The 142,554-nt window shown below is 48.3% G+C and overlaps 2 protein-coding genes and 1 pseudogene across 6 annotated transcripts; 1 reads left to right on the top strand and 2 right to left on the bottom strand.

The window, feature by feature from the left end:
- Positions 1-28,179: 28,179 nt before the first annotated feature.
- On the top strand, positions 28,180-53,440 carry FAM110A (family with sequence similarity 110 member A). 4 transcript variants are annotated; one of them, XM_010361293.2, is made up of 2 exons: positions 28,180-28,434; positions 40,257-41,821. In XM_010361293.2, the coding sequence occupies exon 2, from the start codon at positions 40,353-40,355 to the stop codon at positions 41,238-41,240; it is 888 nt and encodes a 295-aa protein (XP_010359595.1). In that variant the 5' UTR covers positions 28,180-28,434; positions 40,257-40,352; the 3' UTR covers positions 41,241-41,821. The 4 variants fall into 4 exon arrangements, 3 of the variants coding, with proteins under 3 accessions (XP_010359595.1, XP_010359597.1, XP_010359596.1); XM_010361295.2 differs by having other exon boundaries at positions 28,198-28,434; positions 40,260-41,821; XR_004052675.1 differs by lacking the exon at positions 40,257-41,821 and adding an exon at positions 51,949-53,440 and having other exon boundaries at positions 28,204-28,434.
- LOC104660814 lies at positions 35,007-36,636 on the bottom strand (annotated as a pseudogene).
- Positions 53,441-64,250: 10,810 nt separating the features above from the next.
- Positions 64,251-110,367, bottom strand: ANGPT4 (angiopoietin 4). 2 transcript variants are annotated; one of them, XM_010361296.1, is made up of 9 exons: positions 109,945-110,367; positions 84,798-84,953; positions 82,912-83,033; positions 79,658-79,905; positions 75,762-75,877; positions 74,316-74,417; positions 72,730-72,896; positions 68,786-68,916; positions 67,172-67,629 (listed from the first exon to the last, which is right to left on the bottom strand). In XM_010361296.1, the coding sequence occupies exons 1-9, from the start codon at positions 110,251-110,253 to the stop codon at positions 67,469-67,471; spliced, it is 1,512 nt and encodes a 503-aa protein (XP_010359598.1). In that variant the 5' UTR covers positions 110,254-110,367; the 3' UTR covers positions 67,172-67,468. The 2 variants fall into 2 exon arrangements, with proteins under 2 accessions (XP_010359599.1, XP_010359598.1); XM_010361297.2 differs by lacking the exon at positions 68,786-68,916 and having other exon boundaries at positions 64,251-67,629.
- Between the last annotated feature and the right edge of the window lie 32,187 nt (positions 110,368-142,554).

Here is a 142,554-nt window from a genome sequence, read left to right as displayed (position 1 = left end):
TGTCTCCCTAAAATGTACAAAACCAAACTGTGCCCTGACCACCTTGGGCACATGTCATCAGAACCTCCTGTGTCAAGAGTGTGTTTATAACTCTGGCAAAATAAACTGTCTAAATTAATTGAGACTTGTCTCAGATACTCCTGGTTTACAAATTGGCCATCCAAGGAAGGGACTCGGAGTGGATATGACCCTGGTCTTTGACAAATATATTGGTGCTTGGTGCTGGGTTGAGCCCTCTTTATGGCTCAAACCAATAGGACAACTGGCTGAGGCCTGGGAGCCCCCCTCCAGATAATTCTTCATCTCCCCAAATTTGGTCAAGATATAAAGTTTATTTTGCTGTACAACTCTTTTTTAACTCTTTTCTCGTGGGTTTTATTTGCTTCCAACGAGGAAGGCAAGGTTTCCTGCCTCCATGATGATGGAAGACAGGTTGAATTGGAAATTTTATCTTGATGAAGTTAATATTAACAGCCAGCTGGTCTTAATTACTGAGCATTAGACTGCTCAGTAATCATATTGTTGGGTTTTGTTCTTTTTTTGTTCTGTCTTTCTTCCATCAGATTTTACCAAGTTTACCTGGTTTCATCGAATCTGAATGAGAATTTCAAATTTTGGGGAACAAGGCCTCTCTGAATTGGCTAAAATTCCTCACAGCTGCAAAAGGAAAAAAAACAAAAAACAAAAAACCACCACCACCATGAACTTGGTTTCTGTGTTTGCTTTCTGACGTAGGAAAAAAAAATTGGCTGGGTGTGGTAACTCCCGCCTGTAATCCCAGCACTTAGGGAGGCTGAAGTGGGTGGACCACCGGAGGTCAGGAGTTAGAGACCAGCCTGGCCAACCTGATGAAACTCCATCTCTACTCAAAATACAGAAAAATTAGCCTGGCATGGTGGTACACGCTTGCAATCCCAGCTATTTAGGAGGCTAAGGCAGGAGAATCACTTGAACCAGGGAGGTGGAGATTGCAGTGAGCCAAGATCGTGCAATTGCACTCCAGCCCTGGCAACAAGAGTGAAACTCCGTCTCAAAAAAAAAAAAAAAAAATTGTTGTTTTGTTTGCTTTTCTTTCACCCTGATTCCTCCTCCTCACTTTGTCATCTTCAGTACCAAGCTACAAAGTTAGGGGTGGGTGAGGACAGTAAACAGAATGTGGTCTTAGCTGGTTTTTTCCTTCCTGGGAAGCTGTTGTTTAGGATCCTAATTCTAGTTCAGAGGTACATTCTAAATAGGCTTCTCCATTGCCTTTCCCCCCAAAATTAATCTCACACATTGGCTTGTGTGTGCATTCATGTGAGGAACTGAACTATCATTTTCATAGATAAATAAGAGACTGAGTTTCCTCAGCTCCAAAGAAAAAGGGCATTTTGCTAATCCCGGCAGAAAGGTACCCGAGTGACTGTGGGGCCTTGCGGGAGTGTCTGGGGGTTGAGCTCCCAGCGACATGAAGTGGTTCTGTAGGGAACTCACAGCAAAATTAGTTTTAAAAAGGCTTGCCCAGGAAACACATATAGGAGCTGGTCACTCTGAATTTTGAGCCCTCTTGGAGGTACTAGGCCTCTGGAGAAAACACTGAGACACCTAAGAGGGTGGTAGCAATGATTCAGTGGTGACACACTGGGGAGTCTTACCGCAACCATTACACTTCAACCTACTCCACAAAAACCCTAGGTCACAGCTCAGTTACTCCTTTAAAAAAGTGGGAAACAAATAATCTAAGAATAAGGAAAAACAAGGTGTTGATGAAAAGAGTTAAACTGGGTAAAATAGTTAAAGATATTTATTCCGAGCCAAATATGAGTGACCATGGCCCGTGACACAGTCCTTAGGAGGTCCTGAGGATGTGTGCCCAACGTGGTCAGGGTGCAGCTTGGTTTTATATATTTTAGGAAGGCATGAGACATCAATCAAATACATTTAAGAAATACATTGGTTTGATTCAGAAAGGCAGGACAATTCAAAGCAAGGGTCAGGGTGGGGGTGGCTTCCAGGCTATAGGTAAATGGGTAAATTTAAACTTTTTGTTTTGTTTTGTTTTGTTTTGTTTTGGTTTGTTTTGAGACAGAGTCTCACTCTTTCACCTAAGCTGGAGTGAAGTGGCACAATCTCAGCTCACTGCAACCTCTGCCCCCCCGAGTTCAAGTAATTCTCCTGCCTCAGCCTCCTGAGTAGCTGGGATTATAGGTACCCACCACCACGCCCGGCTAATTTTTGTATATTTAGTGGAGGCAGGGTTTCACCATTTTGGCCAGAGAGATCTTGAACTCCTGACCTCAGGTGATCCACCCGCCTCAGCCTCCCAAAGTGCTAGGATTATGGGTATGAGACACCTTGTCTGCCCTAAATTTAAACATTTTCTGATTGACAATTGGTTGAGTTTGTCTAAAGACCTAGGATCAATAGAAAGTAAATGTTTAGGTTAAGATAAAAGATTGTGGAGTCCAAGGTTCTTTTGAAGTCTTATCGTGGCTGCCTTTAAAGGCAATAGGTGACAAATGTTTCCTATTCAGACCTTTAAAAAGGTGTTAGACTATTAGTTAATCTCTTCAGGATTGGGAGGGCCTAAAATAAAAAGATCTAGCTATGTTAATAGAAATTCTTTACAGTTGCAAATTTCTCTGCACAAAGGACAGCTTGGCAGGGCCATTTCAAAATATGGCAAAGAAACATGTTTTGGGGTAAAATAATTAACTTTCTTCTTGGTCATGTAATGTTACGCCAGAGTCAAATTGGAAAGTAGTCATGATATTTAATGTTAAATAAAATCCATCTGCTGAGAATTTATGATTTGTAGGGCATGACTCACCAGACCTCTTAGATAGGAATTTAGGCAAGATAAAAAAAATCAGAGCTTAGTCTTCTCATAGGAGAATGACTCCCTTTTAGGGAGTCATTGGTTTTAAGGCACCCCATTGGTTTTAAGGCATCTCTACTTTGCAAGTGTTTGTGTAAAATGTACATATTATGGTCTCTTTGTGTACAATTATATCAAGGACAATATAGAGCTTGAAGGTTGACCTCCAACTGTAAAGTTCCTAAGTTCTCTATCTCTCTGCTTGCTTTTCTGCCTGTTTTAAGTCTGCTATTACTTTTCTTTTTTTTTTTTGAGGCAGAGTCGTGCTCTGTGTCCAGGTTGGAGTGCAATGGTGCAATCTCAGCTCACTACAATCTCTGCCTCCCAGGTTCAAGCAGTCCTCCCACCTCAGCCTCCTGAGTAGGTGAGACTACAGGCATGTGCCACCCCTCTTGGCTAATTTTTGTGGGGTTTTTTTTTTTGAGACAGAGTCTCGCTCTGTTGCCCAGGCTGGAGTGCGATGGCATGATCCCAGCAAACCAATAAGTTTGTATTAATATCTCATGGCTACAGTTCTGAGGTAAAAATTATAGGATCTTTGGTTGTATGAGTATGTATGTGTGTGTTTATGCATACATAAACTTATTTCATTGTGTTTTCTAGCCACAAGGTACTGAATTGGCTTAAAGTTAAAGAATACACATAAATTAAATAATAAGCCAAAATGCTTTTCAAGTTCACATGACTTAAGTAAAATCTTTAATAAGCTAGCTTTAAAATTATTGATAAAGTAATATTAGAAATGTCTTAAAAATTGTTAGCATGAATTTTTTGTTTGCATTTATTGATCAAGGGATCTCATATACTGCCAAATACTATAAGGTGTCAAAATTTGGCATAAGGTTATAAAACTATAAACCCAGCTCAAAACAGAATGATCTTTGCTTGTGTAATTTTTGATAAATAAGACATTGATATTGGCTTAATGAAAACAGCTAAATCATGAATTATTTAGTAAAATAACCATATATTTAATCTTAAGCTTCTTACTTAGCAAACACCTGAAATTCACAGGCTATCAAATGGTTGACAGGGAAATAACTTTAAATGATGACTGTTACAGTTTTCATAAATAATCTGGGTAAACTATAAAATAAAATATTTAGGTAATTGTAATGGAATAAATACTTGTAGACAAACTTGTCATAATTTAGGATCAAAAGTTATGTAAAATTAAATAATAGATATTTCATTAACTGGCTATTTTTTATTAAAAATATATTGTAGGAAATCTTTTTTTTCCTAAAAAAATGTGTTCTTGTTAAAAGGAGGATAATTTTTGTCTAATTCAAAGCTTATTTAAAGGTTATATATAAAATAAGGTAAAAGAAACAAGAAAATAAGTGTAAAGAAAATTATAGGAACAAAGTATTTTTGGTAAGAAAGCTTAAAGAAAAATAATTTTACATGAGAAAAATCTTGTATGGCAAATTTTTGTCCTAGAATAAAATTACTGGTTGTTTAAGAAAGAGGAATGTTCATACAAACCAGAAAGTCCAAGCATGTAGTGAATAGTCTGTTTAAGTTATAATAAGAGCATTTATGAAAAAACCCCCACAATCTTTTATATAATCAAGTTGTCTTTAATTAAAGGGAAATTATTTATAATGACCTTTTGAGAGATTGGGTTTTGATGTTAAAAAACACTTATACACTAAAAAATTTGGTAGAACAGCATTTTCTTAAGATATTGTTTTACTTTTAATAAATTACAAGACTATATATATATATATTTTTCTGCAAAGTTCAACATTTTTTTGCATCTCACTGTTTTCAGCTTTCTCTCCCCTTTTAAAGCATCTGAAATAATAACTCTATCTTTCCACTCATTTTTAGCTCCTGTAAGTTTTTTTATTTTCTCCTTTGGGTTCTAACTGTTGTGGCCTGATGCTAATAAATATTTTATCTTTGTGGTCTAAAGGAAACATTCCTTCCAACATAATATTCCCTGTAGGGAACAGCAGTTGAAATGCACAAGGTCTTTTGTTTTCCCTTTGGGAAACTGGCCTAATAAACAGATTTTATGCTTTATTGAAATAATTCATATGTCATTATTACTAAGTTTTGGCTTGTTTAGAAAAAAACCTGAGATTAAATTTTTTTAAAATTAAGATTATTACATCCATGTAACCCTTTGTATGTGTTTTTAAAGTCCTTGTGCCATTAAGTTACAGAGCTTTGAGTCCTTGGTCTAAAAAGAACACCAAGTCCTGCTAAATATTAAACACTGACAGCAGTTAAAACCTCATTTTCTGACCTGGTAGAAGATGCAAATCAAAATAAACTGTGTTCATGAGACAGAGGGCCAGAAATTAAAGCTATTCAACTCCTCAAGGTCCGGAGACTATCTCAGAAGAAGTGGGTGCATGAGATTGTAAGGGCCAATTTTGAAAGATCAAAAGATTGTAATGGCCAAGCTTGAGAGATAAAATAATTGAGAGTTTCTCTATAAATTAATCATTAATCTCAAAGGCACACTGATGCAAGACTAGCATATAGGCTGCTGTGTCACATTAACAAGGTTTTCTTGGAGAATTAACCCACTCCTTAATATAAGGTTATAAAGCTTATAAAAAGGCTTATGGAATTTTTATCCTGTGTTCAAAATGATTAAAATTTTATAGATTGTTTATAAATTTTGGAAAACAAATGTAATTGGCCTCATGTTGTTTTTATTAGGGCTTATTGTTTAGAAAATTAAGTCTTCTCTCTCAAAGAATCAAGGTTTTTGCTTTTTTTTTTTTTTTTTTAAATGTTTGAGTTATCAAGTTGGGTAAACGAATGACTTATTTTACAATGACCTGATCTGTGATCCTATTTTGTGATATCAAGCATTTTATTTATTTATTTTTGAAATGGAGTCTTATTCTGTTGCCCAGGCTGGAGTGCAGTGGTGTGAACTTGGCTTACTGCAACCTCCGCCTCCCAGGTTCAAGTGATTCTCCTGCCTCAGCCACCTGAGTAGCTGAGATTACAGGTATCTGCCATCATGCCCAGCTAATTTTTGTATTTTTAGTAGAGACGGGCTTTCATCATGTTGACCAGGCTGGTCTTGAACTCCTGGCCTCAAGTGTTCTGCCCGCCTCAGCCTCCCAAAGTGCTAGGATTACAGGTGTGAGCCACCATGCCTGGTCTTATATTGTTTTAATTTTAAATTTAAGAATACATTCTTAACATCAACCTTCAAAGACTCCCTGTTGCTTACCAATTTAAGAAAACTACTTAAACCTCACATATAATTCCTTTCTCAACTGGGACCAATAAACCATGACAGCTTTATTGAAGGGGGCCAGCCCCTCCACACCTGTGGGTATTTCTCATCAGGTGGGATGAGAGACTGAGAAAAGAAATAAGACACAGAGACAAGGTATAGAGAAAGAACAGTGGGCCCAGGGGACCGGCGCTCAGCATATGGAGGACCCGCACAGGCACCAGCCTCTGAGTTGCCTCAGTATTTATTGATCATTATTTTTACTTCTTAGCAAGGGGAGTGTAGCAGGGCAACAGGTGGGGAGAAGGTCAGCAGGGAAACACGTGAGCAAAGGAATCTGCATCATGAATAAGTTCAAGGAAAGGTGCTATGCCCGGATGTGCATGTAGGCTAGATCTATGTTTCTCTTTACCCAAATATCTCAGTGTAGCAAAGAGCAACAGAGCAGTATTGCTGCCAGCATATCTCACCTCCAGCCACAGAGCGGTTTTCTCCTGTCTCAGAATATAATGAATGGGAATGGTCAGCTTTACACTGAGACATTCTATTCCCAGGGACAAGCAAGAGACAGAAGCCTTCCTCTTATCTCAACTGCAAAGAGGCCTCCCTCTTTCACTACTCCTCCTCAGCACAGACCCTTTATGGGTGTCAGGCTGGGGGATGGTAAGGTCTTTCCTTTCCCATGAGGCCATATCTCAGGCTGTCTCAGTGGGGAGAAACCTTGGACAATACCCAGGCTTTTTTGGGCAGAGGTCCCTGTGGCTTTCCACTGAGCATTGTGTCCCTGGTTAATCGAGAATGGAGAATGGCGATGACTTTTACCAGGCATACTGCCTGCAAACGTATTGTTAACAAGGCACATCCTACACAGCCCTAAATCCATTAAACTTTGATTCAATACAGCACATGTTTCTGTGAGCACAGGGTTGGGGCTAAAGTTACAGGTTAACAGCATCTCAAAGCAGAAACAGTTTTTCTTAGTACAGATCAAAATGGAGTTTCTTATGTAGTCCTCTTCTACATAGACAGAGTAACAATCTGATCTATCTTTCTTTTCCCCACACTTTATCATGTGTTCCTTCTTTCTTTCTTTCTTTTCTTTTCTTTTTTGAGATGGAGTCTCGCTCTGTTGCTCAGGCTCAAGTGCAGTGGCGTAATCTCAGCTCACTGCAACCTCTGCCTCCCAGGTTCAAGTGATTCTCATGCCTCAGCCTCCTGAGCAGCTGGGATTACAGGCGTGCACCACGACGCCCAGCTAATTTTTGTATTTTCAGTAGAGACGGGTTTCACCATCTTGGCCAGGCTGGTCTCGAACTCCCGACCTCAAGTGATCCACCCACCTCAGCCTCCCAAATTACTGGGATTATATGCGTGAGCCACCATGCCTGGCCCATGTGTTTTTTCTTGTACTTTAGGCTTTGCTACTTACAACCAGAACTGTTTACTATTCTGTCAGAGGACTTCCAACCAGGGCAACTCCATCTTGAATAGGGGCTGGGTAAAATAAGTCTGAGACCCACTGGACTGCTTTCCCAGGAGGTCAGATATTCTTAGTGATAGGAGTTTGGCAGGACTGGTATCACAAGTACAGGTCACAAAGACCCTGCTGATAAAACAGGATGCAGTAAAGAAGCCGGCCAAAATCCACCAAAACCATGATGGGGATGAAAGTGACCTCGAGTCGTTCTCTCTGCTCATTATATAGGAATTATAATACATTAGCATGCTAAAAGACACTCCCACCAGCACCATAAGAGTTCACAAATCCCATGGCAACATCAGGAAGTTACCCTATATGGTCTAAAAAGGGGAGGAACCCTCAGTTCTGGGAATTGCCCATCCCTTTCCTGGTAAAACAATGAATAATCCACCCCTTGTTTAGCACATGATCAAGAAGTAACTGTAAGTATATTCAGTTTGAGCAGCCCATGCCGCTGCCCTGCCTATGGAGTAGCCATCCTTTTATTCCTTTACTTTCTTAAATAAACTTGCATTCACTTTACTCTATGAATTCACCCCAAATTCCTTCTTGCATGAGGTCCAGAAACCCCGTCTTGGGGTCTGGTTTGGTACCCCTTTCTGGTAATAATTCTGTAAGTATTTGTAGTACGTCTGAGCCACCAAAATTTCCATGCTGATCCTTCCATCAGAATATCCTTTCTGCCTGTCTCTTTCTGGCAGGATCTGATCCATATTTCAAAGCCAGTCTCAAATGCCACCTTTTCCAAAGAAACCTGTCCTGATATCTTTATCTGATATAAACAGTATATATTGGGAGCCTAATAAATGCTTGTTGCATACATAAATGAATGAACCCCAAACCAATGTATTTCTCCCTTCCTTGTAATCTCCAGAAGTTTTTATAATCTTTGTTGTTGTTTATTTATTTGCTTTATATTTTTATTTTGAGATGGAATTCGCTCTTGTCGCCCAGGCTGGAGTGCAATGGCGCGATCTCAGCTCACTGCAACCTCTGCCTCCAGGGTTCAAGTGATTCTTCTGTCTCAGCCTCCTGAGTAGGTGGGATTACAAGTATGCACTACCATGCCCAGCTAATTTTTGTAGTTTTAGTAGAAATGGGGTTTCACCATGTTGGTAAGGCTGGTCTCGAACTCCTGACCTCAGGTGATCCACTTGCCTCGGCCTCCCAAAGTGCTGGGATTACAGGTGTGAGCCACGATGCCTGGTCTCTGGCTATTTATTTAATATACATTATTTTTTGAGTGATTTTAAGTTTATTATTTATTTATTTATTTATTTATTTATTTATTTATTTTTGAGACAGGGTCTCATTGTCACCCAGGCTGGAGTGCAGTGGCACGATGTTAGCTCACTGCAACCTCTGCTTCCCAGACCCAAGTGATCCTCCCACCTCAGCCTCCTGAGTAGTTGGGACCACAGACATGCACCACCACGCCTGGCTACTATGTTTGTATTTTTAGTGCAGACAGAGTTTTGCCATGTTGCTCAGGCTGATCTTGAACTCCTGAGCTCAAGCAATCTGCCAGCCTTGGCCTCCCAAAGTGCTGGGATTACACGCGTGAGCCACTGTGCCTGGCCTTAGGTTTACAGAACAGCATTCCACCCATGTTACTTACACAGGGGAGCACACCACAGACATCACCTTGCAGCTTCCTTTTTCCTCTTATATGTCTTACAGATCTTTCTGTGTTCTGTACATTGAGACATTCATTCATTGGCTTCACTCATTCATTTGAATTCATTCCTTTGTTCAACAGATATTTATTGTCAGCTCTATGTCAGGCACTATGAGAAGTGCTTGGGATATAAAACTGAACAAAATAGACAAAGTCCTTTCCAATTGGAGAGATGATATTCTAGTGTAAGGAGATAGACAATAGACAATAAATACAACAAATAAATACATTATTTAGAATGTTATAGGATACTTTCTGTAGGAAAAAAGTGAGAGGGACCTAGAATGCAGGGAGGACCGAATGGGGACAGATGCAGGGTAGGGGCAGCCAGTAGAGCCCCTCTGAGGAGGAGTGGATCACAGGAGGGGGACTGGCATGACCTAGAGGTCGGAAGCTGTCTCTGGTGCTGGCTCTGAGAGCGGGATAGCTGGAGTAGAGTGACGGAAAGGCGAGGTCAGTGGTGAACCTGCAGGGCAGGTGGGCTCCTTCTGCTAGCGCATGGTGTTCCACTATCCAGATGCACCAGGACAAATGTCGCCCACTGCCATTACTAGATGCTTACCATGTGCCATCAAGAACAATACTGCAGGCCGGGTGGGGTGGCTCATGCCCGTAATCCCAGCATTTTGGGAGGCCAAGGTGGGTGGATCACCAGGAGTTCGAGACCAGCCTGGCCAACATGGTGAAACCTGGTCTCTACTAAAAACACAAAATTAGCCTAGAGTTCAGGTGTACTCCTGTAAACCCAGCTGCTTGGGAGGCTGAGGCAGGATAATCTATTGAACCCAGGAGGCAGTGGTTGCAGTGAGCCTAGATTTCGCCACTGCACTCCAACTGGGCAAGAGCAAAAATCTGTCTCAAGAAAACAAACAAAAACAATACTGCAATAAACATTCTGCCAATCTGTCATTTTGCCCATGGGCAGAATATCTGCAGAATTAATTCCCGGCAGTGAACTTGAGAGAGATCACCCGATTGCCTTCCACAGGAGCTGCACCTGGGCCACGGGTTTTAGCACAAAGTGCTGTTCCCTCAAACTTGTAGACTCTTCTGGCAGGTCACGGTGGAGCTCACTTTCTAGCGGGAGTGTCAAGGACAGAGATATTCCATTCTGTGTCTTTTCTCCCAGGGCTCGCACAGAGGGTTCACGCAGTAGTCAGTAGGTGGGCAGTGCCTGGTGAAGGCATTGATGGGTAGAGGGATTGAAGGATGATTGGATTAGGGGCTGACGGTGCCATTGCAGTTACTCAAAGGAGCCACCAGGAGGCGCAGAGAGCCCACATTCTGGAGAAAACTTTTTAAAAAAGCGTCTGGTGACTTAGGACCTTTTCACCAAGGGCTTCTGTGGGCCCTTAATGCTAGGGTGAGAAAAAGGTGGGAGATGGAAGAAAGGGGAGTGGGTAAAAGGACATGTGGGAGAAGAAGGCAGAGAGAGGGGCTTCTGAGGGGGCCTCCACGCCAGGTAAGGAACATTTAGCTCCCCATAAGAGCCTGCAGCATTGATGCAGACCCCAGCAAAGACAAAACCTCCTTATGCCCACGGTTGAGCCCAAGAGACCAGAACAGAGGGGAAAAAGAAATTTCAGGATAGGCCTGGTGCAGTGGTTCCCGCCTGTAATCCCAGTACTCGGGGAGGCTGAGTAATCCCAAGTACTTTGGGAGGCCGACAGGGGAAACGTTATCTAAAAAAAAATTTAAAAAGAAATTTCCAGGATAAATATGTACAGTATAATCTCATTTGTGTGAAAAAAAAATCTCCACCAATAAAATCTTTTTTTTTTTTTTTTTTTTTTTTTTTTTTTTTTTTTGTGATGGAATCTCAGTCTGTTGCCCAGGCTGGAGTGCAGTGGCACGTTCTCGGCTCACCACAACCTCCGGCTCCTGGGTTCAAGCGATTCTCCTGCCTCAGCCTCCTGAGAATTTGGGATTACAGGCATGCGACACCACACCCGGCTAATTTTTGTATTTTTAGTAGAGACGGGGTTTTACCATGTTGGTCAGGCTAGTCTCAAACTCCTGACCTCGTGATCTGCCCGCCTCGGCCTCCCAATAAATTCTACATATTAGTTTGGGGTGTGTGTATTTACCACATAAACATCTATAGGGAGAATCTGGAAAGGTAAATGTCAAATTGACAACAGTGGTTACTTTTGTTATTGTGTGTGTAGAGGGGGCAGGGGACAAAAAGGAAAATGAGGAGTGATCAAAGGGGACTTTAATTTTCTTTTAATTTTTCCGAGACAGAGTCTCAGCTCACTGCAACCTCTGTCTCCCGGGTTCAAGCAATTCTTCTGCCTCAGCCTCCCGGGTAGCTGGGATTACAGGTGCCCACCACCACGCTCAGCTAATTTTTGTATTTTATTTTAGTAGCGACGAGGAGTTTACCATGTTGGCCAGGCTGGTCTCGAACTCCTGACCTGAGGTGATCCACCTGCTACGGCCTCCCAAAGTGCTGGGATTACAGGCGTGAATCACTGCACCCAGCCCCCAAAGGGGACTTTAGACTAAACTGAAACATTTTAATTTTCCAGGAGTCTGTAACCCTGCTATTGTATAGTCACAAATTAAAAATTACTTGGAAAAAAAAAAAAAAAAGGCTGGGAGTGGTGGCTCACACCTGTAATCCCAGCACTTTGGGAGGCCGAGGCCACGGATCACGAGGTCAGGGGTTTGATACCAGCCTGGCCAACATGGTGAAACCCTCCCTCTACTAAAATTACAAAAATTAGCTGAGTGTGGTGGCACGCGCCTATAATTCCAACTACTCAGGAGGCTGAGGCAGGAGAATCGCTTGAACCCAGGAGGCGGAGGTTGCAGTGAGCCTAGACAGTGCCATTGCACTCCAGTCTGGGCGACAGAGTAAGACTCCAGCTCAAAGAAAAAAAAAAAAAGGAACAACAACAAAATCAAATGCTATCTTGTGTTGCATCAATAGAAGTCTTACATGCAGCTCAAGGGAGGCAACAGCCCCCTCTGCTCTGCTCAGACCACACCTGGGACCTCCTTTCGCCTTCTTGGCCCTGTCCTGTGAGAATAATGACAGCCTAAGGCATGCTGGGGGTTGGAGGTGGGGAGGCTGGGGCCATCTGCACGTGATACAGTTCTGGGAATAGGCCCTTTACCCAAGCGGGAGGAACTGGGCAGGTGAGCAGCCTCTAGGTGTGTGGATGGTAAATGGACGCCAGACTTTAGGACAGGAATCCAGGGGTGCAGGGGATGGAAAGTCCAGCCCAGGATGGGGCAGAGTTTTCCCACCCAGCTAGGAAGGGCAGGTAGGGGCTACTCTGGGGTGTCAGGAGTGCCGAAGCCTGAGATAGATGCAAGCCAGGCAGCATGCCAGCATCCTTCCAGAGGGTGTCGTGCAGCTGTGGAAAACAATAGCTGGGAGGCCGGGAGGGGCAGTGGTGGAGGAGACCAGAGCTCAATAGGTAGGTCACAATAGCCTCATCTGTAGAATGAGTGAAGGGTGGGGCGTAGTTTCTGACTTTTTTTTTTTTTTTTTTTTTTTTTGAGACAGAGTTTCGCTCTTGTTGCCCAGGTTGAAGTGCAATGGCAGGATCTTGGCTCACCGCAACCTCCGCCTCCTGGGTTCAAGTGATTCTCCTGCCTCAGCCTCCCAAGTAGCTGAGATTACAGGCAAGCGCCACCACACCCAGCTAATTTTGTATTTTTAGTAAAGACGGGGTTTCTCCATGTTGGTCAGTCTGGTCTCGAACTCCTGATCCGCCCGCCTCAGCCTCCCAAAGTGTTGGGATTACAGGCGTCAGCCACCGCGCCCGGCCAGTTTCCGATTTTATACAGCTGGCGGGATCATGGTTTTGGTCCTTCAAGGCCCGTAACCTGAGGGATTGCAGTTTTAAAAATTCGCCAGCAGAGGTCGCCTTCTGACGGATTTGACCAAAAAAATCCATTCCGGTGGGAAAGGGGAACCTGAGGCTGGGATTCTCTCATTCTCTCTCTCTCTCCCCCTCTCTTTCCCCTTCTCTCTCTCCCTTCTCCCCCTCTCCCCCCCTCCCCTCCTCTCCCTCCTTCTCTCTCTCTCTCTCTTTCTTTGATACAGAGTTTCACTCTGTCACCCGGGCTGGAGTGCAGTGGTGTGATCTCCACTCACTGCAACCTCTGCCTCCTGGGTTCAAGTGATTCTCGTGCCTCAGCCTCCCGAGTAACTGGGATTACAGGCACCTGCCAACATGCCTGGCTAATTTTTGTTTTTTTTAGCAGAGACGGGGTTTTGCCATGTTGGCTGGGCTGGTCTCTAACTCCTGACCTCAAGTGATCTGCCTGCCTCGGCCTCCCAAACTAAGACACATTTGTTGACTGAGTGAATAAAAGGGGAGACATTGAAGAGGTGAACCTGACTGGATTTAGGGGTGAAGGTGGAGTTGAGAGTGACTTTGAGGCTTCTGCTTGAGCAATGGGTGAAGGGTGCCTCTCCTGAGCTGGGGAGGCTGGGGCAGCACTGACGGCAGGGACACAGCTACAGAGTGGAGAACCCTCTCCTGCTGGGGCTGCAGGTTACAGCCTGCACTGCGATTCCCTCATTTCAGGGACCTCAGACTTCTGGGGCCCTATCCCCTACCTCTGTGTATGACACTGGCTGGCTGAGGGCTGAAGGCTGGCTGTTGGCTCTTTCTGTGCTCTTGGCCTTCTCCTTCCTCTTCCCTCTGCAGGACTGTGTGTCCTGGGTCCTTAGGAAGAGTCCAGGCCCCAGGACAGGGAACTTGGGTCAGGCCTGGGCCTCAGTTTCCCTGCCTGTCCCATGAGGTGGACAGTGAGAGGACAGATGCCTGGGCCCAGATCCAAGGGGGTGGAACCAGCTGATGAGAGGTGGCTGGGCCCTCTGCCCCCTCCCCAGCCTAGACACTGGCAGAGTGGCTAGGCCTCCCAGGGCTTGGGGACAGCTAAGCTGTTGGACTCCTCCCTGTCCCCAAACCCAAGAGCAGATGTACTGGAGAAGAGCTGTTCAGAGCACCAGGTGCCAGGGCTGGGGTGGAGAATCAGGGGGGCCCAGGGGAAGGGGCTGCAGATGGGGGAAGAGCTCCCAGATACAGCGCCGGCTTTCCCAGCCCAGAAGGTACTTTCTGCCTTTCCCAGTCTTCTTCCAGTCTCATTTCATGTTCACACTTTTGGCCATACCCAGAGTCAGCCATGAGGATTGTTCTCAGAATGTTTTATTTCCCTTCCTTCCTCCCTTCCTTCCTCCCTCCCTCCCTCCCTTCCTTCCTTCCCTCCTTTCTCTCTCTCTTTCTCTCTCTTTCTTTTCTTTCTCTCTGCCTTCCTTCTTTCATTCTTTTCTTTTTCTTTCTTTCTTTCCCTCCCTTCCTTCCTCCCTCCCTCCCTCCCTCCCTCTCTCTCTCTCTCTCTCTCTCTTTCTTTCTTTCTTTCTTTCTTTCTTTTTGAAACAGAGTCTCACTATGTCACCCAGGCTGTAGTGCAGTGGCACGATCACTGCTCACTGCAGCCTTGACCTCCTGGCCTCAAGTGATCCTCCCGCCTTAGCCTCCTGAGTAGCTGGGACCACAGGTATGCACCACCATGCCCAGCTGAGTTTTGAATTTTTTGTAGAGATGGGGGTCTCACTATGTTGCTCTGGTTAGTCTCAAACTGCTGGGCTCAAGTGATCCTCCTGCCTTAGCCTTCCAGAGTGTTGGGATTACAAGCGTGAGGCAGCACGCCTGGCCAATGTTTTCTTTAAATCAACTCACTTAGATTGAATTAGAGTAATTTTAGACACACAGAAGAGTAGAGAATAACATTTTGAATTATACCCAACACTCAGATATGACATTAGCATTTTGCCATATTTGCTTCATCTATTTCTTTCTGAAATAATTTAATGTAAATTACAGATATCATGAATTTTCATATCCAAATACTTTAGTCTGCATCAGTCAAAGATATCTAATATTTAATCCACAATGGATTTCCCCAATGGCAATTCCCCTAAATTGTGTTTTACAGTTGACAACGGATTTATTGTGAAAGGAAACTTGATATACTAAATGACAAGCAAGTTATCTTCGTTATAAATAGAAAGTATCCCTGGAAATGGACACGGTGCCAGGCCCAGAGCTGTGGGCGGAGACCTGTTCTCTATTTGACACAAATAGGAGATCAGTGGCTACTAAATCTGAAGACAGGGCAGTAGCAAAGAACATTTTCTCACTGATGTGATGAGACTTGAAAGGGACTTAGAAAGGGGGTCACTTTCTCCAGATTGGGGAAGAGTTATTTAAGCCAGGGTTCATCTGCAGGGTGGGGCGCCAGAGGTGGCCCCTTCCCTAGGTGAGGGAGGTGGCTGAGGCTCCAGAAGTTTCCAGAGAAAGATCTGGTGTTCTTACAAGGCCAGAGGCAGGGGAAGAGCACTAGACAGTGGGGCTGGAGGGTGTGGGCCTGTCCCCGCTCTGATTTTGGGCACTGTATTTTTGCCTGTAAAAAGGGGATATGTGAGGCCAGGACAGGGTCTCCTACACTGTCCCCACTCCCACACCAAACAGGGCCCTGAGGACTCTCGTGACCTCCATGATCCAGCTTCCCTCCTCCCCCAGCCCCAAGCCTCTTTCTGTTCCCCTCCCTCCCTCCTGCTTGATCTTTGAGCCTCAGCCAGGATGTTGCCTCCTCCTGGAAGCCTGCCTTGGCCCCTGGAATAGATTAAGGATCTCTCTCCTGGGCCCCACAGCTGCCTAGGATCACTCAGCACTGTAGTGCCTTGTTGGCCTTTGCCTCCCTCCAGGTGTGGACGTACAAAGCAGAGAGCCAGTCTGTCTTGCTCACCACTGTGCTCCCAGCCCCTACTGCAGCACCTGGCACATAGTAGGAGTGCAGCATACTTGTTGAATGAACAAGGGATTGTTACTACTACACTTCCCACTCATAAATGTCTGCCTCTTCGGGGGCTTAGAATGCACATTTGGTCCTTCATTAACTCACTTACTCATTTACATTTTTTTTTTTTTTTTTTGAGATGGAGTTTCACTCTTGTCGCCCAGGCTGGAGTGCAATGGTGCGATATTGGCTCACTGCAACCTCTGCCTCTCAGGTTCAAGCGATTCTCCTGCCTCAGCCTCCCAAGTAGCTGGGACTACAGGCGCCAGCCATCATGTCCAGCTAATTTTTGTATTTTTAATAGAGATGGGGTTTCACCATGTTGGCCAGGCTGGTCTCAAACTCCTGACCTCAGGTGATCCACCTGCCTCGGCCTCCCGAAGTGCTGGGATTACAGGCGTGAGCCACCGTGCCTGGCTCATTTACTCACAGATATTTACTGAGCATCTACTATGTCCCAAGCAGTATTCTAGGCACTGGAAATGGGGCAAGGCTGCTGCCTCTGTGGAGCTTACACTGGGGTGTGGGAGTCAAAGAAAAACAAGCAAACATACATATGAAATAATTTCAGATGTCACTCGTGGTGGGAGGGACCAACAGGAGCTGTGGAAGAGAACATTAGGAGGGCCTTGCTGGGGGGTGACTTTATTTCAGCTGAGCGTTGGATGAGAAGGCACCTGCAGGGGAAGGAGAACCAGGGGAAAGGCATTCCTGAGTGAGGAACAGTCTGTGCTAAGGCCCCGAAGTGAGCACCAGCTGGGTGCTGAGAGACAGAACCAGGCACAGGGTCTGCTAGAGGAAGTCTGAGGTCCCAGAGGAGGCAAGATAGGGGAAGGACGGGAGGGCAGGCCTAAGCCACAGAAGGCCAGTTGAAGGTTCCGAGTGGGAAGAGGATGGGATAGGAGTTATATTCTGAAAGGTCCGCCTGTGCTGGGTGCAGGATGGGTGGGGACAGGTAGGAGCAGCCCAGGCTCTGATGCAGCCTCCAGGCACAGATGGACCAGGGGAGCCCATTTCCTGTCTGGCCCTTGTGGAGGGTCTGAGGGTGTGGAGCAGATAGGCCCCGGCTTTGGAAATCCTGGGTGTCTGGACCCGCCTGCCTATGGGCCCTAGCAGAGAGGAAGGGAGGCGGGGCTCCCAGTGCCTGTCCACTCATTTGCATCTGATTTGCATGTGAAGCAGAGAGGTCAAGTTGAAAGCTGGGAAGGCCTGCGCCAGCCCTGGGTAGAGGGCCTTGGGTGTTAGTTCCCACAAAGACTCTGTCCCCAGGCCATGACCTTCCTGTTCAGGAGGGGCTCTGCCTTCCCTTGCCTCCAACGCCCCTCCGGCCTGGCCCTGCCATCTGGGGCTGGGGAGGGGCCACGGGGACAAGGTCGTTTCTTTTTAGGAGAAGTCTACAAGCTGTGAGGACAAAGGCCAAACCCCCACCCTCGGGAACCCCCTTCCCCAGCAAAATCCCATCTGTCAGGCTCAGCCTCTGACCTTCGACCTCTCTGTCATCGCAGGCTGCAGCGTTGGGGAGGGGAGGGGAGGGGAGGGGACGGGAGGGGAGGGTCCCCTACCCCCAACCCTTGGGGAGACCCCAGCCTCTCCCCGCAGCCTTCTCCATCTGTCCTCTTCTGCTTCTGCCACCTGCTTCGTGTGATCCAGGCCAGGTCACCTCCGCTTTCTGGGCCTTGGTTCCCCAAATACCAGTGACTTGTGTCCGTCCCACTTTTGTAATTGTAGCCATCTCCACTTACTATTTCTTAAATGAACTTACTCTCCTTTACTTAAATAGATTTAATTTAAAAAGAAATTTTATTCCAGTTCTGTAAACGGAAAACCAGTTTCATCTGCCACAAGTAGAAACATAATAGGAAAAAATAATGAAATGGAAATAAAACAATGTTATTCTAGTCTAGCCTCTAGTGAAAAAAGTCAGACACAAAAGGTTACATTTATATGATTGTCTAGAAAAGGCAAAACTAGAGAGAAAGAAAACAGACCAGTGGTTGCCAGGGCTGGGGAGAGGGAGCTGACAATATCAAGGGGTGCAGAAACTTTTTAGGGTGATCCAAACTGTTTTTTGATGATGGTGGTGGTTACAGATTGTATACATTTGCCAAAAATCACCAAAGCTTACATTTAAAGTGGGTGAGTTTTATTTTATGTATAAACCACCTCAAAAAGACAAATTTTAGAGAAGAAAACAAAGAAAAATGCCGGTTTATCCCCAAGTCTGAGACTTCTTCTCTGTTAAAAAAATTAGCAAATAGAAGGCCAGGCATGGTGGCTCTTACCTGTAATCCTAGCACTTTGGGAGGCTGAGGCAGGAGGATCACCTGAGGTCAGGAGTTCAAGACCAGCCAAGGCCAACATGCTGAAACCCTGTCTCTACAAAAAATACAAAAATTAGCTGGGCATGGTGGCTTGTGCCTGTAATTCCACCTACTCAGGAGGCTGAGGCAGGAGAATTGCTTGAACCTGGGAGGCGGTTGCAGTGAGCCGAGATTGCACACTGCACTCCAGCCTGAGTGACAGAGCAAGAGACTCCATCTCAAAAACAAACAAACAAGGAAGAGCAAGAGGGATTTCTCTCTTTCTCTCTCTCTCTTTCTCTCTCTCTCTCACCAGCTCTCTCACCCTCCCTAGTTCTATGCACCAAGGAAAAGGCATGTGAGTACATAGGAGAAGGTGGCCAGCCCACAGGCCAAGAAGAGCCCTCACCAGGGACTGAATCAGCTGGCACCTCCATCTGGTACCTCTAGGCTCCAGAGCTGTGAGAACTAGATGTGTGCTATTTGAGCCACATAGTCTCTGGTATTTTGTTTTGGCAGCCGGAGCAGACTCGTGCCCTCTGATATCATCATTAGTATAATGCCTGTTTATAGAACCATGCTCTGGGCAGGCTCTGTGCTAAAAGTTTTGCCAGCATCATCTCAGAGACTTGATGTGACATCTTATGTCGTAAGGGAAATTATTGTTCCCATTAAAGATGGGCCCACAGTGTGGCTGAGCCAGTGGGGCATGTCCTCAGACCTGGAGTGTTCCCATAGGAAGCTGGGCCAGATTATTTCTGAAGGTGTGACCTGGAGAGAGTGATGCTGGTTTGAGAGGCATGGGCTGTGGGGAACTGGATACTGAGGGCAGTCCCTGTGTCCCAGGGGAAGCACTCTGTGCTTTCAAGGGGGGCACTGGCAGAGAAGGAAGTATCCCTCATCACATCCCAGAGACCCACCCTCTGGAGATAGTGTTTTCATAATTTCTCTTTTTTTTTTTCTTTTAAGACAGAGTCTCACTGTCACCCAGGCTGGAGTGCAGTGGTACAATCTCGGCTCACTGCAACCTCTGCCTCCTGGGTTCAAGTGATTCTCCTACTTCAGCCTCCTGAGTAGTTGGGATTATAGGCACCCGCCACCACACCCAGCTCTTTTTTTTTTTTTTTTTTTTTTTTTTTTTTTTTTTTTGTATTTTTAGTAGAGATAAGATTTCACCATGTTGGCCAGGGTGGTGTCAAACTCTTGACCTCAAATGATCTGCCCGCCTTGGCCTCCCAAAGTGCTGGGATTACAGGCAAGAGCCACCATGCCTGGCCATGTTTTCACTATTTCTATGGACCGTTTCATAAGTGTTGTGTGGACATAGGGCTCCAGGATTAAATGTGTTTGGGAAATGTGGTGTAAGCAAAGAGAAAGAAATTTCCACTCCACTACTTCTCAGAGACTTTAATGTGGAGATAGGCATGTTGAATCTCTCACTGCAGGACAATTGGGCAAGAGAAGTGTGGATGCTGCCTTCTGGGCACTCACAGTTGGTGGAGGAGACAGCCAGCATGCAAGCACGGGCCACACCACATGTCTGCAGGTTGGAACACTATGCAGAGAGACCACAGGAGCCATGGGGGAGGTGGGGAGGGATCTCCCAGAGGAGATGACATTTGGACAAAGATGCAAAGGAAGTGTGGAAGGAGGTAAGTGAGAGCTGTATGACTGTCTGGGGGAAGAGAAACCCAAGCAGAGGGAACAGCAAGCACAAAGGCCCTGAGGCCCGAGGTTGCTTGGTGCATTTGACAAGCAGACCAGGGCCATTGCCTGGAGGGAGGTGGGCTGAGTGTGAGGGTGATAACAGATGAAGTTGACCAGGGTCAGCTCCCAAAGGCCACAGAATTCAGAGCATACTGGAGAGCCCTTGGCGGGTTTGGACAGTGATACCTGGGGACATACAACCTCATGAGCTCATACTGATCAAACAAATCCCCCAAAACAGCAGCGGAAACAGCAGCCACAGGGTGCAGAGGGTCAGTCAGGGCGCCTCTCACAAGCCTGGGAAGTAGGCATGTGATATGGTTTGGCTGTGTCTCCCCACCCAGATCTCATCTTGATTTGTAACTGCTTCAATTCCCACGTGTCGTGGGAGGAACCCGGTGGGAGGTGACTGAATTATGGGGGCGGGTCTTTCCTGCGCTGTTCTTGTGATGGTGAAAATGAGTCTCACGAGATCTGATGGTTATAAAAATTGGAGTTTCCCTCCACAAGATTGCTTTTTTGCCTGCTGCCATTCAAGTAAGATGTGACTTACTCCTCTTTGCCTTGGGCATGATCGTGAGGCCTCTACAGTCTTGTGGAAGTCCATTAAACTTCTTTCATTTGTAAATTGCTGAATCTCGGGTATGTTTTTATCAGCAGCGTAAAAATGAACGAATACAGCTTCGTTAACTCCCATTTTACAGGTGAGGAAGCTAAAGCTTAGAAAGATAAAAGAACTTGCTTGTGACCCCCAATGTTCATTCTGGCTGCTACATTGCTCCTACCTGCTCTGTTTCCTTGTTTATGAAGCTTGCAAGCTCCATGGTCCTCAACCCTGGCTACTACACACTGGAATAACCTGGGGTGGCAGAGTGCGTCTCCCCAGGATGGCCACACCAATACATCTCACATCCCACATGCTTGGCCAGTAGCATGTGACAGACGTGACAGTGGGTTACTTCTGAAGCCAGGCCATAATAGGCATCACAACCTCCACCGTGATCTCTGGGGTTGCTAGTTCTGAGGGAAGCCAGCTGCCATGTCCTGAGGTTACTCAAGAAGCCCTGTGGAGTAGGCCATTTGGGGAGGGACTGAGGCCCCCAGGCGACAGTCCCAACTTGCCAGTCATGTTAGTGAACTACCCTTGTCCAGCCTTCAGATGACACTTCATGAGAGGCCCTGAGAGAGTCTTAGTGTCCCGTTCACTGTTCCTGTTGCCCTGTGGCCAGCTAATTAGCTTGTGGTCCTTTCCCTTCCCTTCCCTCCCCCCTCCCCTCCCCCCCTCCCCTCCCCTCCCTTCCCTTTCCTTTCTTCCTTTCTTTCTTTCCTTCCTTCCTCCCTCCCTCCCTCCCTCCCTACCTTCCCTTCCTTCCCTTCCTTCTTTCTTTTCTCTTTTCTTTTCTTTTTGCCATTAATAGCAATGCAGGCTGGCTGCAGTGGCTCAAGCCTGTAATTCCAGCACTTTGGGAGGCCGAGGAGGGTGGATCCCCTGAGGTCAGGAGTTCGAGACCAGCCTGGCCAACATGGTGAAACCCTGTCTCTAGTAAAAATACAAAAATTAGCCAGGCGTGGTGGTGTGTGCCTGTAATCCCAGCTACTTGGGAGGCTGAGGCAGGAGAATCACTTGATCCCGGGAGGTTGAGGCTTCAGTGAGCCATGTTTGTTCCACTGCACTCCAGCCTGGGCAACAGAGTGAGACTATCTCAAAAAAAAAAAAAAAGTAGCAATGCCATAGTAAATATTCCTCTAATTAAGCCTTTCTGAATCAGCTTAATTATTTGCTTAGGGTCAATTTCTAAATGCACAGTTGCTGGATCAGAGTACAAGTCCATTGACACAGCATTTAATTTTTTCAAAGAATTGTGACTAGGCGAGGCACAGTGGTTCACGCCTGTAATCCCAGCACATTGGGAGGCCAAGGCAGGCGGATCACCTGAGGTTGGGAGTTGGAGACCAGCCTGACCAACATGGAGAAACCCCGTCTCTACTAAAAATACAAAATTAGCCAGGCATGGTGGTGCTTGCCTGTAATCACAGCTACACAGGAGGCTGAGGCAGGAGAATCACTTGAACCCGGGAGGCAGAGGTTGCGGTGAGCCAAGAGGGCGCCATTGCACTCCAGCCTGGGCAACAAGAGTGAAACTCCATCTCAAAAAGAAAAAAAAAAAGAATTGTGTCTATAACTGGCTGGCTGTGGTGGCTCATGCCTGTAATCCCAGCACTTTGGGAGGTGAGATCATCAGATTGCTTGAGTCAAGGAGTTTCAGACCAGCCTGGGAAACATGGCAAAACCCTGCCTCTACAGAAAAATTAGCTGGGCATGGGGACAGACACCTATAGTCCCAGCTACCTGGGAGGCTGAGGTGGGAGGATCACCTGAGCCTGGGAAGTCGAGGCTGTAGTGAGCTGTGTTTGCACCACTGCACTCCAGCCTGGGCAACAGAGTGAGACCTTGTTTCAAAAAAAATTTTAAAATAAAATAAATAAATGTAACTATATTCTCCTTCAGTAGCAACATCTCAATTTACCTTCTCATGTACAGTGTTTGGAAGGACATATTTTGGGATGAGTTTTTTTACTTCACTACCTTATTTTGTTATCTCATGGAATGTCTTTAAAATGTTACTTAAAAAAAAAAAAACAGATAATACCTTTACAAGGTGCAAAATCCAAAAGGTATACAAATATATATATATATTTTTTTTGGAGACCGAGTTTTGCTCTTGTTGCCCAGGCTGGAGTAAAATGGTGCAATCTTGGCTTGCTGAAACCCCGCCTCCCGGGTTTAGGTGATTCTCCTGCCTCAGCCTCCCGAGGAGCTGGGATTACAGGCACCCACCACCACACCCTGCTAATTTTTGTATCATTAGTAGAGATGGGGTTTCACCATGTTGGCCAGGCTGGTTTTGACCTCCTGACTTCAGGTGATCCACCCGCCTTGGCCTCCCAAAGTGCTGGGATTACAGGCATGAGCCACTGTGCCCGGCCAAAAAAATTTTATAAAAGTCTTTTCCCCACCCCTTTCCCCTCAGTCATCACAAGTAGCCACCACTGGGACCAGTTTCTGGCAGGTGAATCCAGAAAAGTTCAGGTGCAAGTAAACACATAGAGAACACCCTTTAAATTAAATGAAACTAAAGAAAACAGAGCCACAGGTGCACAGGAGACCGAGAGCTGACATCTAAGGCTGATTTCATCTTGGTTTCGAGCTGAGTGGCAAAAACATTGCTAAGGTCAATGTTCTGAGGGAGGCAAAACCCACACATGGAACCAGCCATAGGCCAGTCAACACAGCGAGATGTTATCATTGCTCACATCCTGGGTCAGGATAAGGCCATATGGACGGCCCAGTTCTCTCTGATCTGGGTGCAGTTAATGACAGTTTATCCACCTTTATCTTCTTTCTCAACACTTCCCATGGTGGGGGAGGGGAAGGACTGGGAGGCCTTGAATATTCTGAGTTGGCACCAGGTGCTTAATATATTCTTGAAAATAGAGGACCAATATGCTGTTGGCACATAAAGATGCCCACCATTCTAGAATCTGAGTGTGCTCAGATGATCTCTCTTTACGTGGCCTAATTTGGGATCCTGACAAAGTTCCTTCTGCCCTCTGCCTCACTTTCTCAACCTAGGAAGGGGCCTCCCAGTTTTTGTTTGGTCTTATTTTAAGCTCTGGGGTATGCATGGCAGAGGCAAACGTGAAGATGCAAGGATTAGTGAGCAGGACCTTTATCCAGGCATCTCAAATATCTCCCAACCCCTGATTAAAGTTACATATCTCAGAGAAGAATTTGGTCAACACCATTGTTGTCATTCCCGGTTAATAACAGGGAAGTTGAGGTCTGGGAAGCACCCTAGTGATGTGTTCACATGGCCATGTGCTTCTGTAAAATTTACCAACGTAAGGCATCTTAACCTCACTCTGTTAAAACCACTATCTCCTTTCATTCCAACTTCCCTTTGCATCAGATGATGTTGGGGTTGGTGTGAACAGTTTGGGCATATTGCTAAAAGGAACTTAACATTACTTTGGGTTTAGTGGGATATATTTATATTGTTTCCAGTCACTTTTGTGAAAAATTATTACTAACTGACCTGGTATAGAAATGGCTTCCAGGAATATCCATACCGAGCCTACTGAGCTGACTCAACTTGTTGTGACATAAAGATTCAGGATCAGAGGTTATATCTCGAGATATATGAATGGTCCTACAGCACTCAATTCCACAAGAATGTGAAGGAGAGGTTTGAATGTATACATGGAGCCAGCAGCTAGTTTATGGAAAGTATTACAGATGTGTTTGTGAGACAGGTAGTTAATAAAAAGAATGTTATTTTTCTGGGTTTTGTAATGTTTGTGCAATTTGTCTTTTTTTATTTTATTTTATTTTATTTTGAGACAGGGTCTTGCTCTGTCACCTAGGCTGGAATGCAGTGGTGAAATCATGTCTCATTGCAGCCTCAACCTGGTCTCAAGCAATCCTCCCTCTCAGCCTTCTGAGTAGCTGGGAGTATAGGCACGTGCCACCATGCCTGACTAATTTCTTTTTTTCTTTTCTTTTTTTTTTTTTTTGAGACAGAGTCTCGCTGTTGCCCAGCCTGGAGTGCAGTGGTGCAATCTTCACTCACTGCAACCTCTGCCTCCCAGATTCAAGTGATTCTCCTGCCTGAGCCTCCCAAGTAGCTGGGATTACAGGCGCCCACTACCACGTCCAGCTAATTTTTTTGTATTTTTAGTAGAGATGAGGTTCTGCCATGTTGTCTAGATTGGTCTCAAACTCCTGAGCTCAGGTGATCTACCTAGCTCGGCCTCCCAAAGTGCTAGGATTACAGGTATGAGCCACTGTGCCTGGCCAGCTAATTTCTTTTTTAAATTTTTTGTAGAGTTGGGGGTCTCGTTTTGTTGCCCAGGCTGGTCTGAAGCCCCTGGAATCAGGCAATCCTTCCACTTCGACCTCCCAAAGTGGTGGGATTATAGGCAAGAACCACCTTATTGTGGTTTCTTGTCTCTCTCTTTTTTTTTTTTTTTTTTTGAGACGGAGTCTCGCTCTGTCACCCAAGCTGGAGTGCACTGGCCAGATCTCATCTCACTGCAAGCTCCGCCTCCCGGGTTCACGCCATTCTCCTGCCTCAGCCTCCCGAGCTTGGGACTACAGGCACCCGCCACCTCGCCTGGCTAGTTTTTTGTATTTTTTAGTAGAGACGGGGTTTCACCGTGTTAGCCAGGATGGTCTCGATCTCCTGACCTTGTGATCCGCCCGTCTCGGCCTCCCAAAGTGCTGGGATTACAGGCTTGAGCCACCGTGCCCGGCCTCTTGTCTCTTTCTAACCAAATCTTCACTTTATTACTTAATTTCATATCTGTAATTTTTTCTTAAAGAGGTCTCCCTAGGGCCACAGTGACTCATGCCTGTAATCCCAGCACTTTGGGAGGCCGAGGTGAGAGGATCACCTGAGGTCAGGAGTTCGAGACCAGCCTGGTCAATATACTGAAACCCTGTCTCTACTAAAAATACAAAAAATTAGCGGGTATGGTGGCAGGCACCTGTAATCCCAGCTACTCAGGAGACTAAGACAGGAGAATCACTTGAACTCAGGAGGCAGAAGTTGCAGAGAACTGAGATCGCGCCATTGCATTCCAGCCTGGGCGATAAGAGTGAAACTCTGTCTCAAAAAAAAAAAAAAAAAAAAAAAAAAAAAAAAAAAAAAAAAGAGAAGTCTCCCTAGGCTGTATAAGCACTAGGAATTACAAAGCCCGAAGCCACCTGTTCAATTTTTTGTTGCATCTTACAGGATCACAGGATCCCCCTTGCCTTTCCTCACTGTTACTCCCAAGCAGTTCTCGCATGTTTACAAGGGAATGTAACAGAGTGGATCAGAGAATTCACTCTGGATCCAGACAGACCTTAGTTTTCTCATCTATATAATTGGAATAACAGCAGGATCTCTTGCCTTAGATAGTCATGAAGTCAAATGAGATGATATGTATAAAGCCCTAACACAATGTAGCAGAGGCCACAGGGCCAGGTTTGATATTTAGCTGGTCCTGACAGATACAGCAGACTCCCTGTTTATGACAGTGATTGGCTCTGATTTGGTTGCTGTCCATGCCAGAGTGTACAATCATTATTAGCTATTGATATATTATTAGCTTCCTCCCCTGCCCACTCAGAGGTTTACGCAGTAAGTTCTCAATTATTGGCAATCCAGACAAAGGATGAAAGACACCAGCTGGAATAAAACAGAGAAGCTGGTTCCAAATTGAGCAATTCAGATGGACTGCTATAAAATTTTCTCACTTTAAAGGCCCTTAGAGTTAATTCGTTTATACTTTTTTGGCATGTTCAAGTATTGGAAATTTGGAAAATTCACAAAAACACAAAGAATAAATTAACTGCTGTGATTACAGATGATTATACACATACACATATGTATTTAATACATATTTATGCTGTACATAGTGTTTTGAAGCATCCTGTACTTTAAAAAAATTTGGGAGGGGTGTAATGGCTCATGCCTGTAATCCTAGTAACTCAGGAGGCCAAAGCAGGAGGATCACTTGAGGCCAGGAGTTCTAGACTGGCCTGGGGCAACATAGTGAGACCCGTAGCTTGACATGGTGATGCGGGCCTGTAGTCCTAGTTACTCTGGAGGCTGAGGTGGGAGGATTGCTTCAACCTAGGATACAGTGAGCTGTGGTTGCACCACTGCACTCCACCTTGGGCAACAGATCTAGACCCTATCTCTAAAAAACATAAATAAATCAATATTTGATACTTAGCATTTTCCCCTATCTTTAAATATCTTTTAGCTACTTCACTTTTATTTTTATTTTTTTGAGATGATCTGTTGCCCAGGTTGGGGTGCAGTGGCATGATCTCAGCTCACTGCATCCCCCACATCCCAGGTTCAATCTATTCTCCTGCCTCAGCCTCCCGAGTAGCTGGGATTACAGGCTTGTGGCACCACGCTTGGGTAATTTTTGTATTTTTAGTAGAGACAAGGTTTCACCATGTTGGCCAGGCTGGTCTTGAACTCCTGACTTCAGGTGATTTGATCGCCTCAGTCTCCCAAAGTGCTGAGATTACAGGTGTGAGCCACTGCTCCTGATGGCTGCTTCATTTTTAATGGCTGCATAATATTCCTCATCAGAAAGTGGGAATAATTAGGCTAGGCAGCGTGGCTCATGCCTGTAATTCTAGAACTTTGGGAGGCTGAGTTGGTAAGATTACTTGAGTCCAGGAGTTTAAGACCAGTCTGGGCAACATGGCAAAACCCCGTCTCTACAAAAAATACAGAAAATACCAGGTGTGGTGGCGCACACCTGTAGTCCCAGCTACTTGGGAGGCTGAGGTGGGAAGATTGCTTGACCCCAGGAGACTGAGGCTGCTGTGAGCTGAGATCCCACCACTGCACTCCAGCCGGGGCGACAGAGTGAGACTCCATCTCAAAAAAAAAAAAAAAAGAGAGAAAAAAAGAAAGTGTTCATAATTAAAAGTACTTTTAGAGGGTTATGTCATAAGCCTTGACAAGAATTGTTCTGTAAAGCTACCTGGCATGTAAAACGCTCAATTAAGTTAGCTCTTCCACAGGATGGAATTATATAACCAACCTCTTTCAAGAGGCATTTAAGTTGTTTCCATTATTTTGCCGTGATGAATAAGGCTGAGCAATATTAATCTTTGCTCATATCTTTGGTCATTTCCTTTGTAAATTTCGGGACTGCTGGGTGTGCACATTTTAAAATTAACTCACTCATCATCATGCAGTTAGGAGAACAGAGAAAGGAAGGGGCTGTGCGGGGTCACATAGGGAGTTAGCGTCAAAGTCAGGACTGGGAATCAGCCAGGGTCCTCTAACTGGAGCTCTTCCAGCTGGTGTCCTAGAGGAAGTCCCAGCTGCAAGCCGGAGGGAGGAGGAAGGGAAAGAACCAGGCGCCGGGTCTGAAGCGGCGGCAGGAAGAAGGTGGGGCCGGTTGGGAGGAGGGGGCGGAGCTGCGGAGCCGCGCCGCTCCTTCGGGCTGCAGTAGCTAAGCGGTAGCCTGGCAACCCCGGCGGCGCGCCGTTCGAACGGAAGCGAGGAACCAATCAGGAAGTCCGGGGCGAACCATTCTGGAGTGAAGGGGGGCGGGGTGCTCACTTCCCCTTTCTCGGCGCTCGAGGGACTTTCCCTGCGGTGGGGGCCTTCGACAGTCAGGGCTACCCGCTCAGCTCGACTGCGGAGGGCGGTTCCGAAGGGGACCCCAAAGGTGCCCACGCGGAGCTGGGACCTCCTGGGCGTCGTTGGGAGCGGCCACTACCAGCCCGGGTCCGAGCTGTCAGCCTCGCCGAAGACTGCGCGGAAGGAGCCGGGACACGCCTAGCACGGGCTACAGGTGAGGGCGCGGGTGGTTCCGGATGCGGCCCCGGGTCTGGGGGGCTCCATTCCCCGAGCGCCTGCTGTCTGCTTTCTCCCCGCGTCGTACCTGCGTGTCATTTCACAGATGAGGACTCTGAGGTTCAGAGAGGCAAGTGTCCTGGCTCGGCGAGCTCTGGCAGAGAATCCAGTTCAAGGCTTTCCGCCCTACCTCGCAGCCCCTAGTCTAGTCATATCTAGACTTGCCTTGAGAGGTCTAGACGGGCAACTGGTAGTCATTTTCCCAGCATTTTATCGGCAGGGACACGGCCTATGGACCCCTGGCTGGATCACCTATCCCTGCGCCCCACACTGTCCTCGGGATACCCCTTTTGGGCGTCTTTCTTCTCCGCAGTCCGGGGTTGGACTCGGCTCATTTGGCGCCCTTCTGCCTCCGGGGCTCTGAACTCCAGAGCTCCCCCTCTCAGAGGACCACTCTTTGGGCATCGGACGGGACTGACATTTCTGGGCTGGATACAGGGGCAGCAGATTCTCCAGCCCCCAGAGTCGCTGCTGGCCTCTTGGGAATCTTCCCTGGTTTGGGGAAGGGAATAGAGCCGGTCCCTGACCCAAAGCCACTAGTCACCAGAGACTTTGGAATTGGGAGTGGGGCCGGGATCCCCTCAGGAGGAGCATCTGACCTAGGCCAGACCCTGCTCTGTCTCCTGGGGACACCCCCTGCCCCCTAGGTTGCTATTGTCAGTCTCCTTTTGTAGGTGGGGAAACTGAGGTTCTAAGAAGTTAAGCCTCTTGACGAAGTCCCAGTCAGACAGTGCAGTGGTTATTAGCTCCTGGTCCCTCTGGCTTCAATCTTAGAATCCTTGACACTCAGAGTCATGCATTTTGAGAGTCTTGAATCTCTTCATAAGGGAGTTACATATCTCCTCTCCTCTGGAGCCTCCCCCTGGCTTTGGGGACAAGATCTCCGAACACTCAGAAAGAAAACAAGCCTTTCCTTTATTCTTTCAACAAATATTATTTATTGACTTCATAAGCCCTGCTCTTGTTCTTGCATGTTTTGTTTTTCTCAGTAGCATTTACTCCACCTTATGTCCTATATATTTTACTTATTAGCAAATTTATCATCTTCTCCCACTGTGATGCAAGGCAGGGGCTGAGGCAATTGAGGTCCTCACCACCAGTGCAAAATTTAGGGATGCCCCGAACCTCAGTAATCAAGATAACTGAAACTAATGTTCATGGACCATTTGTGTGTTCTGCAGGCAGGAGGTTAACTCACACAGCCTTCATGAAGCACAGTCCTCCCATCTCTCTCTCTCTCTCTCTCTATATATATATATGTGTGTGTGTGTGTATATATATATGCATATTTATAAATCGTGAAACCACTGCCCTGTCCCTGACTTGCTCTGTGACATTGAGTAAGTTTCTTCAGTCTCTGGGCTGAGCTAAGAAGTCATGATGGGGCACTCAGGCCTGGGCAGAGGGCAGTCTAGGATAGAAAGCGGACTTGGCTGTGGATTACAAATGCATCCCCCAGACTCAGCTGTCCCACTTCTAAGCAAAATGATGTAGATGCAGTGATGCTGCAATGTGGTTTGTAGGCAGAAATGAGACACACGCTAAGTGGGCACCAGTAGGGGATGATGGGAAATTCTACTGTGCAGCTGGGAAAAAGGACATGCTCTTTATGTACTGATGTGGCACAAAGAACAAAACATACTATTGAGCAAAAAGAACAAGATGAAAATGGTACACATAGCATCATGATGCCATATGTGTAAAAATGGAGACAGAATATATATTCATACTTGCCTGCATCTGCCTAAAGTCTCTCAGGAAGGATAAGCAACTGTCTGGTCACAGTGGTGCCTGCAGGGAGGAGAAATGGGGACAGGGTGGGAGGAGGTTTTTTTTTTTTTTTTTAAAGTTCATTATCTTTACCGTTTTTGAATTTTGGGTTGTGTGCATGTATCATCTATTTTAAAAATTTTAAAATTAAGGCCAGGTGTGGTGGCTCACACCTGTAATCTCAGCACTTTGGGAGGCCGAGGCGGGTGGATCACTTGAGGTCAGGAGTTTCAGACCAGCCTGGCCAACGTGGTGAAACCTCATCTTTACTAAAAAATACAAAAATTAGCCGGATGTGGTGACACGAGCCTATAATCCCAGCTACTTGGGAGGCTGAGGCAGGAGAATCACTTAAACCCGGGAGGTGGAGGTTGCGGTGAGCCAAGATCACACCATTGCACTCCAGCCTGGGTGACAACAGGGAAACTCTGTCTAAAAAAAATAAAATAAAATAATATATAATATATATATATATGTATGTGTGTGTGTGTGTATATATAGATATGCATATTTATAAATCATGAGACCACTGCCCTGTCCCTGACTTGCTCTGTGACACTAAGTTTCTTCAGTCTCTGGGCTGAGCTAAGAAGTCATGATGGTGCACTCAGGCCTGGGCAGAGGGCAGTCTAGGATAGGAAGTGGGCTTGGCTATGGATCTGCCTCCCCCTCACCTTTCTAATCCTGCGTGCCAGGTCCTTCCCCAAGACCTTGCATGTATTATCTCTCTCATTCTGTCCCCACTGCAAAATCCTTTGTCCCCATTTTGCAACCTCAAGTGCAGACCTAGGCCTAGAAGATCAACGTGGTAGAGGTGAGCATATCAGTGGGCCTAGATGTCCACATCCACACCCATTCCACAGCCTACTCCCTTCTCCCTTCCTAAAGTTAGTTCAAGGCCACCCTGAGCAAGGCTGACTCCTGGGCAGGCCAGGGCACCAGCGTCTGGGAGGCCTCCAGAAATAGCTCAGGGCCTGGTGTGGCTCTGGAGGCAGCCCAGCTGGGTGTCCCTGACCTGGACAGCTGGGCTGAAATTGAGCTGGGGCTGTCCTGCTGGCTGGCCCCTTGCCACTGCCTGGAGCCTTCCTGATCTCCTCTGGGGCAAGCAAGGGCCTCCCCAAATCTAGGCCAGGCTTCCGCTGAAGGGAAAGAAAGAAGCAGGTGGAAGGAAGGGGGCGGGTTGGGTGTAGAATGTCATGAAAATTATAACCTTTGGAAACCACACCTCCCACCCCCTCACCAAAGAATAAAAATCACTGACACCTCTTGAGCAGTTACTGTGTCCCAAGTACTTTACAAGTATGAACTCATTTAATTCCCTCAACTCTGTGATGTAAGGTAATTACTGCTGTTCTTACTTCCATCTTGCAGAGGGGAGACTGAGCACAAGAGAGGTTTAATAATTTGCATAAGATAACCTAGAGGTGGAATTTGAACCCAGAGAGTCTGGCTCTAAATTTTACATTTTTTAGGGGGGTGGGGTGGGGCGGTGAGTGAATTAAAATGTATATAAAATAAAATTTACTATTGTTACCACTTTTAAGTATACAGTTCGGTGGCATTAAGTACATTCACACTGTTGTACAACCATCACCACCATCCATCTTCAGAATGTTTTCATCTTCCCAAACTGAAACTCCATACCCACTAAACAGTTCCCCATTGCCTCTCCCCCTAGTGCCTGGCAATCACCGTTCTACTTTCTGTTTGAGTGAATTTGACCACTTTGGGTACCTCTAGGTATTATAAATGGAATCATACAGTATTTGTCTCGTTGTGTCTGGCTTATTTCACTTAGCATAATGCCTTTAAGTTTCACCCATGTTGTTGTATGTGTTAGAATTTCCTTTTTAAGGCTGAATAATATTCTATTCTAATATTCTATGTATATGCTACCTTCTGTTTATCCATTCATCCCTTGATGGACACTTGGATTGCTTTTGGCTGTTGTGACCAATGCTGCTTTGAGCATGGATGTACAAATATCTGTTTGAGTTCCTGTTTTTAATTGTTTTGGGTATACACCCAGAAATGGAATTGCTGAGTGATCCTATGGTAATTCTGTTTAATTTTTTGAGGAACTACTTTACTGCATTTCACAGTGACTGCACCATTTTATGTGTCCATCAGCAGTGCACAAAGTACTAATTTCTTAACATCTTCACCAACACGTGTTATTTTCTGTTTGTATTTTTTTTTTGGTAATGTCCATCTTCAGGGGTGTGATGTGGTATCTCATTGTGGCTTAATTTACATTTCCCTAATGACTAATGGTGTTGAGCATCTTTTCCTGTGCCTAATGGCCATTTGTATATCTTTGGAGAAATGTCTATTCAAGTGACAAGTGACTCTGCATTCTTTTTTTTTTTTGAGACAGAGTTTCTCTCTGTCACCCAGGCTGGAGTGCAGTGGTGCCATCTCGACTCACTGCAACCTCTGTGTCCCTGGTTCAAGTGATTCTCCTGCTTCAGCCTCCTGAGTAGCTGGGATTACAGGCACCCGCCACCACGCTGGGCTAATTTTTGTATTTTTAGTAGAGATGGGGTTTCACCATCTTGGCCAGTCTGGTCTTGAACTCCTAACCTCGTGATCCACCCGCCTTGGCCTCCCAAAGTTCTGGGATTGCAGGTGTGAGCCACCGCACCCAGCCATGACTCTGCATTCTTAACTATTACCTGTGCTTCTCTTAGATTTGTAACCTCTGAGAATAGTGGATCAGCATTCTGGGCTGATGAAGGCCTCCCTTCATTCTGGGCTGATGAAGGAGCCAGGCACTGAATGATCTAGTTGGTTGAATAGTTGTCATAGCCTATGCTTTGGTGGCATTTCTCATACATGGGCCTCATGCAGAGAGGGAGGCACGGTTGTGAGTCCTGTTTTGCAGTTAGGGAAACTGAGATATGGAGACGTTGAGTATTTTATCCGAGGTCTCATAGCTAATCATTGGTGGAGCCGGGATTTCAGTGGGTTCTGGAGTCCATGCTATACCTTACAGATATGGCCAGGGGGATGGAGTGGCCAAGACCACTGCAGGCAGCAGAACCAGTGTGTGCAGAGGTTTGTATATGGTGGCTTTGGAGAAAGAACAGGACTTGGGTAGAAGTGGTCAGAGCCCAGCTTGAATGGTGGTGACTTGAAGTTGGAGGAAGAGTAGGACAGGTCTGGAAAGGCCAGGAGCAGGGTCAGGGTTTGGAGAGGAGGCTTGGTGCTTAGGGACCCTGGCCTTTTTTTTTCTTCTCACAAAGTTATTTATTAATTACAAAGGGAAAATAGTAACTGTACAGTGGAGAAATTTGGCAGATACTGCCTTAACCAAGGAATTGGCTGATGACTAAGATTAAGACAAACTGTTGTTATGAGTGGGTGTGGTAATATACCTATAGTCCTAGCCACTCAGGAGGCTGAGGTGGGAGGATTGCTTGAGCCCACCTATTTGAGGCTGCAGTGAGCTATTGAGTGTACTCCAACCTGGGCAACACAGTGAGAACTCATCTCTAAAAAAAGAAAAAAGAAGCCTCCTGACACCATGTACTGAGAAGGACACAACATCACTTTTGTGTTATTCTTGAGAGATATGTATAACTTTCTCTCCTTTCTTTCTTCCTCTCTTTTTCTTTCTTCTTTCTTTCTTATTGATATAAGAAAAAGCTTTATACATTTAATGTATACCTCTTGATGAGTGGCCTTGGCCTTTGAGGTGGCCTGGGTCTAGTCCAGTTAGTTGTTCAATGGTATTTCCTCTTTGTTTGGTCCCTGGAGGAAGAAAATTGGAAGGGTGTGATGGAGCTCATGGTCCAGTGGGAGAGATAAGGAAACAAATTATATTTCCTATCCTAGATAAAAGAGTATCTAAAATGACAGGATGTAATGAGTGCTCGGAAGGGAATAAAATGGGTGAAAAAGCTGACACCCCCTCTTGGGGGGTCTCTTGGAGGAGATGGCATTTGAAGTGAGATCTGAAGGGGGTGAAGGAAGAGAGTCCAGGAAGAGAACAGCTGGTGCAAAAGCCCTGAGGCAGGAAAGACCTTGTGTTCAGGAACAGCAGGGAGGGCTTTGTGGCCAGAGCAGGAAAGAGGTTGCAGGTAACATGGGAGATTTGGACAAGGACTGAGTCCTGGAAGGCCTGAGGGCCAAGTAGGGAGCTTGGATTTTTTTTTTTTTTTTTGAGACGGAGTCTTGCTCTGTCGCCCAGGCTGGAGTGCAGTGGCACAATCTCGGCTCACTGCAGGGAGTTTGGATTTTATTGTTAAGGGAGCCACAGGAGGGTTTAAATACAGCAGTAATGAGACCTTGTTTCTGCTGGGAAAACATTGCCATTATTGCCCCCATTTTACAGCAGAGGAAACTGAGACTTAGAACCATAACCAGGGAGTGCTTCCTAAGGTGGCTTATCCCTCTGGGGTCCAGCCGACGAGGCAGTAGATTATTCAGGAGTTCCTTGCGGGGCACATCTGGTAAGTGGCCAAAGCCCAACACGGAAAACACTGTCTCTTCCACCTCGCCTCCTCACATGTGAGCCTGGGTTCCAATTCTGGCTCTACCATTAATCAGCTGTGGAATTTTGGGCAAGTGGCCTTACCTCTTGGAGCCTCAGTTTTCTCATCTGAAAATTGGCATAATGATAGTAGACCTCATAGAGTAGGTGTGAGGATTAAATGAGTTAACATTTTGTAAAGAGCTTAGAATGGTATCTGGTACAAAGAAAGTGCGCAGATGAGATTTGTTCTTTTTTGGCTGTAAATTTATTCAATGCAAAATAATCCTCTCCAATTTTACTGAGGTGGCTGACCACGTCCACGACCAGATCCGCCTCTAAATTGGAATTCGGTTGCTGACCCAGGCCCAGCCTCGGCTGTCTTGTCAGCACCAGGGGGCACAGAACACTGTCTGTAGGTGCCTCTGTCGGCTTCCTCTCTTGTGAGTCTTGCAGGTCGCTTGCCCTCCAGACCTTTAGGCTGAGGCCTGCCAGTCTCTGGATGGCTGTGGCGTAGGGTGGCAGGAACAATCTCTGGGGGCAGATGAAGGTAATCATGGAGATACGGGATACCCTCATTGGTAAGGTACCAGTAGAAATGTGTCCAGGCAAACTCTTCCTTCACATAGCCTCGGGACTTGAGAGACTGCATGGCCTTCATGACATGACGGTTGGGCACATTCTGGTCTGCCAGTTCCAGGTACGTAGGCATGTGGACATCCTTCTTGGCCACCATGACTCCCTCCTTAAAAAGGAGTTCATAAATGGCAATCGGTTCTTCTTAGGCATCAGCATCTTGGCAGCTGTAGGATCTGGGGCTGGGGCTGGAAAGGAAGGACTGTTCTTTTCTATTATGAAAATAATTAATGTTGCTTTGCTGTTACTACTGTTAGTGCCTGAAGGAGCCTTCCCTCCCCATCCTCCATTTCTGCCTCAGTGGAGGGCTAGGCAGGGCTCAGCAGGCCATTTGGAGGATGATGGATTGTTGCCCCATTCCCTGTAAAGTCAGGGACTGGAGGAGGCTGCAGTGCTGAGGGGGAGGGAAAGCTGATGTGAATCACTGCCAGCCTCCTCATGCCCTACACCCTAGTCCTGGCCCAGCTCCCACAGGCACAGACATGGAACAGGAGCCTCTTCAGCCTGAGCGGGGCAGAGGGCTGAGGCTGAGGCCTGGGAGACAGCTCCTTCTCTGCACCTCAGGATTCCTGTGAAAAAATGGCCTATCAAATGTGCCTACCTGAAGTGAGTTATAGGACTTGGGCTGGAAGAGGTGACAGTCACCACCCTCTGGGAATTCCTTCCTGCAGGGGTGCAGTCTCATGGGATAAAATGAGGGGGCTCTGGGGGGTTAAATGAGTTTGGTGTCTGGCACCCAAAAATTCTAGTTATTGTTGTTACTATGACAGTTGTTGTTACCGATGTTAACAGTTTTTCACAAGGCTGCTAAGGCATCCTTAGGCTCAGCCTGTTCCAGATGGATGGGCTCTACATGTGAGGTAATGGAGCACTAGTAGGGTCCCGCAGCTTGGTCAGGAACACACGGCTAGAAAGTGGTGGCGTTAAGGCTTGGTCTGGAGGGAAAGTGCGCAGGCTGGACTCCCCAGAGTGATTTTGGGCTAGTGACTCAGCCTCTCCCAGCCTCAGTTTACCATTAGTCAAATGGGGTAACAATAGAACTCACCAGATAGCGATTGTTGGGAAGATTAAAATGGGTTACCTGATACCAAGAAAAACACTTTCCCGTGCCTGGCACAGTGAACATTACCTGGCGGTCCTTCTGAGTGTCAGGGAAGGGGGCTCAGTTTGTCCCTCTCTAAGATGGGTGCGCTTGCCTGCCGGAGCCACCGGGACTCCGCGCGCCAGGTGTGCGGTGGGCGGGTCTCGGCTCCCGGAAGAACTTCCCTGGGTGGTCCTGGAGCCAGTTGGACCCGGTTACTGAGCCAGGCCAGCTGCCAGCGGCCGGGGCTCGGGTTCCGGCCCCTGCCTGGCTTTCCTTACCCTTTTCGGGTAATACCTGGACCGGCGGGTTCACTTGCCCGCAGCCGCCGGAAGTTGCGCAAACTCAGGTTGCCGGAGCCCCAGGTGGGCCGGGCCCGGAGGAGCGTAGGCCAGTGGCGCGGGCGCAGCCAGGTACGTGCGGACCTGCGTGGGGGGTGCCTAGCCTGGGGTAGGGGGCGGCCCGAGTACCCCTCCACCCGGGACGGCGGAAACGGGGCAGGGATCTACCTTTCGGCTTCAAGAGGACCGCGGGGATCGTGCCGCTCGCTCCCTCATTTGAGATCCAGGCCAACTCGGACTCAGAGGGGCGGCGAGTGGCGAGGGTCACACAGCGCCCTGCTAACCGTCCCCCCATCCCCCGCCACCGGGATTCCTCAAGCTTGCCCGGAATTGAGGGAGAGCAAAAGCCAGACTGGGGATCTGAGTTCCCCCCAGTCTTGCCCCGCGGCCTCTGGAGGCTGACGCCGGGGAGCTGGTGGGGAGGGGGCGAGGTGGGGATGCCTGCCACGGGGATGCAAACCAGAAGGGCCGGCGGTTGGGGGCATTCATGGGAGGCATTTGAATCCCTGGGTGGGGCATTGGGCGGTGAGAGGAGGCCTCAGAGGGGACCTTGAGTCCTGCTTTGGGACTTGGGACCCTGGCTTCACCTGGCAGGAGCCGCTGCACCTCCGTTTGCCCACCCGTGACATGGGGCTGTTGAGGTGAGCACACTGATCAGCCTGTCTTGGGCCTGCTTTGTCAGCGGTGTGGGCTGGGACAGACCCTCGTGGGGCTTGCTTAGAGACCCCTCCGTGGGGGTGGTCTGTGGACTTCGGTAGTCAAAATCTTCTTAAAGACCAGTAGCCTGGTTCGTGGCTCCGCCTTTTTGCCAGATGCTGAGGAAAGCCCTTGACCTGTTTGATCTCTCCATCCTTATCATGACCTGGAGGCTCAGGAAGGTCTATTTTTAACCTCATTTCACGGAGAAGGTAACCGAGTCTGTAGAGGCGAAGCTGCTTGCGCAAGGCGCACAGCGGGCGGGTGGGCGAACCGAAGGCCGGCGGGCCCGCGGCGCCAAATCCGGGGTTGGCTCTCGCATCTGTCCCAGCCCCGCCAGAGGGGAAACCAGGGCCAGCAGATGGGGCCTCAGGGACTGGGGGCCCGATCGGGGTCGTGCACGGGGCTTCTGGCCCGGCCCCGCCCGTCTGACCTCCTTCTCCCTCTTTATCCGGATGGTGCCCGCGAGGGAACTGCCACTGTGGACGGGTTGGACTGGTTTGGGAGGTGGCGGCCTGGGGGTGGGGCAGAGTTTGGCTGCCTCTACTATGCTCCTTTCCTGTCAGGTCCTTCCCACCTGAGGTCTCCTGGGGGTCGGCCCTGGTGGAGCAAGGCTTCCTTTCCCATCCACTCCATCTCTCCTCCTTGGGAGCAGCACCCAAGGTTCTATTCCCAACTTATTGCTGCTGCAGAGGTCTCCAGCTGGTGGTTGGGGGCCAGATGGAGGAGGAGACAGATATGTTTGCAGACATATTTTGTTTGCTGCACATGCAATGTTTTAATCATTATTACTGAATATGCTAACAGTTTTAAGAATCTAGAGTTTTTATGTAAGTCTGGATTTCCAGCTTCCCGGAACAATACACCTACCACCTTGGACCCATATACCTGCAGCAGGCAGGGTACCTAGATGTCTCTAGTTCATCTCTGATCACCCAGTTCACATCTGGCTCCCATAAATATTTCAGTTCAATAAATATTTATTGAATATTTTGCCTTAGTATGTGTCTAGGGCAATATCTTGAAACTGGGGTATAGTGAACAAAATAGCCCCCCCCCCACCTGCCCCCCCCCACACACATCCCTGCCCTCATGGAGCTGATATTTTAGGGGGATGGGGACAACAAAGAATAAAACACCCATACACAAATAGAGTACTTGTGCAGGGAATAAGCAGAAAAGGAATAGTGCAGGGAGGGGGTCAGGAGCGCAGGGGAGAAACAGGATGTGGTATTGAAATCAGTGCCTTATTTATCTACTCTGGGACCTGGGAAAGTCAATTCTCTCAATCTCAGTTTCTCCATCTGCACAATGACCCACAGGCTTGTGGGAGGTTATAGGGAGGATGGCACCCAGCAGGGATCCCTGCCTCCCCACCCTGATCCAGACTCTCTCCCTCCTGGATTTTTGGATGTCTAGGTGGGGCTGTCCAATGTAGCTTCCTACCATGGATGGAAATGCGCTACTCTGTGCTGCCAAGTACAGTGACAACTGGCCACATGTGGCTACTGAGAACTTGAAATGCCACTAGTGTGGCCCAGGAATGGAATTTTATGTTTTTATTTCATTTAAATTTAAAGTTAAGGTTGAATAGCCATATGTGGCTGGTGGCTATTGAGCTGGACAGCACAGGTCTAGATGGTTTGAACTGCATGTCCTCTTGGGGAACACCTAGATTAAGTACCTGCCCCCTCTGTTTTACAGATGAGAATGTCTGGGACTTGGTATATGGGTTTTCTTCTGCCCCATCACCAAGGGGCCTTGTGGGGTGACTCTGTGGGCTTTTCCTTGGAAACAGGGTCAGGGTTGGCTTGATGCCTGGGACATCAGGCTCTGACACTTGGGTGACCACGTGGACAATTGTGCATCCAGGTGTATGCCCTCCTCCCAGGTGAGTGCCCATTCCATGGCTGCAGGCAGATCAAGGGTCTGCCAGATGCCTCCATGCAGGGCTGTGTGATTTGGGACATTTCCAGCTTCTCTCAGCACAGCATAGCTCAGGGCTGACGTTTCCATGTGACAGGCATTTGTGGATCACCGTGGGCCATCCAGTTCCGTGTTGGAAGCTGATGGATGTATGGACTCCACTGGGGCGGGGGTGGAGATTTTCTTTGCTCCTTCCCTATAAGCTCTGCCCTTTGCCTGGGGCCTGGCATGTCTAGGCGGGTGGATGGCATAGGGCAGCTTCCTGCCTGGATGGGTGAGGGGTAGAGGTGGTACCAGGCTCCCTTTGGGAAGTCCAGATGGGGTGTGGGGCTGGAGCCCTTTTTCTTGGTCATTTAACCCTACACCCCTGTGGCAGCACCTTCCTTCTTGGTGGTAAAGGGGCAGCAGAGCTGGGTTAACGTAAGCAAGTTGGTTGCCTCTCTGGGCTTCAGTTTCTCCATCCAAAAATGGGGCTGTTGAGAGGACCTGAGGTTGAGTTGACTGGTGCGTAGCACAGAGCCTGGAGCCTCCCTTGCTCCCTTTAGCGCGTGCCTTGCCCTGTCTTTTCTGTCCAGGTTGCCCAGGTCTTTCTTCTCTAGCACCTTTTTTCTTCTCTTGGCCTCAGCTGGGCCTGGTTCCCCCGGGGCAGGAGGGAGGGGGGTGTGGGTGGGGCCTGAGGCCCCGCAGCTGTTGCCTTCTGCCTGCTGATTGGCTCCTTATGGAGGGGCGTGGTCTCTACCTTATAATAGGGAAGGCGTCTTACCCTCTCTCAGCGGTGGCTGAACCTCTTTGTCTGAGCGGACTCGGCTTTTTTTCCTCTCTCCCCTTCACTGCAGCAGTTGCCGGTGTTCAGCTGCCTATTTCTGCCTGGATCTCTGGCTCCTCATTTCTCCGGTCTCCTCAGACCAAAGCCCTCGGGATATGCAGCAGCCATGCCTGTGGACACGCTGAGCCCTGGAGCCCCGGCCGCCCCCGCCCTACCTTGCCGCCTTCGGACCAAGGTCCCTGGCTACCTGCTACGGAGGCCGGCAGATGGTGGAGTTCGGAAACCGAGTGCTGTGGAACGCCTGGAGGCCGACAAGGCCAAGTACGTCAAGAGCCTGCATGTGGCCAACACCCGCCAGGAACCTGTGCAGCCCCTGCTGTCCAAACAGCCACTTTTTAGCCCTGAGACTCGCCGCACAGTGCTCACGCCCAGCCGCCGAGCCCTGCCTGGCCCCTGCCGACGGCCCCAGCTGGACCTGGACATCCTCAGCAGCCTCATCAACTTGTGTGATAGTCCCGTGTCCCCTGCCGAGGCCAGCCGTACTCCTGGACGGGCAGAGGGAGCCGGCCAGCCTCCCCCAGCCACCCCTCCACGACCGCCGCCCAGTACCTCTGCAGTCCGCCGAGTGGACGTCCGCCCCCTGCCTGCGTCGCCAGCCCGGCTCTGCCCATCACCGGGTCCTGCCGCCGCCTCCAGCCCAGCCCGGCCGCCGGGTTTGCAACGCTCTAAGTCAGACTTGAGCGAGCGCTTTTCTAGGGCAGCTGCTGACCTTGAGCGCTTTTTTAACTTCTGCGGCCTGGACCCAGAGGAGGCAAGAGGGTTGGGTGTGGCCCACCTGGCACGGGCCAGCTCGGATATCGTGTCCCTGGCAGGGCCCAGTGCTGGGCCGGGCAGCTCTGAAGGGGGCTGCTCCCGCCGCAGCTCGGTTACTGTTGAGGAGCGGGCCCGGGAGCGCGTTCCCTATGGCGTGTCGGTGGTGGAGCGCAATGCCCGCGTGATCAAGTGGCTGTATGGGTTAAGGCAGGCACGGGAGAGCCCAGCAGCTGAAGGCTAGATGCCACTGGGGAATTTGCCACAGGACAGATCTTACAGAGGCAAGTGGTCCCTGGACCTCTCTTGCATCCATTCTCTGGATGGCCATGTCAGAGGCACCACCCTGGTGTGAACTTGCTGTGGAGGCAAAGGCTTAGATGCTGGACCAGCATTCTTGGGCAAGGACTGACTCTGGGAGGGTTTTGCTCTTGACTTTGGACACTTGAGAACCCCCTCCCCCCACCCCAATACAAGGTTTCTGACATGAGTGTACTCCTGCTTAGTTCCTCTTGTGGGCCTGCATTTGGGGTGCTTTGCCCTCCCCACTGAGAGTGAGGGGCCAAGGGATCTCCTCAATCTTGTCTCCCCAGCGGCTCTGTTTCCTCCTTCCTTCCTTGGCCTCTGTCGTTTGCTGACTTCCTCTTCCTTACCCAGCGGAACTCACCCTGGGGTCGGGGCAGTGGGGAGGGGCCTATCCTCTGCTCTTCCTAGTTCTTGGCAGCTGGCCTAGGTGGGCAGACTATAGGAGGGACTGGTTAGGAGTCTGCATTGCTTTGACTTCCCTCCCCTTGGTTAATAAACACAAATGCTTGTTTCTCGAGGGCTGGGCCTTCAGACTCTTCTGTGTTCACAAGAGAAGGGGTAAGAGAAGTCTTGGGGTGGGGCCATCAAAACAGTAATTGTTTACCCCGAGATCTAGTGGTGGGGCATGATGATAGCAGCTGGCCTGGCTGGAGACATGTCCCCGCGGTGGGTTCTCATAACTCTCCTGGAAGGCTGGCAGGCCTGCTTCATCAAGGAGGAAACTGAGGTCCAGCCACGAGTGGGCTGGAATAGAGCTGGGAGTAGGAATGGGGTCTTTCGCCTGCACCAGGAAGGGAGCCTGCAGGGGAAAGGCCGATGGGGTGCATAGACTCTCCCCCGCCATGAGTGTTCCATCCTCATCCAAGCTCTGCCCAGTTCCCAAGGGGGCAGAAAGCTTGGAGAGGGTAAACCCTGAACTTGAGGTCGCACAGACCACAGAGTGAGGATGGGAAATGGGAGTTTTTGGAGGACGAGAGACTTGGGGTGGACGGCACAAAATGAGTGGCCTTGCCTGGTGATCTTGGATAAGCCAGTCTCCCTCTGGGCCTCAGTGGGAGAGTTAGGCAGCACAGTCCTCCTTGGGTTGGGGCACTGGTGCATTCTGGGCCTTTCATGCTATATTCCAATACCTGGGGAGAGGGGAAGGAAGGGGCTGGCACTGGGCTTTGAGGCCTCAGCTTCTTCCAGTCTCCCTCCAGGTCAGTTACCTACTAGGAGACCCCACCTTGGCTAGTGGAGCAGCTAGGGCTAGGGCTGGGCTTACAAAGGGCGAAAGTGGTGGTGGCCTCTCTGGTGCCCCACAGTGGGAGTGGAGAGGGGGTGGGTGGCGCTTCCTTTTACAGGCTGCCTTGGCTACAGCACTCAGAAACAGGAAGCTCTAGTGGGGGCCCTGGTGACAGGTTTGATGTAGGTTTTATTTTAAGCATAAAGAGGAGATTTCCGTTGGACTGTTGACAAACATCCAGGTCAGCCTAGCTGTCCATCTCTCTGTCTGTCTGCCTGTCTACAACTAGCCCCCAGGGGCCTGGGATGGGCCTGGGCAGTTTGGTGAAAGAAGGGAAAATTGGGTTCTAGAAGAGGATGGTGTTCCAGCTCATGAGACTGGAGCTTGTGATACAGGTGGGGAGACAAGCATAAGGAGGGTGGTGACCTACCCACAACCCCCCGTGGTGCCCAGCAGTTTTGACAGTGCAGGAGCTGGGCCTCCAGGGTCCCCATGCTGAAGGAGTGATAGTGTCAGGAGAGAGAATCCAGGCAGGATCTGCAGACGTGGTGCCCTTTGAGGTGTCAAAGACTAGATTTCCTGGACACCTCTGCTAGAATTCAGGGCTAGTCATTGCCCCTTGCTGTGACCTGGCAGCCTCTGAGTAACGCAAGAAGGTGGATGGGCTGGCTGCATTTTACATGTGAAGAAATTGAGGTTCAGGTCACAGGACTGGTGGGTGACACCTTGTTTCTGAAGGAGGGTTCAGTGCTTGAATCCTCAAGGTAGCCATCTGAGGACCAGAATTATTGTCAGAGCAGGATGCTGAGCTCAGGAAAGGATAGCGACTTGTAGACTGTCACATAGCAGGTCTGCAGGACAGCCTGGGGTCACACTCCTGCCTGCCAGACACATCGCAGTCTGTATTCCTGGTTCTCCCAACACATACCCCACCGCTCTTTCTCGTCTTGGCAGCCTTTTCTTCTGGTTACTTTATTACCTGAGCATCTACTGGGTGCCCAGCAGTGGATAAGACAGACATGGCCCCTGTCCTAGTCTGGAGAAGAGAATGGGCAACTAAACATTCAGCACATAAATAATCATAGAACGTAAAGCAGGTATACTCAGGGACTTCTGCCCTAAAACCAGAGCTGTTCGCAGGAGCTAGACCAGGGGATAGCTGCAAAGAGAATGCCTTTCCATAAATCCACTGGGAGGGTCTGTTGGGGAGAGAGCAAGGAGGGATTCTTGGAAGTGGGGAAGGTGCCAGATTGAGTCTTGACTTCTCTAATGGTTATGGCTTGGTCTTGGGAGGGCTCCCCCTGTTCCAGGATTCTGAGCCTCCCGCCTTCCCTGCAGACCTCTGTGGAGGGAGCAGGGCGGGAGGGCTTTTGCACTCCTCCCTCCTACAACCCTGCAGCCTCGGGGATCTGTGGAAACAGCCCCTCTATTGTTCTGCCTCCAGTTGGAGTGTGAGCCCTCGGAGGGCCTGCAGCTGCTGCCCTGTCTCCTGGGGCTGCCCAGCCTCCGAAGCAGCTCCCCCAGGCCAGCCTGGCCCCAGCTGCCTAGCCCCTAATTAGGCAGAGATGAGATCTGCTCCCTGATCCATTTCCCACCAGCTAATTATATACACGTCGATTTGGGAACCAGGCAACCTGGCTGCTCACTTCTATCATGAAGGTAGATGGGCCCTGGGAAAGGCAGCCCCCCACGGACCTCAGTTTACCCTTTTGGCAGAGGATGGAGTGTAGCTGCAGAGGCCTGTTCCTGTCCTTGGTTAAACAGTTCTGTTCCTGCTACCAAAACATTCAAGGAGACCCCCCCATCTTACCTGATAATCCTGTGTACAGGGGACCAGGAAAGGGCTGAGGAATTTGGCTATAGAAATTCCTTGACTCTAGGACCCCAGGGTAGGGTGGGGATATAGGTGACAGCGCGCTGCAGCTGGCCGCCAATTAGATGTGCATATAGGAGGGCTTAGAGTTGTGCTGGTCCCCTATCCAGGCTGGTCGATCCGGGTGGGCTGAACACCTGGCCGGGTGCGGTGGCTCACACCTGTAATCCCAGCACTTTGGGAGGCCAAGGCAGGCGGATCACTTGAGGTCAGGAGTTTGAGACCAGCCTGGAGAAGGTGGTGAAATTCCATCTCCACTAAAAATATAAAAATTAGCCAGGCATGGTAGCGGACACCTATAATCCCAGCTACCTGGGAGGCTGAGGCATGAGATTCGCTTGAACCCTGGAGGTGGAGGTTGCAGGGAACCAAGATCGCACCACTGCACTCCAGCCTGGGTGACAAAGCAAGACTCCCTCTCAAAAAAAAAAAAAAAACAAACAAAAAAAGGAGTGAACACCCCATCAGGTTTTTAGAAAGGTAATATTGGTTGATGGGTGCAGCAAGCCACCAAGGCACATATATACCTATGCAACAAACCTGCGCATTCTGTACATGTATCTCAGAACTTAAAGTATAATACAAATTAAAAAAAGGTAATATTATTTTTCAGATAATTCATTCATACATTTCTTCCAACATTTTATTAAGAAAAATTTCAAACATAGAGTTGAAAGAATTATACAGTGAACATTCATATACCTGCCTACTAAAGCACACTTGTTAATATTCCACTATATTTGCTCTGTCAGGAATCTACCCATCTCTCCATCCATTAATACAACTTACTTTTTAATAAAGCTTTTCAAAGTTGCAAATATCAGTACACTTCCCTTAAAGTACTTTAGTATGCATGCCATTAGCTAGAATTCAATATTTGTTTTGTTCCTCTGGAGGTAAGGTTTATGTGGAATGAAATGCATATATCTTAAAGGTACCATTTGCTGAATTTAGACAAATGCATACTGTACCCCAGACCCCTATCAGAGTATCAAGCATCATTGTCACCTCAGAAAGTTTTCTTGCATCGCTCTCCTGCTGATTCCTGCCTGCCCACCATGGACATATTTTTATATCCATATATATACAAATATATATATATTTATTTATTTATTTATTTATTTATTTATTTATTTATTTATTTTTTTGAGACAGAGTCTCACTCTGTTGCCCCTGCTGGAGTGCAGTGGTGTGATCTTGGCTCACTGCAACCTCTGCTTCCCAGTTTCACGCGATTCTCCTGCCTCAGCCACCTAAGTAGCTGGGACTACAGGTTCATGCCACCATGCCTGGCTAATTTTTATATTTTTTGTAGAGATGGGGTTTTGCCATGTTGGCCAGGCTGGTCTTGAATTCCTGACCTCAAGTGATCTGCCCACCTTGGCTTCCCACAGTGCTGGGATTACAGGCGGGAGCCACTGTGTCTGACCAATTTTAGGCATATATTGACTGACTTTCTGGTCTGATGTTTTCATAGTGTAGCCTCCACTGCTTGGCTGCCTGGCTTTGGATCCCAGCCCTTCCTCTTTCTGGCTGTATGACTTTGGGCAGTAACTTAACCTCCTCGGGCCTCAGTTTTCTCATTTGTAAAATGAGGGTGATAAGAATAGTGCTTAGGTTTTTATTTTTTTATTTTTTTTTGAGATGGAGCCTCGCTCTGTTGCCCAGGCTGGAGTGCAGTGGCCGGATCTCAGCTCACTGCAAGCTCCGCCTCCCGGGTTCACGCCATTCTCCTGCCTCAGCCTCCTGAGTAGCTGGGACTACAGGCGCTGCCACCACGCCTGGCCAATTTTTTGTATTTTTTAGTAGAGACGGGGTTTCACCGTGTTAGCCAGGATGGTCTCGATCTCATGACCTCGTGATCCGCCCGTCTCGGCCTCCCAAAGTGCTGGGATTACAGGCTTGAGCCACCGCGCCCGGCCATGCTTAGGTTATTGAATTGTTGTAAGGATTCAACATGTAAAAGGCTTAGAATAATGAACATCACTCAATGAGTAGTCAAGCTTTTTCTTCTCATAATGATTATTATCAAGAAAGATTTAGCTTTTGGTTCCCCCCTTTCAATCGGCATTTATCACATTTTTTTGTGAAGTGGATTTTAGTGTTATTTATATTAGAAATATATAAATACTGTTTCCTGTGAAGCCTAGTCATATATTTTGGTTACATTTCCTTTCCTATACAACTCTTTGTTCTTCCTGGAGTTACTACTGGCTTTGCTTTTTTTCATTTGCTCAGTTTCCTCTTTTTTTTTTTTTTTTTTTTTTGAGATAGAGTCTCGCTCTGTGGCCCAGGCTGGAGTGCAGTGGCCGGATCTCAGCTCACTGCAAGCTCCGCCTCCCGGGTTTATGCCATTCTCCTGCCTCAGCCTCCCGAGTAGCTGGGACTACAGGCGCCCGCCACCTCACCCGGCTAGTTTTTTGTATTTTTTAGTAGAGACGGGGTTTCACCATGTTAGCCAGGATGGTCTCGATCTCCTGACCTCAGTTTCCTCTTAACCCATCCTTAATTCTCTTAATTCTTTGACACCCTCAATCTCCCCATAGTTAACATTACACATCCTGACACCCTTCAAGTGCTTTTAAAGAAGCATCCCTGTCCATTTTAAAAAATTGGAGACAATTTTAAAAATAGAATCTCAAATACAGTCTGTAAGATAAGGATTTGTGAGCATCCACTATGTGCCAGGAGCTGTGCTGGGCAGAGTAGGAAGGTAGCCAGATAGGTGATATCCCTGCCCGTGTGGGTTTCCAAGAGGGATGAAAACTGAAGCTCCACACCCCCAGCCTCTGCATTAACCTGGGAACACCTCAGCACCTCTGGGAATCTCAGCACCTCAGGGAGCCCAGATTTACTTATTTGTAAAATGAGGATCATTTTGTCATTCTGCAATCACTCCTTAACCATGTTGTCTGGGGCTCTGTTATGGGTGCTGGGTACATAGCAATGATCTCCCCATCCCTTGAGGGGCTCACTAGAGCTGTGGGATAGAGTGGAGGCTGTGGATGGCAGAGGAGCAAGGGGAGCTAGGGAGTGGGTTTCACAGAGGAAGTACCATCGGAGGAAGAGGGTCTTGGTGGGTAAGGGTAGTAAACAGCTGTTATGTTCCAAGGGCTGTGTGAAGAACTTCCATGTATTATCCCATCAAATCCTCCCAAAGACCCATTGAAGGGGGTCCTATTTTTATCACAATTTCATAGATGGGGAAACTAAGGCCAAGAGAGTCCAAGGCCAGGGTCACACAACTAATAAGCTGCAGAGGCAGTATTCGAACCCATGCAGTTGGGTTCTTAACCACACACTGCACTGTCTCACATCCAGATGCACAGCTCCTGTCCCCACCCCATCCTGTAGCTACCTGGTCCTCTCCTCTGTCTACCCACTGGTGCTAACCTCTGGCTCATTCCATGCCCTTTGCTTTATTCATCCATTCATTCAACACAGATCTACTGGATGCCTTTTCCACACCCAGCCCTGGGCTGGGCAGGGCCAGGGACATAGAGCTTGGGCAGTATTGACTCACCCATTCCCAGATAGGCATTGACCTTGACATGCAAGCTGCCAGGAAAGTAGTCTAAATAAAGGGTGTTTGGGGTTGAGTGATGGCTGTGTGTGTGTGTGTGTGGCCTGCAAGGGGTGTGTGAGTGTCTGTGTGGCAGCAACAGACTTTCTATGGAGGCCATTTATGAAGTTACATCTGTGTACTCTTGAGAGTGTGTTGTCTCAGAGGGTGTGTACACCAGGTATGTGGATCAGTGAGGTTTTGCTGCATAACAAACCACTCTAAGCCCAGAAGCCTAAAACCACTTATTAGCCCATGTGAATTGGCAGTCTGGCCTGGGTTTAGCTGGGCAGTTCTGGTTTTACCTGGGTTCGCTTGCCTTGCTGCAGTCAGCTGAGAGTGGGGTGTCTGGGAGGGCTTCACTCACATGCCTAGCAGTTGGCAGGCTGTTTGCTGGGGTGCCTCCATTTGCTTTGATGAGGCTGGCTTGGGCTCATTCTTATGGTGACCTCAGGGTTCCACATTCAGCATGAGAAGATAAGCTCCAACGCACAGTGCATTTTGAGCCTCTACTTGTGTTAAGATTATAAATGTCCTAATAGCCCAAGTGACATGCCAAGTCAGATTCAAAGGATGGAGAAATAGACTCTCTCTCTCTCTCTCATTTTTGTTTTTGTTTTTCGAAAACAAGTCTGGCTTGTCTGGCTCCATCACCCAGGCTAGAGTGCAGTGGCACGATCTTGGCTCAGTGCAACCTCTGCCTCCCAGTTCAAGCAATTCTCCTGCCTCAGCCTCCTAAGTAGCTGGGACTGCAGGTGCGTGCCACCATGCTCAACTAATTTTTGTATTTTTGGTAGAGACAGGGTTTCACCATGTTGGCCAGGCTGGTCTCAATCTCTTGACCTTGTGATCTGCCCGCCTCAGCCTCCCAAAGTGCTGGGATTATAGGTGTGAGCCACCGCGCCTGGCATAGACTCCATCTCTTAGTCACATTACACAGGGCATGAGTACAGATAGGGAGGAATTATTGTAGCTGATTTTCAAACAACTTACCTATGTGTACAGGTAAAGAACTAGGGAAATTTCTCAGTTTTGGAATTTAAAAAAAATCTGGGCTCCAGTCCTGGCTCTTGCATCCTTGCTGTCTGACCCTTAGTCAAGTTGCCTCATTCTCTGAGCTTCCATAAATTGGATAAAATTGAATGAAACGAGATGATCTTTATAAAGTGTTTGTGCAACTCATTTGTTTACAAATGCAGCACATATTTATTGAGGCCTCCTAGGTACCAACTACTGGTCCCACCCTGAGGATATTGCAGTGAACAAAATGGACCAAAACACCTGCCCTTGGGAAGCTCACAGCCTATGTTGTGGACAGACATTAATTGATCATCTTAATAATTTTATGACCATTGAGAGTAGATTTTGAAAGGAGAGATTGCTGACCCGGCCGGGTTGATCTGAGAAGCCAAAGATATTTAAGCTGAGATGTGAAGGATAGGTAGGAGACAATGAGGAGAAGAAAGATAGGAGTGGAAAATGATTCTAGATGGGGGGCATGTGCAAAGGCCCTGTGGTGGGAGGAGTCGATTCCAGGAATAGAGAAAAGGTGGGTGGGGCTGGGCCTGAAGCACCAGGGCCAGATGATGTGGGGCTGCTGGAGCTTTTGAACAATGTGAGGTTCTGTCTTGCCAGGCAACCTGAAATAAAACCCAAAGGCCTAACTCCTCCACAAGGCCCTCATGATCTGGGACCCTGTTACTCCTCCAGTCTCCCCTTTACCTACTCTGTTGCAGCCATGCTGCCTCCCTCCTGTTCCAGGAACACCCCGGACACATTCCTACCTCAGGGCCTTTGCACTTGCCATTGCCTTTACCAGTATTGATCCTACCCAGATACTCTGACGACTCATTCTGTCACTTCATTTCTGTCTCTGCCTCTTCAGAGGGGCCTTCCCTACCCACCCACCACAACCCCCCTGCCCCTCCAGCTAAGCAGTCAGCATCCAACAGTCTCTACTTCCCTGGCCTGGTTTATTTCTCTTCCTAGCACATATCAGCTCCTGGCTTATATTAGCCAGAGGCCACATTGTCTGTTTCTCTTCTGGATCTCTCACTAGAGTGCAGCTCGGCAGGCAGGGACTTGGTCTTGCTGTAGTCTGTGTCCTCAGCCTCAGGGGAAGTATAGGCATTCCATAAACATTTGCAAATAAAGAAATGAGTGAAAATGAGCGAGCGAATGCTGGAAAGAACTAGCTCCTGGAATTAGGAAGTCTGGGTTCAAGTTCTAGCTGGGCGATCCTTTCTGTTCATTGGTTTCTGCAGTTGAGCTGTGAGGCATTTGTGGTCTCTAGGGAGGTTCTAGGACAGGAAAGGAATACTCCAGGCTGTGGAGGGGCAGGGCCTATGGGGGAGAAGGGAGCTGGGGCCTTCTCTTTGGCCTTCTGGCGTTTGAAAATAGCCTAGCCCAGCCCCTAGCTTGGGCCCCTACCCTCCCTGGGGCGCCCAGCTGGAGCCAGGGGACTCTGTCTGGAGCCTGCCAGCCTGGTGCTGGGCTGGGATCAAGGCCACCTGACAGCTGGGCCAGGCAGTCCTGGAAGGTTCTTAAGGGCAAACAGGGCCTGCTGGATGTCCCAGACCTCCCTCCCCACCTATGGTCCCTCCTCCCTCAGTGTCCACCGGCAGGATAAATCCCTTAATCCTCTAGAGGCCTGCAGCCTTTGCAGCTTGCAAATCTTTTTCTTGGTTTGTTTCTAATTTCACCCCTGCTCGGTAGCTACTTTACTGGTGGGGACACTGAGGCTCAGAGATGACAGCTGCCTCACTGAGGTTACATTGCAGTTATGATTCAAGCCTGTCTTGCCCAGCCCTGTCCTGTCACCTGGTGCACGTGTGTGTGTTTGTGTGTGTGTGGTCTCACTATCAAAGAGTGCCCTCCCTTAACCACCGGTGCCCTGGGTCTCTGATAAGGTGTGATGATTATAAGCACCTGGAGCCAGGTGGCCTGGGTTCAAATCACATCTTTGTTACTTCTGCACTGGGTGGATTGCTGGGCCACCCCCACCTCAGTGTCTGCTAATAGGACAAATCCCTTAATCCCAGGCACTGGGGCACTATCAGGACTAGCATTGTATACACTGCACAGGTTTTAAAAAATGTGATTTGTATGCCAGGCACAGTGGCTCGCACCTGTAATCCCAGCACTTTGGGAGGCCAAGGTGGGTGGATCATGAGGTCAGGAGTTCAAGACCAGCCTGGCCAACATGGTGAAACCCCATCTCTACTAAAAACACAAAAATTCGCCAGGCATGTTGGTGGGCGCCTGTAATCCCAGCTACTCAGGAGGCTGAGGCAGGAGAATCACTTGAGCTGGGGAGCTAAGGTTGCACTGAGTCGAGATTGTGCCACTGCACTCCAGCCTGGGCAATAAAGCAAGACTCTGTCTCAAAAAAAAAAAAAAAAAAAAAGTAGTTTGTTGTCAATATTTACACTTTTAAACCATTGGAAGAATAATGTATATATAAACCAGCTAATGAACACCTACCAAGCCCCAGGCACCAACTGTGTGTCCAGTACAGAGCCAGCTGCTCCAGGGGAGTTCGTTCCTTGGAGTGGGTGTCATGATGAAGTGCGCAGGGTTCCCATTTCCTCCAGCGTAGTCTCAGAAGGGGGAAGCCATGTGACTGAGGTTACAGCCAGGGAGGACAGAGGCCCCAGGCACTCACCTCTCTGGGGTCCAAACCCCGGTGGCATGTGTTGTGTCCCTGGGTAGGTGTGCCACTCCCTGTCTTGTCTCCAGTGTTCCTATTGGCGAATCAGGGATGGGATGGAGGTGAATGGAGAGGCCCTGCCCAGCCTACTGTCATCACCCAGTATCTCAGACTCAGTGGGGCCAAAGCTTCCAAGTTCTCCTGATTAGTGAGGCTGCAAAAAATGTTTGACATGTTATTCTCTCACCATTTAAATGTTGGCAAGTAACTACTTAAATGTAAAATTACCCCCATATCAAGCATATAAAGTTATTTATTATACCATTGTTTATAATAGCAAATAATTGGAAATTATTGAAGAAATGGCTGAAGAAACTCAGGCCCAGATATGCAAGGGAATCCTAGGCAGCCCTCAAAAAGACGTCCTGCAAACAGGAATCACAAGATACACAACACAGGTCAGTGAACAAAGCAAGTTGTGGCATGATACCCACAGCATTCAGCTGCTGGTGGAAGCAGGAACACATGCCCATGTACTCTTGTACTGGCACAGAACTTCCCTGGAGAATTATCCTGGGAACCCCGCACACTGGCTTCCCCGGGGGAGGGGAACCGGCAGGTTGAGGTCAAGGATGGGAGGGAGGCAAGACTCACTATTTACTTTACATACGTTTTGAATTTTGAATCATGTGAATGTGTTATCTGTGCAGAAAAAATAAAAATACATTTAAAGTCAAGTGAAAGTAGACAAGAAACCTGAAACAGAGACAGACAAGCAGGCCTGCAGGCCCAGCCAGCTACCACCCCCGGGCCACCTCACGCCTCATTGTGGGCTCTGCCCAGCTTGGTTTTGTGGCTCCACCCTCTACGGTCATATTTGGGTTTCCACAAACACAGCACCCAAAGGAAATCCCAGCCAATGAACATCAGGTTCTGGGCTGGGCCACGCGCCAAGGTGGTTGGTGGGCATGACACTGCCCCGGGAATAGCGTCGTCCAAATGCCTGAGCGATGACACGGCCCCAGATGGAATGATGCCGCTGCCCACAGTTTCACAGGCCCTCCCATCTCGCCTTTGTTCTGCAACCTCCAGGTGGGGTGGGTGTATGGACACTCCAAAACAGCCATCCCTGTCAATGAATCAGCCTGCAGGGACTGAATTCATTCCTTCATTCATCAGTATCCATTGAGCACCTACTGTGGGCCAAACGCTCCGCTAGGAACTGAAGATGCAACAGAAAACAAAACAGATAAAAATCCCTGCCGTTGAGGAGCTGACATTCCAGAGGGGACACAGACAATACTTGCCAGAGTGAAAATGTTAAGGAGGAAAACGAAGCAGGGAAGGATGGGGAACTATAGACTTTTTTCCTTTTTTTATTGAGGTTTAATTGATAAACAATAAAGTTGGCCCATTTTAGGTGTACAGTTGGATGCATTTTGACAGTTGTATGGTACTAGAAACAAGTGCTAGAATTCCTGTATCATCCCACCGTGTTCCTTCATGCCCCCTCTCAGTCAACCCCTGACTCCCATCCGCTCCCACCCAAAGAAACTACAGATAATTTTCTTTCACTGTAGATCAGCTTTGTCTTTTCCAGAGTTCATGCAAATGGAATCTGGCTTCTCTCACTCAGCATCATGGACTTGGTTGAGATTCGCCCGTGTTGCTGAGCGTATCTGTAGTGTGTTCCTTTTTAATGACGAGTAGGATTCCACGGTATGGATGCACTGTATTTTGTTTATTCACTCAACTTGTTGACGGACATATGGATTGTTCCCATTTCTTGGCTATTACAAATAAAGCTACTATAAACATTTGTGAACAACTCTTTGTGTGGATGTGTATTTTCATTTCTGTTGGGTAACTACCACGGAGTGGAATTGCTGAACCTGGTAGTAAGTGTATGTTTAACTTTATTAGAAGCAGATCTCATGCTTTTAAACAGGGTGGTCAGAGCAGGCTTCACCAACTAGGTGGTATTTCAGGAGAGGCCGGAAGGAGGTAAGGGGTATCTGCAGGGAAGAGTGTTCTAGGCTGAGGGAACAGAGGCAGTGTGTGCCTGGAGTGTTTGAGGAACAGCATGGAGGCCATCAAGGAGGGAGTGAAGGGTGTGAGGGGAGAGGACTAGGAGGTGCGCTCGGTGTGGAATGAGGCTGGATGGTATAGGGTCGCATACGTCATGGTGAGGACATTTTTTTTTTTTCTTTTGACATGGAGTCTCACTCTGTCACCCAGGCTGGAGTGCAGTGGCACAATCTCGGCTCACTGCAACCTCCGCCTCCTGGATTCAAGCAGTTCCCCTGCCTCAGCCTCCCAAGTAGCTGGGACTACAGGCATGTGCCCCCACACCCATTTTGTATTTTTGTAGAGACAGGGTTTTGCCATGTTGGCCAGGCTGGTCTCAAATGCCTGACCTCAGGTGATCCGCCCACCTCAGCCTCCTGAAGTGTTGGGATTACAGGTGTGAGCCACTGCACCTGGCCTAGGACATTGATTTTTCCTCTGAGAACCCATGGGAGGAGTAAGCAGAGGTGGGACAGGATCAGACTTGCATTTTAACACCTTCCCCCATCTCCAGCTACCAAGTGGAGAATGGTCTGCAGGGTTGCGGGGAATAGGCTACTGTAATAGTCCTGGCAGGAGGTGAAGGAGTTGGACTGGGGTAGAGGCAGTGGGGGCTGAGGGGTGTGGGATTCTGGATCTTTCTGGATTTACCCCAAATGTGGAACCAACAGGGGATGTATTAGATGTGGGATGTGGGGAAAGTAGGGACATGAAGGAAGGCTGGGACCCGAGGTGACCTCTGGGAACTGAGAGTGGTCCCCCAGCTCCCAGCTGGCAAGGAAACATGCACCTCAGACCGGCAACCACAAGAAGCTGAACTGTGCTGACAACCAAAGGAACTTAGAGTGGACCCTGAGCTGCACAAAGGATCACAGCCCAGCTGACACGGTGATTTCAGCCTGGTGAGACCCTAAGCAAAGAAGCCAGTCATTTCATGCCAGGACTTCTGACCTGCAGAAACTATAAGAAAATAAATGGGTGTTAAGTCACTAAGTTTGTGATTATTTGTTATGTAGCAATAGATGATTAATATAGGCATACCAGAATCCTACAATGTGAGAGCTAAAAGAGTGCTTAGCAACCACTAAGCCCACCCCCCTTATGTACATATGGGGAAACTGAGGCTCAAAGAGCACACAGGACTTGAAGCCTGGTTCCTGCAGGGAGGTGACATCAGGCAGAAACTGCCCCAGCTCTGGACCTTCCACGAGTCCCAGCCTCTCCTCTCTTAGGAGGCTCCTGTACCTGCCCCTCCGCCAACGCCTGCTCATCAGGACTCCCAGAGAGCCAGCCCCTGGCCACCCACTATCTACCCTCAGCTCCCCAAGCAGTGAGTTCAGGCAGGCTCCCCACTGGTCCAGGCCCTCACCCCCACAGCAGAGCACCGGCCAAGGGTGCAGGAGCCAGGCCTGAATCTGAGACCCCAGGGAAGAGAGGAACAATCACAACCTTAGGCCTGGAACCCCAGCTCTGTCACTCACCAGCTATGTGACCCTGGTTGAGGGACTCCCCTTTGCTGAGCTGCATGTATAAGATGGGAATAGGGATGCTTTCCTCTGATGGTCAATGAGCCAATGAAGATGAAACTCTTGGCAGGAGCACTGTAAATGCATGTATCCAACCTCCTCCTCTGCATGGGCCTCAGCTTCCCCATCTGCTAAATAGTCTTGTGTTCCAGATGTGTTTGGGGGGCCCTTGCAGTTCTAACTATTTTAGGATTCAGATTCTGGCTCTGCTTCTCACTAGCTGTGTGACCTTGAATATGTTACTCAAGCTCTCTGAGCCCCAGTTTTCTCACCCATAAAATGGGGCTATTAATAATACCTTCTATTACAGAAGAGATGCAGGTCAGACACCTAGTAGAGTGACTCAAAAAATGTTAGCTAGGTGTGTTATCATCATCATAGTCACATTTCTAGTGGTTGTACCTGCTGGAAGGGGCAACAGGGCCGAGCCTCCCAGGGTGAGGAAGTTTGGTTTTCTTAGAGACAAACATTTGTAGGCTGAGCCAGGCTTGCATGCATTTCTGAGAAAGCAAAATTAGTTCATTTCCCTCCAGCCCCCTGCCTGTGCAACCACCTAAAGCCAGGCTCTGAGTATCACAGTGCTTATAAGTGGTAAACCCATGGGCAGGTTTGTGAAAATGAAAATATGCATTTATTTCTGTTCCCAGTTCTGAGAACTACCTCCTGTTTCCCTCTAGAGGATGGCAATGGCTTGTGCACATGCCTGGAGGTGGGAATGAGTGTCATGGACACAAACTGGGGTAGTTGTCACTGTGATGTTCCCACTGGCCATAAATTGTACACGCAGTCTTCTGGCCATAGCTGATTCACCGGTGTTAACAGATACCTGACTGCAGGCTGGGCAGTCAAGAGTCTCTATTGGAAATTTGAAACTTGAATGGGGCACACAGACAGAGAGTGGCTGGAAATGCATCATTCCTGGCCAGTACCCTAGAGAGGAAAGCCACAGGCCCTGCCCCTGAGATCCCCAGAGATGCCTTTTCCTGTTCTTCCCACAAGAGTACTCGTGTTGGGGGTTTGCTCTTCCCTCATCCTGGGAATGCCTTTCCATAAATCCACTGCTGGGCTCCTTGGTTAGTCAGTTTTTTGGTGTTTGCCACCCAGTTCACCTTGGCCAATGTGGTGGCTAGGGAGACAGCATTGTTGGGGGTTAAGGGCAGACTGTGCAATGGAGCAGTGGCCCACTACTACGTGCAGGCAGCTGTGCAGTAGTTCTGGGCAGAAAGAGCACTGGACCCAGAGTCTGGTTCTTCATGATGTACTGCTGTGTGACCTTGGGCAAATCACTTAACTTCTCTGTCTGGGATGGAACCAGGGGGCACCTCAGTAAGCAGATGGGGACACTAAGGATCAGAGAGAGGAAGGGCTTTACTTAATGCCACACAACAGGTTTAGGACAGATCCAGGAGAGCTGGGCCCTGCAAATCCCAGCCCTTGGAGGGAAAAATTTCCTGGGTTAGGAAACTTGTTTCTAACCACCAGGACCTGTTTACCGCAGATGAACAGGGTCCCCAGGCACTTGGCAGATCACAAATTTCTTTCCCAACCAATTGTCACATTTGGCCCTGGCAACAGCATCAATGGCCCAGGAGGGGGCTGAGTAAGCTGAGCCCAGAGAGGGACAGAGGCTTGTGCAGGGTCACACCACAAGTTCATGGCAGAACTAGGGTCTGGGCCAGGTCTGAAAAACTGGTGCTTTTTGCTTTAAATGTAAGGAGGGTGAATTGGGGGTAGTGGCTAATGAGTTCTCCAAAGGAATTTTTAAACTGTTTGCTTTCATTTTGATGATAATCCTAAAAATGTAAGTCAAGCATATCATGAATCATCTGCAGAGCCACAGGTAAGTCCTATCTGAGCTTGCCTTTGGACTTGGGATCACACTGGCAGCAAAGAATAGCATTTGTCGAGAATTCACCATGGCCCAGGCACTACGCTTAGCATTTTTAACCTATTTTTTAAAATTTTATTTAACCCTCACAACAACCCTATAAGATAAATACCACCAGCATCCCCATTTCACAGATCAGACAGTCAAGGCACAGAGAGGTTAAGTAACTTGCAGCAATGTCAATAGCGAGCCTGTGATCTCGCCCACTACACTTTACCATTGTAACCAGAGGAGAAAATGGCAGAGGTGGCTTTGATACGCAAAGATGAATTCCTGCTAAGTGAAGGCCAGTGATGCAGAAGTACAGGGTGGGGAGAAATTTCACCATGGGTGAAACGGTGCCAAATGGTGGGAGAACAAAGCCATCATCAGCATGCAGAGTTGGGTGGAAGTGCATGACAAACCCAAACGAAATGGCATCGCAATTGAGTGTCCCACATTCACACTGCTGGTGGCAATTCAGGTTTAGCAAAGCAACATCAACCATATCATTAATTAATTAATATTGTTACATTGATGATATGGCAGCATAGCTTAATGCTTAGGGCTGCAGGCTTAAGACTCATAATTTCAGACTTCAAATGCGTCTTCCTCTCTGCCCAGTCCTCAGACTATGGACAAATCACTCAACCTCTCTAAACCTCAGTTTTGCTCATCTTTAAAATGAAATTGTAATAGCACCTGATAGACGGCTGTTGCCTATGCAGTTCCCTTCTTTCCCTGTTTTTTGTTGACCAAATCCTGATTTTATTCCTGATGGTGATATATCCAGATAAATACGACTTTATTCCCAGCCTTTCTTACAGCTACTGGTGACCAGTGAGTGGAAGTTATTCAGCGAGAGGCTTCTGAGGACTACCCCTAGAGGGGGCCGATACATCTGGGAGGAAAGCCCATTTGCTCTTCTTTCTCCTTCTCCCTACATGGAACTCAGGCATTATGGCAGGAGCCCCAGCAGCAATCTTGAATCAAGAAGTGACCTTGAGGATGAAGACACATGATAAGGATGAAGCAACATGAGGCTGGAAGGAACCTGAAACATTGATGATACCATAGACACTGCAGCAGCCCTGGGCTGACTCTTCCCAGATTTTTTTTTTTTTTTTTTAAACTAAGACTTTTATTTTAGGACAGTTTCAGATGTAAGAATCATTGCAAAGATAGTACAGAGAGTGCCTGCATACCCTACACCCGGTTTCTCCTATTATTAACATCTTATAGGCCAGGTGAGGTGGCTTACGCCTGTAATCCCAGCACTTTGGGAGCCCGAGGTAGGAGGATCACTTAAGGTCAGGAGTTTGAGACCAGCCTGGGCAACAGAGTGAGGCCCTGTTTCTACAAAAATAAAAATAAAAAATTTAGCTGGGTGTGACGGCATACCAGTAGTCCTAGTTACTCAGGAGGCTGAGGTGGGAGGATTACTTGAGCCCAGGAGTTTGGGGCTTCAGTGAGCTATGATTGCGCCACTGTACTCCAGCCTGGGTGACACAGCAAGACCCTGTCTGTGAAAAAACTCAAAAACCAAAACCAAAAAAATCTTATATTAGGGTATGATACATATTAAAACCAAAATATCTTATATTAGGGTATGGCACATATGTCACAACGAATGAGCCAATACTGCTATTATTAACTGAAAAGTCCATACTTCATTCAGATTTCCTCAGTTTCTCCCTAATATCCCTTTTCTGTTCCAGGATCCCATCCAGGATTCCACATTACATTTAGTTGTATCTCCTTAGGCTCCACCTGGTTGTGACGGTTTCAAAGACTTTCCTTGTTTTTGATGAACTTGATAGTTCTGAGGACAACCGGTAGGTATTTTGTAACACATTCCTCAAATTGTATTTTTCTGGTGATTTTCTTGTGATTAGACAGGGGTGATGTGTTTAGGGAGGAAGACCGCAGAGGTGAATGGCCAATGTCATCGCTTTAGATGGGGGGACATAGTATCAATACGACTTCTCACTGTGGATGTTGACCTTGATTGCTGGCATGTTTCTCCACTGTAAAGCCACTCTTTCTTTCCTCCATTCCATGCCGTACTCTTTGGAAGACAGTCACTCCACGCAGCCCATGCTTAAGGAGTGGGAGTTATGTTCTACCTCCTGAAGGGTGGTGCACTTAAACTACTTAAGCTACTAAGTTTTGGGGTATTTTTTATGTCGCAAAAGCTAACAGATAAACAAACCCCTTTGTTTTGTAGATCTATATTATTTGGGTTTTCTATTACATGCAGTCAAGCCTAATTTTAAATGGATGCAGAATTTATTTCTCAGGGAGGTTGTGAGAATTGAATCAGAGAGGCAGGGACAGTATATACAGCAGTGTTTGGGTGAATAAACAGTAACAATAATCATTGTTGGCCAGGTGTGGTGGCTGATGCCTATAATCCCAGCCCTTTGGGAGGCCAAAGCCAGTGGACTACTTGAGCCCAGGAGTTTGAGACCAGCCTGGGCAACTTGGCAAAAACCCTGTCTCTACAAAAAGTGCAAAAGTTAGCTGGGCGTGGTGGCACATGTCTCTAGTCCCAGCTACTTGGGAGGCTGAGGTGGGAGGATCTCTTGAACCTGGAAGGCAGAGGTTACAGTGAGTTATGACTGATCACTGCACTCCAACCTGGGTGACAGAGTGAGACTCTGTCTCAAAAAAAAAAAATCATGATTATTAATAACTTAATTACAAATAAATAATAATAATTATTATTAGTTTTGTAGTGCATTAGTATTTAATTGATAATTTTGTTTCAGTCTTTTTAGTTGTTTGGGAACTATAGGCCTAAAGAATTGATAGCTCACTTTATGAATGCACACAAATAAGTAATTTACTGTCAATGCCCTCCTAAGGGCCTAAGATCACCAGGAATGGCACCTGTAGTTAAACAAGTGGGTCTATTAATCATTTGGACAAGAAAGTGCACACCATGGGGAACCCTGGAATGTCTTGGTAAGAGTGTTAGAAAAGGCTTATTATAGGATTGGCCTTTTGTTAGGTGACTTGAATAGGGTTTGAGGATGTGGGATTTTTCTTCAGATTGGATGCTTCAGGAAGCATCCAATCCAATCACTTCAGGAAGTGGGGGTAATTATGCAGTTGGGATCTTAACAAGTTTTTTATATAGAGAAGGCAGACTCGGGCAAGGCTAATGGTTTCATTGGGAAAGAAGCACTAGTCACTTGTATTAGCTGGGACTGGGGGGTGTTTGGTCATTTTTGTGGCTTGGAAATGTGCATGATTTGTCTTTGTTCAGACACGGTTACAGAGTGTTCCACATTTTGTCTTGATTCATCAATCACTGAGGACCTCATCTGATGTTGTTGTTCTGGGCAATCATTAACGTTGGACAGGACATAAGCTGTTCCCTGTGCGTGCTGGGCTGACTTGCAGCAACACCCAGTCCTAGCTGATGACTATCCAGGACGGCCCCTGGATGTCAGGGCTGCTTTCCTCTTTCTCAATTTCCGTCAACATTAGTGGGTCTGAGAGGATCCCTTCCTCCTTGTAAAGCTCTCCGTATATTAAGTTGGAGCAACAAGCTCATTCCTGCTCAAACTGGGCAGGCATTTTTAGATTCTTTTCTACTCCTGGAAGTTTTCCTATCCCATTATTTGGTCTTGAGCTGGTCTCAGGAAGAAGTAATGAAGGTGAGAGATCTGCAGTGGAATCCTGGGAGAGGTGGCACATGTGGATCACTGAGACCTGGGCTCGGATGGTGAGGATTTGAAGATTCCCAAAGGCTATACCTAAGGGTCACCGGAGGGTGTCCAGCCCCCATTATCCAGATGGGGGAACTGAGGCCCAAGAGGGAAGGGCTCTGTGTTGGGTTCCAAGGTGTGCCATTCCAATTATCAATTGCCCTCCCTTACCTGACTGGCAGAGTCCCTTTCTTCCAGTTTGACAGAAAATACTGTTACTTCTTCTGCTGGCTGGGTGTGGTGGCTCACGCCTGTAATCTCAGCACTTTGGGAGGCCGGAGTGGGTGGATCACCTGAGGTCAGGTGTTTGAGACCAGCCTGGTCAACATGATGAAACCTAGTCTCTATTAAAAATACAAAAATCAGCCAGGTGTGGTGACAGGCACCCATAATCCCAGCTACTTGGGAGACTGAGGCACAAGAATTGCTTGAACACAGGAGGCAGAGGTTGTAGTGAGCTGAGATCGCACCACTGTACTCCAGCCTAGAAGTACTGGAGCAAGACTCTGTCAAAAAAAAAAAAAAAAAAGAAAGAAAGAAAAGAAAAGAAAAACAAAGGTTCTCTCTTCTGCTGATGGGGAAAAGACACTACGCAGCATGGACACTACTCCCATATGGACTATCAGGAGAACCACATTTGGGACCAATCTGACAAGGAGGTGGAAGAGTGAGTGGTTGAGTGGAGGGTCAGAAGCGGCCTGGAGCTTTACTGACATCATTGAGGTCCTGTCCTGATTCCTGTCATCCCTGAAGCCTACCTCTAGATGATCAATTTCTTTTTCATTTAAACCAGTGGAGTTGGTGTTCTGTTACTTGCAGCCCAGAGCTTTCTGAATGATGCAATGCTTACATTTCTGTTACCTCACTGAACTCCACCCTTTCTCTGAGAGAAGAGAACCATATTATATTCCAGAAAACTGAGTCTTAGAGAGGTCAACCAATTCGCTCAAGGTCACATAGACAGTAAACAGAGAAGCAAGGCCTTTTATCTCCAAAACACATCTACCTTCGTCTTTCCATCTTCCATCAGCTGGAAATCATCAACAAGGGCAGCCAGTTTGGAGTTTGGCTCTTGAGCCTTTTGTAGCATGCATGTGTTCCTGCTCTGTGCATACAAGCTCTGTGCACAGGTGCCCAGATGTACATGTGTGTGCTGAGGTCCAACTCTGGAACTTATTCGGTACAACAGATGTGTCCTTTGGGCCCTCACAGGAACTTGGCATAACACATGTGCCTACAGAGGACTGTATTTTTACAGGCTGGAGTGCAGTGGCACAATCTTGGCTCACTGCAAGCTCTGCCTCCTGGGTTCACGCCATTCTCCTACCTCAGCCTCCCGAGTAGCTGGGGCTACAAGTGCCCGCCACCATGCCTGGCTAAATGTTTTTTTGTGTTTTTAGTAGAGATGGGGTTTCACCGTGTTAGCCAGGATGATCTTGATCTCCTGACCTTGTGATCTGCATGCCTCGGCCTCTGAAAGTGCTGGGATTATAGGCATGAGCCACCGTGCCCGACCAATGATTGTGTTTTTAATATAATTTGTTTCCTTCATAATCCAATACATTTAATTTTATTTTAAGCATATGAAGACACCATTCTGAGGAGGGGTCCATGGCTTCACCAGATGCCAAATATGCCCATGCCACAGCAAAGAAAAATTCATTGATCAATCCTTCAATGACCCCATGAAGCAGCAGTATTACCAGCTTGCTACAGAGGGGAACCTGAGGCACAGGGAGGTTGTACAACTTATTTAAGGTCACACGGATATTGAGTGGTTGTGCATTATGATATCTGTCAGTTGTTTTTATAGCCTGTGGGCTGGTGTGGGCTTATCCTTTGTGTCACATCGGAAAGCAAGTCTGGTTAATTATTTTCTTTCTCAAGGTTAACTGAGATCGATAAAAAATAATACACATATATTGCATGGATTGTTTGTGGTCATCATTTGCTAATCCTTATACCTGTGCCATGTTGGATTAATTATTACAGCTTTGTGAGCTGCTTTATTAAGGAGGGGAAGTAGAATGAACAAATCATGGCAAGTCACTTCACCTCATCCTCTCATTTAAGGATATTGATTCTGGTGTTGCCAAGGTGACTCTGTCAGCTTTCTGAAGCATCTTTAAGTGGGAGAGGTGAAGGACCACACAGACTGAGGGGAAGGAAAACTCAGAAAAAAGGGTCAAATTCCCCAGCCACTGAGGCAAACCATCCTGATGAGGATCATCCCTCACCCTCGGCACATGGCCGCTTTCTACCTCGCCCGTCGTGGTTGCCTCTGGGGTGTACTCAGGGAACTCTCTCCCCAGTGTGGAAACTGCCTTTGCTGGGAACATGCAGAGATCTCAGAAATGATGTGTTCTGCCGATCTGGCTCCCTCAGGATCCATAAGGTGCCAGTGGGAGAGACTGAGTGGTCTTGGAGGCCTTTCCAGGAAGTTCCTCCTGCCCTTGGTATAGGAGTTTGGTGGTAGATGCCCAGATGTCCAAAGTGTTCTGGGAGAGGAAGGCAGCTTACAAATGCAAATGTGCTGGAGGTGGTGCATGGCTGTGCTGTCTTGGATGAGACCCTTTCCCTCTCTGAGCCCTAATTTCTTTTTTCTTTTCTTTCTTTCTTTCTTTTTCTTTTCTTTCTTTTTCTTTTTCTTTTTTTTTTTTTTTGAGACAGTCTGGTTCCATCACCCAGGCTGGAGTGCAGGGACGAGATCTCAGCTCAGTGCAACCTCTGCCTCCCAGTTCAAGCAATTCTCCCACCTCAGCCTCCCGAGGAGCTGAGGCTACAGGCATGTGTCACCATGCCCAGCTAGTTTTTGTATTTTTAGTAGAGACGGGGTTTCACCATGTTGCCCAGGGTGGTCTCGAACTTCTGAGTTCAGGCAATCCACCCACTTTGGCCTCCCAAAGTGCTAGAATTACAGGCTAGGAGCCACTGTGCCCAGTGCCTAATTTCTTCATCACTGAAATGGTAAGAAAACTAACCTGGTGCAGGGAGAGGTGACAAGGGTTTTGCATAGGAACCCGCAGATGCAGGTATCCTAGAGACTGGTCTCTACGAGCTGTGGCCCCCAGGAGACCCAGTCGAGGCTTGAGACCACAGCAGCCATGCTCTCTACAGTGCCTTGTGCTGCCCAGGATCCTCAGGCTGGTCTTGTCTGCAGCCATTGTGAGTCAGCATCACTGTCAGAAGGGCTTCCAGAGGTTGCTAGGTGTTCTGTCCATGGGAAACTGAGGTTCAGAGAGGGCCAGGGGCTCTGATCCAATGGCAGAGCCAGGACTGACAACAGGACCTAATATTCCTGGGCAGGACACAGCTGTGTCCTTGATAGTCTGAGGCAATCTAGGATAAACTGGAGCCTGGGGTCAGGACCTGGGGACGGAGAGGCTGAGAGAGGGCACAGAGGTGGAGAGAAGAGAGATGGGAGCCAGGGACAGGGAAGGAGGGAAGGTGAACACCTGCTCCTGCCTGCCCAGCATCCCTGCTTCCTGAAGTCATGACTTGGGTGGCACTGACCCCACTGCTGGTGCCAGGTGTGATCATGTGACCAAGGTCTGGTCAAGCAGAGTAAGAGTGATAAGCACAAGGATGGACACAGGACCAGTCCTGGCTGCAGAAAATCATTCCTTTACTGGAACCATGGAGACAGGGGAGCTCCCTGAGTCAGGGATGCTGAGCTGGGAGGACACGAGCCCGGGGCTGCCAGAGCCTTCTTGTGAGGAAAGATCCTGGCTGAAAATGAAGTCAATGGGGCAGATGGAGGGGCAGATGGAGGGGCTGAGAGTTGGAGCTGACATCATTTGAGCCTCTGGATCTAACCTCACTTGCCTTTACCCTTAGACAATAAATTGTGAGTCAATTTATTTCTTAGGGCTAGAATTTCTATCCCTTGTACCTGAGTCCTGGCATGGAGGAGGAAGGAAGATAAGAAAGAAGGATGAATATTTAAGAATGGGTGTCTGAGGCTGGGTATGGTGGCTTACGCCTGTAATCCCAGCACTTTGGGAGGCCAAGGCAGGTGGATCACATGAGGCCAGGAGTTTGAGACCAGCCTGGTCAACATGATGAAACCCCATCTCTACTGAAAATACAGAAGTTTGCCAGGTGTGGTGGTAGGTGTCTGTAATTCCAGTTACTCAGGAGACTGAGGTAGGAGAATCACTTGAACCGGGAGGCAGAGATTGCAGTCATCCGAGATCATGCCACTGCTGCACTCCAGCCTGGGCAACAGAGTGAGACTCTGTCTCAAAAAAATAAAATAAAATGACATAAAGAACAGGTGTCTGAGGGCAACTCAAATCAGCTTCCTGCCCCCTTATAAAATGGGAGTACAGAGAGGGACTTGGGCCTTCATCCCACCCAGAGGAGTTCTGTCCCTGGGCCTCACAGCTTTGCCCTGTCTCCTCTCTAGCTTGCAGTCAGCCTAGAAACTACAGTAGAAAAATAAATGATGTGGTTACAAAAATAAAACATCTTTTCCTCACCTGAGTGCAGGAGAAGGAGCGGCATGTGCTGGGGAATGCCTTCCTCACCCCATTCACCTCTTTGGGGACAAACATTATTAGGCACCTGCTTCATGCCAGGCTCTACTAAGACGATGACATACATGGTCTCATTTCCTCCTTGCCACAGCCCAGCCAGGAAGGAATAGTATCATCTCCATTTCACAGATGGGACAACTGAGGCTTTGACAATTGAGAAGGTAACTGGTGCCTTGAGAGGCTGAGCCACTGGACCAAAGTGTCAGAGCTGGAGCAGGTTTGTCCGACTCCAAAGCCCTGCCCACCACACCACACTACACACAGTAGAGGCTAAATAAAGGTCTGCTGGGCAAATGCTGCCTGAGGCAATTTGAGCTCCCTGGGCAGCAACCTGCCCCTAAAGATTTCCCATCCTGCCTGAAATGCCACCATCAGCAACCATGTCCTTTGGGTCTTGAAGGGGAAAAGTGCTGTTTCCCAGGAATGAGATCAAAGTCAGTCTGTGCTGGGTTTACTCAGGGATCGGCTGAGAGTGGGACTCAGGGCTGGGGCAAAGCCGGGGGATGAAGGTATCCTATTCCCATTGGCCCAGTCTCATCCAGGAGAAAACCTTCTGAGGACAGATGTGTATCCTGGCAGTAGGGCAGGTGGGCTCCTGGCTAGGCCTGGGTGTTGGCTGATAACAACAGGGCAGAGAGCATGACACAGTGATGGGGGCAGGTGACACAGTGGCTGTGGATCCTTTCTGACTCCATCCTCTGAAAGAAGCTATGTGGGCCCTGGTCTCCCAAGCTCAGGCAGAGGCCTGATCTCCTTCCCTGCAGCTCCCCACCTACCACCACAGAGGCAGCATCACTGCTGGATGGGGAAGGGGAGGGAGGCTAGGGGCTTCGGCTTGGAGTCAGAGAGGATCTGGACTTGGAGACAGATGTCCTGCCCAACAGTCCCTGTAATTGAGCCTGGGGGAGTTGAGGTTACAGGAAGTCCTGAGGGAAGCCACCCAGGTAGAGATCAGCTTCCTGGGGCTTGAAGGAGCTTTGGAGGACATGAGCCTATAACACAGGCAGGGACTAAGTTCTAGACCCTTCTTCAGGGATGGTATCTGTTTCAACTGAAAGGTTATTTCTAGTTGTTTTTAGAGGTTGTTTGAGGCTGTCACTGTGGCCCTTGTAGCCAAAAAGGGTGAGTATAGCTGAGGTGGGGATGGGGCTGTGGGGCTCCTCTTTGCGCCAGGGGAGCACTAGCTTTGTCCAAGAGCATCTACAGCCCTGTGAGATGCTCTGGGACAAACTGAGCCCATTTTCAAATAAGTAAATTTGGAGAAAGCTGCCCACTCTAGCCCCTTCATGGGTAGTCACAAGGCACTTGGCCATATTAAAGGCTCTGATCAGTCATGCAGTGAAGAGTGCCTGTTCACTTTGACTTAACCTGCTGTTTCCTTTTCTCATTGCTCATAGGTACTTTTAGAGACAAGCCATAGTTATTCCCTGTGACACATCCTCTAGGACATGCTGGAAGTGAAGGAGAATGTCCTTTTATGTCTCCTAAAGACCCTGAGCTCCAAACATTGGAGCCTAGAAGTGGTGAAGTGGTAAAGCCTAGAAGTGGTGAAGTCTAAAGACCCTGAGCTCTAGGGTCATTGGAGCCTAGAAGTGGTGAAGTATGAAGGGGAAATAATGATTAACCCACCCATTAAGGAGTGGATGCAGCCCCTTCAGACTTGAAAAGAAAGTTCAAGGACATCTCAAGACTAGGAAAGCTTGGAACAGGAGCTTGGAATGGGAGATGGCCTTCTCGCCAACCCAAGGGATAGAACCTGGGCCATCTGGGCAGCTTCCAGTGTGCAAATACCTTTCCACCTGCCTGCAACCCCACCATTGATCATGTATGCCTTTGAAGAGTCAAGTTTGGTCTGTTCTCAGCCCATTCAAGGACCCTCAGGCAGGGAGCCCCTGAAGGGGGAGGGAGAGAAGGGTGAGGACTACATCAGAGGGATGGGCCCTGAACACCCTCCATGTAACAGACAGAGGGGAGTAGGGGGGCAGATGACCCTTCTGGACTTCTGGGGCAAGGAGGGCTGGCTCAGGAAGCCCAGGATGTCAAGGAAGGTGGTGGCACAGGGTCTTGCATCTGGGTCCGGGTTGTCCAGGAGTGCCAAGTCCGAGCTTCTCCTGTGTGGTCCAGCCTCTGGCACAGCTGCTTGTTAGATGTCCAAAGGCCGTATCATCATGCGAGAGGCACGCAGCGAGTAGCTGGGACCCTTGAAGTAGTGCCAGCGGATGCCGTCCATCTTGTGCTTGTTGTCGGGAGCGTGGTAGTAGACACCATTGAGGTTTGACAGGCCACAGGCATCAAACCACCACCCTGGTGGAAGAGGGAGGAAAGGTGCTTGGTGGAGGTGGGAGCCCAGCCAATGGCAAGAGGGCAGCTCCTGTGTCCCAAAGAGAACAAAGACTGATCGGGGCTGTTACCTCCTCTGGGAAGCCAGCTGGCTGGGGATGGGGCTGGGTGGGAGTGGGGGTGGGGTGGACAACAGACCCTCTGCTCAGCCTGGGCCTCTAGAGGGCAGCAAGGGGCTCTGGCCACTCCTCGAGCCCCTTCGCTCCTCCCGGCCTTCTCCCTGAGCCCTTGGTGTCCCTGTCTTCATCCCTCACTGACCCTCTGCCTTTCCAGCTCCCCAGCCTCCCCAAATCGCTCTCCCCACTGCTTCCTAGTGGTCTCTGTCACTCTGTCTGAGTCTCTCACTCTCCGGGTTCATCTCTTTCTCTCTGATGGTCTCTGTGCTTGGGTCTGTCTCTGTGTGTCCCATTGTGTTCATCTTTGTCTGATGGTCTTTGTCCTCCTCTGCCTTTCATGTATTTGGCCCTCCCTTCCTCTGGGCCCCCAACTTTCACACGCTGTGTTCATCTCCTGGCCTCTTGTTGGGCTGAGTCTTTCTCCTCCGTCTCCCTCTGTACTTCTCTGCCCCGGGGTAGCTCTCCATCTGCTGCTCAATGACTCTGACAGCCTTGGTGGCTCTCTCTTTCTCCATCTGTCCTCTGTGTCTCAGAAGGTCTCTCCCCCTGTCTCTGTTCTTCCTACTTTGTCTCTGTCTCCCATTCACTCCACTTCCCATTCTCTGACCTCTGTGCCTACCAAGGAACACTGCCTGAGTCAGAGCTGGTGGGGAGCTGCCCCTCTGCCTCTCTCTGGTCTCCTGATTCTGGTTCAGCTTGCCTGGGGTTGGGACTGATAGGTGCCTCCCTGCAGGGCCTCACACTCAGTGTTCCTTTAGCCTTGTCTCTGAGGAAAACTGGTGGTGCCAGCTTTAGGAGGAGGTGAGACCTGGAGGGGACCTCAAGGACCCAGTGGGGGAAGGCACCGAAGGGGCACAGCCAGGTGAGCCTATGGGTGGGCAAGGCCTGGACCTGCACCCACCCTCCTGACAGCACCCGGGTGCACAAGAACCTGGGGAGGGAATGGGAGTGTCAATCTGGGTAAGCCCGTGGGTGGGTGGAGCTTCACCCTACCCTGCACCTACCTCCAGACATCACCTGGGCACACTTGCAGAGACAGTGGTCGTTGTCTGAGTCAAGGGTGCTAAAGCTGGTGTTCTGCAGGACCAGGCTGCTCTGGCGCCCTGCTGAGCCGCTGTACCCGACCACAGAAAGCCTGGAGGCCACCCAGAGGTGGTGGTGGCAGAAGGGCCCAGAGTCAGGTTGGGGCTGTGTCAAGGAAGAACTCCCCCAGTGGCTTTGTCCCAGGCTGGGCTTCCCCTCCAGGTGTTCTTGGAGGGAGAGCCCCAGCCTGGGTGGAGGGCTTGGGCTGTTTCCCTTCCTGGATTGCCTTCCCTGCCTGTTGCCTCCCAGGGACACAGCACTTACTGTATGCCAGACCTCCCCCATCTCACTGAACCTGAGTCTTGGAGGGAAGTGATAATGGTCACAATAATGATAATAATGGCTAATATATATATATATATTTTTTTTCTTTAGAGACAGCATCTTGCTCTGTTGCCCAGGCTGGAGTGCAGTGGCACGATCACGGCTCTTTACCACCTTGACTTCTTGGGCTCAAGCAATCCTCCCACCTCAGCCTCCTGAGTAAGTGGGACTATGGGCATGTGCCACCAGGCCCAGCTAATGTTTGTATTTTTTGTTAAGATAGGGTCTCACTTTGTTGCCCAGGCTGGTCTTGAACACCTGAGCTCAAGTAATCTGCCTGCCTCAGCCTCCCAAAGCACTGGGATTACAGATGTGAGCCACTGTGCCTGGCAACATTTCATTTTCTTTCTTTCTTTTTTTTTTTTTTTTGCATCTGCTATGTGTCAGGCATTGTTCAAAGTGCTTTGCCTAGGTTAACTCATTCTCATTTAATCCTCACAACACCCTATTCCCATTTTACACATGTGAAAACAGAAATCCCAAGAGCCAAAGAAACCTGCTCAAGTCTCAGAATGAATGAGGGTCAGAGCCACATGCCAGCCTAGTGTGGTCTGACTTGGGAGTCTATGTGCACTTTGCTCCCCAGCTGATGATGATCTGGCAACCCCAGCCCCATCACACCTCCTCACAATCACCCACCTCTTCCAAGAAGCTTTCCCTGACCACACCAGCCCCCATGGATCTGGGCTCCAGGGCACCCCAGCTCTGCAGCTTCGACATCTGCGGCCAGCCGGGTAAGGGTTTCTATTTGTTTGCCAGGCTCTGTGGCCTTGGTGGGCATGTCCAAGCCTGCCTGGTGATGAAGACCATGAGATCTGGGGGCAGAAAGCCTGGATTCAAATTCCAGCTCTGCCACTTGATAGCTGCATGGCCTTGGACGATTGGCTCACACCACTGAGCCTCAATTTCTTCATCTGTTCCAGTGGTAACAATAGTGAAATTAACAGTGCTGCCATCATTTGTTATTGTGATTTGGTGATGTCAGTGTGTGAAGTGTGAAGAGCAGTGCCACGGGCTGACTGCTCAACACATTCAGTCCTTGTTATTATTTGGCCCTTGGCGGATGGCTGGGCCTGGTTGGAGAGAATGCGGGGCGTTTGTACAGCAGGGTTGGGGGAGGCTGCACTGGCAGCCGAAGTAGGGAGCCAATTTGGGAGCAATTAAGAAGGTCCGGCTGAGGCTGGGTAGGGTGGCTCATGCCTGTAATCCCTGCACTTTGGGAGGCTGAGGCAGGCTGATTGCTTGACCCCAGGAGTTCAAGATCAGCCTGGGCAACATAGGGAAACCCTGTTTCTATAAAAAATATAAAAATTAGCTGGGCATGGTGGTGCATGCCTGTAATCCCAGCTACTTGGGAGGCTTGGGTGAGAAGGTCACTGGAGCCTGGGAGGTCAAGGCTGCAGTGAGCTGTGATCATGCCACTGCACTCCAGCCTGGGCAATAGAGTGAGACCCTGTCTAAAAAAAAAAAAAGGAAAGAAAAAAAAAAAAAAGAAAAGAAAAATAAAACAAAAAATAAAAAAGAAGGTCTTGCTGGGTGGAGGCAAGTGGATGGCAGATGTGGCCAAGGAAGCTCAAGGAAGCTTTTGTACCCCCAGGGCAGGGCCTGAGAAATTCCCCAGTGGGAATTCAGAGGGAATACAGGGCCTGGGTATGTGGTTGGCTCAGTCTCCACATCTCCAGTCACAGACTGTGTCTGTCACCAGGGAAATGAGACTTAATTATTCTCTGTGTAGAAAAGACTTGGGAGGCTCCCTCAGCTTCCTTTTAGGCACTTACTATGTCTGGGGATGGGAACAGCAGTGCTCCCAGAAAGCAGTCCAGTCAAGGGTATGAAGGGCTGCCTTGGGACAGTGATTGTAATATTATTTGCTGAGTGTTTACTACATGCCAGGCACTGTGTTAATGCTTCATGTGCAGTATCTCATTCAGGCCTCATCACACCCTTTTTGAGGTAGGTATGCCTAAGGCACCCATTCTACATATGAAAAGGTGAAGGGACTTGCTCAGGGTCACTCAGGGAAGTTGGGATGGAGTCAGGACTTAAGCCTTTGCTTTGGTGGCCAGTGGCTTAAATGGAACTCAGCATGGTGTTGTAGCTACTCACTGGTCAGGTGTGAGGAGTAGGGGGACATCCAAGGAATTTTTCATTCAGCTCTGGACCTCGCATTATCAAGTTGGTATGGATCCCATAAGGAGGGATGTCAGAACCTGGGCAACCTGTTTCTATAAAAACAGGGAAACCCTGTTTCTATAAAAAATACAAAAATTAGCTGGGCATGGTGGTGCATGCCTGTAATCCTAGCTACTTGGGAGGCTGAGGTGGGAAGGTAATTGGAGCCTGGGAGGTCTGGGAGGTCAAGGCTGCAGTGAGCTGTGATCATACCACTGCACTCCAGCCTGGGCAACAGAGTGAGACCCTGCCTCAAAAAAGCCTTTGCTTTGGTGGCCAGTGGCTTAAATGCAACTCAGCTGGAGGAAAGAGTGGGGACATATCACTGAGAAGTTCCCAGAAGTGGAATCAGGCATAAAGTTCAGGAGGACAGAGTCATTCAGAGATTCCTTGGGAGGAAGCGACCTTCCTATCAGTGGAGGTATTCCAGCACAGCTGGATGATGATTGCAACTATGGAGGGAATCTGTGAAGAACCAGATGACATGTGAGGTTTTTTGCAGCCCTGTGAGTGTGAGTGTATAATTCCAATTTTTTCCTGGTTCAGAGATAGCCAGGACCCAGGCTTATCTAAAAGATACTTAAATTTCTCTGAGAGGCAATGTCATGTTGTGGAGACATCATGAGTTTTGCAGCGGGGAGATCTGAGTTCAAATCCCAGCTCATTTAACTTGTAACTTTGGGCAGGATACTTGGTGTCTCAGTTTCCATATTACTAAAGTAGGTACAATAATGCCTACCTCAAAGTGTTGTGGGGAAGATTAAATGGAATAATGGTGCCTGGAACATAGTAGGTGCTCAATAAATGCTAATTCCTTTTCCCAAATATACCAAGAACCAGGCTGAGGACGGGGTGAGAAACCTTGATCATCTTACAATATTGTCATGTTTAAGGCTCATCCTGCTATTGAAGAAGCAGAAGCTCAGAGAAGCCAGACTGCCTTGTCCAAATTCCCAAAGCAAGCTGGAGCAAGGCCACAATGAGCGCAGGAATTTCAACTTCCGGCCCAGGGACCCTTCTACCCAACCCCGGGCATAGGACAGGCTGGGCAAGTCACCTCCTTTTGCTTCTGGGTCTCTGTAAAAAGGCTGACTTGGGGTGACTGACCTTGGAAGACCCCTTCTTGCTCCTCAGATGGCAGTGCCGGTGACATTCTTTCCACTCCACCCAGTGGCTAGGACATGCTGAGTGCTAACCAGCCGCCTCCAGATCCCATGACGTGCACCCAAATGGGGGACAGATGGCAGGGACAGGAGACGCCCAGAGACTGACCCTTGGAGCAGACTCTGTAGACACTAGCCTGGGGACCCCAGCCCCCCCACTAGCCTGAAGACCCCAGCCCCCACACCGGTCTGGGCCCTGAGCCCACCTGTATAGCTGGTTCTCGCTGCCCAGGTGGAAATGTTCATACTGGGCATAGGCCTCGTGGCCTTCCCAGTCTTGCAGCTCCACACGCAGAGAGTAGGCTGCCCTTCTGGTGAGCTGGTGCACCACCTCATTGCCCAGCCAGTGCTCCCCGGCTGGGTCTCCGAAGCCCTATAGGGAGGGGAGCGTGGGGTGAGACTCATGCTGAGGTGGAGGCCATGTCCCTGGCTGAGGAACTGGGCTGGGCCAGGCTCCAGGGCTGCTTATACAAAACCACTGTGCTTAATGATCGAGTTCGTAAGTACAGTGTAGGCAGGCCTGGGAGTGGGAGCCCTCCACCTGCTACAGGGAAAAGACTAAGACTTTTGTAAGTGTAAAAGTCTGTTAAAAGTTACTGAAATCACATTCCTCTGAAGTTCAAGAACAGGAAAACTAATCTTTGGTGACTACCTTTGGTGGAGTATTGACTGGGAGGGGGCACAAAGTGGGCCTCTGGGGTGCTGGGAGTGTTGTACATCTAACTCTGAGTGGTGGTCACGTGGTTGAATACATATGTAAAGTTTCACTGAGACTTACACTTTATTTGTGTGCTTAGCCACATGTATGTTAAATCTCAACAAAAATTAAATAAGTATTTCAATCAGCTACATAAATAGTAGACCAAACTTTGTTTAGTGACAGCGCAGCCACTGCAAGATTTCAGCCACACAGAAATGTAAAACTGAGAGTGTGGGGAATGTCATGTCCCAATGCCCTTGGACAGAACAAGAATTCAGCACCAAGGACAGGGGCACATCCAACGCCCGCTCCCCAATTTAGTCACGATGCAGTGCGGATTAGCCTGATGGTTAATATTCAGTGCTCTTTTGTGTACTTCTGCACCTGGACACCCTATTCCTCCTTGCCATTTTAATTACTGTTTAAAACCCAATTAGTTCAAAACACTCATAACTTAATTTAGTATTTATTTTTAAGTATTCCCTAAATGAACAGCAAGCAGACACAAATAACAGAACTGCTGTATCACCTTGTAGGAATCTTTTTCTATTTCTTTGGCTTTGAAAACTTTCAGAGTTTTTAAGTATTTTAAGTCAGCTTGACAAAAAATCCCTTATTCAAACCTAATTAAAAAATTGGAAAACAATAGGGTTTCTCTTCTGATAAAATACATGTGATCTTTGGCCCTGCAATTCCTCGTTGATGAATCTCTACTGCAGATATGACCTTAGGTGTATGAAAAGACAAGAAACTTCATTAAAGTCATGCAGTCAGGGGTGACTGGGGGGGATTTTTATTCTGTCCCCTTCTGTGTATTCTTTAAAAAATTAGCAATGTATATGTATTATTTTTTTAAAAAATTAAAACAAAAATAAAGCTAAACTTTTTTTTCTTAGAACATATGTCAAAGTTTTCAAAAAGAACATTCAAATTCAGGTGATGGGGTACCATAAAGCAGATGCGCACTGTCAAGTTTAGATGAGTTGATTTTTTCTGGGGGAGGAATGAGGGCAAAGTAGTCCCCTTCCAACAGCCCAACCCCTGCCCCAAGTTTCAGGGCTGAATGGCCCCTCCCCAAGGCAGCAGGGTTACCTGTTTATAATCCTTCCAGTTCCGCTGGAAATTAACGGTGCCATTCTCACGGCGCTGGATGAGGGTCCACCTGCCTCCACTGCTCTGCAGGTCACAGAACACCTGGAGGGGGTAGGCAAGGCACAGCTGGGAGCCCTTGGAGGCAGCCAGAGGCCAGGTCTGTGCTGGCCCAAATGTGGCTAGGCTGACAGACCCCCACAGAGCAACAGGTGAGCCTGGGGGTCCTGGGCATCAGAAAGATCCAGGCTCAAATTGCCCATCCATTGCCATCATTTTTCTAAAGTGGTGGGTAAGTAATGACCTCTCAGAGCCTTCCTCTTCTCATTTGTAAAATGGAGGTTTATACCTTAACCTCTTTGTGCCTCAGTCTCTCATCTGCAAACTGGAGTTGTGAAAATTAAATGAGATGAGTCATGTAAAGTGTTTAGAACAGTGCCTGGCACATACTAGGTAAATGGAAGCTTGACTTCTTTTTGTTGAAAGGAGAGTTTAGCAGGTGTGTGAGAAGTGTAAAAGACAACCTGGAGACAAACAGAGGCATTCTCTTTGGTATATTAAGAGGGGGTGAAAGGAAATAGAGCAATTGTGGCTCACATCTGTAATCCTAGCAATTTAGGCGCAAGGTGGGAGGATCATTTGAGCCCAGGAGTTTGAGACCAGCCTAGGAACATAGGGAGACTTTGTCCCTACAAAATATTTAAAAATTTTAGCCAGGGCATGGTGGCATGTGTCTGTAGTCCCAGTTACTTGGAAGGCTGAGGCAGGAGGATCATTCGAGCCCAGGAGGTCAAGGCTGCAGTGAGCTGTGATCATGCCATTACACTCCAGCCTGGGCACCAGAGCAAGACCCTATCTCAAAAAAAAAAAAAAAAAAAAAAAGGAAATTGTGAAGTTGGAATCTGCTAGTTGTTTCCCTTCTAGGTCTGGCTCTCAGACCCTCCCTCCTGACATCCGTGCTCTTCTCTGTCACCCTCCTTATCTGATGACTTGACCTTAAATTTTAGGACAACCTTGGGAGCCACTCATTGAAAATGGTGGCACCTCCATTAGCCCTGGTTTCTAATTTCCACATGGGGCAGAACCCCAAGTCCTGCCTTCAATATGTAAATTAGAAAGAAACATCTTTGGGCTAAGGCTCTGGAATTTTGGGGATTGTTCGTAATATCAGCTATCATCATCTTAACCAACACAGAACTATTTCCTGCTGTTCCAATGAAAGCATCTCTAAAGTGATGCTGGTGAAGGATGCACTGCCAACTTTGGGAACTTCTACTTATCTCCACAATCTGACCCCTGACTGCTGGGGGTTTCAGAAGTCAAAGCCACCCCTACACCTCTGGTATTTCAGATACTGGACAAAGTCCCGATGGAGTGGGGGGGTGTCTGTCTGGGAAGCCCTTGGCTCAGTACCCTCTAACAGCCACAGTTCCCAGGGAGTCCCCTAACCTTCCTGGGCTTCGTTGCATTGGACACCTGGATGGTGTAGACACCACTGGCACTGGCCCCAGAGCGCTGGATCTCTGCACAGTCCTGGAACACCTGCTCACCTGCCATTATGAAGGCTGCAAAGGGACAACACAAAAGTCAGTTGGAGATGGGCAAGGAAAGAGAGAAGGGTCCAAGTGGGCATGCCTGCCTGCTTTGTGCCAGGTTCTGGGTTGGGAGGTGCTGGGAACAGGGAGATGAGTCAGACCTGAGAAGATTTCATGGAGGAGGTGACAGTAAGCTGGGACCTGTACAATGAGCAGGAGTTGCCCAATGGAGAAGGGGAAGGTGTTCCAGGCAGAGGAAACAGCATATGCAAAGGCCCCAAGGTAGGAAGGGCCCTAGTGTGTGCAGAGGACAGGGCATGAGGAGGGGAACTGATGCTGAGGCCAAGGAAAGGAAATGACTCACACCATGAGAGAGGGGTTGAGACCAGGGAGGCTGCTTGTTGTTTGATGAAACTGAGAGGGTAGAACAAGGCTGGCACAGAGAAGGTGGGAAAGGAAAAGGAGAGAGGAAGCTGAGATTTCAGCAGGGCCAGGTCAGCCTTGAATGCCAGGCTGAGGAGCCCAGATTATCTGGGCTGAGAAAGAGCACTCTGTCCAGAGTGTGGAGTGGGGGCTGGAGGGGATGAGACTCAAAGCTGAGAGGCCAGAGAGGAGGCTGCTAGAGTTTTCTGGGAGAGAGTTACTGGGGCCTGAACTCCAGTGAGGCACTTCCCATTTCACAGACCAGGAAACTGAAGCCCAAGAGTGAGGCAACTGGCCCAAGGGCACACAGCCAGGTAAGGCAGAACCTTCTTTCTTTGGAGCTCCCTTGGGTGGGAAGCTGTGAGTTCCCCTCCATAGCCCACCCTTTTGGCTGGATCTCCCTGCTGCCCTGGGCATAGGCTCCCTTATTCTGTCCTCCCTGGAAGCTGACTGCTGGCCTTAAAGGGCCCCTGTTTCTTCCCTCTGGACTACATGAGATCAGGATAGTATTAATGACCAAAACTTACCGGGGTTTCTAGGCCTGGCCTGGAAAAAGTGACTTGACAAATAAACTGCAGAGATTTAAAATCTCCTGTCTCAATTAGTGGAATCCAGTTAGAGGTTTGAACTGTGATTCTACCAGAATCCAGTCTCTCTGGGTAGGCAGGTACACAGGATGGGGCTAAAATTCCAGATGGATAGGTCGTCAAAACCAATGAGGAACCAGGAGGCTACCACAGGGTGGGACTTCCTGGTTTGGCTTTACATCTGAACTTCAGGGATCCCAGATCCTGGATCTGGGGCACTTGTCCGGAGAAGGCTATTGCTCTCATGTCACAAATGAGGTGATGAAGACCCCCAAATCCATCCCAGTTCACCTACAAGCATTTCCTGGGCAGGGGTCTCCACTGCCCCACCTGTCGGCACCCCCCAGCTCCCCATGGGGAATGGAGTCCAGCCAAGCATGAGGAGGCTGTTGGCCTCATGGTGAGAAGGGATGGGCTGAACCTCACCCAGTAAGGCAACGACAGAGCCAGGGTTGGCCTGAGATTTCCAGCCACCCTTTCCAAGGCTCTGCTCACTGTTACTTTCCTTAGTCTACAACAATGTCAATAACAATAGCAATAATATCAACACTAAAAGTGAAATATTCACCATGTATGGTAGTGTTTCCAAGGTGCCGTGTAATGCCAGGGGTAGTTTGGGACCAGGAAAAATATTTTTGGGAGGCATAAGAATAGGATGGACTGATATCGACATGTAATGGTTTGACCTGGTCCTCCTCCGAATATCTGGGCTGGTAATTTGCAGCAGTTTCCCTCGCTTTTGGCCATAGGCACTGTGCTGAACCTTTGTATGCCTGAACTCATCTGATTCTCTGTGCAAGAACTCTATGAGATTATTATTCCCATTTTACAGGTAAGAAAAATTGAGGCTCTGAGAAGTTAAATAAATGACTTGTATGAAGTTCCAGTGCCAATAAGTGAAGGAGCCAGGGCTTGAACTCTGGCCCATCTGACTGCAAAACCAGTGCCCTTCCTCCTACACCTACACATCTCCCCTTGGATTTCCACCACTGAGCATACGTAAGGTTGAGCAAACAGCCTGCATTAACAATCGCTGCTTCTATATCGTGCACAGGTTCGGTCTTTTCTGCCTGTGTCCTTGTCCTTGTAACCTTCTGAACCAAACTCCCCACTGCCTGAAAACATCAGAAGACTTGACTCTTTTCTCCTTTCACCAGCCTCCACCTGACTAGGACAAAGCTAGGCAGAGGGCTAGTGCTCCCTTCCTGCTAGACTTCAAGAATGCCTGGTTCCTGTGCCCCGTCTCCATCCAACCCTCTCTTCTACACCTGGCGACTGAGTCTGTCCTTCAGTTTCTCCATCCAGAAGAGGGTGAAAGCAGCTGCCTAATGTCCTTCCCTGGTGATAGTGGAGCACAGGGGACAGGGTGTTTGGGCAAAAGGTGCCCAAGATGAGGTGCCCAACACAACCTCCTACTCAGACGATTGAGTAGACATTCAGCCCCAGCTGGGGACTAGGTTAGTCGTGGGTTAGTGGGAGGCGTTGGGCCCAGGCCCTGTGCCTTGGGCTGAGCTACAAGAAACCCACACATGGGATGAATTCGGGTAGCTCATGGCTAGGTCTATGCATAAGCCAGTAATGGGTTCAGGTTAATCCACATGTCGCGGTTTAGAAGGTGTCTACTTTTCCTGCCTGTAGCTTCCTTAGGCCTCAAATCCCTACTCGGCAGTGTCTGTCAGACTTAGATGGAGCCAGGTGGGCTCCTCTGCCCTCAAATCCTTGTCAGCACTGGTGGCGCCTGAAGTGCCATCACTATTGGGTCTTAAAGGCTTTCCAGCCTTCCCCTATGGATCTAGGAGCAGCAGCAGCCCCTTTGATCTTTCTCTCTCATCAAGCCATCTCCACACATGGTTCCAATCAGAGCTTCTTGAAAGTAGTCCCACTCTGTTCAAAAGCCTCCCATGCCCCTGCTAGCCTCAGGCTAAGAGCCCTTCTCCTTCGCACAGCCTTTGGACCTGTCTGTTTTCACGGTCTAGAAACTTCAGGAACACTGATAGCTGAGCATCTGGCACATATTAGGCACTCAAAAACTGTATTTCTTTCTCCTTCCCTCTGGGACTCATAGACCAGGGATCGAACATTTTTGCAAGGGACAGGGGCTGTGACTGTGCAGTCACTGCTGTATCCCCAGCACCCAGCACTGGGCCTGGAACACAGTAAGTGCTTAGTAAATGTTTGTGGACTGAGTGATTGCCGCTGGGACCAAGAATGCCTTGGACAACCCAAGTAGGCTGTGTTAGAAGGAGTCAGTGAGGGCCTGGGAGCCTGGCCCAGCATTGTTTCCCTGCCCCAGAAGCCAGGGCCAGGGATGCCTCTTCACTTCTTTTTGGCCCTCTTGGGCTTAGGGACAGGGGCATTAAGATGAGAGAGGTCCTTGGGGCGCATTGAGTCCAACCTCCCAGTTCCTGCCCATTCTATAGCTAGGGAAACTGAGGCCCAGGGAGGGGTAGGACAAGCCCAAGAAAGTGGGGCTGGAGAGTGAATCCTGGAGACCAAACTTGTCAGTCTGGACTGCTGTTGCCCTTATCCTCACCTCCAAAACCCACGGGTAAACTGAGGCCAAGGGAGAGGCAGGGGCACGCCCAAGGTGACACACGGAATTAGGGGACAGGGCCTGGATTGGGATTGTTGTTGCTGCCATTGTTATTACTGTTTATTGTTATTTCTGTTTCACAGATGGTCGGGGAGGGTGGGGCCCGCAATGGCTCCCAGGTGCCCAGAGACCCTGAAGTGTGAGCAGGGTCTCCCTCCCATCTCCCACCCGTCTTTAGCCGCACTGGGGCGCACCCAGCTCACTCACCCGGGGCCGAGGCGTTAGCCCTTTCTTGCACCAGGTCCCGCAACAACACCAGCAGCTGGCTCAGGCTGCGCTGCTGGTCCTGTAGGAGGCTGGAGTTGTGCCTGACACCGCGCAGGCCACGCTCGATGTTGGTGAGGGCGGCGCTCTGGCGGCTCAGCGTGTTCAGCAGCTTCGCCTTCTTGCTGAGGATGCTGGCCAGCTCCTCCTGCTGCTTGGTCTCCAGGGCCTGCAACCGCTTCTCAAGCTCGCTGCGGGGTAGGGGGCGCACAGAGATGAGCCTGGCGTCCTCGCGAAGCATGCACCCCGGCGCACCTCCCCTGGGCCCTGGAGTCCCTGCAGCCTGAAAATGAGACTCAAGTGTGGTGGAACGTCCTGTGCCCACTGTAGGCACAGGTTGAGGAGGGGAGAAAATAGGTACCCAGCCCTGGAGTAATATAGATTGAGGTTTAGTGGAAGAAAGAGGTGGTGTGTGAGGGACACCAGCAACTGGGTAGCTATTATCAAATCCCAAATGTGCTTGCTTTTTGACCCAGCAGTCTACTCGCAGGAGATATCCTCTAGGGAGCATGGGCAAGAATGGCCCTGTAGACTTGCTTCTCATAGAAAAATAAACAAACAAAAAACAATATAGCCTAGATGCCAAACAGCCCTGAATCCGTTGCGTTTTGGTGTTCCTGGAAATGTTCCGCAGTCATGAAGAAGGAGGCATTTGCACAGAATTGGAAAGATGCCCAGGACTTGGGGCATATCAAGTCTAACCCCATGTGTGGCAAGAGAAGAAAGAAAGAAAGAAAGTATTAATGTAAATATAGAAAAATGGGGTGAACATATAGGGGAAGGCTGGAAAGACCACAGTGGTGCCTGTGTTTGGGGATAATATGAAAGAAATTCCCTCAAGGGCTGTGACTTCTGCAGGGCGGGTTTGAGTGGATGGAGATGGAGAGGAGGAAGATGGGGGCAGGATGGAGGGCCCAGCTTTCACTTTTATTTTGTACAGGTTCCTGTTGTCCGATATATTATAATAATCAAGAGACTTTTTTTTTTTGTAACGGATTTAGAAGCAAAGAGGAGTTTTTCAAAAGAAAGCTTTTGACTCAGCTCTTTCTTTTTGGGCATTTTATCCTCCAGATTTGCTCACACGTGTGTGAAATGAGACATGGTAACGTTACTCATCATATCACTGGTTGGATTAGTAAAAGGCTGGAAACAACCTCAATATCCATTAACTGGGGACTGGAGAAATAAAAGCAGGGACCACATATGGTGGAGCATTGTAAAGGCGGAGAAAAGAATGAGCAAGCATGTCATGCAGTTATAGAATCTTTCTAAGGTAACTGAATAATAATTTATAAAAACAAGGTATAAACAAGTAGTAGGCTACATTTGGGCTTAAAAAGGATAAAAACGGGAGTGTACAGATGCTCCAAAACGTATGATGGGGCTACATCCTAATAAAGCCATCGTAAGTTGAAAGTGTCCTAAGTCAAAAACGCATTTGATACACCTAACCTGCTGAACATCCTAGCTTAGCCTAGGCCACCTTAAACAGGCCTAGAACACTTACATTAGCCTGTGGTTGGGCACAATCATCTAGCACAAAGCCTATTTTATAACAAAATGTTGAACAGTTTATGTAAGGTATCGAATATTGTAATGAAAGAGAAAAACACAATGGTTGTATGGGTACTCAAAGTACGGTTTCTACTGCATGTGTATCACTTCGTACCATTGTTAAGTCAGAAAATTGTAAGCCCAACCATTGTAAGTTAGCAATCTTCTGTATGTATGTGTTTGCATGTTCATAAGAAACCCGGAATGTCAGCTTATAGAATGTCAGCTTCATGAGGAAAGGGGCTTTTGTCTCTTTGTTCATTTCTGTATCCACAGTGTCTATAATAGTGCCTAACACATGAAAAGAGTTCAAAAAATAATTGTTGGTTGAATGAATGGAAGGGTACACAAGAAACTAGGAACAGTGGCTACCTCTGGCTTGGGTGGGTAGCTGAGGAACAGGGCTGGGAGGGAGACATTTTCCTGTATATCCACTTGTGCCAACTCATTCTGCAGACTAAGAAAATGAGTCCAGCTAGGGCAGAAGAAATTTCCTCTGGACACCCAATTATGCTGCAGGAAAAGAGAGAATTGGGGCACACTGAAATTCTAGAATTCCTGCTTTGCCTTCACGGGCCAAGAGTTTACTGATGACATCCTCCATCCTCACTGATTTCTAGACACCTGGTGCTAATTTAGAGTCATTGAAAGTATCCCAGTCCTTGCCACTGAGACCTTGGGTTGGGAGAATAAGAAGATGGGCAGACTGTCATTAATTGCACCCAGATCAGAGAGCTTGGGGATCTTATGGCGTTATCCTGAACCAGCATGTGAACAACAACATCTGGCCTGATTCACAGGCCTGTGGCTCGTTCAGTGGATAGATTTTGCCTTCTCCAGAACCCTGACTTTGGCAGTTTTTTTCTTCACTCAGCTTGAAACGGAGATGAAATCAGCCTTAGCTGCCAGATTTTTCTGCTTTATCTAAACCTTATGACCGTTTTTTTTTTTTCCGGTAATTTAAAGAGTGTTCCCCTGATGTCTATTTGCTTATAAATGCAAAGACTCTCTGATAGTGCAGACAAGAACCTGGTAGCTGTGGTTTCTTCTGGGAAAGGAAGCAGGTAGATAGCACCAGATTTATTTATTTGCAAAGAAGTAAAACCAATAAAATTTACAGGGTGAATAGTATGGTGGGTGAATTAGATCTCAATAAAGCTGTTAAAATTTATGAGATAAATAAAAGAAGGAGGAAAGGAAGGAAGGAAAGGGAAAGAGAATTAGGGTGTCCTGGGCCCCAGGAAAATGCCTATCCCCTGTCCCACCCAGTGCAGGGGCCAGGCAATGTGCCTGCTTGGCCCCTAGCCCAGCCCCATACCCAATCTCATTTCCAGCCTCAGTCTGGGCTGCAACCCTGGTTTCAGTCCTTCCCCAGCAGGGGCTATTCCCAGCTCTAGTTTCAGCCCTAACTCCCAGAATACCTCCTTGCCCCAGTCCTAATCCAAGCTCCTAGTTCTGGCAGCAGGCTCTATCCCAGACACCAGGCCACGTCCAGCTTCCGGTCCTGGCTCCAGCCTCAATCCCAGCACTGGTTCTGGTGCCCGCCCTAGGTCCTAAATAGTCTATCTATTTAGTCTACCTAAAACTGTCTTGTCTGCACTCCAGCCCCAGCCCCTGTCCCTGGGGCCAGGTGCCACACCCACCTGTTTTGGCCCTGAAGCTGCTGGAGTTTCTGCCTCTGTAGCAGCAGCTGGTTCTCCAGCTTGTTGGTGGAAAGGAAGGTCTCCGGCATCTGGGCATCCATTCTTGATGTCTGGTTCAGGAGCTGCCCCAGCAAGCAGAAGCAGGTAGGGGGCTACGTAAGTACTACAGGAGCCCTGCCCAACCACCCACCTGCCCACAGGCCCTGCCACTCCAGAAACTTACCCATTTCCACTCTCTCAGTCATAGTTCCTGTGGTTACTCCTTCACAGGCCCTGACTTAGCTTATGATCTGCTTCCTAAATTTGCCTTTCTCCATCACTGCAATGGCAGCTCCATTCTCCCTGCTGCTTAGGCCCCAGGAGCCATCATCCTTGTCCCCCACATCCAACCCATCTGTAGGGCCTATCTGCCCTGCCTTCCAGGTGGTACCTGACCACTTCTGTCCTGCTCTGTGGCCCTCACTCTGGCCCTGGACTCCTCCCTCGCTCCCTGCAGTCTAGTCTCTACTCAGCAGCCTGGGACCGCCTCTTAAAACATGTTTGCTCTGTTCAAAAGCTTCCTGTGGCTCCCATCTCATGCAGCAGAAATGCCCCAGTCCTCACCATGGCCTGCAAGGCCCTGTGGTGTGATCTGTCCCTATGACTTCTCCAGCCCCTTGCCTGCCACTTTCCTCCTGGTCACTCCAGCATATGGTTCTCCTGATGTTCTTGAACCCGCCAGCATGTCCATCCTCCCTCTGGGCCTTTGCATGTGCTACATCCCCTGTCTAGAGCACTCTCTGCAGTAAGCCTTGCTGCAGCCCTACCTTCTCTGTGGCCCTTCCTGGCCTTGCTGTACGAACTTGCAGCTCTCATCCCTCCCACCACTCCCAGTGCACCCCGCTCTTGCTCTCTCTTCCGTGCTATTTTCTCCTTAGTGCTGTCACTGGCTAACATATATAGCCATGTCTTGCTTAATGACTGAAAAATGTAAGAAGGTCATCATTAGGCAATTTAGTCATTCTGCAAACATTATAGCGTGTACTTACAAAAATCTAGATGGTATAGCCACCTGCACACCTAGGCTATATGAGGCAGCCTATTGTTCCTAAGCTACAAACCCATGCAGCATGTGACTGCAATACTGTAGGCAGTTATAACACGGTGGGAAGTATTTCTGTATGTGTATCTAAACATAGACAAGGTACAATGAAAACAGCATATGATACTCTTATGGGACCGCTGTTGTCTATGTGGCAAGGTGTTGACTGGAACACTGTTAAGCAGTGCATAACCATGTATGTCACCCATCTTTTCGTTTTCGGGGAAGCTCCACAGGAGTAGGAATGTGTGCCTGCTCTGTTTCCTGCTATATACTAGAACCAGTCTTCTCAAGCAGTGCCTGGCACACAGGGGATCAAACAAACAAATGGGCACAAACTTGTGTCTATTTGTTACTCACTTTTTCATCCACTGACCTCCCTACCCTTCGTTTATTCACTAGTTCTTTCCCTGCTCTTTGCTGCTCAGATACCTCCTCTCTCCAAGTCCTTGGCCCCAGGAGCCCAGGGAAATGTTTCTTATCCATCTTCCCCTGGTGCATTGTAAGCCCTCTGAGGGCAGGGGGGCTGTGCTACTATACCCCTCATCCCAGTGCCCAGCACAGACCTGGGCACTGAAGTTACAGAGGCAGAAAAGCCAAACCCAGCATCCATCCCCCAGGGCTCACAGCTTGGAGGGAGATTGTTTTATGAGAAGGTCATCAGGGAGGAGGGACCCAGGGGGCTACAGGCCCAGAGGAGGCCTTGACCCTACCCAGGGTCAAAGATCAAGATAAGATGACTGGGGCTATGAGCCAGCCTGGCCAGCCACAGGCCCTCAGTGCTCACTCAGTCACCCTCTGTTACCTGAGCCTCCATGTCGGTCAGCTTGCGGGTCTGGGCAGTGGTCTGGTTCAGGAGGCTGGTGCCCAGCTCTAGCATGGGGGCCGTCTGATTCTGGGCCATTTGCTGCTGGACCTGCACCAGCTTCGACCTCAAGATCATCTTGATGGCCCTCTCTAGCTGTGGGAGACCATGGGCTGGGGTCACGGGGGAGGGGCTGGGGGAAGCCCCCTGTCCCTCCCACGTGTCATCATGGGAGGGCACTGAGCAGCCACATGAGGCCTCCCTGGCTCAGAACATGCCAGGCCAGGTCAGGCCACCATTACCTCTTGCCTGGACTATCCCAGTAGGTTTTTCCCTGGGAGGGATTTATATGCCTGTTTTGTCTGCCTCTCTGCTTCCATCCTTGTCCCCTGCACAGTCCATCCCCCACTAGGCAGCCAGAGGGATCCTGCTAAACCTAAGTCAAGTCACACTCCTCCTCTGCTCAAAATCTTTCCAGGGTTCCTATCTCACACAGAGGAAAAGCCATGGCTGCAGGTTCCTCCATGACTGGGCCTGCCACTGCTCTCTCATTCCTCTCCTATCCCCCTCTCTGTCACTTACTTCAATCCCGATGCAATGCCTCCATGACATCCCTCCAACGAAGCAAGCATGCGCCCACAAGTTGTTCCCTCACTGTTCCCTCTGGAATCCTCCCCCAACCCTGATCCCCATCTGCATGGCACACGCTCATGCTGTTTCAGCTTTCTTCATACCACTTATCACCACCTGACTTTTTAAAATCACTACCTCTGTTTTTATCTGTCTGTTGTCTGTTTCTCTCTCTAGAATGTCAATTCTATGAAGCCAGGGACTTGGTGTTGCTCACTACCTTGTTTCTGTGTTTAGCACAATGCGTGGTGCACAGTGAGTGCTCATAAATGTGTGTTCAATGAATTGATGAAAAAGGGGAAACAGCAAGGGTCAGAGCACAGCGCCCAATCGCATGCCCCTTCCCCAGCTTCCTCGGGGCGAGCCAGCCAGCAGGGAGTGGGAATGCATCTCTCTGTTGTACAAAGAGTTTGCAGGTCCATTGGCCAAACTGTGCTTTCGATTTTCAGATCTCCTCCATCTGCCAAATGGGGCTGGTCTGGCCAGTCTCCAAGGGTTCTCCCAGCTCTGATGTTCTGGGATCCCACGTGCAAATGTTCATTTCTTTGACAGGGCTGCTCCTTTCCCAAGGGCAGGAGAGCTGGTCTGGCATGACACCAGTATCCTGTTGTAAAGGTGAACAGTCTGTTCTCAGGGCTCAGTGCCTGCGGGCAGAAAGCCGGCTCCCATCCACCATTGCCTCTCCATTCGGCACACATGCTGGCCTCTCACCACGCCCCCTACCCCCGTCCCTGGCTCCTTCCCGGGCTCCTTCCCTTGCCCTCTCACTCAATCTTTCAGAAGGTCCAACTGGACAGCTCCCAGGGTCTCTGGAAGATGGTTGCTCCCCGGGAGAGGTGGTGACCTTGGCTTGGGCCAGGCTCCAGCCACTTCCTCCTTCATCTCTTCTCCCCTCTTCCATCTTGACTGTTCACTCCCATCCCTTCCTCACCCTGGAATGTTTCAAAGGGAGCAAGTTCCATTATCAAATCCTGGAGCGGGTGCTTGTAGGCAGTAGTAGTACTGGTTACAGCTGTGTTTCTCAAAGTGTGGTTCTTCTGAGAGCTCATTAAAAATGCGAATTTCCAGGTCCTACCCCAGACCTCCTGAACCGGAAACTCTTAATGATGCCCAGACATCTGTGGTTAACAAACCCCCTGGCTGAGTCAGATGCTTGTTCAAGTGTGAGAGCCCTTGATGCAGAGATGGCAACGGAGACTGAAAACCAGAGAGACCCCCTTCCTTCTTTCCCTGCATCATTAGCCCACCCCCTCCCTGCAGCACACAAGCATGCGCTAACAGCTCCCATCTAAAAACTAACTCCACAGCCTCCCTGGCTGCTTCTCCAATTTCTCTGATCTCCTCAACACAAAACTTCTACAAGTTGTCTCCATTTTCTCACCTCCACACCCACCCTCACTTAAAAAAAAAACACGTTAATAATATAATGATGTTACATTTCACACATACAAAAAAGCATAGAGGCCAGGTGCAGTGGCTCACACCTGTAATCCCAGTACTTTAGGAGGCTAAGGAGGGTGGATCATTTGAGCCCAGGAGTTTGAGACCAGCCTGCGCAACATGGCGAAACTCCATCTCTACTAAAAATACAAAAATTAGTGAGGCATAGTGGCACAAGCCTGTGGTCTTAGCTACCCAGGAGACTGAGGCAGGAGGATTGCTGGAACCCGGGAGGCGGAGGTTGCGGTGAGCTGAGATGGCACCACTGCACTCCAGCTTGGGTAACAGAGTGAGATCGTGTCTCAGAAAAAAACAAACAAACAAACAAAAAAAAAAACAAAAAAAGTATAGAGAATAAATATAACCCATAGTGTTCATTCTCCTGTATACCTCCAGTCACGTCTCTCCATCCTGGGAGGTCCCTTTGCCTCCTGGGGTCTCACTGTTGCCCAGGCTGGAGTGCAGTGATGTGATCATGGCTCACTGCAGCCTCAAACTCCTGGCTTCAAGCAATCCTCCCACCTCCCAGATAGCTCCCAAATGGGTGAGCACCACGATGCCCCGTTCCCCCTTTGCTCTTTAATTCACCTTGTCATAGATAGCCCTCCTTGTCACTGCACTCAAGGGACACTTTTGTGTCCTCGTCTTTCTTGACATCTCAGGAGTGATCACCTGGATGGCCACTCCCTGTTGCTGGATGACTTCCCCCCAATCCTGGCTTCCTCCTAGCCCCTAATCACCCACTCTCTGACTCTTCCTTTACAGACTTCTACATGGCAGGGCTCCCACGGCCCAGTCCTGGGTCCTTGTCTCTATGTACATTCACTCCCTAGGTCAGGGGTCCTTAATGAAGAACCACAGGCTCCATGAACTTGAGTGAGAAAAAAAAAATCACATTTTTTTGTCCACTAATCTGCAATTAAAATTTGGCATTTCCTTCAGTTATGAGCTTAGGTCACAAACCACAGCTGTACTAGCAGGTCCTGATAGTCATTACCAATAGAAATCCCAAATATTTTCATATCACAACACATTCTTACAGTATCTTAAGACATTGTTTTTACTCACTGTGACTTTGGAATTATGGACATCAGACCCACCACTGGATAATGCTGTGCCTGATCGCAGATTTTATCTTTCATATTTTGCTTATGATTTTCATATTACTGAGTGTTCCTATGCTTTGATTTTATCCATTTCTGAGAAAGGATCATTAAACTTCACCAGGACCAGATGCCAAGGGGTCTGAGGCTCCAAATGCATCAGGGTCCTGCCCGAGGTGCTGAGATCAGTCTTTGGAGTTCCGCATACCCCTGGCTGATGGGGCCATCACCATCTCCCACCCAGACTTCTCCCCTGCATGTCCCCAACTCACCATCTCTGCATGGTTTCCATGAGCATCTCGAGCCCAGTGTGAAACTCTTCGATCCTCAGCTCCCACTGCCCCTGTCTCTGCAACTCCCACCCCATTCTTCCAAGTCTTTCCCATCTCAGGAAACGGCCCCACCCAGTTCTGAAGCCCCAGACCCAGACCTCAATCTTAACTTCTCTTTTCCTTAGCGGCCACACTCAACCCACCAGTAAGTACTGCCCACTGTGATCCCAATGTGGATTTCAAATCTGTTTACTCGCCTTATTCTGGGCCAGGCTTCCCTCCTCCCCATGGGTCTGCCTTTTTGTGCCTTCCTACCTCTAACCCCTCTGTCAGCTCCCAGGAGATTCTAATGTGTGGCTGGCTGGGCGCACCGGCATGGATAAGGACAAACACAACGACACCGAGTTTGGTCTCAGGCTTTTTCAGACTTCATTGACCTCCTAGAACCTAAATTATAAAACAGACATCCAGGTACTGAGCACCTGTTCCAAGTGGTCAAACAGCAAATTCATACCTGAGGTGAGACTTTCCCAGGCATCTTCCCCAAGCTTCTTATTTGCCTGAACATGGACAAACTGAGGCCCAGAAGTCTTGCCTAAGGTCACCATCTGGCAGGCTAGGCACTAAGACTCCTTGCCTGAGGGTTACAGAGCTGAGCTGGTGATTCAGGGCAGCTCAGTGTCCTCTCGAGTGATTGGAGATCCCCAAGCACCTCACTGGTCCCCCACTTGTCCTGGAGTTGCGAGTGGCTGGGCAGGGCAAAGGCTACCCACAGCTGAAGCCCATCACCCAATTTGCCACACCCGCCCACCAGCACAGGCCCTGGGATGGATAATCTGGGCCAGATGAGCTCAGTTAGGCTGAGCTGGGCTCTGGAGGCTAACATTGGCCTGGGTGGTGGAAGCCGGGTCTGGCCCACGGCTCAGGCATCAGCTGGAAGGGCAGGGGACAGATCCCAGTGGAGGAACTGACCCAACATGGGATTTACTGCTCTCTATGCCCTGCACCAACTCCAGGATTAGACCTGCCCCTTCTCCATCACTCTCAGGCTGCTGAATTCTCAGGCCTATGATGGGTAAAAAGGCCTGACCTCTTATCACCCTTCCAGCCGGCAAAGAGGCTGAACTTCGGTCCCTGGTATACCGCCCCCTCCCCTTGGCCCTGGGTTTGAGTTCTGGCTCTGCCATACTCTCATTGTGGGCCCTTGGAGAGTACCATGTTTCTCTGAGCCCCACTTTACAGATCTGTGTCACGGGTCAGCACACTCTGCTCCTTGCTGGGGAGAGGGCTTTTGAAAAGGGTCTTGAAGGAAAGGAAAGAAATTTTCACAGGCAGGGGCTGGGGGAGGAGGGGTGATCCAGACAGATAACAGATACAGATCCATGGCCTCCGTGGTCAAGGAGATCTGCTCAAGCCTGCTTCTCTCCTGCATTATTTATATAAAATGGACATCAATTGGTGAATGGAGAAATTGCAGTTCACCCATGCAATGGACTACATTAAGCAATAAAAAGGAAAGAAACATTGATGTGTGCAAACACACAGATGAACCTCAGATGGATCATGACTGAAAAATATGCAACTCCAATGGTTCCACACTGTAGGAGTCTATTTGTATGACTCTCTAAAAATGTCAGAATCTGTGATTGCCACGACCTGGGTCCGGGGGGTAGGGATTGATTGTTAAAGGACACAGGGGAGCTTTTTTGGGATATTGGCAATGTTCTATGTCATGATTGTGCTGGTGGTTACATAACTGTATACATCTGTCAAAACTCATGGAACTGTGTGAGAAAAGGGTAGATTTTGCTGTAGGTGTGTCCTATCTCAATAAAAACAATGCCCCCAACACAAGGTTCTATAAAATGCCCCAGATACACATATGTAACAATAAATAGGTTTCCTCCAGTGAACCCCCTCACCCTCTCTGAGTTTCATTCATGCGCTCATTCAGGAATTATTCCTTTTTTTTTTTTTTTTTTTTTTTGAGATGGAGTCTCGCTCTGTCACCCAGGCTGGAGTGCAGTGGCCGGATCTCAGCTCACTGCAAGCTCCGCCTCCCGGGTTCACGCCATTCTCCTGCCTTAGCCTCCCGAATAGCCGGGACTACAGGCACCCGCCACCTCGCCCAGCTAGTTTTTTTTGTATTTTTTAGTAGAGATGGGGTTTCACCATGTTAGCCAGGATGGTTTCAATTTCCTGACCTCGTGATCTGCCCGTCTCGGCCTCCCAAAGTGCTGGGATTACAGGCTTGAGCCACCGCGCCTGGCCAGGAATTATTTCTTGAGCACCTACTATGTGCTCATCCTGTATTAGGTACTAGATAATCAGAAATGAGCAAAATTAGTAAAGTTTCTGATTCCAGGGCACTTCGACTAAATATATCAGTTGCACTGAAACCTCGATGAATGCTATGAAGAAAATATGTGGGGATGTAGGCAAGTTTAGCCGGGATAATGGAGAAAGCCCCACCAGAGAGGGCCATCTGGGCTGAGAGGCTGAGAAAAAGCCAGGTTTGGGAAAGTCAGGAGGGAGGGAATTCCAGACAGAGGAAAAGGCAAGTGCAAAGGCCTTGAGGTGGGAGGGTGTCTTGTATTTGAGGATCAAAATGAAGATGAGTAACAATGGTATGCCCTGCATCTATCTCTCTCCCATGGAAAATGGTGCATGAGGTTCCTGCTTGGGAAAAGCATTTTATCAACTGCAGATAAAAACGAACGTAGAGAGAGGAGCGCTTTGTATGGATGGACCTGCGTGTGAATCACAGCTCTTAGCTTACTGGCTGTGTGACCTCAAGCTGAGGGCTCTACCTGTCTGAGCCTTTTCTCTAAAAGAAGATAATCATAGCACCTTCCCCTGGGTTGCAGGGAACATTCCTGAGATGACTCTGGTTGTAGTTACATAATGAACGCATGACAAATTCTGGTATTTCTGGGCCATAGCTTACTATGTGTCAGGCCTCTGAGCTGAAGCCTGCACGGATACATCCAGATGGCCTGAAGCAATTGAAAAACCACAAAAGAAGTGAAAATGGCCGGTTCCTGCCTTAACTGATGACATTACCTTGTGACATTCCTTCTCCTGGACAATAAGTCTCTGGAGCTCCCCACCGAGCACCTTGTGACCCTAGCCCCTGCCCGCCAGAGAATAATCCCTTTTAACTGTAATTTTCCACTACCTACCCAAATCCTATAAAACTGCCCCACCCCTATTTCCCTTTGCTAACTCCTTTTTTGGACTCAGTCTGCCTGCACCCAGGTGATTAAAAAGCTTTATTGCTCACACAAAGCCTGTTTGATGATCTCTTCACATGGATGCATGTGACATTTGGTGCTGAAGACCCCGGACAGGAGGACTCCTTTGGGAGACCCGTCCCCTGTCCTCGCCTTCACTCTGTGAGGAGATCCACCTATGACCTTGGGTCCTCAGACCAACCAGCCCAAGGAACATCTCACCAATTTCAAATCGGGTAAGCAGTCTTTTCACTCTCTTCTCCATCCTCTCTCACTACTGTTCAATCTTCCTGTCCTTCCAATTCCAGTTCTTTTTTCTCTCTAGTACAGTCAAAGGAGACACATTTTATCTGTGGACCCAAAACTCTGGAGCTGGTCACAGACTCGGGAAGACGGTCTTCCCTTGGTATCTGATCACCACAGGGACTCCTGCCTTGGTCATTCACCCACATTTCCTTGGTGGCAAGTCAATTACAGGGATGCCTGCTTTGGATGCTCACCCACATTACAGCCCAGGGCTGCTCACCACCCCCTTCTCCGTGTCTCTGCCTTTCTCTTTAAACTTACCTCTTCACTGTGGGCAACCTTCCACCCTGTATTCCCCCTTCTTCTCTCTTAGCCTGTACTCTCAAGAACTTAAAACCTCTTCAACTCACACCTGACCTAAAACCTAAATGCCTTATTTTATTCTGCAATACCACTAGTCCCCAATACAAACTCGACAATGGTTCTAAGTGGCCAGAAAATGGCACTTTTGATTTCTCCATCTTACGAGACCTGGATGATTTTTGTCAAAAAATGAGCAAATGGTCTGAGGCGCCTGACGTCTGGGCATTCTTTTACACATTGGTCTCTTCTTAGTCTCTGCTCCCAATATGACTCATCCCAACTCTTTCTTTTTTCTCTCCTGTCTTCAGTCGCCACCCCAAGCTCTGAGTCCTTTGAATCCTCCTTTTCTACGGACTCATCTGACCTCTCCCCATCTCCCCCAGGCTGCTCCTCGCCAGGCCGAGCCAGGTCCCAATTCTTTCTCAGCCTCCGCTCCCCCACCCTATAATCCTTCTATCACCTCCCCTCCTCACACCTGGTCTGGCTTACAGTTTCGTTCAGCGACTAGCCCTCCCCCACTTACCCAACAATTTCCTTTTAGAGAGGTGGCTGGAGCTGAAGACATAGTCAAGGTTAATGCTCCTTTTTCTTTATCCGACCTCTCCCAAATCAGTTAGCGTTTAGGCCCTTTTCTATCAAATATAAAAACCCAGCTCAGTTCATGGCCCGCTTAGCTACCCGTAGACGCTTCACAACCCTAGACCCAGAGGGACCAGAAGGCCTCCTTATCCTTAATATGCATTTTATTACCTAATCTACTCCCAACATTAGAAAAAGCTCCAAAAATTAGATTTCGGCCCTTAAACCCCACAACAGGACTTAATTAACCTTGCCTTCAAGGTGTACAATAATAGAGAAGAGGCAGCCAAGTGACAACTTATTTCTGAGTTGCAATTACTTGCCTCTGCTGTAAGAGAGACCCCAGCCACATCTCCAGCACACAAGAACTTCAAAACACCTAAGCTGCAGTGGTCAGGTGTTCCTCCAAGACCTCCTCCCATGGGATCTTGCTTCAAGTGCTGGAAATCTGGCCACTGGGCCAAGGAATGCCTACAGCCTGGGATTCCTCGTAAGCTGTGTCCCATCTGTGCGGGACCCCACTGGAAATCGAACTGTCCAACTCGCCCGACAGCCACACCCAGAGCCCCTGGAACTCTGGTCCAAGGCTCTCTGACTGACTCCTTCCTAGATCTTCTCGGCTTAGCAGCTGAAGACTGACGCTGCCTGATCACCTCAGAAGCCTCCTGGATCATCACAGATGCTTTAGGTAACTCTTACAGTGCAGGGTAAGTCCGTCCCCTTCTTAATCAATATGGAGGCTACCCACTCCACATTACCTTCTTTTCAAGGGCCTGTTTCCCTTGCCTCCATAACTGTTGTGGGTATTGACGGCCAGGCTGCTAGGCTCCTTAAAACTCCCCAACTTTGGTGCTAACTGGGACAACATTCTTTTATGCACTTCTTTTTAATTATCCCCACCTGCCCAGTTCCCTTATTAAGTTGAGATATTTTAACCTGGACAAGTCTTACAGGCTGGTCCAAGATCTTCGTCTTATCAACCAAATTGTCTTGCCTGTCCACCCCATGGTGCCAAACCCATATACTCTCCTGTCCTCAATACCTCCCTCCACAACCCATTATTCTGTTCTGGATCTCGAAGATGCTTTCTTTACTATTCCTTTGCATCCTTCATCCCAGCCTCTCTTTGGTTTCACTTGGACTGACCCTGACGCCCATCAGCCTCAGCAATTTACCTGGACTGTACAGCCACAAGCGTTCAGGGACAGCCCCTGTTACTTTAGTCAAGCCCTTTCTCATGATTTACTTTTTTTCCATCATTTCCACCTATTCTTCCACTGAAACTTCCACCTGTCAATCTTTTCCCACACAAGGCAAATGGTTCTTGGACCGAGGAAAATTCCTCCTTCCAGCCTCACAGGCTCAATCCATTCTATTGTCCTTTCATAACCTCTTCCATGTGGGTTACAAGCCACCAGCCTGCCTCTTAAAACCTCTCATTTCCTTAGCCGGGCGAGGTGGCGGGCGCCTGTAGTCCCAGCTACTCGGGAGGCTGAGGCAGGAGAATGGCGTAAACCTGGGAGGCGGAGTTTGCAGTGAGCTGAGATCTGGCCACTGCACTCCAGCCTGGGTGACAGAGCGAGACTCCTTCTCAAAAAAAAAAAAAACAAACAAACCTCTCATTTCCTTTAAGACATTTACCCTGTATTTCACTCCATCCTTGGCTACCTTCCCCTTGCTCTTCAGACTCTCCTCCCAGGCCCTCTTCTTGTTTGCTTATACCCAACCCTGTAAATAACAGTGAATGGTTGTTCATAGATACTCGACACTTTCTCATACACCATGAAAACTTGAACCTCCACCTCTAGGCAGTTACCCCATCAGTCCCCATTACAACCTCTGACAGCTGCCACCCTAGCTGGATCCCTAGGAGTCTAGGTACAAGACACCTTTTAGTACTCCTTCTCATCTTTTCACTTTGCATTTCCAGTTTTGCCTTGCACAAGGTCTCTTCTTCCTCTGCGGCTCCTCTACCTACATGTGTCTACCTGCTAATTGGACAGGCACATGCACACTAGTTTTCCTTACTCCCAAAATTCAATTGGCAAATGGGACCAAACAGCTTCCTGTTCCCCTCATGACACCAACACTTCACTACTATTTTGTTTTGTTTTTCTTATTATTAAAAAGGCAGGAATAGGCCTCAACTTACTCACTGCTGAAAAAGGAGGACTCGGCATATTTCTAAATGAAGAATGCTTTTTTTTTTACCTAAATCAATCTGGCCTGGTATATGACAACATAGAAAAACTCAAGGATAGAGCCCAAAAACTTGCCAATCAAGCAAATAATTACACTGAACCCCCTTGGATACTCTCTAACTGGATGTCCTAGGTCCTCTCAATTCTTAGTCCTTTAATACCTATTTTTCTCCTTCTCTTATTTGGACCTTGTGTTTTCCATTTAGTTTTTCAATTCATACAAAACTGCATCCAGGCCATCACTAATCATTCTATATGACAAATGCTCCTTCTAACAACCCCACAATATCACCATTTACCCCAAAATCTTTCTTCAGTTTAATTTCTCCCACTCTAGGTTCCGATGCTGCCCCTAATCCCTCTCGAAGCAGCCCTGAGAAACATCACCCATTATCTCTGCATACCACCCCCCAAAATTTTTGCCACCCCAACACTTCGCCACTATTTTGTTTTCCTTTTCTTATTAATATAAAAAGACAGGAATGTCAGGCCTCTGAGCCCAAGCCTGCACGTATACATCCAGATGGACTGAGGCAACTGAAGAAGTTTCACTTCTTCACAAAAGAAGTGAAAATGGCCGGTTCCTGCCTTAACTGATGACATTACCTTGTGACCTTCCTTCTGCTGCACAATGAGTCTCAGAAGCTCCCCCACCAAGCGCCTTGTAACCCCTGCCTCTGCCTGCCAGAGAACAACCTCCTTTAACTGTGATTTTCCACTACCTGACCAAATCCTATAAAACTGCCCCACCCCTATTTCCCTTTGCTGACTCCTTTTTCAGACTCAGTCTGCCTGCACCCAGGTGATTAAAAGCTTTATTGTTCACACAAAGCCTGTTTGGTGGTCTCTTCATATGGATGGGCGTGGCACTATGTAGCTGTTAAAAACAATAAGGTTGATGGCTGGGCATGGTGGCTCACACCTATAAGCCCAGGACTTTGGGAGGCTAAGGTGGGTGGATTGCTTAAGCTCAGGATTTAGAGACCAGCCTGGGTAACATGGCGAAAACTTGTGTCTACTAAAAACAGAACAAAATTAGCTGAATGTGGTGGTGTGTGCCTGTAGTCCCAGCTCCTTGGGGGGCTGAGGCAGGAGGATGGCTTGACTGCAGGAAGTGGCTGCAGTGAGCTCTGATCGTGACACTGCGCTCCAGCCTGGGTGACAGAGCGAAACCCTATCTTAAAACAAAACAAACAAAAAAGAATGAGGTTGAGCTGCATCAGGTGCTGGTCTGAAAAGATGTCCCCGTCATGCTTGTGAGTGAAAAAAAAAACCAAGAGGCAGAACACTACCTACAATGTGGATCCATTTGTGTATAAGAATGATCCAAATGGTGTATTTCTTTTTTTTTTTTTTTTTGAGACGGAGTCTCGCTCTGTCGCCTGTTGCCCAGGCTGGAGTGCAGTGGCTGGATCTCAGCTCACTGCAAGCTCCACCTCCCGGGTTTATGCCATTCTCTTGCCTCAGCCTCCCAAGTAGCTGGGACTACAGGCACCCACCACCACGCCTGGCTAGTTTTTTGTATTTTTTAGTAGAGACAGGGTTTCACCATGTTAGCCAGGATGGTCTCGATCTCCTGACCTAGTGATCCGCCCGTCTCGGCCTCCCGAAGTGCTGGGATTAAAGGCTTGAGCCACTGTGCCCGGCCCAAATGGTGTATTTTTATATAAAAACTGAGGAGACCAAACTATTAACAGTAGCGATTTGCTTCAGGGGAGGGGGTGACAATGGGGTGATGCTGATGGTATTTTCTTTTTATATTACCTATATCAAAATTGTTTGGATTTTAAAAGTAGAATGAGAGTGTATACAGGCATAATTAATAGAATATTTAACAACTAGTATATATAGGAGTCCTTAACTGATGTCCTGGACTCCCGGGGATCTGTGAATAGAATTCAAGGAAACTGTAAACTTGCATTTAAAAAAAAGACATTCTTTTCCCACTAATCTCTAACTGAAATTGGTTTTTCCTGTGGTAGTGAGTATATGCCACAGGCTATTACGGTGGTGATAGCAGGGCCTGCGGCATTGTCACTAGTAGAAACCGCAGATACTCTAATGTCTCATTGCAGTGATTATGGACATCTACAACATATTGTGTATACTTATCTCAGCCTCAAAGTGATGGAAGGTACTTGACCCACCACTCTGTCTTGTTATTTTGTGCATTAATACAGAAGTAATATAAGACTATATCAGAAACCTGTTTTCTGTTATGTTGACATTTGCATCTCAAGGCAATTTGTTTCCTTTATAAATCTATGCATTTAATTTTACATTTCAGAAAACATTGTTTTTCAGAGAGAGGGTCTGGAGCTTCTCCGGATGCCAAAGGACCCAAGGCACAGAAAAGGTTGAGACCCCTGAAGACCCGTCCCACACAAGGTTCCTCACTGGTATCCCCAGCAGGCTACCAACTCTGAGAGTGCAAGGACTTTGCCTGCCTTCTGGGGCATGGAAGAGTGTCTGGATATTTGTAGGCTCTGCTGTTGACCCCAATTATAGATGGGCAAATGGAGGTTCAGGCTCAGAGTCACTTCCCTGAGGTCACCCATCAAGTTGGCAGATGCTAGATTCATCCCCAGGTCTATATGATTTGGAAGGCTGGGAGGTCAGGTCTGGTGGGTGTAGGAGGGTCAGGGCGGGGCTGAGTGGGTGAAAGTGGTGCTTCCCTCACCCAGGGTGCGACCCAGGCTTTAGCCCTGCAGCCAGTGCACCCAGAGGATGAGGTGAATCCTGCTGCTGGCTTCTGCCTGTTGATCCAGTTCCTGGGTCTCTGCCCAGACTTGTTCCAGAACCAGACCCAAAGCATGAGAGCTTCTGTGAATCGGGGTGTGCATTAAGTAAACTACATCCTTCTAGTTGTTCAGACCCAGCCTCTCAGAGCTACCCTGCTTTCCTTTGTTTCTCTCACATCCTGCATCCAATCTGTTTTCTCTACCCTTGGGTGTATGCAGAATCTGACCATTTCTGCCCAGCCTTGCCACTTCCACCAATTATCTCTAGTGGGGATCACAGCTTCCTTGATACTCTCAGCATCTGTCCTTGCTCCCTGGGCTCTCAGGCTATGCTCCACATGTAGCCAGTGAGATCCTGGTCAACCTCTCAGATTATGACTCCCTCTGCTCTAAACCCTGCTGTGGCTCCCGTGTGGCTAAGAGAGGACCAGGACTCCTTGCAGATTCCTTTAGTAGAGAACAAAATTCTTTGCTTTGGAAACAGGCAAAACAACCCCCAATGAACAGAGTCCAAACCAGGCTGCACTGGGATGGTGTGGGAATTGGGATGAAGCCTGTTCTAGGTCCTAGGCTGAACCAAGGCCCCATGGCCGAGGTGGTGCAGGGTGTGGAGATTTGAGCCTGGCCTGACCGTAAAAGGAAAAGGGCTTTAGCAGGGATGCCCCAGGGGTAGGAGCCAAGGCAGGGAGACATCTGGGGAGCAAAGACTTAGTGAGGGGGAGACCTAAATGATGCCCTCAGGGACCACTCAGCTCCCATCCCCTCCATTTCACAGATGGGGAAACTGAGGTCCCAATCAGGAAAGTAAAGTGCCAGAGGCTGTACACAGGAGCTAATGGCCAGATCTGGTCCAGATGTATGAAAATCTGGGGGGTCAGAGCTTTCATAGCTTTGTGTGTGTGTTTCAACTTAAATGTAAATCTTTGTAATTTTATTTTTCAAATGGGTGATATAAACACATTGTTCAAAATTCCAAGGAACAAAAAGGAGTGAAGTGAAAAACAAATTTTTCTGTCCCTGCCTCAACCCACAGTTCCCTCCCTACAGGCCACTGAGGGAGGATCCTGGGTTTCCTTCAGAGAAACGCTACGCATGCATCTGCAGTAACTATGCTTCCATCCCGCCACCTGCCCTTCAGTCTACAAAAACCTCAGCTTGCTGTTCCACACCTGGCTTCCTTTTGCTTAACATAATTCATAGCGTGTTCCACATTCATCCAGGTAGACTAGCCTCAGCATTGTAAACTGCTTGCAATTCCATCTATGGGCCTCCATTGTATCCTCATCTAGTCCCTTCTAGCTGGACCTGTAGGATGTTTCCAGGCTTTAACCATCACAAACAGGGCTGCTATAAATATCCTTGTACACCTGTCACTTAACACTCCCACGGCCTATGTGGGGAATAAATCCTTCGAAGTAGAATTGCTGAGTGAAATCACATGTTTTTTTGGTCCTTTGTTTTTTGAGACAGAGTCCTGCTCTATCACCCAGGCTGGAGTGCAATGGTGTGATTATGGCTCAATGCAGCCTCAAACCCCCAGGCTCAAGCGATCCCCCCACCTTAGCCTCTCAAGTAGCTGGGACTATAGGCATGTGCCACCAGGCCCAGCTAATTTTTCAGCATTTTTTGTAGAGACCAGGGTCTCGCTTTGTTGACTCAGGCTAGTCTCGAACTCCTGAGCTTCAGTGATCCTCCCACCTCACCTCAGTCTCCCAAAACATTTGTGATTTTGACTACCGTTAACAAACTGCCCTTGGCAGAGGTTGTGCCTGGTGGTTTCTGCGCTTTTGGAGGAGAGGCCCTAGGGTCTGCAGAGGTGGGCACAGGAGCCACAGAGTTGCTTATTGTACCCCCTCCCAACACACATCCACACACCCCCAATCTCAGTAGCACCAGAGCATCTCCCATCATCATCCTTCTCTCTTCCAGGTCTCCCTGAAAATGTCACCTCCTCTGAGAAGCATTCCCTGACCACCCCCACTCTACTCCACCTGTTTTTTTTTTTTTTTTTTTTGAGACGGAGTCTCGCTCTGTCCCCCAGGCTGGAGTGCAGTGGCCGGATCTCAGCTCACTGCAAGCTCCGCCTCCTGGGTTTACGCCATTCTCCTGCCTCAGCCTCCCGAGTAGCTGGGACTACAGGCACCAGCCACCTTGCCCGGCTAGCTTTTTGTATTTTTTAGTAGAGATGGGGTTTCACCGTGTTAGCCAGGATGGTCTCGATCTCCTGACCTCGTGATCCGCCCGTCTCGGCCTCCCAAAGTGCTGGGATTACAGGCTTGAGCCACCGCGCCCGGCCTACTCCACCTGTTTATCACAGTGTCCACTCTGGCTTCTACACAGTACTTCATGCCATGTGAAATCACTTCAGTCATTTGTCATTTGTCCAATTCCCCCACCAGAAGAGCCCAGAGAGTGCAGAGCACCAGGAGTGCAGAGATTTGTCTTCCCTGTTCATGAGCACATCCTCCATGCCTAGAATAGAGCCAGGCACATAAGAGGTCCTCGATAAATATTTGTTGAAAGAACAGATGGGTCAGTTTTGTGTAAGGGGCCAGATTTCCATTGAATAGTTGTTTGGCATCTAGAAGCAAGTTTGGAGCCTCAAGCCCAGGCCCAGCCACTGCTGGAGCCTGTGAGAGGCAAAGACAGTGGAGACCACAGAGGCCAGAGAACAGAGAGCTAACTGGTGCCAGGGCAGAAAGAAAGGGGAAGAAACACCAGCACAGAGATGGGAGGGGCAGGCAGGAGGGTTCCCAGGGGGAATGGAGGGAAGGAGTCAGTTGGGGTATCCGTAGGAGGAATGTTCTAGAAATGAGCAAGACATACTCTTGGTGCTCATTTACTTCCTCTAACCAAGTCGTTCAGATGTGCCGAGACTTGTGCATGGTGCTGGGGAGACAGCAGCTACCAGAACAGGCCAGGCTCCGCACTGCTGCCAGGGTCTCCCAAGGAAGATATCCAAAGGGTTACTGTGTCCCAGGCATGGCCCCAAGGCCCTACAAATACAGCTCATTTAGTCCTTGGTTCTCCCATTGTCACCATTTTACAGATGAGGAAAGGAAGGCACTGAGAAGATGAGCACCTTGCCTAAGTGGCAAAGATTGGATTTAAATACGGGCCTCTGGTCTCCAAAGACCACACCCTTAGCCATTCAGTGGGTTGCTTGTGGCAGCTAGCCTTCAGAGTGACCCCAGAGATCCTGGTGCTCATGCCCTTGCATAGTCCCCTCTCTCAAGAAGTCAGGACTAACTAGCATGACTAATTAGATATTGTAGAAATGTTAGTGTGACTTCCTTGGCTAAACCATTGCATTGTGTCTTCTGTCTTGCCCTCTCTTGGACCCCATGCTCTAGGGGAAGTAGGCCACCATGGCCTGAGGACCCTTAAGCAGCCCTGGGGAGGAACCCATCTGGAGGGGAACTGAGGCCTTCTACCCATGGCCAGCAGCTCACCAGACACAGGAGGCTGAGCCCCAGCCCCGGTCAAGCCTTTAGATGAGTGCAGCCCTAGCTGATATCTGAGTGCAGCCACATGAAAAAAACTACCTTGTTAAGTTGCTTCAGAATTCCTGACCCTCAGAAACTGAAAGATAACAAATGTTTATTATTATTTTAAGCTGCTGAATGTTTTAGGGTAATTTGCTATGCTGCAATAGATAACTAATATACTGCTTTTCCAGAGCTTATAGAGGTTTAACCCTCTTGCTTCTCTTCTCTGCCATCCCCAGTCCTCAGTTTCCTCATTTTGACAATGGGCTGACTTGTGATTTGTGAGGGTTGGCCCCTCCTCCTATGCCTTGCTTCTGTCCCCCAGGCCTGCACTAGGCCCTCACCCTGTGGCTCAATGCAGACTGAGATGGTTTGTCTTGTCCTCTCTGAGCAGCTGGGCCCAGGCCTTCCTTGTTGTTTTCCTCTCTGGAAGACATTCTATTGCTTTTCTTCTGGGTTAGGCTCTGGGCAAGCAGAGCCAGTGGACAGGGAGCCAGGGGTAGAGAGAGCCGGGGACCAACGGGCTCTCATAGAGAGATGAGCTTCTCAACCCTAGCTCAACCCTCAATTCTTTGACACAGGCCCAGCATCTCCAAACATCCAGTGTGGTCTGGGCCTGGAGCACTGCACTGAGAGTCAGCAAGCTTGCTCAATAGCTTTGCCATTTCTTTTCTCTGCCAGTGATGAGCTTCTCTGAACCTCAGTGGCCTCATTGTTTCCTCCTTGCAGAGGGCCTGGAAGGAATAGGGAAATGGCCACAGGGATCTGTGCTCTGCAGGAGCTGGGCTGGGATTCTTGTCTGTCTTGTTCATGAGGCCTAGCACAGTGACTGGCACACAGTAGCGCTTCCCATATTTGTGCAATATTTGGGACTTCCCTGGCTCCTGAGCCTCACCTCTGATGGGGTGGTAGGTCCAGTGTCCATCCTATGTAAAAGGCCACAAGGAGAAGATGAGGAGTGTGGGGGAAGGGGCTGCAGAGGGAGGGGGAGTAGGGCCTGCCTCTGCCATCTGGACTTGGGAGGGCTGCCAGGGTCCCTGCCTCCTCAGGCTCAGCTATGCCTTTGGTGGTCGTCTATATTTCAACCTTGATCTTGGGAGGTGTTTGCGATTGCTCACCTCCCTGACACTTGAATGTCACAGAATGGAATGGGGTGCCCATTTTGCTTGGCAACATGCCTATTGAACAGTTCTTATGTGCTCAGCACTGTTCTAACCACTAGGTATATTAAGTCCTTGTAGCCACCCTCCAAGGTAGGACCTGTTATCAACCCGTTTTACAGATGAGGCACAGAGAGGTTAAACAACTTATGATGCCACAAGGTTTATGAGTCAATGTTTATAAGACACATATAAAGTGCCTGGCCCAGGGAAAGTCCCATATGTGAATTCGCCACAGCAAAGCACTCACCCCAGAAGACAGAAGAAACAACAGTAGCATCTCCTGGTTCTCTGCACGCTGGAGCAGTGCCAGGCACATCCCCCGACCAGCCTTTTGAGCCTCACAGCAAACCCAGGCAATGTGTGTATCATCACCTCCATTTTATAGATTGAAAAGCTGAAGCTCAGGTCTTTCTCATATTTGCACAGCTAAAAATGTCACAAATGTAAAGTTGAGGGAACAAAAGCAAACTACAGTAAGATATGGATGGTATGACAGGATTCCTTCCACTGTGAATCCTGGAGTCTTTAGGTTTACTGAGCACTTACTTTCTGCCAGGACGTGTACGGAGCCCCACATGTGCGTTGCCTCATTTAATCACCTCAATAACCTGCAAAGTGGCTTCTGTTATTGTTCTCACTTCACAGATAAGGAAACCAAGACACAGAGTGGAAAAGCAATGGTCTGAGAAGGCACAGCCAGTAAGCAGTGGAGCTGGGATTCAAACTGAGTCAACTGGGACTCAGGACCTACGCTGGCCTTCTGTGGGATTTACCCCCAGGCCCTGGGCCAAGAATGGGGCGTGCAATTGTGGGGACACCCAGACTGAGCTTCTGGAGCCCCTTAGCTTTTCGGAATGGCCACAGCTGCCTGAAGCCCTGCCTGAATCATCCCTGGCAGAAAAGCCCTAGGGAAGCTCTCCTTGGCCTAAGGGCTCCTGGGGGAAGAAAAATCTAGCAGCTATGGGTCTTCCCTTTGGGGACCAGGGTCCTCTATATTTTCCAGGTACCAACTACTGCCCAGGGACCCGCCCATTATGGACATAGCTTATTTACTGGACAGGAAACCGTCCTAAGTGCTGAGATAACAGGTTCTGGCATCAGATGACTGAATCTGACTTCACCCTTCTTGGCTGTATGATGTTGGGCAAGTCACCTAATCTCTTGGTGCCTCAGTTTCGTCATCTGTTAGTGGACAAGCAATCTTACTTTACTGAGTCATGGTGAGAATTAAATGCAGTAACATAAAGCACCTAGGACAGTATGTGGCATACAGTAAATGCTCACTAAATAAGTACTTACTCATTACATCATAACAGCTTTTTCATCCTCCACTCATTCTGGGAGGCACGAGTATCTTGAATTCCACTTTAGAGAGGAGCCAACTGATATATGTGGCTTCCCCGGGCTCCCATAGCTTGGAGTGGTACCCCTGGGACTTGACCTCCTGACCTCAACTTGGTCCTCCCCAGACTCCACAGCCATCTCTCAGGGTTCATTCCAGACATTTCAGAGCTGGCTCTGAGGTTATGCAAACAAACTGTGGCCCGAGTCTGACTGGAGGTGTAGGCTTAGGGGGCAGACCTGGGGCCTGTTTTCTAACATTTCCTGCTCAAAGAGAAGGGGAAGAAGGTCTGTGTACATCCCAGCTTGGCTGAGCTCTAAGGCTAGGGAGGAGAGAACTAGAAACATGTGGCCCTGCCCTCTGTGGCCCTGTCCTCTGTGGGATGGCTGGCCAAGCCAGTTGAACAAATAAACCCGTCCCTCTGGGGGAAGTTGCCAGGGGGGCTGCTGCTGCTGGTGCCTGCCCTGCACCCCCACCTCATCCCGGGCATGAGCCAGCTGGTCATCCCCAGGCCGAGGGTATCTGTGCCAGCTGTTTCTAGGCCCCTTTCTTGGAAAAGTAATCCCATTACTCTAAGAAGCAGATGCTGTTCCCCCCACCCCATCCCCCAGTCCCAAACTGCTTAGAAAGGAGCCAGTGTTGAGGTTAGGAAATCAAACCCCAAGATACTTTGTTCGGCACCGAGACTCATTTCTTGTTTGGATAACTGAAGGCTGAAAATGCCAAGAATTTGTGGGCAGCCTGGGAAGGCTGGGGCAACTGGAACCCTGGCTCCCAAACCAGGTCAGTTTGGGAGGGTCTCAGGCTGGGCAAAGACCCCACCCTGGGTTTCTCCTTGGTGCTCTCTTGACCCACACCCAGCTAGGCAGGGCCTCACAACTGCCAGGCCAAGGGGCTGAGTTATTCTAAGGTTTGACGTCAGAGACCTGGAGCAAACAGCAGAGGCTGGGGCAGTGCCAGGTTGGGAGGCCCCTGCCCAGCCCCTGACCCCTTTCTGCTTGGTTTTGGGTGCAGAGGAGGAAGAGAAAGAGGCCCCGGCTGAGCTGCCAGCTGCAGGGTGGGCATCGGTCTTCTGGAAGATGTGCCCTGGGTCTTCAGTGTGGATACCCAGAGAGGTAGAGGTGGGAGGGATGGCCTCGGGGTGAGAAAAGGAGGAGCTGAGAAAGAGACAGGGAAGGATGCAGGGAGACACTTTGGTAGCCAACCAAGAGAGAGAATCAGAGACAGAGACACCCACAGAGTTAGCAACAGTGAGTCAGGGCCACCGCGAGTGCCCCAAGAGAGATCCACAGAGGCAGAGAGACGCAGAAATAGAGAAACAGACTGACCACGGTGGCTCGCGTCTGCGTTCCCAGCTACTTGGAAGACTGAGGCGGGAGGATCGCTTGAGCTCAGGAGTTCAAGGCTGCAGTGAGCTGTGATTGCACCATTGCACCCCAGCGTGATTGAGAGAGCCAGACCTTGTCTTTAAGAGAGAGAGAGGGAAAGAGACAGAGAACAGACAGAGATAGATGGAGATAGATAGGGAGAAGGCTACCATGGACTCCAGGCCAGCAGCTACTGGCTGCTCCCTAAAGGTGAGAAAGTAGTTCTCACCCTTGGTTTCCAGGTGGAGTCAGCCCTGTCCCTGGGAGCTCAGAGACTGGGGAAGATGTGCTGCCTTCAGGTGGTGGGGGTGGGCCAGGGAGCCTGGGGCTTGTGTCTGGCCCTGGTTTTCCTCATTCTCCTCATCTGTAAAATGGATCATTCTGTGAGGACATGAGGAGAAGGCAGAGGATGGCACTTCTTGGCTGGGACACCTGGAGAAACTGGGGAAATGGCAGTCACACACAGGAGCCCTTATTGAGCACCTGCTGTGTGCAGAGGCTTTCCCTGCTCTGCTTCTCTTGACCTCACATAGAAGGTCAGGAGTAGGTGCTGTCATTCTCCTCCCAGCCTCAGGATGAGGCACTGAGAGGGAAGGGCCAGCACTGGGTCCTAGAGCGAGGACGCGGTGGACAGAGGAGGTCATGTGACTAGCCACTGAGCTGCCCAGCCCAGCTAGAGATGCCTGCACTGCAGCTGGCTCTGTCCCCCAACCTCCTCAATGTTCCTGCCTGCAGCTTTTCATCCAGATGCAGGGGGTGGAGCAGAGCCCAGAGCTGATGTGCAGCCCCAGGAGCTGACTCCAGATGGGAATCACTGGGGCAGGGGCTTTCCAGGAGGGAGGAGGAGGAGAGGGAGGGAGGCAGAAGGAGGGGAAGAGCAGGAAGAAGAAAGGGAAGGGGAGTGCAGGAGAGGAGGAGAGTGTGAAAGAGGAGAGAGAGAGAAGGGGCAAGGCCGGGGCTCTCCCCATGCCTGATGAGCACTGGCAGTAGGACACAGCAATCTGTATGCTAGGAAAAGAGAGTGGGTATCTGGGGACTTGGAAACTCTGCAGTTGAAGAGTGCACCAAGAGCACCCCATCCTCTTGAGATCTTGCTTCCCTTGCCTCCAAAATAACCTGCAGTTTGGAGTGAGAATCCAGATTGACTTTCACTGCTACTTGACTCTGGCAAGTCACTTTCCCTCTCTGGCCTGTTTCCTCACCTGTACACTGGGGAAACAGGAGGGCAGTTGGGGGCACAGGCTGAGCAGATGTTGGCCTCTGGGATTCACGACAGGGAGGATCTCCCCTGTGTCTGTCTAGATGAATAGAATCTTGCTGAGAGCTTCTTCATCCCTTATGGCAATGGTGATGATGGCGATGATGATGATGATGGTGCTATTAGATGAGAGTATTTCAAAACTCTTTTTTAACTTTTCTGGGATGTTAGAGAAAAAAGCCAAAAAAAAAAAAAAAAGAAGGGCTTTGAGTTTCAGAAGATCTGAGATATGCCTGGACCAAGAGAAGAACTAGAGGAAGGTCACAGCTACAGCTACAGAAGGTAGCAAGCACCCACCACTGGGGCCCAGGAGTGTCAGAGGGGAGAGAGAGAAATTATTGTTTACATGAACCAAGGGTCACGTGTCTCAACTGGAGTGAAGAAGGACCTAAGAATTGCAGGACCCATGTCTCCACTTCCAGGGACAACCCCCGATGGAAATAGCCAACATGTGTTGAGTGTTTACTATACACTTGACACCAGGCCAAGGACTTCCTGGCATCATCTTGTTAAATCCTCAGAGGTAGGTAGTATTTTCACCTTGTTTTGTAGGTGAGGAAACCAAGGCTTACAGAGATGAAGCAACTCCAGGTCACACAGCAAGGGGCAGAAATGAGACTGGAATCCCAGCAGCTGGGCTCCAGAGTCAGGGCTCTCACCTTTCGGGCCCTGCTGCTGCCCAAGGAGGTGATAGACCCAGGGAATGTGGTGACCTGGTGTATCTAGGCTGATGGGTCTGATCTTGTGGCAGGCTCCATAGGCATTGGGCGACCTGGCAGTGACTTGATTGCCAAGGGGATGAAGGAGTGCTCAACCCAAGGGGCTCCTGCCCCAGGAGATGGCACCGCAAACACCAGAGACGGTGCAGGACTGAGGAGTCCTTGAGAACACCAGCGTGGACAGTTGACATTCCCAGATCCAAGGACACGTGCAACCCTTGTACTGGCTTGATCAAGATCAAGCTTCTCCCATTCATTGGTGCAGGGGCTTAAAATAGGGATTATGCTGAATTGAAGAAAAGCCCATCACACTGCTCAGGTGAGCTCCCCTGTGTCTTTGTGAAGCACAAAGCCAGGCAGCAGGCTGGGAGTGCTGTGTGGGCAGTCTAACTTATTTTCCCAGCCATCCCTGACACACTGTCACTTTCACCTGTATGTCAAATGACATACTGACATTTTCACCATTTTGCAGACAGGGAGACTGAAACCTGCTCATCCACAGCCATGTGGTAGGGAAGTACCTGCAGCCAGGTCAGCTAAACTCCCTCATCAGTGATCTTAGGCCCCACGGCACTCTATGGTGACCTGACTGACCCCAGCTCAGGATTTTCAGGCTAGGTGAATGGATGTCTGGAGAGGACATTCCATCTCAGGCTGAGGCGTCGGACCAGGTGACCTTCTGATCCTGCAAGCCATCAGTTCAAGCCATCAGCTCTCAGCCAATGTTTCCCAAGCATCCGACACCCAGGGGATTCAAAGATGGATGAGAGTGAGAGGTGAGACTTGGGGTAGGAGGCCCAGTGGGAGGTGATGACATTGTCCATGGGAAAGATGACAAGGCCTGAGCCAGAAAGATGGACCATGAGAGAAGCCTAGGCCGTAGGATGGGCTGGGCCAGCTGCCTGGGGGATAGGTGGGAGCCACAGGACGCCCCCAGGGCACAGACAGCCTGTGGCTGGGTGGCATCATACCCTAAACAGAGAGAGGCAGCCACGAGGAGGGTGTTTGGAGAAGAGTAGGGAGTCATCTCAGACACCTTTGGAGTTGAGACCCCCATGGACCCTCAGATGGGATGTTGGGGGAGGTCAAGGTCATGGGTTTTGGGCTCAGAATCCCATCAATGCCAATTTTGTGTCATCTTGGAGCAGGATGGAGACCTGGGACCTGAGAGGTTGGAAGAACATTTATGCACTCATGCATGCACCCGTGCTACAGACATTTACTGAGTACCTTCTACATGTTAGGTACTATTCTAGGCCCTGGGAACCCAAGAGTGAGCAAAGGAGAAATGGCGCCTGCCCTCTGGGAGCTCACAGACCAAAAGAAATGTTTTTAAGAACATTGGGTAGGGATAAGTGCTAAGAAAAAAAACAACAAAACTGGCAGAAGAGATAAAGGGTGAAAGAAGGAGGGTGGCTATTTTATACGGAGTGGGCAGGAAGGGCCTCTGAGGAGGTGACATTGGAGAGGATAGGAGGCTGGGGTAAGCCAAGTAGGGGTCTGGGAGAGGGAACTCCAGGGAGTAAGGGTTCTTGCTTTTATTTGGATGCATGGTAGCCCTGGGAGGAGGGAGAGGATGTAACTTAGGTTTTGATGGGGATTCTTTGGTCTGCTGCAAGGAGAATAGGAGGTGGGGGCCGAATGTTAGCAGGGAGCCAGGGTGGCAACCATGACAGTCATCTTCCCAGGAGCCAGAGGTGGTTGTCAAGCTTGTCTGCTGTTTAATACCTTCTAAAACTCCAGGAATTGGTTTGCATCCTTCATTCCCCAGTCACTGCCCGGACTGTCTCCTGGGTCCCTCTCCCTTTCCTTGGTAGCTCTCACTTAGGGACTCTCAAGAGTCCCAAATCAGACCCCCCAGGATGTCTCTTGTGCCCTCATACCCTGCCAGGGCCAAGCCTGCCTTGCACACCTCTGCAGTTGGTGCTTCGCCGAGGGTACACAGTAGGTGCTCACACTGTTTGCTGAAAGATGCAAGTGTGACAGGGCATTCTACAGCAGTCCTGGTCTTGGGCCAAAACCACAGTGGCGTCCTCAGCTCCTTGCTTCCTCCCACTCCACATCCAATTCACCAGCAGAGCTGATGGGCTCTACCTCCAGAACCCACCAGAATCGGACTGGCCATACCCGCTCCCAGTCCCGTTCTGCTCCAGGCCTCCGGTACCTCGCACCTGGTGGCTGCAGCAGCCATCTCTTTGGGCTTCTTGCTTCTACCCTGCCTCCTACAGTCTATGCTGTTCAATTCAAATCACCAGTGTCTGTCTCTGCTCAAAACTTTGCAGTGGCTCCCACAACACTCAGAACAAAAGCTGAAGTCCTTCCAGCGGCCCCCACAGCTGCATGGCCTGCCCTTCTCTCACCTCTCAGACCTCCCCACACCCTTGCTCCCTCTCCTCTGCTCCAGTCACACAGTCCATCGCCCTGCGGTTCTCCAGGCACTCACCGCTGTGGATGCATTCCCACCTCACGGTCAACATACATGCTGCTCCCTTTTCAGAACGTTCCCTCAAATACCTGCCTGGCCCACTCTATCACTTCCCTTGTTCTCTGGGTTCAAATGTCACCTCTGAGACGTACTCTCTAATGATCTGACCTCAAACAGCCACCCAGGGCCACCACTTGCCCTCTTCCTTCTTCATTTTGCTTCACCATCTGACATAGTAGATTGTCTCTTATTGCCTCTTTCCGCCTCTAGTCCAGAGGGAGACATACTATACTGTTGTATCCCCAGCACCCAGCATAGCTTGGTCTGTCCAGCCCTTGGTCAGGGCTGAATGGATTTCTGTTGGATGAATGAAGGGATGGCAGTTAAAGAGCCAGGTTGCCAGCTGACACTGCCCAATCTTGCTGTGTGGCCTCAGGCCCATCCCTGCCCCTCTCTGTGCAACTCAGAGCCAGCTCTCTGTGCTCAGGGAAGGCCTCTGGAATGGACGCTCCACCTGCCGATTGTGACAGACTCCAAAGCCGCCCTCTGCCCCCTGCAAGCCTCCCATGCCCCGTACCTTCTTCAGCCACTGCGTGTTGTTCTGCAGTGCCTGCTCCAGCCGTTTCACCTGTTGGATGGGCAACTTCTCCAGGTGCAGTGGGTTAGCCAGTGATTCCCTCTGGAGGGTGTTGGAGTCCCTGGAGGCCTCAGGCCCTGGAGGACAGGGCTCAGGCTTGGGCAGCAAGAAGGTGTAGCTACAGTGGCCGTGCTGGACTACAAGTGTCTCGCAGCCCCTACCTGCCTCCTGCCCTGTCTGTTGAGCCACAGACACGGTGGCAACCATCAGGAGGAGGCTGCCCCGCAGCTTGGCTAGCTGGGAGAGCATCTGGAGGTGTGGCAATGGCAAGGGGTGTCTGCTCAGAGCCCCAGGGACTGTGCCTGTGATGTCCTGCTGCAGCCAACAGTGGCCAGGCTTGCCTGCAGCTGCAGCTACAAACCTCTGTCTGGCCGAGCTCTGTCCAGGCGGCTATTTATACTTGCTCTGAATACCACGGCTGCTCTGCTTCCTCTCACCGCCTCCCTCCACCCCCACCCGACACCCTCTCACCTCTATTCTTCACTCCTTCCCTTCCTCTTTCCTCAGTCTTGACCGCACATTGCCCTTACCCTAACCGCGCACCAACCTTGCTCTGCCTGCCTCACCTCTGAGCCCTCTGATTATCCAGTGAGACCTGGCTTCCCTGCTGGAGGGAAGGGAAGAAAACAGCCCACAGACACGCGCACACACTCACGCACACACGAGCGCACACTCACACGCACGCCGACACGCACACACATTCATGTACACACAGACACCGAGCTCCAATGCTGCTCGCTTTGGAAAACCAAATGCAACTTAACTCTCCCTTCCTGTCTCTGTCTATTTTCCCTCTTTCCCTCCACCCCCATCCCCTGCCCCCCAAGGCTAAGATCTCAAGTTTCAGCCCCGCTGCCATCCCCTTCTCTCCTCACTGCACCTTCCTCCCTCTGGTTCCATGTTAGTGCTTGGAGTACAAGTGACCCCCAGAGAGAGAAGAGAGAGGGGAGGAGGCAGAGGGGTGAGGCTGGGGAGGGCCCAGCGAATCCACTTTGCTTCCAGAGACACAGAAAATCCTTCCAAGGTGGGGCAAGTGAGCAACCCAGCTGGGAGTTGCTTCCTGTCCTCTCTTCTCCCTCAGGGCCAAGGGAAAGTGGTATGCCCCAGGATGGCCCTGGCTCGGTTGCTTGTGACAGTAATGAGAAGTTGTCATGTCCTGGGGCAGATCGCCCTGGGGCTGCTGGAGTGGGGAGGTGGAGAGGAGGCGGTGGGGAGAGGATGTTGGAGTGCCGGGAGGCTAACTCTAAATCTCGCTTCGCGACAGCTGGCCACAAGACCTAGGGTGGGCAACTTTGCCTCTCTGGGCCTCCACACCCTGATGTGTAAACCAGTAAACCTTGTCTCTTGCAGGAGGAATGCGTGTGAGCCCTCAGCATGGGGATGGAGAAATTTTCAGCTTCCCGATTCAAATCCTGACTCTATCATCTACCAGCTGTATGACTTTAAGTAAGTCACTTAACCTCTCTGTGACTTCATTTCCTCCTGAATGAAGAAAACAATACCACCTACTTCACAGGGCATGAAAATTAGTTGAGTTAGAGCAAGGCTGGCACAGAGTGAGCACTAAATAAATATTTTCCGTTGTCAATGTTACAGTTACCATTGCACCTCCCCTCCCACAACCCACTGGAGCATAAACCCCTCTAGGGCAGGGATTTGTCTCTGGGGGACATGGTGTCCAGGCAGGAGGTGCCCAGGAGCTGGTGGGGCCTCTCACTGGTGGGCTGCCTTTGTGTTCTGCCAGCTGTATGGGCTTTTCCTCACTCCCTGCTTGTTTCCTCAGAGTAGGGGCCAGTCTGGCTGTTTAGTATTTTCCTTTCTGTTCTCCCAAATCCCGATAGAGTTTTGAATTGGGGCAGGCTGCTTCTGGGCAGCTGTGAACTAGGGTCTCATCTGGGGACTGAGAACATTGTACCAGGTGTGGGGCTTTGGCAGGCAAAGGAAAAGCAGCTGGTTATCAGCCTCCAGCCTCCCCTGAGCCTTCCCCATGCTCTGAGCTCTGCGTGCCCCACTTGGCCCCAGCTGCCTCAGCTGTAAATGGGGTCATAGCACCCTGACCATGTGAGAGGAGGCATGGTAATGTGGATTGGGAGCTTATCACAGCGCTGGGTGCAGAGGAGGCCAGTGCGAATGGTGGTCATCATTATGATTGTCTTGACTAAGCTGCTTGATAATCCCAACGAGGCGGTTACACCAGGCCCCAAGCTTAGATGGGCCGCATGCTTGGTTTACACTCCGCCAGCACTGTCTTGAAATTCTTAATACATTTGGAACAAAGTGCTCAGCACTTGCATTCTTCATTGAGTTCCACAAATTAGGTAGCAGGCCCTGCCTGGGAGACATGACGCTTCCTTCATCCCTCACTCTTCTCCTGACCTTACCATCCCATCAGACCTGTTCTTCCAATGTGATCCTTTACATATTTCCCCCTCTGTCATGTCTTCACTACTCAGAATGCTGGAGCCAGCCCCTGTGGATTGGAATCCTGGCTTTCCTGACCCCCCATTTGTGTGCCTTTTGCCAAGTTGCCTAACCTGTCTCTCAGTTTCCTCTTCCGTCAAAACAGTAATGTTACAGTGGCTAAAAGTCTGATTCCTGTAATAAGGTTAACACGGATCCTTTCACGTAGTACGTGCTCAACCAATGACAGCTATCATCATTACCCCCTGCTATGAATATGAATGTTTGTGTGCCCCAAAATTGATCTATTGAAACTTAGTCAACAAGGTGATGGTATTAGAAGGTAGGGCCTTTGGGAGTGAATGGTTCATGAGGACTCTGTCTTGGGAATGAGATTAACGCTCCTATCAAAGAGATCCTAGACAGCTGGCCTTCCCTTTTGCTAGGTGAGGATGTAGTAAGAAAGCACCGTCTATGAAGCAGGAAGCTCTCACCAGACACCAGATCGGCTGGCGCCTTGATCTTGGACATCCCAGCCTCCAGAATTGTGAGAAATAAATTTCTGTTGTTTACAAGGCCCCCAGCTTAGTGCCTTCTGTTATAGCAGTCTGAATGGGCTAAGACACCCCACCATCACTCTCTTAGACCAGGGTGCTTCCTCTCTTGCAGGGAGAGCAACAGCCTCAGAAGTGAACTCTGGTTAATTGACCTTTGCTATTGCAACCAGCGTAATTTCTTTCTTTCTTTTCTTTCCTTCCTTCCTTCCTTCCTTCCTTCCTTCCTTCCTTCCTTCCTTCCTTCCTTCCTTCCTTCCTTCCTTCCTTTCTTTCTTTCTTTCTTTCTTTCTTTCTTTCTTTCTTTCCTTTCTTTCTCTCTTTCTCCCTTTCTTTCTTTCTTTTTCTTTCTTTCTCTCTCTCTCTTTCTTTCTCTCTCTATCCCTCCCTTCCTCCCTTCCTCCCTTCCTCTCTTCCTTCCCTCCCTCCCTCCCTCCCTTCCCTCCCTTCTTTCTTTTTCTTTCTTTCTCTCTCTCTCTCTCTCTCTTTCTTTCTTTCTTTCTTTCTTTCTTTCGACAGAGTCTTGCTCTGTTGTCCAGGCTGTAGTGGGGCCGCATGATCTTGGCTCACTGCAACCTCCACCTCCCTGGTTCAAGTGATTCTCCTGCCTCAGCTTCCCCAGTAGCTGGGATTACAGGCATACGCCACCACGCCTGACTACTTTTTGTATTTTTAGTAGAGGCAGTGTTTTCCCATGTTGCCCAGGCTGGTCTCAAACTCCTGACCTCAGGTGATCCACCCACCTCGGCCTCCCAAAGTGCTGGGATTGCAGGTGTGAGCCACCATGCCCAGTCCAGAGTGATTTTTCTAAGACACAATCCAGCCCTGACTTCTTTGTTTAAAACTCTTCAGTTTTAAGCTCCAGCTCTTTCTGTGGTTTACAAGCCCCTGCCGGATGTGGCCTCCATTCTCATCACTGTTTCCCTGGCACTTTGTACCTTATCATTTGGAATTGGTTTTACTCCCCCGCATGCTTTCCGCCTTCTGAGGCCTCAGTGTCTACGCTCCTGGGCAGGAACTTCTGTTTAAAAACTTCCCCCAACCTGTATTCTCCCACCTTCCTTCTGCCTGTCTTTTGGTCTTATCTCAGGGATCACCTCCTCTGGGAAGCCTTCCTGCATCTGTCCCTCCCCCTTCAATGGGAGTATTGCCTCCACTTCTGGGAGCCCAAAGGCCCCTGCCTGCCTGTCCCTCACCAAAGCACTCACCCTGCATTAGAAAGGCTTGTTTGCAGGCCTTGATCACCCTCTAGACTGAACACCTTTCCAGGGCTGCTGTCACACTTTCCATTTCTGTGTTTGTTGCCTGTCCTAAGGTTAGGCTCACAGTGGTCCTCATGAGTGTTATGTTGAATGAATAGTCTCCACTATTGAGCAGGTGCTGGAGCTGCAGTCCCAAAGCAGAAAGGAAGGCAGTCACCCTTTCCTCTCCAGCAGGGGCAGCAGGAAGTTCTGTTTGAGTTGTTCTGAGTGTCTGGCCTCCAAATGCTAAAAACAAACCAACTCAGGTTGATTTTCCCATTGCCTGCTCTTGCCATGGAGGTAGAGCATGGAGAATAAACTTATATCCACCTGGATACTTTGGCTTTTGTTCAAATAGCTTGGGTAAAAAGGGAATTTATTGGCCAATTTAACTGAAAATTTTAGGAGTATCTAGCTTCAGGCATGGCTGGATCCAGGTGCTCAAGTGATATTAGATTTTTTTTTTTCTTCCCCTCCAGCTCTAGGCTCTTATTTTCCTTCATTTCCTTATTTTCCTTTGGGTTCATTCTATAAGAGTTCCCACCATAATCACCACCACTACTGGGAACAGCAGCTCCAATCTATCAACTTAGTAACCTCTTTTAAGAGTGCCTCTTTCCTAATAGTTCTTGGAAAAGTTCCAGCTTGAGCCCTACAGCCATTCCTGAACCAACTATTATAGCTAGAGGGATGAGCTACTGTGGATGGGCAGGCTGGGTCCTGGTCCAGGCCTGGAGCCTTGGAGCAGGTCAACCTCACTGGATCCGAAGGGACTGAGGGTGGGGTACAGTGACTCTCAAGGAAACCTGGAGTAGAATGATCAGGAGGTGGGTGGAATTGGTGAGCATAAAGCACCTGCCTGCCTGCACCCTGACTCTCCATCCCCGCCACCCACCAAGTGAACACACTTCCTGCTCAGAGCCAATGGACCATTGGAGTAACCACAGATGCAAGGGACCCTTACCTTGCATTTCACTCATGAGGAAACTGATACTCAGAGAGGGAGGCCACTTGCCCATTGTTACATACTGGAATCTATTTTCTTAGAAGAACTGAACTTCCTGCTCCTGGGAGTGAAGGGTGGGAAAACAGGGTCATTCCTGGAGGACCACTTGCCAGTTTGGGCTCCTCAAATATCTGGATCCAAAAGAAGATTGTCCCCAGTCTGAATCTCCCACTCCGGGGAGAGGGTCACTCCTGGGTTGTTCCCACAATCCAGCCCTTCTGCCAGCCTCTCCCTTGGCAACTCCTTGCATTTCAACACCCTGGGTGATCACTGAGGCTTGCACTTGAGGCAGTTTAAACAGACACCAGGCATCTGGTCCTGTGCTGCTCACGCCCCTGAGGACACTGCCTGGGCATCTCCCAGAGCTACTGATGGCAACATGGCAAGAGCCTGGTGGGAAGCTCTGGGGCCATTGACAACCCTGGGGGATGGTCTGTGTGTCTCCAGAAGGTCCGGTGGTGAATCTTTTGCAGCAAACATCATGGTTTCCCCGTGAGCCTTTCCACCCAAGACAACAGCCTGTTATTGACTGCCCTGCCTCCACTTTCTACCAACCCAAACCCAGAGCCGCAACAGAATTGCTGGATCACAAGGGGCCTAGGCTGGGTTTTGAGGTCACCCTGTGACCCAGGCCCAGCTGTTAAGAGCCCCACATGGCTGGTGCTCAATCTTGACTTCCCTTCAGTAGATGAGACTCAGTTTCCTCACCTATAACATGAGGAGAATAATCCCTCACTGGGAAGGTGGTGGTGGTGGGGTCTTCCAGTTACTGGTACTGTGTAACAAAGTATCCCCACATCCAGTGGTTTAAAGCAGTGGCAACATCTACTTTACTCACAAATCTGCAATTGTGGCCAAGTTCCCTGAGAAAAGCTCAACTGTGCTCCATTCTGTGTCAGCTGGAGCAGCTTGCAGGCTGGGGTTTGCATCTGAAACTCATCCACTCATATATCTGAAACCTCAGCTGGGGCACTCAGCCAGGACAACTGCCTATGGCCTCTTCATGTGGCTAGGGCTTCCTCACAGCATGGTGGCTGCTTACCAGAGCAAGCATCTCAGGAGAGAGATTTAGGCAGAAGGTAGGTGATCTTTATGACCTAGCCTCATGGATCATGCAGGGCCAAGTCCTCTGGATCTGGTCAAAGAAGCAGCCACAAAGTCCCACTCAAGTTTTTGGGGAGGAAGAACAGACTCTACTTCTTCATGAGGAGGAGCAAGGTTTCAGAAGAAGATGTAGGATGGGGGATAGTGTTGTGGCCATTTTTATTTATTTTGTTTATTTTTAAATATTTATTTATTTATTTATTTTTGAGAAAGAGTCTCCCTCTGTTGCCCAGGCTGGAGTGCAGTGGCGTGATCTCAGCTCATAGTAACCTCTGCCTCCTGGGTTCAAGCGATTCCCCTGCTGCAGCCTCCCAAGTAATTGGAATTATAGGCGCATGCCACCAAGTCTGGCTAATTTTTATATTTTTAGTAGAGACAGGGTTTCACTATGTTGGCCAGTCTGGTCTTGAACTCCTGACCTCAAGTGATCCACCTGCCTCAGCCTCCCAAAGTGCTGGGGTTATAGGTGTGAGCCACCGCGCCAGCCCTGTTATGGATATTTTTAGAAAATACAATTGGCCATGGGAGGGTCGGATGAGAAAATGCCATTTAAGTGTTTAGCATGTAAGTGCTTGATAGTTGGTAGCTGTTATTATTATCTTTGCGATTATTGGAAAGACCCAGCATCTCTTTGCATAAAAATGTCCTTCAGAACCTGTGAGAGCTAAAGGTGCAGGAGGAGGTAGGATAATTTCCATCAGGGCTGCTGGAGAAACTGGCCCAGAAACGCACTGGGATTAGTCCCGAGTCACCCAGTGTATCAGCACCCAGTCCGATCAAGACTGGCCTGGGACGTGGCTGCTTCTTCTCTTGGTAATGCTGTCTCTTCCTGGGGTATCTTCCTTGGCCTCCGTTTCCCCTCTGAACCATGACAGTGTCCTGGCTCTGCCGCCTCAGAGGCTGAGAGGATGAGGGCAGAGGACATGCATTCTCTTGGCTATGCCCAGTCTGGGCCACCAGCCATGCCTGTCCTTTCTCAGGCCCGGGGAGCTCGGTTGCCTCTGAACCCACGTCTGGTACTCTCTCCAGGATATGAAGAATAAGCCTGCCAGGTCAGAGGGCAGATTTTGGAACCTGGGACCCCATAAAGGCCCAGAGGACCCTGTGACCCAGAAAACCAACAGGCCCCTATTTGTTTTGTTTTCATCAAACAAGCACAACATGTCCCTCATAGAAAAGCCAGAAAATACATATTGGCAAGAAAGTGAAAATAAATGTTGCCTGTGCTCTCACCAGCCAGAGGCAGAAACCATAGCTAACATTTTGGAGTTTTTCCCCCCAAATAATTTTCCTCTGCATATAGATGAATTTTTTTATTTTTGTAGAGTTTCTAGCAAAATAAATAAATAAATAAATAAAAAGTCAACAGAGGAATATTGTCTCAACGATTTTTTATTGTCTTTTACTTATTTGGAATTTTTCTTTTGGAAAAAAGTTTAGAGAGCAGGGCACGGTGACTCATGCCTGGAATCCCAGCACCTTGGGAGGCTGAGGTGGGAGGATCGCTTGAGCTCAGGAGTTCGAGACCATTCTGGCCAACGTGGCAAAACCCTGTCTCTTAAAAAAATAAAAATACTGAAACCTCCAGACTTCCAGTTGGAAGTTATGTTGGCCGAGGGCGGTGGCTCACACCTGTAATCCCAGCACTTTGGGAGGCCAAAGCAGGTGGATCTGTTGAGGCCAGGAGTTCGAGACCAGTCTGGCCAACATGGTGCAACCCTGTCTCTATTAAAAATGCAAAAATTAGCCAGTCTTGGTGGCACACGCCTGTAATCCCAGCTACTCGGAAGGCTGAGACACAAGAATCACTTGAGCCTAGGAGGCAGAAGTTGCAGTGAGCCAAGATCATGCCGTTGCACTCCAGCCTGGGAGATAGAGGGAAATTGTGTCTCAAAAAAAAAAAAAAAAAAAAAAAAAAAAAATCAGTCAAGTGCACAGGATAACATAATACACCCCCATACCGTCATCACTCCAAGTGGGCACATGTTAACATTTTGCATATTTGTCTTCGATTGTTAAAACAATGAAATATTATAGGTAATGTCAGTATTCCTTATAACTCCTTCTTGGTCTCATTTTCTCTCCCTCCCTGCCCATAGGTTCACATCTAGGTATATAAATAATGTATAATATTTTTGTGTTCTCAAAACTTAAGTATATACTATTATACTGAATGCAATGTCCTGCTTATATTATATTTTCCAGATTGATATAAATGACACATATAGATCTTGTGACCAAGGACATTTTCTTTTCACTGCTGTGCAGCATTGCATTATATAATTATAACACTCTTTATTTATCCGGTTTTTGGCAGATAGATATTTAAATTAATTCAGTTATCTTGTTGTTCTCGACAATACTGCTATTACTATCTTATATGGGAACACTTGTGCTTACAAGCAAGGGTTCCTCTGGGGAACTAATCGAGGCATGCTCCTCCTGGGTCATGGAATATATGTGCTGTCAGCCTGAGGTAGTTGCCAAATTACGCTCCAAGTCTCTCTGCCGAGTTAATTCCAGTAGGGTGAGGGGGTCTCCATTGCTCCGCACCCCTGCCACCCCTTGAGATGGTTATGCTTTACCTTTGTTCCAATCTGATGGCTGTGAAATCATACATGTAATTATACAGCCTGCTTTTCCTACTTAACAGTATATTATAGAACTATTTTCCTGTGCAGAATATTGCTCTATATGTGCATGTTTCAAGGTGGCATAAGCTGAAAGCCTCTATTGGGGTGTTGCTGGGATTTTCTTTACAAATTCCCTATTGTTGGACAACAGGGTTTGTTTTTGTGGTAGGATTGCAAAACTGACCACAGATGCTACCCACCCCTGTAAGCATGCTTCTTTGCAATGTGACTCTGCAGTTCTCCCTATTAAGAGGCAAAGTTCACTTCTCCACTCCCTTAATGCTGACTTGGGCCATGTGACTTGCTTTGGCCAATGGAACATTTTCAAGCAGAGGCTTGAAAAGGGCTTGTGCTCTGGGGCTTGCTCTCTTGCTGCACCTGGGACCCTGAGACCACCATGTGAATGAGTCCTGGCTAGCCTGAGGGATGATGACACACTTGGCCAAGTCATCCTGTCATCCCAGCTGATATTAAACCATCTACCAGATTTGTGAGCGAGGCCATCCTAGACCATCTATCTAGCCCAGCCAAACTGGTGCACACCAGAAGCAAAGTCCGATTGGCCTGCAGAGATGTGAGAAATAAATGTTGTTTTAAGCCACTAAATTTTGGAGGTGGTCTGTTAGACGGCAAGACTGATACAGTTCCACCCAGCATTTTCCTTTGCTCAACTAGCTACTGGCTGGGAAGCTTGGGCAAGTTGCGGAGCCTTAGTTTTCTCCTCAGTACAATGGGGGATTAAATATGCACCCCTCAAAGTCATCGTGAAGATTGAATGAGATGGCACCTGTCAGTATCACATGGCGAGGACCCCATAACCAGGGGTTCCTCTTTCACATCATGGTGGTCTTAGATGTGACCTGTGACCTTTCTTATTGCTTCTTGGTTCTCCCTGCTACCTTTTTCTCAAAAATGTACTCATCCTTCCAAGTTTTCTGGAGAGTACCAACATGTAAATGTAAATTCAAATCCCTAGTGCTCTCCAAGATTTCCAGGTCTCTCCTTCCAGGGCCTTCCCTCTTGAAATTAGGCATAGTGGCTGCGTGCAGTGGCTCACACCTGTAACACCAGCACTTTGGGAGGCTGAAGCAAGCCAATCACATGAGACCAGGAGTTGGAGATCAGCCTGGCCAACAGGGCGAAACCTTGTCTCTACTAAAAATACAAAAATTCGCCTAGCATGGTGGTGCATGCCTGTAATCCCAGCTACACAGGAGGCTGAGGCAGGAGAATCGCTTGAGTCTGGGAGGCAGAGGTTGCAGTGAGCCGAGATGGCACCACTGCACTCCACACTCCAGCAAGACCCGATCTCAAAAAAAAAAAAAGAAAAAGTTAAAGAAAAGGAGTCTACATCCAGACCCCAAGATAGGGTTTCGTGGATCTTGCACAGGAAAGAATTCAAGGCGAGTCGCAGATTGCACTGAGAAAAGATAGTTTATTGAAAGCTGCTCAGTTACAGAGAAGGATGTCCTCAGAAAGCAAGAGGAAGAACGCACTGTCTTTGTTTTAAACTCTTCTAATATAGGAGTCTTATCTATGTAAAAGCTAAGTTATGTCTATGTGCAGATGGACTGACAGTGTGACAAAATCCATCACTGTTGACTTAAAGAAAGTTATCCTTGGCATTTTAGTAAGTACATCAGAGCATGACAATAATTATTTTGAAATCATAGATTGTTATGTGATATTGGAATATCTGGGCATTTTGCTGTCGTAAGAGTTTACTCTTGCAGGCATTATTGAGCAGCTTCCTTAGCCATAAACATCTTATGACTGTGGGTTGTGATTAGCAAGGAATGTGTCTTGCTAGTTTTAAGATAGAGTTGATTTTAAAGTGGTGTCATCCCTAGCTCTCCTATGCTCCTGTTTCCCAAACATAATCCCCCTTCTACTTAAGAGAGAACCCTTAATCTTAAGGGGAGATGAAAGGGGAAGGTCATTTTTCTGTAACTTCTTCCTGCTGACAGTGGACGTTGTTGACTTTTGGGAGAGAGTTCTCTCATAAGAGTTTGCAGACAGCCTTCTAGGGAGCCAGGGAAACTCTTCATTTGAATGAAATTCCAATGATTTGGTTTAGTAAGTGTAGGGGTGGATAAGCTGCTGGACTACTTTATCTGCGTAATCCCATGCAATAAGTGCAACAGAAGTAAAAAGCACAATAACCAATAGCAATAAGTGTGACAACACCAAGCATGCTAAAAAGGAATACCTTCCAAGTGCTGGGGAGCTGGTGAAACTGTGCTGTTATGACAGGGAGTCAGTTGCCGAGGTATGAGTCTCTAGGGAGTTCATGGCCTGAGATATATTATGAGAGTGACCAGGAATATAGACACAGCATTCAGTCTTGATCAATGCACAGGTTTCCCCAGGGCTGCTGTTAAAATGTCTAAAGCCATATGGTTTTGCAAGGACATTTGTCTTACCCGGGATGTTTCTTCTGTCAGAAGCGTGATCACCAGATGAGTGTCGTTGAAAGCCACAGCAGTATGTTTTGCTAGCACTCCCACCTGTGATTCAATATCTATAGATGCTGCTTAAAGACAGAATATGGCCACAGGATATAACCACCAAGAAGTTCATTTCTGTTGCCTACCACAGACCTTGACTACTTCCCAATTGGTGGAGAGGGAATCTAGATGTGTAAGGATACATCCTAGAAGGTAGGGATGACCCCATGTGCATTATCCAGTCCAATTGTAAGGTGAGTATGGCCAACTATGAGACCCACATGCCCATAACCATCCTGAAGGGGAAGGATAGTCACCTAACCATAGAGATTCATTTTGCCATCCCATCCACATTTGGTCAGTTGAAAGGAGAGTCTGATTATTGTTTGGGTGGCAGCCATCTGATATTACAGATGTTGGTTTGGGGATGGTTACTGTTGATGAAAAGAGTCGAACTCTGTGAAATTTTTTTTTTTTTTTTTTTTTTTTTTTTTTTTTTTTTTTTTTTTGAGACGGAGTCTCGCTCTGTCGCTGGAGTGCAGTGGCCGGATCTCAGCTCACTGCAAGCTCCGCCTCCCGGGTTTACGTCATTCTCCTGCCTCAGCCTCCCGAGTAGCTGGGACTACAGGCGCCCGCCACCTCGCCTGGCTAGTTTTTTGTATTTTTTTTTTAGTAGAGACGGGGTTTCACCATGTTAGCCAGGGTGGTCTCCATCTCCTGACCTCGTGATCCGCCCATCTCGGCCTCCCAAAGTGCTGGGATTACAGGCTTGAGCCACCGCGCCCGGCCAACTCTGTGAAATATTTGAAGAGACTTATTCTGAGCCAAATATGAGTGACCATGGCCTGCGACACAGCCCTCAGGAGGTCCTGAGAACATGTGCCCAAGGTGGTCAGGGCGCAGCTTGATTTTATACATTTTAGGGAGGCATGAGACATCAATCAAATACATTTAATTAAAATACATTGATTTGGTTCAGAAAGGCGGGACAACTTAAAGCGGTGCGGGGAAGGGGAGACTTCTAGGCTATATGTAAACTTAAACATTTTCTGGTTGACAATTGGTTGAGTTTGTCTAAAGTCCTGGGATCAATAGAAAGGAAATGTTTAGGTTAAGATAAAAGATTGTGGAGACCAAGGTTCTTTTGAAGTCTCATAGTAGCTGCCCTTAGAGACAATAGATGACAAATGTTTCCTATTTAGACCTTTAAAAAGGTGGTAGACTTACTTAACCTCTTCAGGATTGAAAGGGCCTCGAAGAAAAAGATCTAGCTATATTAATAGAGATGCTTTACAGATGCACATTTTTCCCCACAAAGGACAGCTTTGCAGGACCATTTCAAAATATAGCAAAGAAACATGTTTTAGGGTAAAATATTTTAATTTTCTTCCTTGTCTCGTAACATTATGCCAGAGTCAGGTTGGAAAGTAAGTCACGATATATAGGGTTAAATAAAACCTATCTGAGGAGGATTTATGGTTTGTAGGGCATGACTCCCCACACCCCTTAGATAGAAATTTGGACAAGAAAATAAAATCAGAGCCTAGTGTTCATTACCATTATGCCTTCCAAGGTATAAGGGTACTTTGCCTGATACCTGAATTTGGATACCTGTCAACCGAATACATCATGTGTGGTATAGCCTAAGGTAGGGATGATATTAAGTTATTTGGGGTTAACTGAAAAAGGAATTTCTTGGTTTCAGTGGAGGAAGGGAAGAAAGAGTGGCGTGTGTCCTTTTGGAATTTTCCGTACTGAAGTTAGCTGATTGGATATGCCAAGGTAAGCCCAGGGTTGACAAAGTTTGTACCCATTTTGCAAACAGATATTCTCCAACTCTATAATAGAGCAAGCACGACATTAAAACCAGTGGTCTCATTTTCAGAGCATCACTTATCCACTGGATGGCTTTTTCTGGAAGAGAAGCCGTAGATCCACTATTGGCTCACAGGAGTATTCTGGAATGGTGATCCCTACACCAGATGCCTGTGGGACTTCGTGAGAGACAGGTTTAACTTGGGATAAATGTACCCAACTATGTACTCCCTTAAGTTTAAGTGTAGCAGGAGTGCCTGGAAGCACTTGGTGGGGTTCTTTCTATTTTGGGGAAAGCTGATCTGCAGGGGATCCTCCTTCCAAGGTTTCAATAGCATGAAGTCTCCTGGTTGAACAGGAGAGAATATTTATGAAGATGGTCCTGACACATGTATACTGAACAAACACCTTAAGGTGGAGACTTAATCCTTGTCAGGCCTGGTCTTAGATCCTGTTTAAAATTTGATAGCTTCTTGCCATAAAGTGTCTATTCTATCAGTCTTATGATCTCTGTTTTAATGTTAATACTGGTCAGTTGTGCCTGAATTCCAAAAGGAGAATTGTATAGTGAGGTGTGTTTGACCCCCCAGCCCCACTTCCCATCATGGCCAGAACCAGTTTTTTCAGGATTAAAAAAAAATTATTATTTCCTTTTGCCAAGAGGAAGTCTGTTCTGTTGGGTGGCTTAGGATATTTATTTATTTATTTATTTATTAGTTTAGTTTATGGTCTCCCATTTTGTCAAGGTGCCAGAGGCAGTATTGCGGGCTAAGCTTTTATTGTGTCCCATATCAATGCTGGGGTGGTGTGCTACTTGCCCTGGTCCATTACCTCCCTTGGTGGAACCCTTATGGTCAAGGAACTTAGAGTCAAAAGACTTATAGCCAATTAAATGTTCTAGGCCAGATGGGAATGGAGGTGAGCAGGCACTCATTAATCTTAAAGCCTCTTTTAAGCAACATAAGAGCCAAAAACCAAAAGCCAAAAGGCAAGGTTATAAAATTGGCTTATTTATAAACTCTATGCAAGAGCTACTATAATCTTGGCTTGTGGCAATTAGCTATACAAACTCAAGCATTATGTTTAGCTGTTTAGGGATCTGTGTGCCTGTCCTTGATTTGGAGGGTCTGAACTAATTTTATTCCTCAAAACTGGCCCTTTCAATCTCATGTGATAATCTCTGGGCATGGAGGAATTGAATAGTTTCAAATTTTGGAGGTAAAACAAAACATAAGGAATTAACATTTTAAACAAAACGTCATAAGCCCTGCCTAATTTTGAGAGTGACAGGAAAGGAAGTTCACAGGTTGCTAAGCATTTAAATTATTTAGTATCAAGGCATAGAATGAATTATATTATTTCAGATAAAGGCAAAATTATTAAATGAGTCTTAATGTTTTTGAATACAGGACTGCCTCTGTGTCTTATGAAAGCAGTTTGATTGTCACTTTTGTCCAGGTCTAAAGATGAGACTTTGGTCAAATTGAGCTTGGTGTCAGATACTGGCAAGAGTCAGTGGCTTCTTTTTTGGGGGGACAGAGTCTCACTGTCACCCAGGCTGGACTGCAGTGGTGAGATCCTGGCTCACTGCAACCTCCACCTACCAGCTTTAAGCAATTCTCATGTCTCAGCCACCCAAGCAGCTGGGATTACAGATGTGCACGTACCACCACACCTGGCTGATTTTTGTAGTTTTAGTAGAGATAGGGTTTCGCCACATTGCCCAGGCTGGTCTCAAACTCCTGACCTCAAGTGATCTGTCTGCCTGAGCCTCCCAAAGTGCTAGGATTATAGGCATGAGCCACTGTGCCTCACAGTCAGTGCCTTCTTTAGATGAGATATTGGAGCCAGAAGTCAGAGCCCTGTAACTTAACAGCACAAGGATTAGTTAATAACACCTGACAAGGATGCTTTCGAGGGGGAAAGAGTGAGTCCTTTAATTGATGTTCTTCCAATGTATGTAATTATCAGGCTGGAGGTGGTGATCCTGGAGTTCATGGTCTGACTGGAAGCTGTAAAGACTTACAACCTTGCAGTGCTTATTTTTTATGGCTTTAATAAGCCCCAGCAATATGACTAAGTCAGAGACTTAATTTAGAATTTTGATTTTGAAGATGTTTGTTAAAGATGTTAAAAGGCTCAAAACATTTGATCAAAACAGAAGCACAGGTCATGGTAAAATAGCAGTTACTCATTTACCCAAAGTGACCATCAAAATACTTTAAAGGCAATACAGAAAGTTACATGGTTGTAAAAACCTTAACCCTTTTAAAATCTCAGTTTCTTTAGCAATCAAAAACCTAATAAAGACAGCATAGAAATTTTCTTGATAATACGTTAAAATCTCAGTTTTTTAAGCCATCTACTAAAAAAGCAAAAAAGCCCTACTGCAGTGTGACTACTTTTACTTATGGAAAGCTCATTTAGATAACTGGGAAGTCAAACTTAATGAAAAAAGTGCTTAAATTTATTTATTTATTTATTTATTTATTTATTTATTTATTTATTTATTTTTTTGAGACGGAGTCTCGCTCTGTCGCCCGGGCTGGAGTGGTGCAGTGGCCGGATCTCAGCTCACTGCAAGCTCCGCCTCCTGGGTTCACGCCATTCTCCTGCCTCAGCCTCCCGAGTAGCTGGGACTACAGGCGCCCGCCACCTCGCCCGGCTAGTTTTTTTTTGTATTTTTTAGTAGAGACGGGGTTTCACCGTGTTAGCCAGGATGGTCTCGATCTCCTGACCTTGTGATCCACCCGTCTCGGCCTCCCAAAGTGCTGGGATTACAGGCTTGAGCCACCGTGCCCGGCCAAAAGTGCTTAAATTTAATCAGACACAGGAGGACTGTTTTCAAGGTTATGAATATAGCAGGGGAATACCTGACTCCTAGGAACAGCACAAGAAGTTTCCTGATTGCATCGAATATTTAGACATATCAAGAAAAGCCAGTGTACAGAATGCAGTTATACTAGAGGAAAACATTGCTTTTTTAGACCTCCAAGATGCAACATTTTAGCATTTGGCCATAACAACAGTTAGAACCAGAACAGGGAGAAAGTTATAGAAGCTGACACAAAAATTTAAGGAGAGAGTTATTATCTCAAGCATTCTCAAAGGGAGAAACAGCTGAAAGCTGTTTTTTTCAATAGCACAGCAACAGTTGAACTTCTGAGATATGATTCTGATAAGTTTTAAAAAGAAACAGGTTATAAAATTAAAGGTAAGATTTTCTATAATTTATTTAAGGAGCATATCAATATCTTTTTTTTTCCTGGTGGAGATGTTTATTATAAATTATTTAACCAGCTTTATATGATGAATAGTTAGATAATATCTTTTTTTTTTTTTTTTTTTTACTATACTTTAAGTTGTAGGGTACATGTGCACAATGTGCAGGTTTGTTACATATGTATACATGTGCCATGTTGGTGTGCTGCACCCATTAATTTGTCATTTACATTAGGTATATCTCCTAATGCTATCCCTCCCCCCTCCCCAAAATAGGCTCTGGTGTGTGATGTTCTCCTTCCTGTGTCCAAGTGATCTCATTGTTCAATTCCCACCTATAAGTGAGAACATGTGGTGTTTGGTTTTCTGTTCTTGCGATAGTTTGCTGAGAATGATGGTTTCCAGCTGCATCCATGTCCCTACAAAGGACACAAACTCATCCTTTTTTATGGCTGCATAGTATTCCATGGTGTATATGTGCCACATTTTCTTCATATCAATATCTTAAGAAAACCTTGTTTTGATGTAAGGGACCAATTTTTAGACAGATTATTATAAATAATATTTTTATAACTAATTTAATCTCATACAAAATTCCTTTCATAAATTCCCCATCATGACTTACACAAACCATCTACAACATGCTTGGACTCTCTGACTTGTCCTGAGCTTTCCTCTTTGCTAAACAATCAGTCATTTTACTTTAGAACAAAAATTTACCGTATAAGTAAAATTTACCACTTAAGCCTCTTTTTCATAAAAAATTATCCTCTTTTCTTTGTAACCTTCCTTACTATAAATACATCTTCATATTTATAATTTTCTTTTCTTTCCTTTTTTTTTTTTTTGAGATGGAGTCTCGTTCTGTTGCCCAGGCTGGAGTGCAGTGGTGCCATCTCGGCTCACTGCAAGCTCCACCTCCTGGGTTCACACCATTCTCCTGCCTCAGCCTCCTGAGTACCTGGGACTATAGGCACCCGTCCACCATGCCCAACTAATTTTTTGTATTTTTAGTAGAGACGCGGTTTCACCCTGTTAGCCAGGATGGTCTCGATCTCTTGACCTTGTGATCTGCCCGCCTCAGACTCCCAAAGTGCTGGGATTACAGGTGTGAGCCACTGCACCTGGCCTATAGCTTTCTTTACATCTCTCTCTCCCCCCACCTACTGGTCCCTTTCTACCTTGTTTCATAAGTAAACATTTTCAAGTTCATAATTTGAATTGACCTTCAGATAACTTCTGAATTAGACAAAAATTTTTTTTTCTCAGTAACACTAGATCTTGGGAGGCTTTTGGCCTCTAACATCACCCAGAGAGATGCCAAATTAAACAACCCAAGGAACAAAAATCATCAAGACCAGAAGGAAAATACTAAGTGTAAACTTAAAAGCATGTGAGCGTAGGGTGACGTGTGTCGCTAATGAGGCACAGACAGCAAATATGTAGTCAACAAAAGGGGCAAGGGGATCAAGAAGCAGTAGGTGCTGGAAAATATCCCTCAAACAGTTTATCCATCAGGGTGACACTGCAATCCTGGGCCCCTAATGGCCAAAAAATGCTGCACAACAGGGTGGTAGCCCATCAGAAGGATTCCACAACTCCAGGCTCCCTAGCAGACATAGCCCAAAGGATCCAACAACTCTGAGTAGGGGGCTCCAACCCCTGGGCCCTGAGAATATAAAGGAACGTGAGTGTCCCTGTGTCTCCTGGGGCTCAGAAGGCTAGGCTGAAAAGTGACAACAAAGGGAAGGACACTCACCTGTCTGTGAATCCAAAACTGGAAAAAGCAAGAAATCCTGAGCTGTTTGTCAGATGTTAGAATTTTATAGATAAAACCATTCTATAATTTTAGAAACATGTTTTCCCATATCATAAACTTTTCTCAACTGGAAATAACCCAGACATCTGATGAGTAATCTAAGGAAAGCTGTGGACCAAAATTTTGGGCAAAGTGGTCTTTATGGAAGTTAAAAAAAAAAAAAAAGATAAAAAAAAAGATTTAAAGATTAAAAAAAAAAAAAAAAAAAAAGCCTGGCTGGGCATGATGGCTCCTGCCTATAATCCCAGCACTTTGGGAGGCCGAGGTGGGTGGCTCTCTTGAGACCAGGAATTCGAGACCAGTATGGGGAACATAGTGAGACTCTGTCTCTATAAAAATTTTAAAAAATTAGCTGGGTGTGGTGGTGTGCACCTGTGGTCCTGACTACTTGGGAGGCTGAGGTAGGATCACTTGGGAGGCTGAGGTAGGATCACTTGGGAGGCTGAGGTAGGATCACTTGAGCCCAGGAGGTTGAGTTTGCTGTGAGCTGTGATTGTGCCACTGCATTCCAGCCTGGGTGGCAAAGCAAGGCCCTGTCTAAAACAAAAAATAAATAAAGAAAGAATAAATAAAAGAAATAAATGAAATTAAATTTTAAAAAAGCCTTTTCCACTTTTTTTCCTTCAGTGTCAAATGAACTTATAATGTTTCCATTTATTTCATCTAGAACTGACTGAACTGTATAAGAAAAATAAAATCTCCAAGTAGCCTTGAATTAGTAATACATAAACAGCGAGCCTTATCTCAGCAGCTTAATAACAGCAGATTTAAAGCAGGCAGAAAAGAAAAGAAAGAAATAGATAAGAGAGCTTTAGAAACAATAATCAAAGGCAAGCATGGAAAGTGAAATTAGTAAACTTCTGGGCTGGCCATACAGAGTTGTCATAAGGCTGCCGGAAAGCAAAGGTAACAAGCTGGGAAACGATGAGAATTATAGCCATTCCCATACCTGGCAAAGGGGACGATATGGATTAGTTAATAGGAAACATCTTGCAAAGTTACTTCCATTTTTCCAAATATACCCCAGGGACTCTAACCCCATGGGTCTTTGGACCTCTAATCTGAGTATTACACCCCAGGGCCTCCAACCCTGTGAGTCGGGCCTCTGACCCCATGGGCCAGGTCTCTAGCCCAAGTTTCTAGGCAAGTGTCCTTGCCTAAGCCTAACATAGTACACCAAGACTGACCTCACTTACCAGAAGTGGCCAATTGCTACTGCAGACTGAATTTGTCTTGCATAGGGTCTCGTCTTATGCTTCTTTCATGGTTACTAGGAAGATGCTGCCAGAAAAGGGGTCATGATTCAGACCTTAAAAAAGGGTTATTAGGTCTCACACAAGAAGGAATTCAAGGCGAGTCACAAAGTGCATTGAGAAGAGATAGTTTATTGAAAGCTACTCAGTTACAGAGAAGGGTGTTCTCAGAAAGCAAGAGGAGGAATGCATTGTCTTTGTTTTAATCTCTTCTTATATATGAGTCTTATTTATGTAAAAGCTAAGCTATGTCTATGTGGGTGGACTGACAGTGTGACAAAATCCATGACTTTGTTGATTTAAAGAAAGTTATCCTTGACATTTTAATGTGTAAGTACACCAAAGCATGACTACAATTATTTTAAAAGCACATATTGTTATGTGACATGGAAACATCTGGACATTTTGCTGTCATAGGAGTGTGTCCTTGCAGGTATTATTAAGCGGCTTCCTTAGCTGTGAACATCTTATGACCATGGGTTGTGATTGGCAAGGAATGTGCCTTGCTAACTTTAAGATGAAATTGATTTTAAAATGGCGTCACCCTGGCTCTCCTATGCTTCTGTTTCCTTAACAAAGGAATGCCCCTTCTCTCCACAGCCCAAGCCCCAGCCAGTGGGACCTGGAGGTGGGGATGACAGCATGGAAGCCCAGCCTGGATTGGAAGCAGCAAACATTTGACCATCCCAGCCACAGGGCATGCCTACCCTCTTCTCACCCTGGACCCTGGCTTTGCCCACCATGGCCATCCTGCTCCCACACTAGTCAGAAACTTTCCCCCGGAAACCTGTCCTGGGCCCAGCCTTTGTTTCAGGTCCTCTTCAAGCCAAAGGCTTCCTGATGCAAGTGCTTCCTCCCTCCAGCCATGGTGAATGCTGCCCTGTCCTCAGTTGGCTTTTCATATTCATGTTTCCTTGTGATGCTGCTACTCCAGCTGTCAGGGTCAGGGGCAGCAGTGCTGAGGCCCCCCACCCAACCCCAAGGTGGCAGCGACATCCATCAAGTTCCCTCCCTCCAGGAAACCATCTCTGACCCCTCACTTCACAGCATCCTCCCTCCTGTTCCACACCTGGCATTTAACACATACTGCCCCAGTCACTGAGGATGTTGTTGCTGTTGGTGATACAAGAAATAACAGCACTGACAACAATCATAGGGTCAACTACGGGAGAGCAAGAGGTTAAGAAAACAGACTCTGGAACTATTGGATCTGACTCCTCTGAGCCTCAGTTTTCTCATCTGTGAAATGGGGTCAGTGTAGTATCTACCAGCCTTGTGTAGCTGCTGGCAGATAAAATTAGATCAGTATATATCACCATCAGCACTCAGACGGTTCAGTCCATGGGGACAATTGTGGTTATCGTTGTTATTGTTGCTGCTACTACAGGGAGCACTTGCCAAGGCCTTCTTGTGGGCCACTGACTGTGTCCCCACTTCCAAGTTCACACCCAAAGGAACAGGGTGCGACAATACCCATTTTGTGGTTGAGAAAAACTGAGTTTCCTCAAAGTGAGGAGATGGGTTCAAGGTACCACAGTTGGGACCTGAAAAGCCAGCAATGCACTAAAGATGTGGGTGACACCAAGGCTCAGACCCTAACGGAGCAGACTCTGAGCCATGAGGGTGGAGATCCTAGCTTAGTTCACACTGCTGCACACCCTGGCTGCAGGAGGACAGCCGGTCTTGGGGCTCTGGCCTCAGATATCCTGGGCTAATTCTTCCACTTTCTAGCTGAGTGAACCCGGGAACGTCTCTTAATCTTCTTGAGCTCAGTTTTTGCCTTTGGAAGGTGAAATAATGGTCCCTACCATGCAGGGGGTTGGGGAGGATTCAATGGGTAAGTGAATGGAAAGCTTGAGCCCAGAGCCTGTGCACAGTGGGCTACTCAGGAAGGTAGAATCATGCAAGACCAGGCCTGGAAATTCTAAAGGCACATGTTCCCCACAAACGTGACCTTGGCAGAATCAGTTTCTGAGAGCTGGCAGCAGGAAGAAGTTGTATGGATGACAGAAATTCTCAAATTTGCGTATTTTCTTAAAGTGGGCATTTAAAAAATTCCACACTGGGGCAGGAGGAATGTTCTTAGCCCAGGGATTGCTATATATAGGTTCATGCATTTACTATGCATCGGTTCATCTAAGCCCAACCTCAGGGTCTTTGTATTTGCTGCTCCCTCTGCCCGGATCACTGTTTCCCCAGTGGGTCTCTTCTTATCATTCTAGTCCAGGCTTAGATAGTTGCCCTTCAAGAGACCTTCCCTGGGTACCCTATAAAAATGCATCCTTCACATAAACTCTTTCTCCCTTTCTCTACTTTGGTTTCTTCATGCTGCTTTTACTATCTGGCATCATCTTCTAAATTTATTTGTTTGTCTGTTTGTTGACTGCCTCCTTGTCTTAGCCTATTCAGGTTGGTATAACAAATTGTCATAACTGGGTAGTATATAAACAACAGAAATTTGGGCCGGGCACAGTGGCTCATGCCTGTAATCCCAGCACTTTGAGAGGACAAGGCTTGAGGTCACGAGTTTGAGACCAGCCTGACCAACATGGTGAAACTCCGTCTCCACAAGAATACGAAAATAAGCCGGTGTAGTGGTGCACACCTGTGGTCCCAGCTACTTGGGAGGGTGAGGCAGTTGAATGGCTTGAACCCAGGAGGTGGAGGTTGCAGTGAGCCGAGATTGAGACACTGCACTCCAGCCTGGGCAACTGGGTAAGACTCCGTCTCAAAAAAAAAAAAAATTAAAAAATAAATTTATTTTCACAGTTCTGGAGGCTGGAAATTCTAAGATCGGGGCATGGGTAGGTTTGATGCCTACTAAGGGCCTGCTTTCTGGCTCGCAGGTGGAGCCTTTCAGCTGTGTCTGCATATGGCGGAATGGGTAAGAGGCTGTTCTGGGGCCTCTTTCATAAGGGCACGAATTCCATTCATGAAGTCTCCACTCCCATGACGTGGTTCCCTCTCAAAGTCCCCACCTCGTAATACTGTGACATGGGAATTAAGTTTCAACATATAAATGTTGGGAAGACGCAAACATTCAGAACACAGCACTTTCCCATTAGATTGTGAGGATAAGGACTATATCTGAACCATTCACTTCTATATCCCTGTTGCCCACTATGTACCTGGCATACAGTAGGTGCTTTAAAAATGTTTGTAAAATGGGTGAATGAAATATTGTACTTTCTAATTCAAGCATTTTCTGAGCACCTACTGTGCACCAGGCCCTATGCTACGGGCTGTATATACAGAACTACATCAGTGAGAGTCCTCAACCCCAAGGTCATTCGGTCTAAAGAAAAAAGAGAAATTGCAACAAGTGCCATAGCAAACACAGCTGGGAAATTCACTGATGTAGTTTGGAGGTGTGTCTCCGCTCAAATCATATATTGAAATGTAATCCCCAGTGTTGGAGATAGGGCCTGGTGGGAGGTGATTGGATCATGGAGGAGGATTTCTTTTTTCATATCAGGAAAGCAATATTAATTTAATAATAAAAAATTACCATAATTAACAGACTAAAAAAGGAAAAGCCTTACAATTCTCTCACTAGTTGTAGAAAAAGCATATGATAGAATTAAATATCCTTTCATTTTTTTAAAAATTATACTTTAAATTCTGGGATACATGTGCAGAATGTGCAGGTTTGTTACATAGGTATACATGTGCATGTTGGTTTGCTGCACCCATCAACTTGTCATTTACATTAGGTATTTCTCTTAATGCTATCCCTCCCCCAGCCCCCAACCCCCTGACAGGCCCCTGTGTGTGATGTTCCCCTCCCTGTGTCCATGTGTTCTCATTGTTCAACTCCCACTTATGAATGAGAACATGCAGTGTTTGGTTTTCTGTCCTTGTGATAGTTTGCTGAGAATGGTGGTTTCCAGCTTCATCCATGTCCCTGCAAAGGACATGAACTCATCCTTTCTTTATGGCTGCATAGTATTCCATGGTGTATATGTGCCACATTTTCTTTATCCAATCTATTATTGATGGACATTTGGGTTGGTTCCAAGTCTTTGCTATTGTGAATAGTGCTACAATAAACATACGTGTGCATGTGTCTTTATAATAGCATGATTTATAATCCTTTGGGTATATACCCAGTAATGGGATTGCTGGGTCAAATGGTATTTCTAGTTCTAGATCCTTGAGGAATTGCCACACTGTCTTCCACAATGGTTGAAATAATTTACACTCCCACCAACAGTGTAAAAGTTTCCTGTTTCTCATGGAGGATTTCTAATGAATGGTTTTGTACCATCTCCTTGGTACTGTCCCTGTGATAGTGAGGGAGTTCTTGTGAGAGCTGGTCATTTAAAAGTGTGTGGCCCCCACCGCCTCTTTCTCTTGCTCCTCCTTCACCAGGTGGTGTGCCTGGTCTCCCTCTGCCTTCCATCAGGATTGGAAATTTCTTGAGACCTCCCCAGAAGCTGATGCCACCATGTTTCCTGTGCAGCCTACAGAACCGTTAGCCAATTAAACCTATTTTCTTTATAAATGACCCAGTCTCAGGTATTTCTTTCTGGCAATGCAAGAACAGCCTAACACATTCACCTCCAGCTACTGCAAGCATTCATGGGGATGAGTGAAAGGAAGGAGAGAGGCGGCTGCTGTGTTGAGGGTTTGCTCTGTGACAGGATGGTGCACCTGCCACCTCTGGCTCATTTTACACCTGCCACACTAGCCCATTTTACAGATTAAGCATTGGGAACTCAGAGATGTGAACTGACTTGACCAAAAGCAAACTCAGGGCAGAACGAAGACTGGGATCAGGGAGGCCTAATTCCAAACATTGTGTGTTTCACCTCCTCTACCATAAGGCCTCTCTTGCCCAAAAGAAAGAATACAAGTCCAGCTAAAGTGAGCTCAAGCAAAGAAGATAGAGATATGTAATTATTATCATTGTTATTACTATTTTTTCTCATGTAACAGATACATCAAAAAGTAACAGCCTTCAGGCATGACTGGATCTAGGGTCTCAAACACTATCACTAGAACTGCTCCATTCTTAGAGAGGCTCTCAAGTCAAAGTGACAAGATGGCTGCCTGCCATGCCAGCCTCCTCTCCTCTCCCCTCCCCGCAAAAGACCAAGTCCAGAGGGAAAAACAATGCCTCATTGCAGGCCTTTGAGGTTGGCTAATCTGGCACCCATTTCCATCAGCCTCTTCCTGCTATAAAGGCTGTGCAACAAAATGTCCACCTTTCTGACCCTTCTACAGCTGGGTGGCCACAGGACACAGTTCTGCTCAATGAGACATAAGCTGAAGTTTGTGGTGAGGGAGAGCTTTTGCTCCTCAGACAACAGGAGCAGTTGTGGCTGGAGCTGCCCCTTCCCATGTTGCCTTGATCACAGACATGATATTTGAAGCACAGACCATCTTGCAACCAGGAGGAAAGGCTGAGAAAAAAAAATCGTCACTATTTTTTAGCCCTGACATTGTTAAGTTGCTAGACTCCTAACGTCAGACTTCTTCCTAAGAGAAAAACAAACATCCGATGTTTAAGCCACTGCATTAAATTCACTGTTACTTGTAGCTGAAAGCATTCCCGACTAATACAACTCTGTGTCTCAGGTCCCCATAAAATTCCTGGGAAGGCATCATATTGGTTCTAATGGGGTCATGCTCTCATTCTGGAATGGACTATGGTGGCCAGCAGAGATGGGATGTGCCAATTGACCACTCCAGTGGCCACCCTTACTATATAGGCTTCGAGTGGGTAGGGTTGTTCTCCAGCACAAACGTTAGTAGAGTTGGGAAGTGGTGGCTACACTCCCTATACCTCTGAATCAGTGGAGGCAATACATTCCTTGTTCTTGGCTTAAAGTTTCTTCTGTTATTTCCAGGAACATGAAGATATTGACTCATTTATCCTCCAGGATTTTTATTTGGAATGCGAGGGGAGGATAATTCAGTGAACTGTCTAACTAGGGGATCTTCCTGGGAATAAAGGACAAGTAATAAAAACTGCATTAAATGCCAGTGTGCACAATGTCCTTTCTGTGCACCATTCTGTGCCCCCAAGACACTTTCCCTACATGAGTTCTTGAGCCAGACAGACCTGAGTTCAAAGCTGTCTCCATCATGCCAGTGAGTGGGCAGCCTCGCCATGTCACCTCACCTCTCTGCACCTGCATCTCTAGAACTGGGGATGGAAGGACCTACTTCAAGGACCCAGTCTTCAAGAAAGAGTGGACCAAGTGCCTGCCTCATGGTGGCCCTTTGACCAGCAGCAACACCCAGAGTGCTTTCTCTGTGAACCCTTCCCTGACAATCCCAGAATCCCAGGGAGAAAATCTGCTCCCACCTGAAGCAGGAACCATCCAGCCATGAGTGAACCCACTGCCATTTCCTCCTGGCATATGGTTAGGCCATATTCCACAGCCTCCCTTGCAGTCAGGAGTGGCGCCGTGCCTGAGTTCCAATCCACTGCACTCCTTCCCCTTTGGTGGGCTTGATGCACACAGGTGTGAGGACCTCAGCAGCCACAGTAGAAGATAGCAGAGCCGCAGGACACCAGAAGCTTGGGTCCTGAAATCATTGCGCGCTAGAGCTGTTCACTCACCAGGGGCACCCATGTTGGGCTTTTGGTGAGTAAGGAAAAAATCTCTTTGGTGTTTGGTGCATGGTGCCTCTTGGGCTTACTAATGTTACCCACATGCACTGCTTCGGGGGCACCTGTACAAGTCTGCAGATGGTCAGCCCGGGAGGGCATTCCATGTGAGCACCAGCGAAGGCAGAGGGTGGGAGGTGAGGAGGTCTGAAGAGCCAATGGCAGCCACACTGTGGTGTTGGAGCCAGATTGTCTTTCAATCCTCCCACCTTGACCCCCAGATAGCAGCCCATGATCAGGATCATATCAAGCCTGTAGGCAGGGTAAGAGATTAATAATAATAACAACAGTAATAATAGGAGACTCTGCCAATATTCAAGAGCACTTACCACTCACCAGCTGCGAGCTGGTTGCTTTCTAGGCCTGATCTCATTTAATCCTTGCCATGGCCCAGCAATGAAGGCACTACTGATGTCAGTCCCATTTTACAGACAAGAATACAGAGGCCCATGACGCGTTGGAGGACATTCTCCAAAGGGCATGTTGTTGAGCTCAGCTTCTTTCCAGCACAGCCTTTCACCAGGGCTTGGAGCTTCATTCCATTTTATGTCCAGCATTATTCATGGGCTGAGGACACAGCAGTGAACAAAATAGATAGAAATCTGGACCTCGAGGGGCTGTGACTCTAGCAGGAGAAAATGGGCAATAAACACACAGAGAAGTAAATGTACAAAAGGAGTTTGGTGAAGGATGAGTGACATGAAGACAGCAGATCAGGATGCTGCGGTGGGTGAAGGGAGGAGGTGGTGCTGTGCATCTCGAGGTCGGAGGAAACCTCTCTGACACGGAGCTGAAAGCATTGCAGCAAACGAGTGAGCCAGGTGAAAATCTGGGTCAGGTTGTTCCTGGCAGAGGGAACAGCAAGGGCAAAGTGCAAGTGCTAAGGCCCTGAGGCTGGAAGGAGCTTGTCATGTTCAGGAACAGAAAGGAGAGCAGTGCGGCTGGAGTGGAGTGAGGACGGAGAGGGGAGGGGTGAGGCTGCAGAGCGAGTGGGCTGGGACAAGTGGCAAGTTTTGGTGGGCAATGGTGGGAGGGGTAGAGGATCCTCCGAAAAGACTCATCTGGATGCCAGCTCTGGGGGGCGCAAGGAAGGTATTCCAAGGAGGAGGGGAGACAGTCTTGTGATGACGCCTCCGACCCTGAGAGTCAGCGCCCTCACAGCCCCTGCCTGGCCTCTCACTCGCTGTGTGACCTGGAGCCGACCACTGCTCCGCTCTGGGCTTCCCTTTCCTCCTCTGTTTGAAGAGGGAGCTGGTCTGGTGCCACCATGTTACAGCTGTCTGTCCTTAGGCAAATTATTCAGCATCCCTGTACCTCAGTTTCCTCACCCATGAAATGAGGATGGCCCAGTTCCAGGCTTATGGTGAGTACTAAATGCACACTGCCTGGTCTCAGTGGCTGCTGGGAATTACCATCATTACTGTTGTTTTGCCATTCTATTGCTATTGCCAGTGTTGCTATTAGTATTCAAAATGCAGATTGGTGGCTGGGTGCAGTGGCTCATGCTTGTCATCTCAGCACTTTGGGAGGCAGAGGTTAGAGGATTGCCCAGGGGTTCAAGACCAGCCTGGGCAACACGGTGAAATCTGATCTCTACAAAAAAATACAAAAATTAGCCAGGCATGGTGGCACATACCTGTAGTCCTTACCTGAACCCAAGGAGGTTGAGGCTGTAGTGAGCTGTGATTGCGCCACTGCACTACAGTCTGGGGGACAGAGACAGACCTGTTTAAAGAGGTGTATTCTGAGCCAAATATAAGTGATCAAGACCTGTGACACAGTCCAAAGAGGTCCTGAGAACATGTGCCCAGGGTGGTCGAGTTCTAGCTTGATTTCATACATTTTATGGATACAGAAGTTACAGGCAGACATCAGTCAATCCATGTAGGGTGTACATTGGTTTTGTTGGGAAAGGCAGGACAACTTGAAAAGGGGGCGGCTTCGAGGTTATAGGTGAATTCAAAGATTTTCTGATCGGCAATTGGTTGAAAGAGTTTTTATCTAAAGACCTGGAATCAATCGAAAGGAATGTCTGGGTTGAGATAAGGGGTTTTGGAGACCAAAGTTCTTATTATGCAAATGAAGTCTGCAGGTAGCAGGCTTCAGAGACAATAGAGGTAAAGGTCCCAGACTCTTCCTTAAATCTCTCCTGCATCAGGAAAAGACCTGGAAAGGGAAAAGGATTCTCTACAGGATGAAGATTTTCTCCACGAGAGACAGATTTGCAGGGTCATTTCAAAAATATGTCAAAGAAATACCTTTTGGGGGAAAATACTTCAATGTCTTTCAGGTCCTGCTATCTGTTGTGTGACGCTGTATGAGGAATTTGGTATCTTATTGCTACAGTCTGCTTTGTCAGTCTTAAGCTGTCTCTCTCTCTTTTTTTTTTGAGACAGAGTCTTGCTCTGTCGCCCAGGCTGGAGTACAGTGGCAGATCTTGGCTCCATGTAGCTTCTGCCTCCCGGGTTTCAGTGATTCTCCTGCCCCAGCCTCCTGAGTAGCTGGGATTACAGGCATGTGCCACCACACCTGGCTAATTTTTGTATTTTTAGTAGAGATGGGGTTTCACCATGTTGGTCAGGCTGGTCTCGAACTCCCGACCTCAGGTGATCCACCCACCTCAGCCCCTCAAAGTGCTGGGATTAAAAGCGTGAGCCACCGTGCCCAGCCCATTTCTATGAATGAAAAAATCTCATAAACTACGGAACATCCCTACACGCGTTACAAGGATTCACACGTATTCAAGCCCAGAGAACAGACTCACAGGAGCCCGTGAGTCTGATCCGCCCATCTTGGCCTTCCAGGCATGAGCCACCACGACCTGCCAAGTTCTCTGTTTTCATGTTAATGTTGGTCAACTGTGCCTGAATTCCTAAGAGAGGAGGGTATGAGGCAAGCCTGATCCCCACTTTCCATCATAGCCTGAACTAGATTTTCAGGGTTTGTTGGGTCCCCTTGGCTGAGAGGGGGATCCATTCAGTCAGTTAGGGGACTTGGAATTTTATTTTTGGTTCACAGTTCTGAGGTCCCTTCTGGCTTTCAGACTGGCCTGGTTGCTTCCCATCTGGTCACCTCTCTGTCAGTGTTGGGGATCAGTGTTCATCTCCCCCACGGATGTTCTGCCTGGAGTAGGGGTGGGAAATGGGACTGGACCTCCCTCCATGGGATGCACCCAGGCCCTCTCTGCTCCAGCCTTCCAGTGCTCCTCACCCAGACACCCTCCTGCAGGGACCCCAGTTTTACTCCTCTGAAAAAGAAAGTTTCCATCAGTAGAAGATAGGACCTGAAATAGTCCCTGAGCCTACATGTCTACTAGAGTAGATATTTTTGAAAGCCTGGAGAGAGGAGGAAGCAGGCAGGAAGGGGACGAAACCCCAGGCCTGTCTGCTGCCTCCAGGAAGACTGGTCTTCAGGACCCAGGGGCCCTCTGCATTCCTCCTGCCTCCCTATCTCATCCTAGCTCCTGCCCCGTCCCCACACCGCTTCTCTCCCCTTTCCTAATGGGATGCCCTTTTCTCTACTCCAGTCTAGCCCAGTCCTACTGGAGAACAGCAACTTGAGCTGGTGTTTCTGTGCTCCGGTTGATTAAAATGTAGAAGGTGCCTCTGTCCAGAAGACTTGGGTTGGCCCTAATCACTCCCGGCTCCCTTGGCTGTGTGACCACCCTCTGTTGGCTGCTGTCATCCCACATTGGAAGTGACGGAGGAGCAGAAGCACTAGTGGGTCACCAGTCGGTCTTCAGGCTCCAGGGCCAGCATTCAGACTGGGCAGGAGGTTTGTGGGTGGAAGGTGAGGTGGGCAGCCCATTGGCCACTCCTCAGGGCTGGATGGAAATAGTGATTAGGAATGTGGGCTTTGATGTCAGACGGCTTGGGGTTGCAGGCTGATTTTGCTATTTACTATTTGTGAGTTAAGTCCTCTGGGTTTCAGTTTCTCCATCTGTAAAAGGGGAATGATATTGGAAGATGTCCTACTTAGAATGGCACCTGAGCCATCGTAAACACTCAGTGAATCCACGGTGAGACTTCAACCCCCAGACTCCCACTGTTCCCTTGCCCCAGCTTCCCTGCACCTCTCCTGCCACTTCCCTCAAAGTTGCTCTCAGTCAGGCCTGGGGAGCCACAATCCAGAAATGAGGACCGTGACATCCCTCTTCACAGCTGTACCCAGCATCAAACAGTCAGTAGAGACTCAAAACACAGAGCCCCTACCATGTGCCGGGCACGGTTCTCTTTCCCGGCATAAACATGCCTGTTCTCTTTCTTATTTTGATACCGCAGTCATTAATTCTGTGAAAAAGTTCTAGAAGGATATAAGGCAAAGAGTTAGGTTGTGTCCCGTCCATTCACTCATGGCTCCGCTCCCACCCATGGCTGCACTGTGGACACTGCTCTGCAGCTTCTTTTGTCCGCTGCACAATGGGCTCTGGACGGAGCCCTGTTGGCACAATGAGTGAGCCCTATATCAAGCTTTGTCATCGCTGCATCGTTTTCCACTGTGTGGCTGGGCCACCGTCAGTACAGCCAACTGTCTCTGATGGACAGCTGGGCTGCAGCCAGATTCCTTCTAACAGGGCTTCAGGGAAAGTCCTTCTCAGTGTCTCTTTGCGCACAGGGCACATTTCTCTAAGGCATGTTTCTGGATGTGAGACTGACAGGCAGCATGTGCTCCTTGTATGTGGGGGCCCTGTCAATCCCCACCTCTCCCGCAGGCTGTTCTAGACTCCAGCCCCCGAGTGGGAGGATGCCTATTGCCCTCTCTCTTCCATCCTGGCAGTCCCCAGCCTCCTTGCCTCTCTTGTTTTCTTGTTCCGATCAGTTCCAGGTGGCCAGAGGGTCGAGACTCCTCTCACAGTCGTGCAGTAGATGCTTGTCTCTCAATTGGTCAATCCTGGCTGAGATCAATATTTATCTTCATGTCAGTGGACATCATCACAGGCACCCGCAAGAATCAGCGATCGACGAGGAAGAGGTTTGGGTGCATGGAGGAGTGCTTTGCAGTGAGGGCTTTGCAGCATTGTGCCCTGGTTCAAGTCCTGGCTGTGTTCCTTGCTGGCTGTGTGACTTCGGATAAATTATTTGATGTCTCTGAGCATAAAAGCTGGGTCATCAGAAAAGCCAAGCTAGTAAGAGCACGTAGCTCAGATGGCTGCTGTAAAGTTCAGTTAAGTTGATATATGCTTAGTGCTGGAAAGGGTGCTGGTCACATTAACTGTTGGTATTATTTGGGCACCTCCAGCCCACATAATAATAAAGAGACTAGGAGGGATGTTGGGAGATATCAGATGTTGCTCATTGGAGGCTGTACTGAGTGTGCAGAGAGCTTCAGGGAACCTGGAGCTTTGAGAGGTAAAGGAACTTGCCAACTGGAACTAGAAACGCACCGCTGCCTGCAGCTCTCTGGGCTGTTTCTCTGCATGCACGGTGGGGTTGTTCGGGTCCCAGTCGGGAGGGTAGCTGGTATGAGGGTAGCCTGGCCTGGATGGGAACTGGGATTTCCAAGTCTGGCGCTCAGTCCAGAGTGTGAGCCTTGATGAGGAACAGATGCACTCACAGTCCGGGGTCCCCGCCCTCTCCTCCTCCACAGCCCAGGGTTGGGGTGGCGATAGCTTCCAGATGGACTTGGCTCTGAGTAGTGCCTTAAATGACTCCCTCTGAGTCCCTGAGAGGCGGGGCCGAGGGCCTCTTCCCTGGTTCTCAACCCCCCTGGCCCTGGGGGATACCTGCGGTAGTTAGGTTCAGGCCAGGTGACCTTGGGACTGTCAGCCCAGCTCAGAGCCTCAGTTTCCCCATCTGAGAAACAGGCATTGTCCATCAAGCTGGCTTGGCAGAGCTGCTGTGTCCTATGATAGCTAAGAAGAAACATGAAGGAGGACCAGGAAGCCCCAGGGAAGTAGGGCTTCTTTGATTTTACTTTCTTTTTGTATTTACTTTCTGAATGTATAGTACATATCCATAGCATAAAATTTCAAAGGTACAAAAGGGGTCATAGGTAAAAGTAAGCCTGTCTCCCAACCCTGCCCTCCAGACTGGTGGGGCTGTTCGGGTCTCTTCCCCGAGGCAAAATCCCTGTCATCAATTTCTTGAGAATCTGCCCAGAGATACTGTATGCATACGTAGGAATTTTTTACCCAATGATGACAAACTGCACACACACTATTTCACACTGTCCTTTTGTTACTTTAACAATACCCTTTAGAGATCTTCCTATGTCACTCCATAAAGTGCTTCATTTTGTTTTCTTTGGATGCCTGGCTAAGATGGTTTCAGAATATTACACAACTGTTCAACTGACCAATCGGGATGGACCCAAGCAGTGGATACCCCTACAGTTGTATATGGCTGCCGGCTGGATGCCAGCTCTGTGTCTTCACAGTTCACCATTGCATAGATGGGCCAATTGCAGGGATGGGTAATTTATAAAGGAAAGAGTTTTAA

Source organism: Rhinopithecus roxellana, chromosome 13 (assembly GCF_007565055.1).
Source record: "Rhinopithecus roxellana isolate Shanxi Qingling chromosome 13, ASM756505v1, whole genome shotgun sequence".
Lineage (NCBI taxonomy): Eukaryota > Metazoa > Chordata > Mammalia > Primates > Cercopithecidae > Rhinopithecus > Rhinopithecus roxellana.
This window is presented reverse-complemented; position numbering and strand designations above follow the sequence as displayed.

Coding starts and splice junctions, on each gene's coding strand:
- ANGPT4 (XM_010361296.1), bottom strand. CDS start 110,253: ATGCTCTCCCAGCTAGCCAAGCTGCGGGGCAGCCTCCTCCTGATGGTT. Junction 75,878..79,657: donor GGCTAACGCCTCGGCCCCGG/GTGAGTGAGCTG, acceptor GTCCCTTTGCAG/CCTTCATAATGGCAGGTGAG. Junction 74,418..75,761: donor ATGCAACGAAGCCCAGGAAG/GTTAGGGGACTC, acceptor TACCCCCTCCAG/GTGTTCTGTGACCTGCAGAG.
- FAM110A (XM_010361293.2), top strand. CDS start 40,353: ATGCCTGTGGACACGCTGAGCCCTGGAGCCCCGGCCGCCCCCGCCCTA.